The sequence below is a fragment of the Phyllostomus hastatus genome, unplaced genomic scaffold (assembly GCF_019186645.2).
Source record: "Phyllostomus hastatus isolate PE091 unplaced genomic scaffold, TTU_PhHast_1.1 phas_scaffold_129, whole genome shotgun sequence".
NCBI classification, from domain to species: domain Eukaryota; kingdom Metazoa; phylum Chordata; class Mammalia; order Chiroptera; family Phyllostomidae; genus Phyllostomus; species Phyllostomus hastatus.
Genome location: NW_025334009.1, coordinates 399,664 through 538,274, shown reverse-complemented (window position 1 = coordinate 538,274; position 138,611 = coordinate 399,664). Strand labels below are relative to the sequence as shown.

General features: G+C 61.6%; 2 protein-coding genes across 2 annotated transcripts in view; one reads left to right on the top strand and one right to left on the bottom strand.

Annotated features, from left to right (window-relative positions):
* LOC123830699 (basic proline-rich protein-like) overlaps positions 1–1,116 on the bottom strand; it is a 4,798-nt gene extending 3,682 nt beyond the window's left edge. The window contains exon 1 of the mRNA XM_045857227.1: positions 986–1,116. Coding sequence (XP_045713183.1) covers positions 986–1,116 — 131 coding nt within the window. The remainder of the gene's footprint in view (positions 1–985) is intronic.
* Positions 1,117–33,776: 32,660 nt separating this feature from the next.
* On the top strand, positions 33,777–118,403 carry LOC123830698 (contactin-3-like). The gene is made up of 22 exons (XM_045857226.1): positions 33,777–33,900; positions 40,661–40,787; positions 51,917–52,092; positions 64,141–64,236; positions 76,486–76,689; positions 78,128–78,230; positions 78,921–79,105; positions 82,858–82,994; positions 84,028–84,157; positions 86,773–86,923; positions 95,713–95,840; positions 96,413–96,588; positions 101,376–101,493; positions 102,405–102,563; positions 102,656–102,805; positions 104,360–104,430; positions 106,459–106,693; positions 108,693–108,808; positions 115,058–115,241; positions 115,531–115,643; positions 116,116–116,287; positions 118,303–118,403. Exons 1-22 carry the CDS (start codon positions 33,846–33,848, stop codon positions 118,401–118,403), a joined length of 3,087 nt encoding a protein of 1,028 aa, XP_045713182.1. The 5' UTR covers positions 33,777–33,845.
* The last annotated feature ends 20,208 nt before the right edge of the window (positions 118,404–138,611 follow it).

Here is a 138,611-nt window from a genome sequence, read left to right as displayed (position 1 = left end):
GCGGGGGCAGGGGCCGCCGGGTGTGCGCCAGAGGTCAGGGGCCCCGGCCCATCTGGTGAGTAGGTAAACCCAGAAGTCGTCCAAATGATGAAGCGAGAATAACTAAAAATACTGGGGAGACTGCTGGCCCTGGCTTCTGTCTGCCCCCACAGAGATGAATATCGCACTGGCTGCAAAGAACCCTGATCTGTAAATAGATTAAAAGCAGGAATTAATCAGAACGGTGAGTCAGAGCGCTTCAGACTGGAGGGGGGCGAATGCGGCGACAGTGCTAGGAAGTCTCGGCACCGGAGTCCGTCCGACGCGGGGCCTCTGCTCCGGGGCCGAGCCTGGTGGCAGAGGCATGACTTGGGGGTGGCCTCCAGGGGTGCCAGGCTGTGGCTTGACCCTTCCCGGGTCGTGGGGCCCGGGAGGAAGTTGCAGGTGACCAGTCCTGGCCACAGGGACACCGCTTGCAAAGCGCCCACTGCGTGCCGGCCCCTGGTCGCAGTGGGGCAGGTTCCTGGACGTGCCCCCAGAGGACGTCGGGTGGGGCTCAGCCTCGCTCGCGGAGGGGGGACGGTGTGTAACCGGTGACAGCAGAGCGTCGGGAGTCTCCGAATGGCAGCTGGGGGTCCGTTGAGAAGGGGCGTGTGGTCTGAGGACCCCTGAGTGGGTCAGCACCCACCGGGGACGGAGAGCAAGTGGCTGTGCTGCCCTTAGGCCAGTGCCCGGGTCGGGCGCGTGTGTGGGCGTGTGGGTATGTGGGGGGGCCTCCTGTCGAAAGCTGGGGTGGCTGAGACAGTGCGCGACTAAGTGACACGCAGGCTGACAGATTCGGGCAGCTGCTGCCTCGGACAATAACCTTCCTTCAGCCCCGCGGCCCCCTGGCTGTGGGTGTCGTCAGTGTTCGCCTGAGCTCACCGAGGCCTGCCCTTCCTTTCCCTGGGAGCGGTCTAACTTTCAAACACCCTCGCGGCAGTCCCACAGCCCAAGTGCTCCTTACCAGGCCCACAACGCCCGCACCAGCACCGGCGCACCGAGCCCTTCCCCGGGGGCCAAGGCCCGCGGCGGCGTGCTGGGGGTCACGGACGCGCGGCCCCTGGGCCGTGCCGGCGGCACCGGTGTCCGTCTCATCGGCGAGCGCCACACTCGGGGCGTGTGCCCCGGCTTGGCTTCTCCCGCCTCGTGTGACCGTCCGCCTGGAAGTTTTCATCAACTCCGCGTCTGTTTTGTGCTGAAACAGGATAGAAGGATCATTGCGCCTTTTCAAACTGCCAGGTGTCTGTCTCGGAGCCGCCGCGAGGCCACCCGGCACGGAAGCCAGGCTGTGTCTTCCGGTCCCCGAGGGGTGAGCTGTTAGCGGTGAGATAATGTGACTTGTGTGCATTCGGGAGGCACGCGGGTGGCAGGGGGCTTGCCGGCACCGTGCATGTGCCCGCCCGCCCACCCCGAGTCACCTGCAGCCCACCCACCTCCGAGCCTGCTGAGCGGAGGAGTTCCTCTGTCCCCTCGAGGGTGAGCGTTTCTGAGGCGACCGCTGCTTCTCGACACCACTCGAGAGTCACCTGGAGCGGGGGGACCAGCCCCTTGTGCCTGAGGACCGGGCGTTCAATAGCATCGTTTTTGCAGAGCAGTTTGGACGTGCTGGGCCACAGCTCGCTCAGGTGTGTTGAAGTGGAGGGGGGACGGATCTCAGCTCCAGAGGCGTTCACGTGTGCTGGCCGGGCTCTGGGTTTTTGTCCTGGCCCCCCCGTCCCTTCCCCACCACCCCCAGCCGCCCCCCTCCCCACAGCTGCCTCCCCACACAGTAGCTCATGCCTTCAGAAAATGTGCTGCAGGAGAAAGCTCCCCCTGGCTGAGACGCTGCATGCTGAGTTTGAACCTTGGTGCTTTCTACCCCCCCCCCCCCCACTCCCCCCACCCCCCTCCACTCCCCACCCCCCCCACTCCCCCACCCCCGCTAGCGCACAGTACACGCAGGAAGCGGGGCTTTCTCAGCGGGGTGCTAGCGGGACTCGATAGCCTCAAACGGCGCTGCTAGTTGGAATGTAAATATTTGTGGAATCGTTACTGTGCGAGAAGCTGCCTCGCCAAAAAGTGAGAAAGAGGGACTGTTTTATTAAGTAGGATAAAATAACCCCGACGGCACGCGCGCGCCTGACTGCAGCCCTGGGCGTCGCGAGAGATCTGTCCAGCGGGACCGGCGGCTCCCTGCACCCCCCGGGTGCCCCCGAGAGGCTCAGACTGTAAATTTCCTGGGTGCTGGAGCGGGGGAACACACCTGCTCTGCTTGTTTGCTTCTCTCGCGAGCTGGCTTTGGACTGCCTTCCGGGCTCCGGGATGAAATCTGTAATTCAAAACCAACTTTGATTGTATTGCTGATCGATGAGCCCGTCACCCGGCCCTTTCTGCCCAGATAAAGAATTCTCGGGCCGGTTCCAACGCGCCTGACGCTCTTATTTTGGGAACTGGCACAGCTCTGAGCTCCCGTGTCCTTTCGGTGCTCAGGCTGACAGTGTCTCCGAGCCGCCCTCTTCGCTCCGTCTGCGTCTCCGCTCGCGTCCTTCCGCGCACGGCCGCCGCCGTCTCCCCCGGGCCCCCTGCGCAGGCCCCCTGCCCCTCTCCCAGCTTCCTCCTCCCCCAGATCCTTCTCTGCACAGTGGTCACAGCAGCATTTTTAAAAAAATGTACGTTAAATTACTGTTTCTCTCTCCAAAGCTCTTCAAGGGCTTCCTGTCGCTTTCTGAGCTATTAAGCATCACCTGCAGGGCCGTGAGGGTTCCAGCCCCTGGAGCCCCCCCAGCCCCCCTCACGCCGTGCTCTGTGGAGTGGGAGCTCCGTCCGCTCTTTCCCGTCCGAGGTTCCATTGACCTTCCTCCACCACAGGGCTCAGCCTGCCCTTTGCCGGGGTGTCCCCTCCGGCCTTTAACCCCAAGCACACAGACAGGGGCAGACACACGGGGGTTTCCACAGCTGCTCCCCCCTCCGGCCACGTGTAACTTAAACACGTGACTGGGACGGCCTTCTCCACCCCTCCTCCCCCTCCTCCTCCTCCCCCTCCCCCTCCTCCCCCTCCTCCCCCTCCTCCCCTCTGAGCTCCTCTCTCGGGCTCCTCTGGTCGTCCCCAGCCAGGGCCATCACTCGCCCGGTTTCCTTCCTGGTTCCGTGTTCGCTGCCCTGTAAGCCTCTGGCGTGCATGCAGCGACCACCTCTGTGCCGCCACCCCGTCCTGCACGGCCGCGCCGGTCACAGCCCTGGCTCCCAGGGAGCTGCGGTGAGCCCCCCAGAACTGTGCTGTGGGAGGTGCTGAGTCTGCAACTCCGGACGGAGGCGCCTGTGACGGAAGACGCTGGGGAGGCCGCCCCTGCTCCTCAGGAGCCCGCAGCCCAAGTTCACGGGCATCCTTCCTGCTGCGTTGCCCACGGTCCCCTGGCGCCCCCGAGGGTGCCCGACACCGGCCCGCTGTGTGGTCACGGCCTCACGCATGCTCCCGAGCGGGCCCTCCTCTGGTGACCGTGTCTCTCTGCGCGTTCACGCGCGCTGTGGTCCTCGAGCTTGTGGCCCCGGTGGCCTGTGGCAGCATCCTCTCCCTTTGTCCCTGGAACCGGTCAACGGGGTAAAAACACAAGGACATTCGCCGGGGGTTTCCTGCGCCAGCCCCGGCCTGAGCCCGGGGCCCACACTTTTCTGACTCTGTGCGGGGGGTGAAGACTCCCCTGCCTCCTGCCCCGCCGCCCGCCGGGGCTAGCCTCCCTGAGGGGGGTCAGGGTGAGTCCGTGAGCCCCATGCCTGGTGCTGGGGGACCCCCGCTGCCTGGAGAAACAACCCCCCGTGGACCCCTGCTGGCCGCCGGGGACCCTTGCGGCTCCCCCCACGTGCCCCTCCGCTCACTCTCCCCTCTGCCAGCAGAGCTCCTCACTTCCGATCCAACCCTTGCCCGGTGACCCCGGCTCTGCTCCCTGCCGGACAAGGCGTGAGCCCCCCCCCTCCCCCCCTTCTTGCCCCCCCACCGTCTGCGCTTCCTGGGCAGAGGCCGCGTGGGTTTGCGCTCCATGAGGGTCGCCTACTCGTTCCGTCTCGGCGGTTCCTGCCAGCCCCGGGGCGGGGCGGGGGGCGGGGCAGGGTGCACACCCGTGAACGGAAGAGAGTCCGACCCCTCGTTCACAGGAAATTCCACTGCAGTTGTGTTAGGCCTTAGCACCGTTTTCTTGGGCTGGAAGTTACTTGAGTGGATAAGCTTGAAGGTTTTATTCTGCACGTTTCTGGGTGACAGACGGTAATTGCCCGCAGGTGAATGTGCCCCCACGGTGTGAATCCGGGAAACCCAGCGAGCAGCAGCGCAGACGCGCTCCGCGAAGTCCGAGCGCGGGGTTGGCGCGCGGAGGGCGGGGCCTCGGAGCAGCCGCCTCGTCGCAGCGCGAGGGGCCGTCTGCAATTCTCGAGCCCCTCCTTCCGTGGGAGCGCAGCCGCCGCGGGTGGGAGCCGTGCCTGAGTGACTGGAAAGCCAGTCGGCGCATCGCCTCAAAGGTAACCACGACGGCGTGGAAACGGGGCGGGGGGGGGGAGGCCCCGGCAGTTGCCCCTCGTCCCCAAGGGGCGGGTTCCTCCGATGTCACCGGAAAGGCCCCTCCCCCTCCGCCGCCGCCGCCCCCCACCCCCACTGGCCCGTTGAAACAGTGGGCGTTCCCCGGCCCTTGCAGGGTTTGCCGAGTTGTCGCTGGTGTCAGAGTTGGTAAACTTACATTTTTAAAGTTTTGACCAAAAAGTCTGTATGTTCTTTTTCTGTAAAAATAAAAGACACAGTTTTCATTTTTACCGATAACTTTATTGATTTGGATGTTTTGAGTACATCGGCTGTGTCCCACCTGGTAGAACATGGATTGTTCTGAGTTAGTGTCTCGATCTGGTCGGCGTCCACCTCACCTGGTCGGCCGACCCCCGGGCACCGCCCAGCGAGGAATCTCCCGCAGGAAACTGCGCAAACCACTTACTACACATTCGATCAGTCACAGCCCCTTCTCCTTACGCAGCACGAATCTTTCTTTTTTAGTTTCAGTTGTGTTTTTAGCTGTCTTGAAACAGTAAAGCATAACATGTTGAAAATGTTGTGTATTCCAACTTCAGGATAAAGTGGCTACACAAAAACTCTCCCGTTTTGATAAGTTTTTGTCAATGCACTCTGATCCGACAGCCGTCGCAGTGCAGTCTAACAAAACTGTTTCGAAGGAAGTTAAAGACCACTGTGCACTGCTAACAGCCACCTTCGGGGAAAAACTTGTGGACCCTTTGGCCAGCCTGGTAAAATGGTAACACGGGAAGTCACAGAAGTAGCACAGGGAGCCCTGTGTCCCCTTCATGCCACCCCCTGTGGCAAGTCCTCCTGCGGTCACAGGTTCACGGCAGACAGCAGACGCCATTTGTCACCTTTTTTCACCCGAGTGTGTGTGTGTGTGTGTGTGGGGGTGGGTGTGGCGTGGGTGGGTGCAGCTCCGTCCCGGGTGCAGACCCGTGCACCCAGGGTGGTACTTGCAAGAGCAGATGTCCCGGCAGCGGGCGTGCGTGTCTGCGCACACTGACGGTGTGTTTGAGTGGGCGTCTTCGAGGTTCCGAAATCCCACCTCCCTCGGCCTTTCTTCCTGCAAATATTTGTCTGGTTGTTCTTAAACAGCGTGATCGCCTCTCCTTGGAGAGGCCTGCCTGTGCATGTTGCTATGGAAATGGGAGTGTTGGCATTTTACAGACCAGGAATGTGACATCCCGAGACTCTCGGTGGCCACCGGCTTGTGCGTTTGTGCTGGCTTTCCGCACCACCTTTCAAAGCTCGGCGGGAAACACATGTTTGTCTTTGAGTCAGACCCGGACGGGGGTCCCATGCCCCTCAGGCCAAGCCTCGGCCGGTGCCTCCTTGCACTGTCTGACCCACACCGGTTTCTGTTTCTTACACAGAAACGGCCCCTCTTGTAGGTATAACTCTGCACTCGGCAGGGGATGGTGGTGACCCTTTCTGGGCGATTAGAACCGACTGGAACAGCGGCACTGCACCCGGGGCCGACGCTGAGCCTCGCTGGGCACTCGGGGCGGCCCAGTGGCTGATGGCTGGTCACTGTGAGGAGCCTATGAGCATCCGTCGGCTCGGGGACACAGAGGGGCGCGTCCGCCCCACGTTGGGTGCAAGCCACAGGGGACGGCGCCCCCTGACACGTGCCCGTCCACTTGGCCGACAGAAGCATTCGCGTCAGCACACAGTAGGCACCTTGTCGTTTTCTCGATTATTCTTAGTGAAGCTTTGCTCACGCTGTCCATTTTGCTGCGTGAGGCCGAGCAGGGCCCCATGTGCCTGGGCCGGGCAGCTCTGGAGTCTGAGCCTCGCGGGTCGAAGGTTCCCCCTCTTTCCCGCTTTCTCCGACAGCTTGGTCAAGTTGTCCCAAGTGCAGCGGAGAACACCCGTTTGTCCTCAGCAGACTGTATCAGACTCCTCCAGACCGTGAAGAAGCAGTAACCGGGCCCACGGAGCTGGTGCTCTGGAACCGGCCCGCAGCGTGCTGGTCTCTCAGAAGAAGGAAGGGTCTCCGTGGGTGTGGTTTTGTGACGTCACGACACCGACCACGTCGTCCGGTCCGGGAAGATGCGTGTGCGAGGCCTGCACACCGCCGTGCGACAGGCAACCCCGGGACACGGGCCTTATTATCTCCATCTACTAGCGCCTTCGTTGTCTGTCGCTGTAACGGTTTTCGTAGGATGACTTGTTTCAGAGTATCTTTTGCCGTTTTTCTAAAGATTGCTTCTGGATTTTTTTCTCCTGAACCTTGAATTTTCGGTTTTTCCCTGTGATTATCTGTACTCTATTTCTTTCTCATTTCCTCCCCCCCACACACACACACACGATACCCGAGCTGTAGATTAGATGAGGGAACAGGCTGAACACCAGGGCATCGCGTCTGTAAGGCAAGGAGCACAGACACTTCAGAAGCACGTGACGAGAAGGGTAGCGGCGAAGGCTGGGAGGAGTTCTGGGCTGTGCTCAGGGCCCACGGCCAAGGTGCTTGCAGCTGGCCATTTCTCCCCCTTCCTCGCGGCCACCTCCTCCTCTCCTGAGCTGTCTTTGGAGCTTCCAGCCCTGTGTCTGCAGGACCCTTCTGTACTGACCCCTAGTGGCGAGCGCGTTCCGCTGTCTCTGAGGGCCAAGAGGGCGCCCCTTTGTCTGCAGGGCAAGTGGAGGTCAGGGAAGGCCACTAGAAAACAGCTCCCGCCTGGTTCCCCAGAAGGAGAATTGTAGAAGGAGATAGAGCGCAGGCCAGCCCCCCGGGGGACAGCTTGCCAGGGAGGTGGGGCGGTCCCTGCCTCCCCTTTAAGCGATGACCCCGATCCGCCCGCCCCGCATCTGGGCCGGCCGAGGGCGTGTGTGCAGAAGCGTGGGGCCAGGTGGTGGTGGGGTGTGTGCAGGGCCTCAGGGCGCTCAGGGGGCTGCGTTCCTGCTGCTCTCCTTCCTCGAGAGCATGGTGAGGAGGCCTCTGACGGACAGGGCCGACAGCCAGTCCCGGCGAAGCCGTCGGAGCAGGGGCGGGGCATGTCGGCCTCCAAGGAACCAGCGATGACACACACAGGCACAGGTCACGTACGCGGCGTTAGGAAGTGGAGATACACACTTGCATGTTGTGAGGGCCTCTCTCCTTCTGCTGTTTGGGACCATCTCGGTCTGCCTCTGGTCACCGACAACCTGGAAATCTCGGTGGCGTCTCAGGACCCACGTGACCCACCCATGTCCCTGGGAGCGGAGGGTGGGTGGGGTCCGCAGGCGGCCGAATGCCTGGTCCTGGGGCTTTTCGTCCCGGTCCCCGGTGGCAGGTCCAGCCCTGTGGCCACCCAGCCGGGTGCAGCACGGCAGGCTGCACCCCTCCCGCCCGCTGGGAGGAGCAGCGGCTGCTGAGGGCTCGCGGGCTGCCCTCGCTGGCACCTCCATGCAGAGAAGTCTCCGCTGAGGCCGCACCTGCTCGGGGGGAGGCCCGTGCTGGGCAGGCGCCTGGTCCCCTTGGCTCCATTTAGGACAGCTCGGAAGGGCCGTCCCAGCCCAGGAAGCCCTTCAGGACCGGCCGAGCCTGTGGGGCAGCCGCTGTGTGTTGGGGCCCCTGCCTGGCTGTTCCTCCCACTGCCCGGCAGCCCTCCCTCCCAGGGGCCTCCCCCCGACACCGCCCTCGCCCTGGCCTTGGCTCCTAGGGAGCCCCTGGGAAGGCGGGCCTGGCCGGAGTGGAGTCCCAGGGCTGAGCCGCGCCCTCGGTGTCTGGCCAGACCCGTCCCCCAGTGGGCGACCTCCCGTTTCGTGGGCCAGAAGTCTCGGCAGGGCCGCGCGGAAGGAGGCCAGAGGAGAGTGGGGGTATGTGGCACAGACAGCCGCGCCCTCCTGCTGGGTCTGAGACGGACGGACAGAATGGGCGCTCAGTCACATGCAGGCGGCTCACAGCCCTGCCCCCGGAGCTCTACGCCGGGGTCCCGTCTCATCCTGTTCCGTCCCGTCCTCACCCGGGAGCCCCGGGCTCCGTCACGGTCTCCACATCTCAGGGCAGAAGTACGTGCAGACGCCCGCCCTGGCCCCTCCCAGCCCGTCTCAGCCTCTGCCCGGGCCTGGCCTGCGCCTCCTGCACCCGCCTGACCAGCGGGCTGCACCCCGAGGTGGTGGGCTCACACGTGCACGCTGCAGGAGGGTGCAGGGGTGCAAAGGGGCATGTGGGAGCAAGACTACAGCGACCGATGGGAATTTCCACGACGATTCTGCGCAGAAAGCAGCAAGAGGCCTTCCTGTGGCTCGCTCTCCTGGGGCGGCCGGAGGCTGCGCTGGCCGTGCCCACATGGTCATGGGTCAGCTGGGCTCGGGGTGGCCGGCCGCAGCTGGCTGGTCCGGTGTCTCCACAGCCTTCTCCAGCCAGGGCCAGGTGGACAGGGGAGCGCCTGCTAGGAGCTCTGTCCTCATGCACGTTCGGGGGTGCAGACCAGCAGGAAACTGCAGTGTCTCGGCTTGAAACTGGAGCATCACGACTTCCGCAGCTCCCTGTTGCTGTAACAGGACACGGTCGAACCCAAAGTGACAGGCGGGAAGCCAGCCGCGGCCCTGGTCACGGGGGGAATGTGAAGCCCCACGGCCGAGGGCGCGGAGGCGGGAGGGGTGACGCATCAGGGCCCATGGTGCCTCACGGCTGTCAGACGTCACAGGCGCCGTCTCTGCGTTAGCCGCCTTTCCGATTGGAGACGGGAGACGAGAGATGGGACTTTGCTGCCCGGGGGGCAGGGAGGGATGGGAGGTGGCCCCAGTGGCTGCCTGGGGGGTGGGGGGGGAGGTCCAGGGTCAGGCCCCGGCTCAGGGAAGGCCCCGCCAGTTGCCGGCACCAGGGCGTGTTCCGAGTTCCAGGTCCGACTCCAGAGCCGGCGCCGGGAGGCTGTGGCTGGGCGCCGTCTCGTCCAGGCGACCTCGGCGGCTCTGAAGTGGGTGGCCTCGGGCTCACGGGTGCAGCCTCCTGGGGCCCGGGTTCCTCACCCGTCCAGGGGGGCATGAGCTCCTCCCGTGGAGATCCACAGTGACGACCGCCCGCGGGAAACCCGGGGAAAAGTCAGGCGGCCGCCCCGTGGTGATGTGGGCGGCCGTAGGAGTGCGGTGTGCCTGTGGCTCACGTGTGATCTGTGTGACAGGAGTGCAACACGGCGTGATGTGCCGTGATGGGACATGACGGTTGACTGTCTCTCCGCACCTCACGAGTCCTGGGCCCCAGGGGGTGTGAGCTCGTGGGGCCCTTCAGAGAATTAACACAGTCGTTTACTGCACGGAGGACGGTGGGGCCCTGGCGCTGGCAGTGACCCTGCACTGGGCCGGCTGTGAACGCATCGGTCACTCGCTGCTGGGCGACGCGCCCGGAGGTCCGGGGTGTGAATCGCCCCCCTCGCTGCCGGCGGCTCGGTGCGTGGGCTGGGCACTGGGACGGATGCCTGCAGGGCAGCGGTCTCTGGCCTGCGGTGTTGGCCGCGGGGGCTCCGAGGTGCTTTCTCGCGGGCTCGGCGCCTCCTCGGGGCCTGAGGACGGGCCTGGAGGGGCGGCCCCCGCTCAGGGGCCACCGCTCAGCGACCCGGGCTGCTTCCCTCCCTCCTGCGGGTCACAGGGTGAACGTGGGTCACAGGGTGAACGTGACAGCTCTCGGGGGGCTGGGCCTGCCCGCCCCCTCCTCGGCCCCGCCTCTCGGGGGGCGCGGCAGCACCAGGGACAGCGGCCAGAGGACCCGGCTGCCGTGGTCACCCACCGGCCTCCACTCTAGGGAGTGAGTGACCTGTGAACCCCTAACTTCTCCTCTAGATGTTCCCAAGGCGGCCCGGGCTGGTCGGGGGCGTGGGAAGTCTCATCCGTGAAACCCGATGTCTGTGTGATTCGCTAAGGGCGCCCGTGATCGGGAAACCCCGAGGCCTTTCCGAACTCCTCCGCGGTCCCGCCTCCCGCCCCCACCAGGGCGCGCCCACTGCGGGCCTGGCCACCCGCCCGATCCCCGTGATTAACGACGATGCGCGGAAGTTACCTCGACGAGCGAACTGGGGCCAAAGGCGCCACCTGCAAAGGTGACTCTGAACACGGCGGGCTCGGTCTGAACAGGGTGCGAGGGTCCTGGGCGGCTTTCAAAGTCTCCCCCGCGCCGTGCGCGTCCCCGGCTGAGCGGGCGCCGCCCCCACAACGCCGGGCGGCGGGAGGTCCGTCTCCCGGGCGCGGCCCTCGCTGTCCGCCCGCAAACCGGAGCGCGCTGACCGGCGTCACGAATAACCGAGAGAAGGCAGTGGTGGGACGGGCCGTGCTCGGCTCGGGAGCTGCGCATTCCGTTCCATATGCCGCGGCTCCCTCCCCGGGAGGAGCGAGGTCCGGGTCACTCCGCGATCTCTGAAACGGAACCGCGAGGACACGCAGTCGCGGCAGGAATTTCCCTCCCACAGAGGCGCGTTGTCCCGTGGGGCGTTCATTCGCGGGGCAGCTCTGTCTGTCTGTCTGACCGAAGCATTATTCCGAGAGCAGTCAGGGGTGAGCCCTTCCGAAACGGGGGCGGGGTGGTTCTCCCCCCGGGCCGAACCCGGAGTCCGTGCCATTTAGGGAAACTCGTGCGCGGTCCGCCCGGAGGGACGCAACACAGAGGTCGCCTCTGACCTGAGGGGCGGTGCATGCGGCCCGCCCCCCATCCTCTGCAGCCTGAGAACCTCACGTAAACAGAGGCCGTGGGTGCATTTAAATGGCCCGTGCCCCCCGACTCCTGGGGGGTCAGGACTGTGGGAGGGACCTGAATGTCAGGGCCCAGGTCACACTGCACGGAAGGTGAGGGGCGCATCCCAGGCCCTCGTGCTGTCCTGAGGCCCGTGCATGGCCCCGGGACCTGGCCTCTGAAGGTGGGACACCCCGGATGACAAGCCACCCCGTCCAATGGGAACGGCCCCTGTGCTGAAGCCCACAGCTCCCCGCCCCTCCCCCACCCCCCAGTCCCACTCACTGATTGGCTCAGAAACCGGCACCTGGAGTCCGCGCTGGGGACACTGGGTGGGTTTGTCCTCCTTTGCATTGTTTCAGCGCTTCTGAGACAGGAGCCGCTGGGCGGACACGTCGGTGCAGGACTGGGTGTCCAGTGGGATCGTCCACAACAGGCGGCCCTGGGCCCAGCCTGCCCCGTGCGGTGTGCTGGGGGGTCCAGACATGGGCGGCCCGAGGAGCGTGGCCCCGTGTGCTTCCTGGCACACCCCGCACTGCGGGGGTCCCGGGGCCAGGAGAGGAGGGCCTGCCCCCCCCCAGCCACACCCCCGACTCTTCCCCTGCTCTGTGCCCCGTTCAGAGCGCCGTGGCTCCTCCTCCACCTCTGGAGACGGGGTGGTGCTCACTCTCCTGCAGTTGGGGAGTGGCAGGGGGGCGGCAGGGGGGCGGGGGAGGGGGAGAAGAGATCAGACACGCAGCCCGCCGGCCCCTCGCGCCCGGGTTCCCCATCTCAGACCGGACACACTGCAGGAGAACCGGCTACGGTGGTGCTGCTGCTGCGCCGTGCACTCGGAGGTGTCCCGGTTGACGGGACTTTCCTCCTGTGACTGTTCCCGAAACAGCGCGGAGTGACCACCGCTCACACGGGCCCTGCGTTCTCAGGAATGGTAGCGAATCTAGAGAGGATTGAAGGTAGATGGGGGAGGGTCGCAGGTGGTGTGCAGATACTGCACCTTTCCACACCAGGGGCCCAGCGTCCTCCGGGTCCTGGGCCGGTCCCCTCGGGCACCATGGACGACCTGCGCTTGTCATTTCTCTCCCGCGTGGACCTCCCCGTGCGTGAATAAAGTCTGTCTTCCCATCACACCTGTGACACGGCTTTCTCCCGTCAGACGGTCACCTGTCAGAGGCGGCGGCTGATGTCCATTTCTAGAGCAGCCCGGCCCACGGCGGCCTGAGGCCTGGGCGCAGCCGCCCTCCTGACCGTGCGTGAGCATGAGAACACACACACACACACACACACCCCCCCCGAGAAAGTCAGCCGGCGCTTTTCTCTCCTCACCTGGAGGCCCACGAACTTGCCGCGGGTCCTCTGAGACAGAACCGCCTGCGCTTTCGGGCAGAGACCCGGTCAGCGCCGGTCCCCGCTGCGTGCTGCTGGAACAGGACCCGGGTTTGCTGGGCCCTGGCGACAACCGTCTCCCTTCCTGGCAGCGGTTAGACTCCGCGACGCCGTCGGGGCTGCCAGAGCGGCCGCCGCGCTGTGGGAAGGTCAAGTCCCGTGTGGCGGCCCCTCGCCCCTCCGCCTCCACCCGCGTCCTGGGCGTTGCAGCCTCTCTCTCGCCTTCGCTCCGTCCGGGAGGCCTTGCCACGCGGCGGAGATGCAGCGTCTGCTCTTCCAGCCGCCCACGCGCGCTAAAGTCCTGGGGGCGTGTCAGTCGGACCCGAGGTAAAACTCGCACAGAGCCAGCCACCGCTGCCTGTGCGTCGGACCACGGAACCCGTGAGCGAGCCACACGCGTGTTAGAAACTCGCCGTACAGTGTGACCACGTGAAGACGACTGGGCCTCAGGGCTCTGAGCCTCGGGGAACGGGCGTCAGACTTGCCGGCACCTTCTCAGACGGGACAGGCGCGAAGACGCAGCCCCTGCAGCGCTGTGGGCAGGAGCGTCGGCCCAGCCTGCGCGTCCGTGCGCGGTGCAGGAGCCGAGCGCCCCTGAAAGCTGCGTTCCTGCCCCCAGCACGCCCGCCCTCGCCTGCCGCTGCTCCAAGAAGCAACTAAAGGTAACAATAGTTGACTTGGTAAATTGCACCCTTTTTTGTTCTGAAATGTTACCGACAAGGAGGTTTCCTAGAGAGCATTTCCCACGAGCAGTGGGGCGCAGACGCAGAGTTGTGCCTGAGCTCTCCAGACAGCTCGTGTGTCCAGCACAGCAGGCTGGGGGGGGGGGGGGGGGGTGGGGGGGGGGTGGACGGCGGCCAGCGGGGCCTCGTGGTCGTTGCTGCGACGGAAATGCGCGTTCAGGGTTGGTGCTCTGGTTTTCCCTCCGGAGACGTGAGCCGGAGCGTCAGCCACGCGGCCGAGCCGTGGGGGACGGCCCCCTCCTGCAGGCTGAGGACCGGCCAGGACTCGCCCCAGGCGCAGTGTATCTGGGCATTTTCTCTCTCCTTCGTTTTCAGGGGGGAATGGGTAGGGTTTACAGGAACAAATTTGGAGGACACATGGACAAAAACTAGGGGTGGGGGGGGGGTAGTGGGGGGGGGGAAGAGGGGAGGGTTGGGTGGGTGGGCTGGAATGGGAGTAAGTGGGAGAAAACTGTACTTGAACAATGATTAAAATAAAATTTAAAAAAAAATCTCCTTCGTTTTCACCGAGTGGTGTTTTGGGGGGATGCATACCTGCCGTTCCTGGCTCCTGTGTGGGCTCCATCTGTGGGAATCAGCACCCCTCCCCTGTTTGGCGTGGCGGCGGGGACCCGCGGCCTGAGCTCTCTCCACTCCCCTCCACCCACGGAGCTTCTAGAAGGGGCCGCACCAGCCCCAGTCTCCTTCCTCTCCGTGTGGGCGCTACTCCATCCACTCTCTGACCCCCACCCTGGGGTGGCCCCATCCCCGAGGCCCTGGGCGGCTGTCCCCATGTCACAGCAGGGGGCGTGTCCCGGACGGCCCTCCTTCCTGCTCCCAACGCCACCTGCCCTGCGCAGGCCTCCCGTCACTGCCCCCGTCCCCCGACCCCCACACCTCCGGGCATCATCCGCCCGTGAGACGGCCCCGTTCACGGGCAGGTGCGGTCGGCACGGAAAAGCCGTGGCGTCTGTGAAGAGACGAGCCTTGAACTCAGTCGTGTTTATGCTGTGCCATCGTCCTCTGCCTGCGCTGACCCCACCCCCGCTGACGTGACCCCCCCCCCAGGCCGCTCTGTACTGCCACCGTGACCACTGTCCAGGCCTCCAGGCCGACACTTGATTCCTCTCTGAACACACTTTGCCTCACACCGCGGCGTGGCTGCCACCGCGCACGCGGTCAGGGCACAGAGCAGTGGTCAGGCCGCGGGTCGGGGGAGGAGGTGACGGTGGGCGCGGGCTGTGGTGTTCTCCCTCAGGCCCCTGCTCTGTCAATGGCTTTCCCGCGTTTTCTCGGTGGAACTTGCATCGCACGGTTCGTGGGAAACCGGCTCCGTCCCGCGGAGGAGCTGGTGTCCGACGGACACTCCTCCGGGGTCCCGGAGTCCTGGGTCCCTCCAGGGCGGCCGCCGCACAGGGAGGCTCCGCGCCCCACCGCTGGCTGGCTGTCTGTCCCCTGCCGGCCGGGAGGGGGCTGCTGCGCTGCCCCCTGCACCGGGGACACGCCTAGCGGCTTGGCACAGCCCCGGGAGGAGACGCCGAGGAGATGAAGTCTGAACGCCAGCCGGTGATCTCACCGGAAGGGTTAGGGTTAGGGTTAGGGTTAGTCTGAAGTCTGAACGCCAGGCGGTGATCTCACCATATCCCAGTGGGCCTGTGTTCTGCTGGACACGCTGTCATTCTGACTGACAAGGCAGCAGTGAGTCCTAGCCGCACCCTCGCACCCTCGTGCAGACGCGACGTGAGGGGGGGGAGGTCCGTCCACTCTCCTGCAGCGCGTCTGACCCCTGAGCAACCCCGGGACTGGGGGACTGGCCGCGGCTGCATCCCTGTTAATCCGTATTTATCCGACATTGAAGTTACGCTCTTAGTTACATTTATTGGAAACGGTGAAGTTATTAGCTTTAATTAAGGCAGCCATTCAGCATTTCAAGATGATAGAAGGGAAGGTCTTCCGAAGTTAAGTAAGCGTTTTAATTTTGCAGTGTGCTCAGAAAATGTGCTTATTTTCCACACGATGTTTGCCGATAACGTGAGTGTGTGGTTTCTTTGGCTTGTCCCACGAAAGGCCAGGGTTGCCTCAGGAGGTTTCGGGTCACGTACAAACACGACATTCAAGTCACAGAGGTTGCGGCCGGACTAGAAGACAGAGGAGCTCGCGGTCCCGGCTGGCGCGTGGGGTGCGTTCTGACTGTCAATGGCACTGGACGGCCACAGAGGGGCCACAGGACACCTGGGTCACTGCTCCTGCCTGGACGTCCCCGAAGTACTTCCGGGCGGACCCCCCCCCCCCAGGCCCTGGGGCAGGCAGCCACCTGCTTCCTGCAGCCAGGAGCCCGGTGTCCACTGGGGTCTGGCCCTCGGCCATCACCCTTGCTGTGGCGCAGACGCACCGAGGTGGTGCCCGGTCTCTGTGTGAGCCCCCCACCCCCGAGGGGACGCAGCACCTGGCCTGTGCACCTCCCGCTGACGAACGTGGTTGCTGTCCACTCTCGGGCTCTGGCCGTCCTGTGGTCACTTAGCTTCCGTATCCGTGTGTCTGGCGTCGTTAATTACCCACAGGGCCAAGGACTCTAGCCGACATTTTCTGCATCCTTCTGGGGTCGGACCCCGTCCCGGACATCTGGGCACAGACCCCTGATCAGTCAGACCGGCCAGCTGTCCCCCCGGGGGGGCAGCGGCGCCTGACCCTCTGCTGATGGTCTCAGCGTGGCTGCCTCGGGGCCCCATGCCAGGGTGTGCTCCCTCGTGGGGGGGCCAGGTGACAGGTCTCCCAGGGGCGTCAACCCCTCCGTGCCCTCGCTCAGCCTCCGCCATCGGTTACAATCAGGGGTACCCATGAGCCAGTGGTAGATGCGGGTCACACACACACACACACACACACACACACGCATGAGCACCGCTCCTTCTGCACGTGTGTGGGCGTCCGGGGTAGAAGCTCAGCTGGTGTCTGTGTCTTGGGGTCACCGCACCTTGTCCCCACGGGCCCACCAGCCCAGCCGGGTTTCGGGCCCCCCCTCTGCCCACCCGAGTCTTCCGCGGCGGCCACCCCAGCAATGGGACCGCGTGTCCTGCCCGGGGCTTCATTTGCGTGACCAGTGCCGTCGGGCACCTTCTCGTGCGTGCGCTCATTCATCACTTTTACGTCGTCTTCCGGGAAGTGTTTGTTCACGTCTGCCACCCGTTTTTATAGGGCCTTTCATGTTTTCGTCGTTTCCTTGTGTATTCAGCCTGCAAGGGTGCTGCCGATTTCCCCCTAGACCTAATTAATTTTCTTAGTGATTAATTTTCTTAATGGTATCAATTTTCTTAATGACACCGTTTATGACAAGAGATCGTTAATTTTGAAGAACCCCAGTTTATCGTTGTCGGTAATCGCAGACACAGCCGCACAGCTTTCTTCCGGAAGCTTCCTGGTTTCCGGTCTCACGCCGGAGCCGCGATCCTGGTCGGGTGTGTGCGTGTGCGGGCGGGGCACACACAGACCGGGGGTTGCTTCCTGTGCACGCTCCCGTTTGCAGTAACACTCCTTGAACGCCCTGCCCCCCCCCACGCCCCCCACACTGCCTCAGTGCCTTGGTTCAAAAACAGAAAACCAGCTCTGGCTGGTGTGGCTCAGTGGATTGAGTGCTGGCCTGTGAACCAAAGGGTCACTGGTTCGATTCCCAGTCAGGGCACGTGCCTGGGTTGTGGGCCAGGTCCCCAGTAGGGGGCATGTGAGAGGCAACCACACACCGATGTTTCTCTCCCTCTCTTTCTCCCTCTCTCTAAAACTAAACAAAATCTGCTGAATCGTCTCGGGTGGAGCTGGGTCTGTGTTTTGCAGGTTCCGTGCAGCTCCGTGTAGATGTGGAATGGTCTCTGTTTCATCGGAAGGGCCGGCTGCAGGTGGCCTCGGGAGCGGGGGTGTCCCAGGGCTGTGTCCGCGAGTCCTGAGCCGGCCCCCCCTCCCCTCCTCCAGGTCACCTGAGTTCCTCTCGGCTGGGCTCTGGTCCTGCGCAGGGCGAGGCTCACACACAGGAGGTCTCTTCCCAGATCCTTGGTGCTTTATATGCCATTATGACGAGGACTTTCACACTTTCGTTTTGCAGTTACATTTGGAAAACCCGTCGGTTTTAGTGGTGCGCTGGCCTTGTGTTCTGCAGCTGTGCTGGTTTGCATTACAATCCAAGTGGGTTTTCTTTTACAGATTTTATGGGCTTTTCTGGCGTGCAGTCATACTGGCTGTGAATACTGAGCTTTGTGTTTTTCCCATTCGAATGCCTCTTATATTTTTTAAGAAGACGTTTTTAAAGATTTTGTTTGTTTATTTTGAGAGAGAGAGGGACGGTGGGGGGGGGGAGAGAGAGAGAAACATCAATGTGTGGTTGCCTCTCGTGCACCCCAACCAGGGAGGGACCTGGCCCACAACTCAGGCATGTGCCCCGACTGGGAACTGAACCAGCGACCCCTTGGTTCGCAGGCCCGTGCTCAGTCCACTGAGCCGCACCGGCCGGGCCTGGAAGTCAGGGGGAACAGTGGGGAGAGGACCTCCCGGCCTTTTCCCGGTGGGAGGGGCCAGTGTTCGCCTGGAGAAGCAGGTAGGTGCAGGCTTACCAGTCACACCCCTCACCGCCCGGGGCACACCCCTCACTGCTTGGCTGAGATGCCATCGTGAAGGCGGTGACTTTGTCCTGAGCCTCTTCTCCCTCCACTGAGAACAGGGTTTTTTTTTTCTGTTTTATTTTGTTAGTGTGGCATTTCCCACGACTGGTGTTTTAAACGCTAAACCAAGCGCATATGTGGGGACAAGCGAAAAATGGGACAAATCCCATTTTTCATGACATTTTACCCTTGTTTTAATATTCGTGTTTGACCTGCTGATATTTTTAGGGATTGCTGTATTTTTAGGACTTTCCAGGATTGTTTCCATGAGGAAATACTGGTCTGTGGTTTTACTGGAACGGCCACCAGATTTGGGGTGTCCCGCGTAGGCCAGCCTCACAGGATGCGTTTGAAGGGCCCCCTCCTTGTGCGTTCCCAAACACTCCGTGTGGACTGCTGCTGTCTTCCGCCGGTTGGCGCTCGCCCACCAAGCCGGCGGGCCCGAGGCCTCTGGGGTGGGAAGGGTTTTAATGGCGAGCTCAGTCTCTCTCACTCATCGATAGGTGGTTCCTCTGGTCTTCCACACCGCCTGGAGTCGTCTGTAGCTCTGTGTGTGTTTGGAGGAGTCGTCCTGTTATCAGGTGTGCTGAGTTAGTTAGCGTGACATTGTTGCAGTATCTCCCCTCCCCGCCGGCCGGTGGTAGTGCTGCTCTTCTCCTTGCAGAGGGAGTCCCTCAGCTCTGTTCTCCTTGGGCATGGCCGCTCCTGGTTTGTTGATTGCATTTCTGTTTCTAAAGAAACACTGTTTCACTGTGTTTATTTTCCTTGTTGTTTGTTTCAAAGAAACATTGTTTCATTGTGTTTATTTTCCTTGTTGTTTCTAAAGAAACATTGTTTCACTGTGTTTATTTTCCTTGTTGTTTGCCCTTTACATTTTTAGTTCACTTATGCTCTTATTTTTTAGGTTTTCTTTGGTACATTTATTTTGAGCTTCATTTGCTTCTCAAAGTGGGAATCGCAGACTTAATTTGAAACCTTTCTTCTTTGCCGTTAAGAGTTAAAACTCTAAATTTGTCAGAACTGCCTCTGCTGCAACAGAGAATGTTGAGTGGTTTTCATCGTTATTCATTTAAAAATGTTTTATCTTTCTTCTGTAGTCCATGGGTTCTTTAGAAGCATGTAATTTTTAATATTGGTGAATGTATGAATGTGTCCTGCTATTCATTTTCTCTTTACCATTTTGCCGTTGGAGAATATACCCTTTGCTTCCATTCTTGGATGATTTTAGAGCTTATTTTCATGGAGCTCCCTCAGAGGTCGCTCGGGGCTCTGGACGCGTCTCAGGGTTCAGGGTAAGGTGACGTAGACGCCGGGGAGTCCAGTGGCTGAGGCTGGTTCTCAGGTTCCCGAGTCTCCTCTGACCTGAGGTCGGGGGGGGGGCAGGGCTGCTCTGTCGTTCTGTCCGAGATGCAGAGAGCGCCCTGAAAGTCTCCCCCGCCCAGTGGGGTGTCCGTTTCTCCGGAGCTGTCCATGTGGGCTTCCTGTGCTTAAGGCTCTGACCCCGCTCGGGCGGCTGCACACTTAGGGTCGTCACTGCTTTCGGACGGCGTGACCCTGGTGTCGCCGTGGAACACCCTGTAGCTGTCTCTACGTTCTGCATTGACACTGACACGTGACACTCAGAGCCCCCACGCTTCCTCTTCACAGCTGTTTCCCTCGAACCTGCCCGCCTGAATTCACACTGTGTTTCCTGCAAACGGCACACGGTTGCTGCTTTTCGGCCCGGTCTCACGGCCGCCGCTCCTGCTGGCTGCGTGGGGTCTGCTTGCATCCCGTGTGGCCGTGGCCCCCTCTGGGCACCGGTGTGGCGGATGGGAAGCTGGAGTTCTCTCTCGACCCCTGCTGAGGAGGAGGACAAACTCTCGGGGCTTCCATTTCCATGTACCTAGTTTTTCAGCTCTTTGGCAAGGATCTAAGGTAGTGAAAGCTTTTAAGTCTTTCGCACTGAGTGACGGACGCTCTGTGGTTTGGGCCCCATCTCTCTGTCCTCTCCGGAGCCCGAGGAAAACGCCGTGGGAGCCGCCCGGGCGTCCGTGGCTTCCGGCCTCCTGATGCACTTCACCCAGCGCCCCCACGGCGCCGGCTCTGCGGCCGCTGCCTGGGCCCTAGAGTGGGGTGCGCGCCGCCGGGCTGGGGAGAGAGGCGCCCTCGGGTGAGCAGCTCCTCAGGCTGCCGGGAGTTGGCAACTTTGTGCATTAACTTCCGACCTCAGGAGCATCCGGGGCCTTCGGCCGTAAGTTTCTGGGCTTTGTTTTATTTGTGTCCTTTTTCCTGCAGTGATTGCACAGTTTGCACTTTTTCTCTCACCATTTATAACCCCGGTTTGGTCGAGGGGTTGTTTATTATTCTGTTGATAACGTGCCGAACAAAAACGTGACTTTCAAGCAGACAGTCCTGGAGGCTTCCTTTCGTAGGAAGTTGATCAGCAGCATTAACGTCACCTTGGGAGGAAGCGGATACTCTCAGCATGTCCTCTGCGGACTGGTAAGGATGCATCGCGAGTTTATTGCAGTGAAAACACGGAACGTTGAGAACAAGTGTCTTTTCTGCACATCAGGGTGAAGCTTCCATACGTCGGACACCTGTGCCAGCCGCGTGTGTGTCGGGAACACGACCGACCTGGAAGGTCTTGTCCGGGTTTGCGTCAGTGACACCCGTCCTTGGTGCAGGATGGAGCTTCCGGCGAAAGTTCCTGCCGCTGTGTGGCCGAGCCCCGGGCCTCGGCCGGCCCGCAGTGGTCATTCTGGGAGGCCGCCTGCCCGCCCGCCTCCACTCCCGGAAAGCCGGCGGGGGAGGCGGCGCCGGGGGTGCCGGGCAGTGGCTCCGGGGCCGGCGTGGGAGTGACGGTGAGGCTCGTGCTGCTCTGTGGGCCCGCGGTCCCTGCGGCGACACTCAGGGCCTGCGGTGCTTTGTCCCGCACTCCAGGAAGGGGAGGAGGTCACGCTGGGACCCTGGGGGAGGTGGGATGGGTGGACGGCACAGCTTCTGGTGGAGGAACCACTGATGCCACCTGGTTTAACGATCCCTTTTAGCGAAACCTCCTCGTTGTGACATATGCGGAAGCATTGCCCACACGTCCCTCTGGAACCGCCAGACTTCAGGTGGCCAGGCCGTGACCCTGTCCCCCAGCCGGTACCTGGGCCCTCCCCGGTGGGGACACAGCACACCTGGGAGGTGTTTGTTCAGGTGACCCTCAGGCACAGTCGGAAGCCTCTGCCTCCTGCCGCATCAAGGCCACCGCCTCTCAGAAGGTCAAGGGCGGTCGGGAGACTCCACAGGGATCAGTGGTTAATCTGAGGAAGAAAATGAGCTTAACATTGGGAGTTGGAGCCCAGAAAACAGACACGGCGTGTTTCTAGTAGGGAAGTAGGATTTAAGACTTCATGTGAGTGGTTTTATTTTTAAACCATGTACTTTTAAAAAGTGTACAGTAATACTTTTTATTTTCTAAGTAGAAAAGAAAATGAAGCATCAGGATATGTGCCCCTCTTTTTTTACTTAGTATAAAGTACAACCACACACACACACACACACACACACACACACAACGACCCAATTAAAAAGTGGGCAGAGGGCCTGAACAGACACTTCTCCCAAGAGGACATACAATGGCCAACGGACATACGACAAGATGCTCAATGTCACTGATCATCAGAGAGATGCAAATTAAAACCACCATGAGGTGTCACCTCACGCCTGTCAGAGTGGCCGTCACCAGTAAACCCGCAAACACGTGCTGGTGAGGCTGTGGAGAAAGGGGACCCCCGTGCCCTGTGGGTGGGAGTGCAGGCTGGGGCAGCCGCTGAGGGTGCGGTGTGGGGGTGCCTCACAAATTAAAAACGGACCTGCCTGTGATCCAGAGGTCACGCACCTGGGAACGTACCCAAAGAAGCCCAAACGTTAATTCGAAAGACTATAAACACCCTGTGTTCATTGCAGCGCTATTTATAACCGAGATATGGAAGCAGCCCCAGTGTCCACCTGGACGTGAGTGGACAGAGCAACTATGGGACGTTTGCATGGTGGAATACGAGTTGGCTGGAAAAAGGGGGATAATTTTACCCTTTGCAGCGGCATGGATGGGCCTGAGAGCGTGATGCGGAGCGAAATGAGCCCGTCAGAGAAAGACCGTGTGGTTTCACACACACGTGGAATCTAATGAGCAAAACAGACAACACACGAGAAGCAGACCCTCAAATGCAGAGGACAGACGGACTGCTGTCGGAGGGGAGGGTTTCGGGGGGGGGCAGGAGAAGGGCTTGAGCCAAAACGAACCAGAGACCCCGACCACAGTGTGGCGAGGACCAGAGAGCGGGGGTGGGGCGGTAGAGGAGGAGGGTGCAGGCGGCGAATCCGGTGACAAAGGAGACATGACTCGGGTGGCGAACACACGGTACGATAATATGCAGGTGATGGGCCACGGAACTGCACGCCCAAAACCTGTGTAATCCTACCAACCCGTCGCCCCAGTGAATCCAATAAAAACTATAACGTGAGAAACACTACATACTGTCTCTAAGGGCATTTTAAATAGCATAATGCATGATGACTGATTTTTTTTAAATCTCAGCCATAAAAAGAACTTCTTTTCTGGTTTGCATATAAATGATTAATGCAGTTTCAATTTTTATCGATTTCTGAAATTGCTTCCCCCTCGGTTGTGGCTCGGCCAGGAATTCTTTTTTCCGAGCTCCAGAAATGGTGTGTGGCCCGGTTTGGGCCACGAGCTTCTCTCGTTCTATTTCAGGTAGACGTGGTGTCGACTATTAACCTTTTCCCTGTTTTAAATGGAGAGGAGGAGGCCGTGCCGATCGGCGGTCCGGCTGGGTCCGGTTTGTTGACCAGAACGCGGGGGTCCACTGGAGGCGCGCAGACGGAAGACAGGGGGCGCTCTCACCCGGGTGCCGGCTGGATGACTCCCCTCCACGCCCCTCCCCGCCGTCTCCCAGGGGACACTGGACCTGGGCGACGGGGTGAGGGGTGCGAGCTGGGAGGGAGGAGGCCGCCGGGTCTGGGGTGGGGGAGCGTGCCGGGGGCCACCCTGCACAGCGGAGGGGGTCTTTCCTGGGGCTGCGGGTGGGACCGTGCTCGGGGCCCCGGGCACCACGATGCTCTGGCGGAGGGGAAGGGGCTCAGCCCGGTGGGGTCTGAGGGCCGAGGCGCCGGACGCCCAGGAATGGGAGGGACCGGGGGCCTGTGCACAGTCAATGCGGGCAGAGGACCCCCCCACAGGGTGTCGGGGCACCCACGGGGCAGGGCCTGGACGGGGAGCCGGCCGTGGACGTGCCCAAACCAGAGGCCCAGATGAAAGACCTGGCTGCAAACAATGGCCACCGGCTCTCTGGACAGTGAGTGACCGACCGACGTCTTCACGAGGGAGGGACAGAACGCGCTGCTGAGGGGAGCGTGCTCCCCCGCCCGTGGCCCGGAGCACGGTGCCCCCCCCCCGACCCCGTGTGCTGGGCAGCGGCTGGCCTTCCCACCAGCCGCGCGGGCGGGCGCTCTCGGCGGCGACACGGGGTCCGTGGGGAGAGCAGGCGCCCGCAGGGATCAGCCTGAACGGAGCTGGAGGCTGACCTGCTTCGGGACCCCGGACGCCAGCGCGGTTGGTGCCGTCAGGAAGGGTGCCGGTCCGTCCACCTGGGCCTCCGGGCGGGTCCCTGAGCGCAGCTGTGGACGCGGGACAGCTGCTCAGTGAGGGGACCACTGTCAGCGCCGCGCGGGGCTCCTTCCTCAGCACCACCCGGCGACTCGGTCGTTGTGATAACCTAAATCCTGAAATGTCCGAGTGACACTCCTGCCCAGAAGGACTCATCCGACCGTTGGAGCTGGTTGTCACCGTCCTGTGTTAGACACACGCCCGTTCGCGTGGGACCCACGTCCTGGGGACCACGGGTGACAGTTCAGTGGACCTGAACGTGGGGCGTCGTTTTCGCGGGGAAAGCACCACCCCGGGCGGTTCTGCACTGCAGAGTCACGGAGCAGCTTCTGATGCGCCAGGGGTGACCTTGCGAACGCTCTCGGGGGCGGGGGGCCTCCCGGTCCACTCCAGGACAGCACGCCCCCCACGCCCGGCCCGGGGTGGGGGTGGGGGCGGGGGCGGGGGCGACGGGGCAGCGACGGGCCCAGACGGGCTGCAGACGCAGCGGTTCCCTGGCGGGAGGTGCTCTCGAGCCAGAGTCCGCAGTCTCGTCTGCTCCTCACCTGCCCCGCTCCCGCCCCAGGGAGCAGTTCTGCAGGGAAGCGGTCCCCCACCCAGGCCGTGAGGGTCCCCACACCCTGTAAACCCGGTATCTCATCAGATGTTTAGCGTTTCAACATGCCTGAGCGATAAGGAGCATTATCTCCTCGCAGGCAGGCGCCGGCAACTCGGGGCGTCTCCTGAGCGAGCGGGAGGGTTTTATTGCCGTTCCCATTTAGACCCCATCTTCCCTTCATTGCCTGAAACGGCGCATTATTACGGCGCCGGCTTTGCAGACGAGACAGCGTCCCCCGCCCCTGGAGCGACCGGGCTCTGGAGGAGAGGGCGGGGGATGGAGCTGGGGCCCAGGCTGTCCGTTTTCTCGGGTGCGTGGACACCGCAGTCGTTCCGTTTCGAAGCTGCAACAGCGGTGATCACGCAGCCAAAGAAAGAAGCCTTTCACCCCCCAACCCACCCACCCAGGCGCTCACCATGGTGGCTAATCAATCAGCACGAAATCCTTTCAAGCAGGCGTCGCCCCGCATTCCCGTCGAACACCTCGCTGTAGACAGACGGCGTTCGGGCTGGAATCCCCACCCCCCCGGCACAGACGGCACAGGGACCCAGCCTCCCGTGTTTCTGTGACTCCATGCAGGTGGTTTTCCGGCGGCAGGCCCTCCCCACCGCCCAGCTGTCCTGCCGTGGTCCCCAGAGTGCCCCAGGGGCCCCGGCTGTGACAGGACAAGCGTGAGCCTCGTTGGGAGGACGGTGTCTGGTCCTCACGCCCCCGGGCTGTGTGTGTGGGGCCACGTGTCCTTCCAGCCGGGGCGCCCGTCCCGGCTTCCGTGTCTCCGTGCCTGGGGACCATCCTGAGGACTCTGGGTGGCCGCTGCCCTCTGTCCACCCGCGGCCTTCACGGCCGCAGGCCCCGCTGCAGGGGGGGGGGGATCCAGGGACATTCCCCTCCTCTGTTCCTGTGTTTCCAGCCGAGGGCTCGGCCGAGTCTCCCCGGTGGGTTTGGAAGCGCCGAGGGCTTGGGGAAGCAACTCCTCTGGGGACAACTTGAACTTGAACGCTGCACTTTGCCTCCGCTCCCTTGTCAGGAGGCAGCGCAGAGCCCGCGGGTAAACCCGTGCCCGGGGCACACGCAGCCCCGGAGGCGAAGCCGCCGCGTCTCCGCCATCCTGGGAGCGTGGCCAGCTCCAGTGAGTGTGGGCATCCCCGCCGGCGCAGCACCACGGCGGTGGGAGTTTAGAAAGCCAACAGCAGCGACTCTGGGCCCCGCGCCCGGGAAGGAGGAGGCAGAGGGACGAGGGAGCCGCGTCCCTGCCCGGCCCCCCCAGACGGTCGGGGACGGGGCCAGCCGTGCCGCCGGGGCCGAAACCCCATGTTCGTCGATGCAGCACAAATTGCTCCCGTGTCTGCCGGGGCCCGCGCGGGGCCGGGCCGTGGGCAGCCGGGGGGCGTGTGGGCCGGGGCCGGGCGGGAGGTGAGCGCCGCCCATTTCCTGTCCCTCCTCTCGCTGTGCGCAGAGCGGCCTCAACCCCCGCCCGCAGGCCACGGCTGGCCTCGTTCGGCAGGGCCAGCCCTTTTTTTAAAAAAAACAAAAACAAAGAATGAGTCGCCGACAGGAAAACCAGACAACGAGTGAGCACCTGTCGCCTCGAACCCCGGAGCAGCTGTCCCCGTGTCCGGGGTGGGTGGCACGGGCCGCCCCACCGGGCCCTGCTCACGGACCCGCAGCGTCTGCCGGCCCCTGACGCCCTCACGTCCTGATGCGCCCGGAAAACCCGGCGTGTTCGTGGGGACGGTCACTGGTCTCCGTTGGTCTGGAATGTGGGGGCCCCTGGAGGGGCCGTGCGTTGGTGCTGCCACTGAGAAACATGTTTGGGGGTCCATGGGGCGGGGCTGCCTCTGGAGGGTCTGCAGAGGCCGGAGGGGGCGGGGCCTGGGGCTCGGGCCCCCCCCACATCGCCAAGTCCTTCCGGAAGCACGTTCCTCGTAAAGTTACTCCCGAGGGGGAGCTGGGGGGGTGTCGCATAACAGCCCGCTGTGCAGAGCAGGGCTCCCCGCCCCCTCCCCGCCGCCCCAGGTCTGCAGGGAGCGTGAGGGAGAGTCTGGGCCAGCGGCTGAGTTGGCCAGCTGTGGGGGCATGAGGCTTCTCTGCCGCTTCGGGGTCTTCACTGGGGTCTTAGCTTCTCCTGCTGGCCCTTCTGCCCGGCATCCCGGCCCTTCCTGGGGCCGGTGCAGCAGAGGGGGCGTCTGTCCAGCGCTCGGGGTCGGTGGGTGGGGGGCTCGGAGGCCGAGGCAGCCGGTGTGCAGGGCCCAGCGAAGGCCCCATCGGGGCACCGTCTTGGGGACCCCCCCGAGCCTGGGCTGCCCATCGGGTCCTGGGACGGGAGCTCTCAGAGGGCGGAGGGGCACCGTCTCGCCGACCAGCACGCAGGCCCTCTGGGGTCCCGGGCTCCCTCCTTGGGAGGGTGGGGGGCCCCTTTCCCCACGGTCACCCCCACCCTCCCAAGGAGAAGATGGGAGAGTCTCGAAGTGCGTGGGGCCCACGGTTGAGTGTGTGTGTGTGTGTGTGTGTGTGTGTCCCGGGCACAGGGTGGCCGGGGGCCCGCGTCGGGGTCTAGAGCGGGGAAGGTGAGTTCGGCCGGACGGTTCGGGAGGGGCCGCGTCGAGGTCGCAGACACACGTGGTTCGGTCTGCACGGGTGTTTGGGCGTTGGGGTGGGAGTGGGCTGCTTGCTCAGGGGGACCACGGGGGGGCTCTCTCACGAAACTCACCACGTGGGCTCTGTGGGGAGGGGGCGCCCCAGGCCGAGTGAGCGGACACGCCCTCTGGCCCTCACGCCCCCCGGGGGTTTTGATTCTGGGCTTGTTCCAGATGGTTCCACACAGGCAGGCAGCCCGAGGCCCCTCCCCCACACCCGCGTGGTTGAAGGGGTTCACCTGAACCACTGCTCGCTCGCCTGCGTGGAAACGGGGCGGTGGGGGGGACCCCCACTTCTCCTCTCGGTCTCCTCAGCTGAAATCCGTCCTGTGGGTATAAATTCACAGTTTGCCTCCATTTAGAGTCTCGCTTCTGAGCGAGTGGGTGTCTCACACACCTAGGTGTGGCTCCTAGTAGGTGTGAATTCCAGGCAGGTTACTATTCACAGCCTCGATTAGCATTTCCAAAGGTGTCAGAATCACTCCATTCATTGTGATGAAAAGCAACTTTTAAGCACACAGTTAAGCAGAATAATAAGTGTTATGAGCAGCTGATGTCTCATTGACGCCTGTGATTTACCACCAGCCAGGGTGCCAATCAGACTTAATTTCCGGAAGCAGCCGTGGGGGCCGCCGGGTCCTGAACCCCAGGGCGCCGGCTCAGCCGTGGGTTGCAGCCCTCCCGCTGCCAGCCAGACAGGTGCCTCCGCCCGCCCCACCTCCCAGGGGCCAAGGTCAGGGCAAACGGGGCGTAAGCAACGAGTCACCTGCCCGATGTGATGCAACTGCATGTGCACACACGTGTATTTACCCTGCATGTACATGTACACACACACACACACACACACACACACACACCCCGTTTAGCCACAACTTATTCCGCCTCTCATGGTGTTCACACTGTATTTGACCACCATTCGTGGGAAGAAATTCCGGTTATCTCAGCTCAGTACTGAACCCACTGCGATGTCACAGATTTCATGTGCACCAGCAGAGTCTCCTGCTTGCCTCGGGGCCGTGGCCCTGGACCTCGCCCGGGCGGCCGCCCCAGACACAGCCCAGGACCCGTCCCCACCCCGGGTGGCAGTCGCCGGAATTCTCTCCCGCCCTGGGCCGCCGGGCTGTGAGCTGGCCCAGAGCCAGGTCTCCCGGGCTCTGTCCTGGCGCCTGCCCTGCCTTTGGGGGTGACCTCACTGTGACCCCTCCCCTCCACTCCAGAATCCCGGGTGGGAACGCCTCTCAGAGTGGAAGGGCTGTGAGGGCCAAGGGGACAATTTGTGACGCATTTTAGAATAAATGTCCTCTCTGCACCCGGTGCCCGGGTGCGCTCGCCAGGGACCCCCCCTTCACCCAGAATCGCGGGTGGGGACGCCGGCCTTGCCTCCCTGCAGCGCCGCTGTCCCTGCCCCCGCATGTCCGGTCTCCGCCCTGCCAGCCCCTCTCGCCGCGACGTCCTGTGCCACGTCGGAGTGCAGCGAGGTCTCCTCCTTTGTAAACACGTGTGTGTCCGTTTCTCCCTCCGTCGGCGTGCACGCTGCAGAGACACGTATGCCCAGCACAGAGGGGAAGTGTCTTCTCTCTGTTCCCCGGCCCTGAGCGCCCCCCTCCCCGCAGACACACACCCCCCTCCTGCCCACACTTCCTTCCACACTCCCGGGCTCACACGCGTGTGTGCACGGGTGTGTTTCCGGTCCCCGAGAGAAGGGTGTCTCGCCTTTCACACGCTGTGTCGCGCCTTGTCTCTGTAGCCCAGGCTGTCTCTGCGGTGTCGTGACTCAGGCCCCAGGAGGGGCCGCGCCCTCCGACCCCAGGCCGGTGGCCGGCAGGTGCGCTCGGAGGGGCCCGCTGAAGCCCTTGCCCTTCGCAGAGCCCGCTCCTTTCTCACACGGCGGTGAGACCTGTGCACTGTCCCCCCCTCCCCCCGTGCCTGCTGCCAGTCGGTGCCCGAGACACAGGGAGGGCACCGGGTCCCGCTTCCTGGTCCCCCGCGGGTCGGGCCTGGGGACGCCTGCGGCGTGCCGGACCCATCGGGAGGTTGGGGTTCTGCCTCCGTGCCCGCCCTCCGGGAGGGGGTTCCTCACCTCATCTGAGTCTCAGCCTCTTTATCCACAACCGGGGGCCGGAGCAGAACAGGGGGCTGGAGCAGAAGCCCCTCGTGGGCGGACATGGGGACGGAGGGGCTCAGGACCGATGGGCGTGACCGGCACGCAGCCCGAGCCGGCCGTCGGGAGGCCCCTGGGACCTCGTCTCCCTCTGTGGAAAACGCTCAGACCCAGCGATGCGGCGCGGCTGTGCTGGAACCCCAGCGGGGTCTGCGGCGGCGGGGACGTGGTTGGTGAGCTGGCCGTGAGTCCCTTTCGCGGAGCCTGGGGCTCCGGGGCCCTCCCGTGGGAGACGCAGCGGAGGAAGCCCCTCGGCCTCTGCGGTTACAGGAGTCTGTTTGCTCGGTTCCCCGTTTATTTTGGGAAGTGCCGGGGGTGAGAATGCATCACAGAGCGTGTCAGCCCATGTCGGCCTGGGTGTGTTTGGAGATCGGGCGGGCTCTCCAAAGGGACTGAACTCGCAAGGGCCCGGGTGCCTGTGTCCCACAAGATGTCATTCGGAGGAGCAAGCGCGGAGGAGCGAGCGCGGTCTCCCTCCGGTGGAAGGCGGGGGAGCGTGGCGGGTCACAGGGAGGGAGGGGGGGGCTGGCAGCACGGACCTTCCGTGTCTTGTGGACCCAGAGCCGCTGGGGGGGGGGAGGGTGACCTCGCAGGGGCTCCCTGCAGGGCCCCCTCCTTCCCCACCGCACACCTGTCACCTGTGGGGGTCGTGCGTGGCGTCGTCCGGACTCTGGGAGCCCAGCGTTCGGTCTGGTTCCGTCCCAGCAGGAGACCCAGGGTTCGAGGACACGGGCAGGGTGGACAGGCGGCGTCCGCGGGAGAGGGGCGGATCCTGAGTGAGGGGGTTGAGGATGGAGACGGTGGGTGGGTCGTGCCGAGTTCTGCTCAGTGGGGGCGCACGGCTCACCGCCGTATGAGTGCCACGGCGCCCTGGTGGCGTCCGCGCCGGGGGCTGGAGTTGTCCTGGGAGACCCCGAGTGCAGACAGCGTGGGGCGTGGAGCGGTTCCCCATCCCCGCCTGTTTCCCTGCACTCGCAGTCTCGAATGTGCTCAAGGGCGTGGGGTTTGGGGGGAGGGGCTGGAGGGCAGGGGCCGGTTGCGGGTGCCGGCTACAGTGCCTGTCTGAGAGTGGGGTTTGTTTCTCGGCGTCGCCGTTGGAGGTGAGCGATGCGTCGCATGCGTCGCCCTCCCGAGTGGAGGTGCCGGGGGGCGCGTCCCTGAAAGGAGGGCGCTGGGCAGGTCCCCGCCGCTCGGGTCCGGCGGGAGCGGGGCCAAGGGGGGAGGCACTTCCGGGCCGCACTTCCCGCGCACACAGAGCAGCCTCGGCCCCGCCCCGAGCGCTTGCCCCGGCCGCAGTCGGAGGGGCCCGCACGCCTGCCCCGTCCGTGCGCATCCGCGGGTCGCCATCTAGGACCTCCGCGGCAGTTTGGGGTCGCGGGTGGCACAAGCCACAGGCGGTCTCAGGGCAGAAACCAGGAGCCACCGAGAGCCTCCAAGGCCTCGGGCCAGAGTCCGGCGTGTCTGGGGGCTCGGCGGATGTCCAGAGCAGCTGGCCCAGTGTCCAGTCTGCCCCGGGTCCGGGGGGCCGTGTGGAGGAGCCGGCAGGATCATGCTCTGGCTCCACAGAGCTCCAGCCACTCGATGCAGGTGTCCCCGAGCCGAGAACACCCCAAGGGCACCCGCGTGTTCTTGGACCGAAAACATTCCCGTGAGCAGCGAACACTCCTTTTGGGCCGACGACGTTTTGATCTGTGTGTATGTCTGGCTTTGGCGGCTCCGTCTGCAGTTCTTTTTTTTTTTAAGATTTATTTATTTATTTTTAGAGAGGGAAGGGAGGGAGAAAGAGAGAGAGAAACATCAATGTGTGGTTGCTGGGGGCCGTGGCCTGCAACCCAGGCATGTGCCCTGACTGGGAATCGAACCTGCGACGCTTTGGTTCGCAGCCCGCGCTCAATCCACTGAGCTACGGCAGCCAGGTCCAGCTGCAGTTCTTTAGCTCAGCGATTCCGGGAGCGGGACCGGCTCTCGCACGGCCCTTCCCTCTGCGAGGGCTCTCGGCAGCCCTGCCAAGTTGTAACTGTTCAGGGAGCCAGCGCCCTCCTTAGCGCCGACGAGAAACGAGCAACACGCTTTTTAGCCATAATGTTCCTGGACGAGACGTTTCTCCATCCTCACACTTTACAGAGTGCGCATGCGTGTGTGCCTCTCTGAGAACGTTAGAGCACACGCGTGTGTGCGTTTTCCTCTCCCACCGGGCCAGCCGCCTAAGGTTCTCCCGCCTGTGATTCGGCGAATTCGGGGGCAGGGTGAAGCAGGCGTGTTGGAAAGCGTGCTTCCTTTTTGCTCCTTTAAGCCCGGCACAGGTGATGACACGTGTGAAGGGGGTGGGCACAGGTGATAGATAACACGTGTGAAGGGGATGGACACAGGCGATGACACGTGTGAAGGGGGTGGGCACAGGCGATGACACGTGTGAAGGGGGTGGGCACAGGCGATGACACGTGTGAAGGGGATGGGCACAGGCGATGACACGTGTGAAGGGGGTGGGCACAGGCGATGACACGTGTGAAGGGGGTAGGCACAGGCGATGACACGTGTGAAGGGGATGGGCACAGGCGATGACACGTGTGAAGGGGATGGGCACAGGCGATGACACGTGTGAAGGGGGTGGGCACAGGCGATGACACGTGTGAAGGGGGTGGGCACAGGCGATGACACGTGTGAAGGGGGTGGGCACAGGCGATGGCACGTGTGAAGGGGATGCCCGCTGTGAATCGGGTCGCGTGACGCCTGGTCAGAACCGCGGGGGCTCCTCACAGGGCTTCACCCCGAGGCCGGGGCCGCAGCCGGGCACCTGTGAGTGAGGCCCAGCTCCTCACGGGTCGGCAGCCTCCTTTCCCCCGCGTCTCTCCCGTGCGTCTGCTCTCTGCTCTTGCCCCGAACCCCGAACCCTGAACCCGAGTCCCAAGGCCTTTGCCAGACGTTGACCTCGCAGTAGGGGTCCGCACCCCCCTGAGTCCAACGCTAGCCCTTAGTTGGGGGTCCGGGGGTGGGGGTGGGGTCTGGGCGGCCCGGAGGTGGGAGGGGAGCAGCCGTGAACAGGACAGGCGGGGGGGGGGACTCGCCAGCCTGGGTACTGCTGAGCGCCGCCCCCTCCCCACCACACACACACACACACGCACACACACACACACGAGGTTAGAAGGAGGGGCGGGGGTTACGCGGCGCCGGTTGTGCGTCGAGTCGGGGGTGGTCCGGTTCTCACTCGTGACCAGGAGCGTGTCGCCGATGGAGCCGGAGTGAAGGGAGGCAGCTGCGTCTGCACGCCCCGTCCGCCGTGCAGGGACTGGGTGGGCAGTGCGGCCCCCCACGGACCGACGGAAGGAAGCACCCGGCCGTCGGCCCTCCGAGCCTGGCACCCGACGCCGTCGAGAACAGCTTCCCAGCCCGAGTCACCGGCCTGGTGTGCCGGACGCCGCCGGCGTTGCCCGGGGGGAGTGCGCGTCCCCACGGTTGGTGGCTGCGTGTCCAACCTTCGCGGCCGCCTGCCTTTCCCGCCCACCTCCCGCGGCCCCGACCGTGCTTTCCCTCGCCTGCTGGGCAGCCTGCCTGCGTGGGAGGCCACGTCTCGGCCCGTGCACCGATGGGAACCTGGACTGAGACGCGTGCAGCGTGTCACCGGGGACGGGGCGGAGGACGCGCTGACCCAGCTGCAGGCCCCTGGGCCCAGGTCCTGTGGGCGGGGCCAGAGCTGCCAACCCTGCATCTGGCCCCCCCATCCCCATGCGCTCAATGGCAGGTGGACACCCAGGGTCACTCCAGGAGCCGCTGGGTCAGTTTGTCATTTTAACAACGTACCCGGGGCCGTTGCTCTGTTTCCACTTTGACGGGTTACTGGGACACAGTGCTCACTGGACACATGACGTCCCAGGTCAGACCCCATTTCTGAGAGCCTCGGTCTCGGGAAAGCTGAGGTTCCTCTCCCTGGTGCTGCAGCAGCTTGCCTGGCCCCGCCCCCACTGCCGCTGCGGAGTCCGGGCAGGGCGCCTTCCCGCCGGGGCGAGGATCCCCCCCTCCTCTGGTGTCCCCATCGGAGCGGGTCCCTGGGGCCAGGGTGCCGCTGGCCTGCTGACCTCGGAGCAGGCAGGACGACCGGGGTCCACTGGCCGCAGAAAACGACCCAGGCCGTCCCCTCCGGCAGCACGCTTGCGTCGGTCGGGGGGACGAAGGGGAAGAAGAGGAGGAACACGGCCTCCTCTGCAGGGTGGCCGTGTTCACCCCGAGTCTCCACCCCGAGCGTGTTGGGCCAGTTTCAGGCCGTGGTGGCCGGGAGCTGCCTGACTGTGCGCTGGCCCCGAGCGTCGGAAGTGGCGACGTTTCCAACCCGCCAGCCTGGCCGGGGCCCTCGGTCGGTTGGTCGGTCGGGGCCACGGCAGGCCGTGCTCCCGGACCCTGCTCGCGGGGGGGCCCTCTGAGTTCTGCCACCGTGTCGTCTTTAGCGAGAAGGAGAAAAGTTGGCGTTTCAGGTTATAGTTTATTTGCTGCATTTATTATCTGGCCAGAGTGTTAATATTTAATGCCTTGGTGTTTACTGTTTTAGCATCGTTGCGCATTTTCGGTCTGGCGAAGCCACTCCCATTTGCCTCCCACTGACATACGGTGTTTTTTTGAGTGTTTATGTTTCATATACCTTCTCTCGTGCGTCAAAAAATACTCCTTTCACTTAGGGTTTTGAGTGACTTACAGTTTTATGAAAAGAAGAAAATCTATTATTTAAGGCAACCCATTTTTCAAGTCTTAACTTCCTTGTACGTATCTTTGACAGATTAAGGGATTTTCCCGAAGACAAAGCATCCTGCTCATCAGAGACTGGACGAGAGTGGTCCTTGCTCCGGGCAGTTAAAGATGGTGTTGTCATGGAAACAGTTGGTCCTGCTGTCCCTCATTGGCTGCCTAGGAGGTAAGAAGGAGCTGTGTTCGGAGTCGAGGTTAGCACTGTACTCAAGTCATATAGTCGATAATTTGAAATGTTGAAGTAATACTCTGCCAGCAGCAAAGAAAAACAATTTTTTTTTCAGGAAAAAAAATTCAAATTCTCTCTTCTGCCTATCAGCTTCTCATTGCAGCTTCTAATTTTGGCACACCGTCTTACTTCCGTAGCAAATACAGTGGCTTCTCACATCACCGATGTCCTGCAGCGTATGACTACAGCCATTTGCCAGAGTTTGAGGATATTAATTTATGACTTTTTTCTAGGAGGAGCTCAAACTTATCTCTAGAGTAAAGGGAGCATAGAAATGTTCAAGGAGGCCGATATTTCCCTATCTAACCTTGAAGACAACACAGCTTCCCTTGAAGCAAATAACTTATTTAAGGGAACAAAGATAAGCACAGGCTTTTTACTTGTTAATTTGGAAATTTTGACGTTTAGAACGAAACAGAAAGAAAAAGGGATCATTTTCTACACACCCACCATACGAAAAGCAGCTTTTATAAATAAATCATTTGAGGCGTTTCCGTTTTGTTCATTTTGTTTTGTTTTCTGGAGGCGTGTATAAGAGAAGAATTTTTTAAGTAGTTTTGAGTTTACTTTATTGTTTTTCTTTTTTTATTGGAAAAATTCTCCAGCATCTAAAACATTTAAAGAACAGTATAATGAACACCTACATAGGCACCATTTAGATTGAACCGTTGTGTCATTTTACTGTATTTGTTCTATTTGTGTACATATGTGGATGTATTTTTTTCCATTAATTAACTGATTGATGTGTGAAACTGTTTGAAAGAAAGATACGGAAGTCATGGCCTCTCACCCTTAAAAAATTCAGCATCTGCCCTGGCTGGTGAGGCTCAGTGGAATGAGTGCTGGCCTGTGAACGAAAGGGTCGCCGGTTCGATTCCCAGCCAGGGCACATGCCTGGGTTGTGGGCTAGGTCCCCAGTAGGGGGCGTGCAAGAGGCAACCACACAGTGATGTTTCTCTCACACTCTTCCTCCCTCCCTTCCCCTCTCTCTAACAATAAATAAAATATTTTTTAAAATTTCAGCGCCTATTTCCTGAGAAGAACAACTTCTTACATAAGCACAGTTTCCTCATAAAAAGGGAACTGACCAAACACTGCCGGGTGTGTAAGGAGGCCACACGCGTCGTCAGGTGAAGCACATTGTCAGAAACGTGCGTGTGTGGGGGGGGGGTAGACTTCCGAGCCCTTATCTCAAACTGTAAACATCCCTCAAATATTTAAATGAAATGAAAACCTCCAACCTTTAAATGAAAGTTTTTTAGCAGGTTTTTCCCTGTGGCACCTCAGTTCCTTTCCTAAAATGTTTTCTTTGATGGCTAGGCATCTGGCACTGAGAAGAGAAGGAGTGATTACCTAGAAATCCGTGCCTGTCTATGCGGGCTTTGGGGGAAGACCGGTGCAGCTCTCCCTCCAAAATGTGTTCTCCTAGGGCTCTTTTCTCCATTTACAAAGTCTCAACCTTGAATTCTGTAGTAGAAGGAGGAAAATGATATTATTCATGACTCAGGTTTTATGGGCGCAACCTTCAAACGCCCCCGTTAATTGGAAGTAGGAAGAAGTGGAGTGTGGCTAAAGGGAAAGATCCGTTTTTGAAAGGTTTAAAATTTTGAGTTGTGATTTTACACGGTGTACAAACTAAGTGAACCGTTGTCAGCATTTTTTGGGAAATCTTTTACATATGTATGAATGAATTTATGGAAAAGGCAGTGTCTGTTTTACTAAAATATTGATAGTTTATTAAAACATTGAAAGGCCAGCCCTGACTGCTCTGGCTCAGTTGGTTGGGTGTCATCCTGCAAACCAAAGGGTCGCCGGTTTGATTCCCGGTCAGGGCACAGGCCTGGGTTGTGGGCCAGGTCCCCTGTTGGGGTGCATACGAGAGGCAACCACATGTTGATTGATGTTTCTCTCACAGGGATGTTTCTCTGCCTCTTTTTCTTCCTCCCCTCCCCTCCCCTCTCTCTAAAAATAAATCAGTATAATCTCTAAAGCATTGGAAGGGCCAGCTTGAGTCTCTGGATATGTTGGTAGAGACGTGCTCTGAGGGCTGATAAGGGAGAATGGAATTAGTTGACGTGTGCTGAGCTCTATGCAGGGGTGACTGGGTGAACTGGGCGTCTCCGTAGTTACAGCCTGGAGCAGCGTGTGGCTCTTAGTGGGGCTCAGGAGAGTTGGCTGCCTCCAGCCCTCCCCACCCTGTCCCAGACCTGCAGAAATGTCTGATTAGAAGGCTGGCTTGTCCATGTGGTATTCTGAGAACCAACGCTGGGTCATTTTTTATGCATTAAAGCTAAAAAATCTGTTCCTGATTTAGGGGTGATCTCATAACAAAGGGCAAGTGAAAGAAAATACAGGGTCCAGCGCAAACAACACTCCTTTTTATTGTGAAGTCATGAGCACGTGATTCTGTGGCGTCACGACATCACACTCGAGCACAACCTACGGCCTTGCAGGCGAAAGGTGCACATTACGACGTGAATTATTCCACCCCCCCGGCGGGGCTGGGACCCTTACTTCTGTGTGCGGGGCCAGTTCACGTACTTGTAGGGCGGTGAGCAGCCGGGACACGGGCCCAGTAAACGAAGCCAACGCTCGCTAATTGTGGTGTTCCCTGCCTTCCCTGGGGGCGAAAGTGCTGGCAACGGCCGTGACCTTGGTGACGGTGACCAGGTGATGAACGGACAGGGGAGCTCCGCGTGGCCCCTCCGGTTCCCACACGTTCAGGGAGGGGGCTGCGTCCGTCTCGGAGACGAGGAGACAGTCTGAGCGCTTTGGGACTTTCTCGGTCTGCCGCCCTCGCAGGGTCTCTCTCTGTCTGCGGTGCCCACGCCCAGCGCCCTAGTCACCGGTGCTCACCGCCGCTCCGGCAGCTTCTTCCCTGGCGTGAGGTCGTGAGGTCGTGAGGTCATGAGGTCGTGAGGTCGGGCGGGTGGGCCTGGGCTGAGCACCCCCGAGGCCCCAGGGAGGCGGCTGGATTCCCCACTTAACTACCCGCTCACCGCCCAGCCGTGTTGCACGCAGCCTTGGTGCCCTCGGCCCTACGGGGGCGGCGGGGCGGGGGGCCCTGGTCACGTGTGGACACACGCCTGTCGGTCCTCAGCTCAGAGGTGGCGTCCGTGTACAGTGGCTGCAGAGCCTCAGGCTTCTCTCCAGGAAGATGAAGGATAATAAATAAATAACTAAAATATCTCGACAGCCTTCTAATGACTAAAGGTTGAACTGACACTGTTTTAGATGCGTTTGGTCGAGTAAACATAGTCTCAGAAGGAACGTCGCTGTTCCTTGCAGCCGTGTGTAATGTGGCTCCCGGCGCGTCCAAGGGCACATGGGTGTGGCGCGTGCTGCACTTCCGTGGGCGGCTGGGACGTCGGTGGAGCAGACATTGTTCTGTAAGGTTCCGTGGCGTCTGCTGTCGGAAGGAGCCCAGGCCCAGCGAGATCTCGGCGGCTTCAGGTTCCGTGTGAGAAGCAGCCACCGCTCCCCGAGGCCGTGTGGCCGCAGGGCCGTGACCTCTGACCGGGGAGCACGGTTTTCGGGTGAACGTGGGCGAGTCCTCGATCGACGCCCGTGGAGATCCCAAACTCGTCAGAGTCTCACTGCCTTCAGTGTTAATCTCCTGGTGGGGCCGGCTGGGTACATGAAACTCTTTTCTGAAAACATACATCTTATTGATTATGCTACTACAGTTGTCCCAATTTTCCCCCTTTGCCCCCCTTTACCTGGTACCCCCTCCCGCCAGCAACCCCCCTTAGTGCACATCCATGGGTCGTGCATAAAGGTTGTCTGGCTTCCCCATCTCCCACACTATTCTTACCCTGCCTCTGTCTCCTTTGTACCCACCATTGATGCTTCTTCTTCCCTGTGCCTTTCCCCCATCCTCCCCCCATCCCTCCCCCCTCTCCCCTCCCTGCTGCTAACCCTCCATGTGATCTCCATTTCTGTGGTTCTGTTCCTGTTCCAGTTGTTTGCTTAGTGTTTGCTTTTTAGGTTCAGTCGTTGATGGTTGTGAGTTTGTTGTCATTTTGCTGTTCATAGTTTTGATCTTCTTCTTTTTCTTAGGCAAGTCCCTCTAACATTTCATATAATAAGGGCTTGGTGAGGATGAACTCCTTTAACTTGGCCTTATCTGGGAAGCACTTTATCTGCCCTTCCATTCTAAATGGTAGCTTTGCTGGATAGAGTCATCTTGGATGTAGGTCCTTGCCTTTCATGACTCGGAATACTTCTTTCCAGCCCCTTCTTGCCTGCAAGGTTTCTTTGGAGAAATCATCTGACAGTCTGATGGGAACTCCTTTGTAGGTAACTGTCTTCTGTTTTCTTTTGGCTCTGAAGATGCCCTCTTTATCTTTAACCTCTGGCATTTTAATTATGATGTGTCTTGGAGCTGGCCTCTTTGCATTCACCTTGTTTGGGACTCTCTGTGCTTCCTGGTTTGCATGTCTATTTCCTTCACCAAATTCAGAAAGTTTTCTTCCATTATTTTTTCAAGTAAGTTTTCCACTTCTTGCTCTTCCTCTTCTCCTTCTGGCAGCCCTATGATCCGGATGTTTGGAGGTGCCCCAGAGGCTCCTTAGCCTATCCTCAGTTTTTTAAATTTTCTTTCTCCTGTTCTGATTGGATGCTTATTTCTTCCTCGTGTCCCACACCATTGATTTGACTCTCGGTGTCACCCACACACAGCAATGTGCGCCTGGCCGGTGTGGCTGGGGTGATGGGAGCGTCATCCCAGGGACGGAAGGTCACAGGCAGGGCAGTGGTCTGGGTGCAGGCCTGGGCTGCGGGTTTGCCCCTGATTGGGGCGCATGTGGGAGGCCACTGGTCGATGATTCTCTCACATTGATGCTTCTTTCTCTCTCCCTCCCTTCCTTCCTTCCTTCCTTTCTTTCTGGAATCGATAAACGCACATTAAAAAAAAAAACGTTCTGAGAGAGAAACATCAATCGGTTGCAACCCAGGCACCTGCCCTGACCGAGAATCGAACCAGCGGCCTTTGGCTCTGCGGGACGATGCCCATCCCCCCTGAGCCACACCTGCCCGGGCTGACGGTGGGACGCTGTGAGGGACGAAAGACTTCCCCGGTTCTCCCTGAAGTAGCTGCGGAGCCGATTTCCGCTGGTTCCCACACTCACTGGCGTCTCCCTTGGCGCCCCTGAGGACGTGTTGGTGGCCGTGGCCGTGGCCGTGGCCGTGGCTGTGGCTGTGGCCGAGAGCTGCTGACGGGAGCTCCCGAGGCTGCCGTCTCTTCCCTGCGTCTCTGTGCCGTGCGGCCCCTGTGACGGCCCGGACGCCGGTGACGTGGACACGGCGCCGGCGTCTGATCGAGAACCCGGCACCTTTGGGTCCACGCGACGCACGCCTCCCTGGCAGCACCCGCAACCGTGAGGGCGTTGCGCTTCCCCCGGGGGCCTCGGCGGTCGCTCGGAGCGTGCGTGCGGAGCCAGAGGAGGAGGGCGGACGCGTGGTGCGTTGTGTCCCCGTGACGTGGGTCGGTGACAGCTCCACCTGCCGGGTCCTCAGGCGCTGCGTGGCGGCCAAAAAGGCATCTGGGGAACGAGAGAACCACGGGTCTTGGAGATGCTGTTGGAGCTCAGCGAAGAGAAGGTTAAGTAAAACCCACAACTTTATTTAGCTTTTACACTACTCGCTGTCTCCAAAGTGCCTCTTGATTGCCTCCCCGGCGCCTGCAAAGGAAGTGCTTATTCAAACCGATTTATTTGGTGGCCGCCTGAGTATCGAGCGCCCTTGAAGACGCGTCGCGCAGAAGTGGTTTAAGCGCCCGTGTGTGTGTGTGTGTGTGTGTGTGTGTGTGTGTGTCTGGGAACTGTGTCAGCTGAGAGGAACGGAACGCCCCCCCCCCCACTCTGGTCCGGGGCAGGTGTCAGGTGCCGAAACATGAAGGATGGCAGATGGGGAGCACAGGACACTCACACGTGTGTGCATACACACGCATGTGCACACACGTGCATGCGAGCCACAGCAAGGGACTCCCCACTGGTCAGTACCGCAGGTCTCACCGACATGCCGGTGATAGGAAGCACCCCTGAATTTCAGCTCCCCGCCGTTCTTCCCTGTCCCCCAGCACGGCCACCTCTGCACGGCGGCTGGTGTCTCGGCGCCTCTCACCGGCCGCCTGCCCCGGGCTCACGCCCCGTCTGCCCTCCCTTCCCCTGACACATCCCGCACGGGCAGCCGGGCAGGTTGGAGGGGCCGCTCCCGGGCCTGCTCTGTGTAGCAGCGCATCGGGGCGAGAGGCAGCAGTGGGGGGGGGGGGGCAGGGAGAACTGGGGTGCTGTCGTCCAGGGAGGAAAGAAGGCACGTGTGACGGTGAGGGGAACCTGAGAGCAGACACGAGTCCCTCCTTTCCTCTGAAGCTCTGGAATGCAGCTTTTTAAAAAACTATTTTAATTTATTTTTTAGATTTTATTTATTTTTAGAGCGGGGGAAGGGAGGGAGGGAGAGGGGAAGGGAAGGAGAAAGAGAGGGAAAGAAGCATCAATGTGTGGTTGCTTCTCGTGCTCCCCCTAGTGGAGATCTTAACCGCAACCCAGGCATGTGCCCTGACTGGGAATCGAACTGGTGACCCTTTGGTTTTGCAGGCTGGTGCTCAATCCGCTGAGCCACACCAGCCGGGGCTGGAACTCAGCTTTTTGCCACCTTCCACTGACCGGGATCACTTCTGGCTGTTTTCCCCCCACAGGCGAGGGGCCCTTCCACGGCCCCGTGTTCGTCCGAGAGCCCAGCAGCAGCACGGTGCCCGTGGGGTCCGAGGACAAGGGGGTCACTCTGAGCTGCGAAGCAAGGGGCAGCCCCGCCCCTCGCTACAGGTACAGTGAGCCTCGGGTTCCGAACGCGGCGGTGTGGAGACTGGGGTGCTTTCGAGTCCGTACGCCGATGCCTTCGGGGAGAAGCAGCGCACAGCTCTGGTTGCGCCTGGTGTTCACCGGACCTGACGCATGCACGCCAGGCCCCGGGCACAGAGACTCCTCCACGTCCCAGGAAGGGCTCGGGGTCGAAGGGATTCTGGGCAGAGTCTCTTCCGCGCACAGTGGTTCTCACTGACTGACGTTGCCACTGACGGGTGAACATGGACTTCCGTGCGGGGGTGGGGAAGAAAGTGAACGTGTCTGCAGGGGCGTGGGGATCGCAGTTCAGAAAAACCGCCTGCAGTGTAACCTGCTTCCTTACCGTTTTCCTGGGGTGTGTGCAGGAAGGTTCGTTAAGTACAGAACAAACTGCACTCTTCGTTATACCATTTATTATTCATTATTCTTGAGCAGGCAGATGTCTATTCGAGTTTTTTCGTGCGGAAGTCTGTGTGTTGCAGATTACGGGAGGAACACCCGTTCACTGATGAACTTCCCTCGTCACAGGGAGACGTGAGGAAGGAAGGAATAAAACCCTGGTCTCCGGACGCCTTGAGATGCAAACACGAGTGGACATGCTGGGGGGGGCGGGGCTGGGGGCGAGGACGGGGGGTGGGGGTTGCTCTTCACCGACAGAACATCCACGGAGTGCTCCCCGGGGCCCAGGGCCGGCGCTGGTGCGGAAGGGCTCACTAGTAAGCCGCACGCGCCGCCGCCTTCTGGCAGGGCCTCGGAGGACGTGCCGGGGGCCCTGGAAACGTGTCCTCTGAGCCCTGAGAGCGGGCGTCTCCAGGACGCTGTCGCCAGAAGTGGTCCGCTGGGCCGCCCCGGCCGGAAACCCGCAGAGCATGCAGACTTCAGCCACATCCGCGGCCTGCCGCCGTGCCGGGCAGCCGTGCCGTCACGGGCCGCGGGCGCCCAGCTACACCTCGCAGGCCATCGGGGCCCACTGCTGCCGGCAGCCGGCGCGGCGCGGGGTCAGAAGGTCGGCCTCTGCGTGCCGGCACCCGGGTGGGTGACGTTCCCCAGCCTGCACCTGTGCTGTGTGTCCCCAACACGGTCCCAGGTGAGGGGCCGGCGGGAAGTGGCAGAGCTGAGAAAGGTACCTGCCCCTCCGTGTCTTCCTCCCCCCCCACCCCGGCCACAGGAGACGGTTCACAGATGGTTATTTACTCTGCGAGGAGCTGCGTCACACGAGCCACATTAATCATCAGACGCCTGGACACAGTTCCTGCTTTGGGGGGAAGGTGAACGCATCAACTTAACAGGACGGTTCCCTGGAATAACGTTCCCAGCATTTTCCGACGAAGTCCTCACCCGTTTAACAGAGCCTCCATGGGTTCCTCCCTGGGATGGCCGGCTCTCCTCCGAGACTTGACCGTGAACCTGACTCGGAGGCCAGCTCGCGGGGCTGGCACTGCCTTCCTGCCGCCAGTCAGGAGGCCGTGTTTCCGGCTTCGTCCTGTGAACGGTGGGCGATGAATCCGTGCAACTGAGGGACGGTCCAGGCACCGGAGTCTGTCGTCCAGGGGGGTCTCTGCATGAATAGTCAGTGTTGGAGAGGGACCACCCAGTAAGGAGTGTGGAGCTCAAAGGGGCAGACACGGCCTCTTGTCGTTAGTCTCTGCATGCCAGGCACGTGTTGGAAAACCAGGCAGGGGGTTCTTAACTGTGTTGGCAGCGTGCACACGTGTTTATGAAGTGTCCCGCCCTTTGCCGAGTCCCTCGTATGGTTAACGTACAGCCTGGGGCGTTATGCTGGAACTTAAACTCAACCTGTAACTGGGACGGGAAGATGGGTGACTTAAATCAGTCCACCGGTTTTACATCTTACACGGGAGGCATTTAACACGCGGGGTCGCCGAACACGCGGGCGTGGTGTAAACCCTTGCTCAGTAGCCAGAGCCAGCACTTTCATTAAAGCCGTAAAGGTTTTCTGAAGTTCAGACTTGTAGCCAATACAAAATTTCACTTTAACTGAAGGTTTACAGCCCCTCAGACCTTACAGAAAGCACAGGGAACCTCTGTGTTTCAGAAATATTCGCCTCTGTTGTAACGAGCGACGGCAGCCGCCACCGTGTGTTGCCCGCACAGGTTCAGCGGACAGAGCCGGTGGGCGTGTAAGGTCACGTGGGTGGGAGTCACAACACCGCTCACACACGCCGTGGTCGATGGCTGATGTCTCCCCAAGGGTTTGACTGGAACAAGCAACAGGGTTGTATTTGACATTATTCTCAATGTTCCCAAAGAAAATATGCTTGCTTGTTCTTACGTTTTTCCTGCCCTTCAGAAACTGCAGAAAAATACCATAAACATGTGGTAATGTGGGGCCGTCAGAAAGGATGTGGGGAACTTTCTCCAGGAAGCCAGAGGGAGAGCGTGTTTGTGTGAGTATTTGTACATCGGAGCAGACGGGTGGGGAGGTAGTGGGTGGAGGACAGGTAGGTGCACACACACACACACACACACACACACACAAATGCACAGGCGGGGAGGTAGAGAGTAGGCAGGTGCACAGGTAGCCACGAGGGGGAGTGTTGGGGGCCGCGGGAAACTACCGGAAGATGGAATACGAACACCTTCCCCAGGATGCAGAGAGCACTTCCCCCGTCTTACAGAAGACAATCCGCTGGGCACCCGAGCCTGCCCCCCCGGTCCAGTCCCCCTGGACCGGAGCCACCTTGTCCAGGAGAGACGTCTTCGTCGTTATCCCCCCCCCCCCCCCGGTAAGAGGAGCTCTTCAGTGGCCGTGCTCGAAACCCAAACGTTCAGACGCCCTCAAGAGACTCGTTTGTCTTGGGGCATGACTGGCAGTTTTATCCTTCCCGTGGCCCGTCCCCGCCGGGTGCCTCACCCCCCATTCAAAGGTTAAGGAGAGTTTGGTCTCCCTGTACCTGCTGGTGACGCCGGAGGAGGTGGCCCTGGGCGGCCCCAGTGGGTTGGTCAAGCACCAAGCGCTTTCCCCGACGTTCCATTGGGTGACAGATGGTCACTGAAAGGCCCCGAGGAGCAGGGCCTCCGGCCACTCAGGTGCCTTCAGCCCCGAAGGAAGGCACCACCCATTGGGGCTGGGTTGGGTGAAACCTGCCGGCGTCCAAAGGGACCTGGCGAGTAACAGAACTGAAGGGGTGGCCTGCCGGAGCACCCTCGAAACCGGGGCCGGGGACCGGGACTGTCCTACGGCAGCCCCAGCCCCTCAGGTCCCAGTGGCTGCCCCACGCAGCTGTGGGCACCCTGGGGTCTCAGCCCAGCGTCCCACGGCTTTTCCAGAGGTGCCCCAAGACGTTCTCTGCTGGGGGCCTCTCCTCGTCTGGCGTCGACCCTGCGCTTCTTCCCCACGTGACTTAGGCCGGAAACACCGGACCTGGAGGCGGGGCACAGCCCCCGTGGGCGTCTTCAACGCACACTTTCCCTGGACTCGGAGGCTGCCTGCCCGACACGCAGATGCCAGAACAAGGGACGGGGGGTGAGCGGGGCTCTGGGGTCGGACCAGGAGTCGGGGCTCAGGTCGGAGGCAGGGATGACCTTGCATCTGAGTTGCTGCCTCTGCCTGGCTCCGCTTCCAGACCTGTTCCAGCGAGGGGACAAGGGCGGGCGGGCGAGCGGCCGCCCAGAGCTCCACCCTGACCTCGGCCGGGGAAGGGGACGTCGTCCCTGTTAGCGTCAGGAAGGGTCTGCCCCCCGGCCCCAGGAAAACGGGAACCGCAAACAGAGCCGTGTGGTCAGCGGGAAAAAGCCGGGAGAAAGGGGCAGGTCGGGTCCCAGCTGTGACGGACAGCAGAGAAGACATGACCCCCTGCGGTGGCCCCTCCGATGTTCCCGAGGGGGGGAGAGGGCTGACAGGCGCGTCCCCGGTGTCCTCGGGCCAGAGGGCGTGTTCCGAGTCCCGGCCTGGGTCTCGGGGGCTGTGGCCTCGTGGAAGGGGGGCTGCTACCGAGAACCCTAACCCCGGCTGCAGGGAACGCGGGAACAGCAGACCCCCAACTTCTCCCTGTCTCCCCGGAACCACCGAGACTGTCGCCGACCAGTTGGCATGGGGCTGTAACTATGGAAACGGGGCTGTAACTATGGAAACTGAACTCTTGTTTTTAATCCCAGCGAGGGCTCTGGTCTCTGTTTTTTTTTTCTTATTAATATTTATGTTTAAATTGGCCAGTGAATGACAAAAGGGAATCTATATCATAAAACACACTCTAAAAACTCGATTTTAAAGAACACAGCATCCCCATTTACCTCATTTATATCTTCAGCAATTATTGCCGGAGCCTCACTGGTTATTTCTGGATAAAGTACTGAATATGCAAATCCAGAGATGTGCGCTTTCAAGGGCCGCAATTATTCTCATCACTTCAGTAAACATATTAGCAAGCGCCGCGTTGGAGCACAAATGCATTTGCTTATTAACTCGAAGCCGCATCTGGAACCAAAAATTGCTTCTGTGATTAAATTCCTAATTTTCTTGTCAAGACCCGAGTCGAGCACTGCCTGTCGGCGGAACAAGGGATCGGTGTCGGCCGACGTCCGAGGCCCAGCGCAGCCCCTGGGGGAGTTCAGTGCAGCGCGGCGTTCTTCTGCTTTGTTCGATGCTGGGGTCCAAGGCGACGTGCCTTTTCCTCCAGAAGGTCGTTCTTGTCCCCACGCTCCTCAGACCCGGTGTGGCAGTGCGGGCACTCTGCAGGACAGTGGCCCCGCGCCGTCTGCCGCCGGTGCACCGTATCCTGGGATTACGGTCAAACGGCCGGAGTCCCTCGCTCTGTCTGTGGTGTTTCAATGTCCACGGGCGACTTTCTCCAACCTCGCTCTCCAGGCCTGGTGGGAGGCCGGATCGAGGACTCGGTGCCGTCAGTCCCACGGGCGACGGGACGTGATGCTGGCTACTCCCACTGCGTCCCCTCCCGGGGGGGGCTCTGTGTGAGAGGCTGCCCCTGCAGTGACACCTCAGGTGGCAAACGGACCAGGACTAGTGCAGGGAGTGGGAACAGCGGTGCCTTCACCTTCCCCGTCTTGGAGGTGTTTGCTGGCCGAGGGGGTGGCCACGGCCTGTGAGGGGTTGGTGCCGGCCAGGTGGGAGGCCGGGGTCGGGCCGCTTTGTCAGGACGCACCTGTGAGCGGCTCCCCTCACCCTCTCCCCGGCTTCGGGCGGAGTCCGCGGGGGGCCAAAGGGGTCGTTCAGGGGAGCCGACGCTCCGGCCTTCGCGTTGTTGAACTCATTGTGATGCACACCTGAGCTCTCGCACACCTGAGCTCACGCACACCTGAGCTCTCGCACACCTGAGCTCACGCACACCTGAGCTCTCGCACACCTGAGCTCTCGCACACCTGAGCTCACGCACACCTGAGCTCTCGCACACCTGAGCTCTCGCACACCTGAGCTCTCGCACACACTCTCACACGGTGTGTTCTCTGCATGGGAAGGCGGGCAGCGACTCACCCCCTGCACCATCCGTGCTCTGTGGGTCGGCCAAGAAGTTCGCTGGGTTTCGTCCGTACGATGGCTCTGGGAGCACTTAGTTGTCTTTAACCTCATCCTCAACTGCTGTGTTAGATCGTATTGTGACAGCTGTCGTATCAGTGTGCATTCGAAAGGACGAATCAGAATCGGGGAAGTTTTGTGTGGCCATTCTAATATTGAAGGTGGAAGAAGATAGGCAACATTTATGGCATGTCATGCTTCATCATTTCAGTAGAGGTGAGCATGCAGCTGAAATGCAGAGAAAAGGTTTGGGCCGTGTGTGGGGAAGGTGCTGTGACTGATGGAGCATGTCACACTGGCCCGTGAAGGTCCGTGCAGGAGGTTTCTCCCCGGATGGTGCTCCGGGGTCGGGCCGGCCAGGTGAGGTTGTCGGCGATGAAGTGGAGACATTAACTGAGAACAATCCGTGTTCTACCACACGGGAGCGGGCCGACATGCTCAAAATATCCAAACAATAAAGTTATTGGGGAAACTAAACAGTGTGTCTGTTGTTTTATGGAAAAAAACCACACGGACTTTTGGGCCAACCCGGTACTTTCTCTGCTGGACACAGGGAGCGTGGTTTTCATGGAGGTGTTCGACAGGACCCGTCAAAACACCTCCTGTGTCAGGCACCTCAGCTCTGCACTCGAGACGCAAGCCTGCTGGATCGCGGGCGTGCATGAGGTGTTACGTCAGCTGCTCTCGAACGGCTTGGGGGGACCCCCCACGACTGCACCCCTCTGTGGTTGGGCCCCTGTTCCCTCGCTCACTCCGCCTGCCCAGCGCCCGGCCAGTGAGCTGGGCATCTGGTTGGGTGGATGAATAACTGGTCTCTAGAAAAGGATCCATGGAATCTCTGCTGCCTGGCTTGGTGAGCAGATGTCTCACCCTGCACCCCTACACCCCGACCTCCCCCTCGGGCTGCCGGCTCAGGAACAAGTCCACGCATCTCCTCGCTCAGCAGCGCCCAGGCCTGGAACACGCTGACCGAGACGCAGTGGGTTCGAGAAGTGGGAGTCACAGGCCGGTTCTCCCCTGAGGGCCCTACAAGCAGATCCCGGTGCGTGCAGAGCGGGCGTCTGGCCCCGGGGGCTGCCTGCGAGCGTCCGGGCTTGCTCCCGCGGTCACCGAGTGATGCCTGCGTGGAGGGGCGACCCCTTGGCTGCAGGTCGCTGTGTAAAGCCTTTGGAATGCAGTGCTACTTCCGTGAAGGTTTAAACAATTCCCGTATTTCAAAAAGATTTCATCATAAGGTTGTCAAGTTCCTTACGAACTGCAAAACCCCCTTACAAAAGAGAGCTGCTGCAACTTTTGCAAAGGACAGTGAAGGTGCAAAACTAAAAGAACACCTTCCCTGAAAAGGTCCCCCAGTTTATGCCCCGAATGTGCCCCTTTGGTCACAGGTTACAGGTCCCTGCTGAGGGCCCATGGGCCCCGAGCGGCTGGCGGACACCCCACTGCAGAGCCCCAGGCTGCCGTGGGCACTGCTTGGACGCAGACTCAGGAAAGAAGGAGGGAGTGTGTGCGTCCAGTCTTCCTGCACGTGTCCTGGGCAGACGAAAATGTCAGGAGCATTTACAAATCAGGCTGACTCGGGCATATTTTTGCATTAGCGTTTTCTCAGGATAAAACCCAGGCCCAGAGATTTCATACATACTTCAGAGTTTAAACAAATACGACTCCTTTGAATCCACACACTTTCAGCAGGAGGAAAAGAATCAATATTTAATAAGATATTGAAAAATTCTGTAGCACCTGAGGATGAGTTCCATTAATGAGGAACTGTGCTGGGGAGGCGAGAAATCGTTGTGAGGCTTTGCTGCCAGAGAAGGACTGTTCTTGCAGGAACCTCAAGTGTGCGCAGGCTCTGAGGGTCTGCGGGAAGAAACGCCACCCGCTCCGGTGCGGCGGGGCCGGGTTGGAGGGCGAGTCATTGCTGCCTTTTCGGTGGTGAGATAACGTGGGGACAGCGACCGCACGAAGACGACCGAGCTGAAGGAAGGGAGGACGTGCATGAGGCCGGAACACACCTTCTCCGTTTTTCTCCTAGTCAGGACAAGTCAGTACTTGGGGGCGACAGCGCTTAGGTCGGAGACGATGGCTGAGAGGAGGCATTCACCCCCCTGCATCCTGGCCCCCCGCTCTTCCCAGCTGCGGACGAGGAGGGAAGAGGTGCTTCTCCGAGTTGCGTGTGTCTCTACGACTCCCCACGCAGCCGCTGCGCCTTTGGTGCCCGCCGGCTAAACACCAAAGCACAGTTTTCGAGGGACGCCGCCCGGCGTGCTGAGCTGGGCCACACATGTGCTGACTCCGGAGCCAGCATCTCTTCCCCTCCCCATGCGAGCTGACCTTCGCAGGTGACGGAGACACAGGTGCCCTCTGTCATGAGACGGGCCCATCTGAGCTGACAGTAGCTCCGTCATTCCTGACTGGAGAGCGTGTGTCCTGCTGCGGGCACAGAACCCCTCACTGACCGACGACTGTCCACAGGTTAAGTGTCAGCCCGTGTCCTTGTGACACCCTGTGGGGTTGACTCCCTGAAGGTCAAGGCCAGCACGAGTCTCATCCCGTGTTCACTGGCTTCTCCAGCAGGCGCACATGCACACACACTGTCTGCTGAGACACAGTCTGCTCCGTGGGAGAGGAGGGTCCGGGGTGGGGGGCACCGAGGGAGGGAGCTGACGGAGAACCAGCAGGCACTTGGAGGAAAGAGAAGCAGAGAGAAAGACGGCTGGTGGCCAGGAGGCCGTCTCCTCCACATTAGCAGTGGCGCCTCCTGTTGGCTGAATGGCCCCCTGAGCTAAGAGCGTGGCATAAATTGTCTGCATAAATTTACAGAGAAGCCTTATGGCAAAGATGGCATTTTTTTCCAATCTGCATGTTAAAAACTTAGGTCTGTGAGAGGTAAGTGGTGGGCAATGGTCACCGAGCTGGTGGAGGGTCGGCTCAGCCCGCAGAGTGGGGTGCATTTGGTTCGAGTCCCTTCGGGGTTCACTAGGCTGTTACCTGGCGGGAGTGGCTAGGGCCTGGGACCCAGGTGGAGGGCAGGGCAGGGACCAGGAAATTGTTAAAAAATCCACAAACGTGAAGCTTCCTGAAGGCAGGGACCCATGTCACCGTGTGCTCAGAAACCAAAGGTGGCCTGGCGTCCGGGTGCTCCGTGTTTTCCTCAAGACAGGGAGGAAGGGCTTTCCAAGTGCAGTTGTTGAACACAAAACAGGTCACGTGTGGGCGCTCTCACCTGCTCGTGTCCCCAGAGGTTGCCCATGGTGGCTCCTTGGGTAGAACGTAGACCAGATTGTCTCCAACTTAGAGAGCTGACTATCAAACACTTGGGGTTCTTGTCAGGGTGCCAGCTCTGCCTCAGCAGGTCTGGGGTGGGGCCCGAGGTTCTGTGTGTCCAGCAGACTCCCAGGTGGGGGCGGTGGTGGTGATGCTGCTGATGGTGATGATGTTGATGCTGCTGATGGTGATGCTGATGGTGGTGATGGTGATGGTGATGCTGATGGTGATGGTGATGGTGATGCTGATGGTGATGGTGATGATGGTGATGGTGATGCCCCTCAGAGCACACCGTGTATCAAGCAAACAGAATTTACACAGAATGTGGATGGACAGTTCTCCTGTGTTTTCATCTCCTTTTCAGAGTTTCTGTAGTTATCAGATTTGGGGAAGAATCAGATGAGAGGGGTTTAATACATGCTTATCATGGTGTGACATCAAAACTCTAAGGGCAGAATTAAAGTTAAAATCGAGGACAATGGCCCAAAACACCCACGTGGACATGGGCTTGCCTGGGGAAGGACCCTGAGAGAGTCGCTCCACACGCAGAGCAGAACCGAAGACCCACCGCAGACTCCGCCGCGAGGAGGAGGTTACGGCTCCTTCTATTCTTTTTTGTCATTTTCTTTTTAAATTCAGAAGAAAAAGAGTTGGGGCCTCCAGCTTTTTCTCTTCATTGTAACTTGGTCTCTTAGGAGAAATGCTGGTTTGGTAGACCTGGGAGACTTACATCAACCAAGAAGACAAAGCAAGAAATTCTTGACTTAGAAAAGGAGCAGATGATCAAACACTCGCTGAGCACCCGAGACTGAACTAACGCGTTTGCGCATGTCCTCTAGCCCCCGGCATTGACACCCCACTGCGCGCTGTTTCCGACGTGGAACGTGGTGCATGCCTCCAGCCAAGGGTGACGATGAACCTTCTCGCGGCCACGAAAGCCGAGTTTCCCACATTTGCCCCAACACCTCCCCCTTTCTCTCCACGAGAGCGACTAAGATACCTTAAATCGAGGTGTATCATTTCCATCCACTAAGATGCATGTTTAGAATAGTCCTAATAGGAGTATATGTGTTTTTAAAACTTGATGTAAATGGTTTCAAACTGCATGTTTTATTTTGCAGTTTTGTTAAGCATAGCTATTGAGACTTTTTCATGCTAATACAGTTCATGCATTTTCACAGCTGTTTAATATTTCATCCAACTTCTGCGCGTTCACTCGGGGTGATGTTCACGTTTCACCTCTTCCTGTGCCTTCGCGATGCGCAGTGTGTCCAGGTTCAGTGCTCCCTGTGTTAACGAGACACCTTGCGAGGCCCCACGACGTGACTGGGGCTCGAACCGAAGTGGGCGCCGCTTCGGTTCCGGCCGGTTAACCCTCGTGGGACCGTCGCCAACTCACCCAGCTGCTGGGCTGAGCGCCTCCTCTAGGAAACGGGCCTCATGCCTCCTCCCGTTTTCTCAAAATCGTCATAAAGGGCAAGGAGGACGGCTGTCGTAATGTGCTAAAATTTGCGGAACAGGCAGCAGCGTGATTTTATTATCAGGACGAGGCCTTCCTAATGAGAATAATGGAGTTATTGGAACAGGAGGCGGGAGGCCGGGCGTGGAGAGTGGGCGTGTCCGGGGGCTGTGGCACTCGGTGGGTTTTCATGGAGACGTGTACCTCGGCGTGTCCCGCAGACCCGGCGGCTGAGGCTTCCGGGGCTGCTGTCAGAAAGCCCCTGCTGGACGCCAGCCGCCCCCGCTTCCCTTTTCTCCTCCTGCCTTCCCGTTGATGACTAACTATGCCGCCAGGGCTCCTGCCGTGTCCCTTGCCGCCCCCCGGGGGTAACTGGGGCCCTCGACTCAGCGTCCTGTTGGCAGAGAGCACGGTGGCGGCTCAGGGGCGCCTCGGGCGGGCGCCCACCCAGACAAATGGACACGGATGCTGAGGGCGTTCCCGATGAGTTTATTCACCGCGCCCCGTCCGTCCAGATCAATCACAGGAGCGGGCTCTTCCCCGTTCCAGGCCAGCAAGCGGCCCCCCTGCGGGGAAGGAGGCAATTACCTCAACGTTCTGCCCCCCGGCTGCCCGGGCCCAGCCTGATGGTCCCCGGCGTGCGACCAAATCACTCCCACCTCCGCGGGCGATCTGAGTCGTCTGCAACTCCCTGCCGCCACGCCGCCGCGGTCCCCACTCCGAGCCGCCTCTGGCTGCTGACAAATAACTGGGCGTAGCTGATCTTTAGTTGTGAAACACTGCAGTGATGTACGCGCCGCCTGTGGCGTCGAGGGGAGGGGCGTGCGCAGTGGGCTCTATGTGCCGACTTAAGGAAACGCATCCTGAGAGGGACGGTCCTTGACCTCTCCCCAGGTGGCAGCTGAACGGGAGCGACATCGACCCGCGAGAGCACTCTCGGTACCGACTGCGCGGAGGGAGCCTCGTGCTGGTCAGCCCCCGCCGGGGCCGGGACGCCGGCAGCTACCAGTGCTTCGCGACGAACTCGCTGGGCACCGTGGTCAGCAGAGAAGCCAGACTCCAGTTCGCCTGTAAGTGCCGGTTCCCCCTGTGCGCGAGCCCCGGGTGGGGGTGGGGGCGGGGGGAGGGGGACGGCGTGACCGCTCGGGGAAGGTGGAGCTTGCCGTGCAGCGTGCTGCCCAGACGCCATCTCCTGCCGTCCACCTGAAAGGGCCTTCCCCTCCTGGCTGGGCAGCGGGGGGTGACCTGAGAGCCCGCCCTGCCCTGCGTGTCTGCACGGGCCACGCCCTGCCCGGGGCCTCGTGTGCGGGTGGCGGCCGCCCAGCCCTGGCTGGGGGGGCATCGGGAGTGGGGTCACTCCACGTCTTGCACAGGGAAGACAGTTCTGTGTAGCTCCTCCAAGGGCCTCGGGTGCTGGCGGGTCCTGCCGACAGCAGGGGCGTGGCACAGCCAGACCGAGGGCGGGTCATGGGGCATCTGTTACAACAGCTGGGTTGGGGTACACCCACACGGCAGCTAACTCCCCCAAAACGGTGTCAGTGCGTGGTTTGTGGTGTGGCCACAGACGTGGGAACGTACAGGAACATACAAGTTCGTCTGTGAGCTTTGCTCAGTAGAGAAGTTCACTATCACCAATCACCCCCCCAAAAAATTGGCCCTCGAGACCCACCACTCCCATCCCCCCGGTCTCCCCCGTCCGCTCCAGGAAGCCATGGGTCTGCTGTCCGTGCGTGGACTTGCCGAGACTGGCCACGTGTCCGTGGGACGAGCCGTGGGAGGGTCTCCGGGCTGACCAGTCAGGAGCTCCACTGCAGGTTTCTGAGAGTCGCTCGGCGTGACGCCTTGCACACTCGCGTGTTTGGTGACACACGTCAGCGCTTTGCTCACTTTCACTGCTGAGCCACACTGCAATCTGCGACACACTCCGTGCTGTCCGAGCGTTTGCTGACGGCCACCGGGCCACGTTCGCTGTGGGGCTGGCAGGGGCTCTGCTGCTGCTGGAAACGAGTGTGTGAGTGTGTGTGCGGGTGTGGCTGCTCACCCTCCTGCGTCCACGCCTGAGGCCAGGCTGGCGGGACTGCGTGACCCACAGGTGGCCCTCGGAGGGCGTGCCGCACGCTTGCACGATGCCCCTCCCTGCACACTCGCGTCGTCTCCTCCGGCGGGGTCCGAGGGCCCCGCCTCCTCCGTCTCAGGGAACCTGCGTTATTTCTCTGTTTGACCGTGACCGTCAGCCAGGGTGCTCCGGGAGATTCCAGGGGTCACGTGAACTTGGGGGAATGACTTGTGAGTTCACAGGTGACACGGGCGTCCCCCCCACTACGCACATGCTGACTTAGAAGGAGGCATCATCGTTGAGGGGCAGGCACAGGGCGTTTGAGGCACGTCTGAGTTTTCTAGTTGTGAAGCAGAATTGAGTCCCAGACGTGATTTTAACAAGAAAACACTTACAAATGAGTCGGCCACTCACAACGTCACTCTGCGGGGAAGTTCCCCTCCCCCTGGGACACCAACGAGTGCCTGCTGTGCCGTTCCTCAGGCTCCTCCCTCCCGTCAGGCTGCCGCGGTGATGAGCTCACGCGAGTCTCCGAAACTGTGCTGCAGACCGGAGGCAAAGACGCCAAAAAGTGAAAGTTTGGTTTCGCCGGAGATTCCAGATCGATGGCGATGCACGCATCCAGGTTGGGAGCAGAGGAACCCGCTGGTCTGCGTGAACCTCACCACCCAGGGACCCGCAGAACCGGGGGCCTCCGGATTGGATGCCACGGGAAGTGTACGGTGCCACCTGTGAATCACAGTTAATGAAAACACGTGAGTCAGTGGTGCCGGTCGTGATCAAGCCGCTGGGTCAGACCACCGGGTTAGGGGATAGGAGCTCGAGTTAACAGAAACCACAGAGATGCAATTAGCCCAAACCACACTGTAATCAGTTCAACAGCATGAACGGCCGATTTTCTTCCCCTGATGGATGGCGTGACAAAGAAGGAACAGGAGGGAGGGGGGATCCGTGACACAAAAAGCCCGCTGGACCAGGAGTTCCTCGGGCGGCTAATGGAAACGGGAGTGTCCTCCCTGCGGCTGCCAGTCTGCGTTGCCGGGAAGACCGGAGCCAGGAGCTGCTTCCCAGGCACCAGCCGCCTCCCCGCCCTCGGGCGCTCTCCAGTTCCATGCATGGCGGGCTCAGCGAGGGAGACCACTGGCCCCCTTGTGTCTGGGACACGTGTACGCACGCCTGTCGTTGTGTTCAGAATGGCCTTGATGCGGCGCTGAACGGTGGGTGTGGAGAAAGCTCAGCACCTCGCCCAGAAGGGGCCGCCGGCGGGAGCGGCCTGCAGCGCTCCCCAGCCTGTGCCCAGCGTGGCGGGGGTGGGGGGCTGCCCGTCACCCCACGGAGTCCTCGGCGTGGGGACCTGTAGGCGTCGGTTGGGATCTTGGTATCGGGTGTGGCTGTGTTTCACCTGCAGGATTTTAAAAATAAAAAACCAATTTCTGGACACGGAGAGTTATTTCTCCGACCAAATGACCTTGAAAGTTGTTAGGAAAGTCGGAATGGAACTTGTGACCCGAAGATAAGTAATTAGGACTTCCTCACAGTCCCTGGCTCTGTTGCATGGTTTTTCCTCCTTTAAAGTTGTTAACTGGTTGGATTCCTCTCATTTGCATGTTGTCATATATTATGTACCTTCTGAGCCGTGCAAAATAGTTCCTTAAACAAGCCATGGCATTAAAAATTTAATGAAGTTTGTGTATCATCAGACTTTATAAATGCTAAATGCCAAAGACTTCTTACTCTTGACAGCGAGTGTGCGTGCAGCACCCGTGGAAGGAGCCAAAGGACACGTTTTTCTTTGGCTTCATTATTTTATTTGGAAAAGGGCGGGGGGAATGGTCCATAACACCCCCCCCAGCCCAGTCCTGCAGATGATGTGGAAATGCCAGTGCTGGGCTGTTTGGTGGGGGGCTTCTGGGAGGGGCGCCCCGTCCCCCTGGGAGAGGTGAGGGCAGAGACCGGGTCTCGGGGAGGGCAGGCGACAGGCCGCCGGCACCACGCTGCCGGTGCACGGTGAGCGCCGGCCGGGGTGGGGACCGTGACCTGTGACCCCAGGCTGTGACTCCTGGGCACAGCCGACTTCGAAAACTGCGTCGTGCGGGAAGTTACTTTCTGAAAATCGTCGCCGATTTGGAGCGCACTCAGGTTTCCCGAGTCGTCAGCACACTCTGGTCTTCTCCCTCACACCGCTGGTGGCGGCTTTGTCTCTCCCCACCAGGGTCGGTGATGGGAGCCGGGTTACCGTCGGCGTCTACAGAACGCCGGGTTTTAACAATAAAGTGAAATAAACCGTTGGCTACCGCAGTATTGACTTTGTCTGAGAACGTTATCGAATATGCTGTTTTAACACGAAAACAAATCCCACCATTAACAGAGTGTAGCGTGTCTGAGGGAGAAGTTTTATAAGATTTGCGTCTGTTCATCTTCCGAGTTATTTTGTTTGCTCTCCGTGTCCAGTCTGTGGAAGGGGAGTTCGTTTTCCTCGGTGGGTCCTCCCGGAACGGTGCCGTTTCACCGGGAAAGGAGCGTTTTAAGGCTGGGTGAGACGAACACCACGCGTCCCTCGGCCGGGACAGTTGCAGCCTCGGTGACAACAAGGAAAACGGAGGAAGCTTGTGGGTTTTTTTTTAATGGGAAATGCCAGTTTGCTGCGATGCAGCCTCCGGCCAGTCAGGGGCTCGCTCGTGGGGAAACGCTGGACCGCCAGCTGTTCCCGTTTACCTCCCACCCGGCACTGGGTGACGATGGTCCGCTGCCGTCCCCGCAGGCAGGGCCCCCGCGGACGAGCGGGCTGCCCCGCTCTGCTGCCCTCTGAGCTCGCGCCGGCGCGAAGACGCGGCATCAGCCCAGCGCCCTCGCTCGGAAAGGCACGCGCCACCTTCACGTCTGCCCCTCCTCCTCCCGAGCGGCCCGGACCCCGGGCTCTGCCACCGCGGAGCCTCTGGAGTGGGTGCTCCCGGCGGGGCAGACAGTGTGGGCTCGGAAGCCAGGCGGTTCCAGCTCAGCGGCCTTTACCGGCTTCTCTGCGGCAGCCGAGCCCCACATGGCGTGCGCTCCAGGCACCGCGGAGAGTGGCCCCCTCCGCAGCCCGGGCCCGGCGTGCTGGCGGCCAGCCCTCTGCACCCACGAGGTGTGGCCGGGCGTGGTCCTGCCCAGCACCTGACGGCTCCTGCTCAGCACCTGCTGCAGAGCGTGTCGCGCCGGGACACGGGTCTCTGGTTCTCCCACGTGTGTGCAACAGTGCAGAGCACGGACCGGAGCATTCGGAGTCTGTTCCTCAGACCAGAGCATCAGGTCCACCCGGGAACTTACTGCGGATGCTCGTTCCCGGGCCCTGCGTCCAGCCTAGGGCCTCAGACCCGGGGGGCGGGGGCCTGGGCGCCCGCGTTTCAGGGAGACCGCAGGGGTTCCGATGCCCAGGGCCTCAGGGGGCCGTGCTCCCCCGCGGGTTCCCCCCAGGACCGTCCAGACTCCCTTCCGCCTTCGCTTGCGGATGGTGGTTCGGGGAGGGGGCGGCGTGCGCGGGTCTTCTGGGGACACGGGCGGAGCCCCGCCACGGCGCTTTCCGAGCCGACGGACCCCCCTTCCCCCAGGGACGCGCGGGGTCTGTCTCAGCGTCTCTGAGCAGGCTCGCTTCGGCCTCTCCCGCGGCCCGGTCACTGGGGCTTTCACAGACTCTCAAACTGAGTTTCGAAAACGGCGCGTGTTTAGAATGTCTGCGCAGGAGCACCAAGCAGCCACGAGGGACGAGGGCCGGGCGGGAGCCACCAGTGCCTGAAGACACACTGTGTGCGGACGCCCCACCAGTGCCCGAAGGCCCACTGAGTGCAGACGCCGGGGCCACGTCACTTTCAGAGGGTGAGGGGGCGGACGCCGCAGGGTGGGCTCCCTGGCCGCTAGATCCATGCATGACGACACGTGATGATAGCGGTGCACGGGTGACAGCCGTGACGGTGACACGCTGCGAGGAAGTAAGGGGTGGGCTGGACCAGGCTCTTCAGAGACTCCCGTGACTCACTCCCCTCCGGAGGCCGGCGATTCCAGCGCGTCTCCTGCCGACGGCCACGCTCCCAGGCTGACCGGAGGGTCGGGGTCAGCGTCTGGGTCAGGGTTGGGGTCGGGGTCCGGGGTCGGGCCGTGGCCGGCTGTGCTCCTGAACGCCGGGAGGAGGACAGTCGATGCCTCGGAGCTTTCACTGAATGTCAGAACGGAAACGGCCCCGGTCGCCCTGGACTTGGTTTTGGCGAAGGACACAGGGCGTCTGTCGGAGAGTTTCCGTGCGTCGGGGGGACCGCCTGCGTGCAGGACGCACCCTGTGGGGTCCTGGGGTCACCGCCCCTCCCCATCCCCCCGCACCTCAGGCTCCTTGGGGTGGGGGCTGGGGGCTGGGGGGGTCTTCGCTGATTCCCGCTCCCTGCTAATCATCGACCCCAAGTGGTTTTTATTCTTTTATTAAAAATGACAGCTGGTTTTCTCCTTAATTGAGCAAAGATGATTAAAGAGATGAGTGCTCTCCAGAAGTACATAAATAATTCAGGTGCGAAGTCTTCGCGGCGGTGCTGTGATTTACTTGAGACTCAGAACCTCGTCTGAGCGTAATGAATGCGGTTTTCAGCCGTCCTCCCGCTCTGCGGCCGTGGGCCCCGCCCCGAGCCGGCCCGGCCAGAGACCGCGGAGCCCTATCAATTTCACCGAGCGGCGCGCGGATATTTACGAGCCTCGCCCGGTGGCCGCTCGGGGGGCTGGGGCTGGCTGACAGAGGGAGCCGGTGCGAGAGTGGACGGGCACAGACAACGACAAGAGGAGCCCGTTCACGGGGGGTCAGAGACGGGGGCGGGGGGCTGCCCGAGAGGACGCCCGTCCAGCTGTCAGGCGGGCTGGCCCTTCCTGGGCCCCGGCAGTGGGGACGCGGGCTGGACAGTGACGGGCGTCGTTTGCCCAGCCTTTGGGCGTCTCTGGGCCACGGCGGACGAGGAAGAGCTGTCTTGGGCCAACCGTTAAATACACACAAACAGTCACAAAAACTGAAGAGCCGAAGGAAGGTTTAAGTACATTTATGGTTTTGCGTTGGGCCGAAGTCACAGCCGTCCTGGGCCGGACTCGGGCCTCGGGCTGGACACCCCAGGCTGGACACCCCGGGCTGGACACCCGGGTTTGACAGAAACCAAGGGGCGTTTTGCAGGAGACGCAGGGAGCCGGTGTGAAGGGCTTCCTGACCTGGGTGCACTCGGGCGCCTTGGAACCCAAACCCGGGAACCGTGTGGAGGCCCCGGAGGCGCCGGAGGCGGGGAGCGTGTGCCCGGGGGCTTCCCGACGGGGGTGTTTCCATGGCAACCAGCAGGCCACCGTAATATTTATATCCACCTATTCCTGCGTTCGAGTTCATTGTAGGATGCGGTGCTAAGACGACACAGTAATGCACGCCACCTTTCTCCTTTGATCACTGTATATGGGGCTGATTTCCCCTCAGTTAAACGTTTCTGAAGACGCCGTAAAAACTTACAAGCTGTTGTTACTGCGAGTGCAGCTTCTCGTTGCCCCCCGTTCGCTGGGAGTCGCGCACTTCCGTCTGTTTGTTTAACTTGGAGAGTGAGCGGATGGGACACAGTAGGTCTGCCCCCGCGTCGGATGGAGGACGGATGCAGATGCCGCTTTAAATGCCGCATCTACGTGTTGTGGGGGCTCCTCGTTCGCCGCCTGCTGGGTGAGCCTCCAGTCAGTGACCGAAGGAGGGCTCTCCGGCAGAACCGCGAAACCGGCCGTGCGAGGCCGTGGCCTCAGCTGCCGTCCACCTCCCACCCGCAGACGGGACTTTGTCATCATGTGTGGGCACGTGTGGGGCGTGGGCGTGACATCCGCTTACACAGCTGACTCGCCACCTGTGTGCCCAGGACACGGGAGGGAGCGGACGCTGGACTCTCTGTCCCGAAGCGCCGTGTCTGGCCCGGGGCGGGGGGGGGGCGGGCACCGGTAGATCAATATGGCCGGTGACACTGGGCGATGACCGGGAAGGAACCGAGCGCTGCCTTAGATTGCGGGGGCGGGGACTGAGCAGAGCACCCGCACCCGCACACAGTGAGGGGCGGGCGGAGGCGACCCCCAGAGGCTGGGACCCCCTGCTCCCGGCCCAGCCTGGCGTGACGGGCAGAACAAACGCAAATACCTGGAGCCTGAGCTGCAGACTGAGCGAACGCCTTCCGTTCCAGTCTGTGAAAGGCAGAGCTCTGGATGGAGGAAAAGCAGCGAGAAGCTTCGACTTCCGTCTGGATGCGGCGCCCCCCCTTTTTCTCTTAGTCAGAGACTGGGGTGCGGGGGCACCACTCGGCTCTGATGGTCAGAGTTGGCGGCAAGACTTCGGGCAAAGCCTCCACGCCCTGCTTGCCCGCGCAGACCCTGGGGATGGCAAGAGTGCGTGTCGCCTGCCTCTCGGATTTGTTTGAAGACCGGTTAAAAGTCGTGTGTCATTAGAGGCTTGTGCCTGTGAACATGGACTCACGGACTCGCAGAGCAGACTGACCGCCGTCGGGGGGAGGGGCTGGGGCCGGGGCCGGAGCAAAGGGATGGAACGGAGACAGAAGGAGACTCGGGGCCTCAGAGAGCAGACCCCAGTGCGGTGTTTCCTGGAAGGACGGGGGCGGGGTGCAGACCCGGGGCGGGGGGGCAGACGAGGTGGGGGGGTGAGCAGTGACAGAAGGAGACCCCCCTGGGGCGGCGGGCTGAGAACGCAGTTCACGGATGACCTGTCACAGAGCTGCACCCCGAAACCCGTGTGATCTCATTAGCCATGGTCACCCCAATACAGTCAACAAAAATAAAATAATGCACATGTCTTCGTCTGCCTCGAAATCAGGTATTTTTTCAGCTAGTTCGTAAGTAATCATGAAGTCTCTTGGATAAAAACTTCCAGCATGAAGTGATCACATAATTGATGAAAATTAAACTAATTAGTGTCATCCCGGGAAACAAGGGCGCCCTTTGCCTGCCGGACCCCGTGGGCCGAGCTGCCCGTCGGCTAACGGCCGGGGGGGGAGGCAGGTGGGCACCGAAAAATAAACAGCGTCTCCGTACTAAGGCCGGGGTGGGCGGGGGGGCTCGCTGTCCGGCACTCTCCCGTAGTGCCCGGAGAGCTGGTGCTTCGCTGACGCGTTCCCACTCCTCACGCCCCCGGGAGGGTGGACGCCAGCAGACGGTGTCCCAGCGCCCACCCGCAGCTGGACTGGCCTGCCTGGAGGACGGCCATCCCTGAGACGTGCAGACGTTCCCGGGGGGAAGAGACCTGCCTGTCGGGGGCACGAGGCTAAATGTGGACGAACAGGGGCCCCCAGAGGACCAGGGGTGGGGGGTGGCGTCACCGCAGCCAGTGGCCCGGGTCTGGTGGCTGAGAACAGAGGTGGGGCCGCCCCCCAGTTCTCCCTGCGCCCCCCCACTCCCGGGTCCCCACACCTTTGCATCTATCACCTCCTGTGACCCTCCCTCCCGTGGGCCACGGGATCTGCGTTTTCTGAGACGCGTCCAAACCCGTGCAGCCCGTGTGAGCAGCAGCCGCCCAGGCCAGTGTCTGTGCTGAGGGCACATGTGACATTCCCACTGAGGCTGCTGGAAGCTCTTCCGAAGACGTCTGAGAACGTGACTAAGGTAACCGCGCTGACGGGCTGGGTCTGCCGCCACCCGCAGGGCACTGTCCTTTCCGGAGGTCGCGTCATTTCCGAGCTGGCCCGCAGACGGTCTGGGTGTCGGCTCCAGTGGGCGTGTGGGTTGGTCCCTCAGACCCTACAGTGTGCCCACAGGACGGGCAGGTCTGGAAAACACAGCTCTCTGTTTGGCGCTGTTTCTGCAGGAACCCTGGCGTCTCCTGTGGCCTTGTTAAAATCAAATCGACTTTCGAGATGCGGCTTTCAGGCAGGTGTGCTGGATTATCCCAGACCTCTGGGGTACCTGGGGGTCTCTGTTCCAAAGGAAAGGGAAGGGATTTGTGGGACGGCCACAGAGATTTTTAAAAATGTGGTTTTGATGACCCAGCGAGGCTTCATGTATGAAATATAAGAAGAAAAATGTGTGGAGTTTAGAGATTTATTTTACTCCTCAGGGATATTAACTGTCCATCTTTTAAACGTTAGTGTTACAGGTGAAAACAACATCCACAATCCGATGAAAAGAGGTTTTTGTCTTTTTTCTGGATTTAACAGATTCTAAAAGAGCAAAATTGTCAATAACCGACACAGTAAAGTATCCTTGATTTTTGTTGCTGGATTTAAAAAACCCAACATTTGCTTTTTTTCTGAAGACCTAAGGGGCATTCTTGTTTGATGTGGTCAGAGCCAGGAGCTGGACTGTTCATTGAAGAACTCTTTGAACAATAGGCATTTGTTTTTAAAACAGAAAACGTGTGTGGTGAAATTTTAGTTCGGCCTCAGCACGGAACCGTGTGTGTGCTGTGCTCTTGCTCTCTCCCGTCGCTTCTCCGCGCAGTGCCACTGCCGCTGTCCCTGCCGCACCAGCTCGGCTCCCGGTCCTGCCACGCACCGTGCTGCGTTCTCTCTCCCGTGCCTTTTCCAGGGGCTGTGTTCCCTTGGGTGCGTGTGGTGGTTCATCCCTGGTGCAGCCTGGGTGCCCAGGCAGTCTGCGATTTTTATTCTGTATATTCAGGCTTTTACACTTTTCCCACCCAGTTTGGGCACCAACTTTGGGGACCCCGAGGGAGGGTGAATTTCCTTCACTGGGTTTTTCCAGACCCTCTCATTTTATTTTTACAAAAGTAGCAGCTCCCTTTCCTTGCATGGTTGTATCTCATGAACTCTTTTGTTAAATTTCTCTATTCATTTAAACCAAAATCGAACCTGTGTGATCCCTTGTGCCGACAGACACAGCCGCCAGCCGGTGGCAGAGGAGGCTCCGAGGGGGATGGGTGCTGGCCGGGTGGGGCGGCTGAGGCCGCTGGGTGGCGAGAAGGGTGCTGTCCTCAGAACGCCTCCCGCGAGGAGTGTAATCTTTAACGTGGCCCTTGGAGGTGCAGAGTCTGCATAAATGAAAAGAAAAATAAAGACGGGACTTGAGTCAAGTGTCAGAGCAGGAGAGCACAGCTGTGTCTGGTTCAGACTGGACCTGCCCATACCGAAGGTGATTAAGGGTTGACCGACTGTGTCTCGTGTCCAGAAGCAGCAGACCTTCCAGAAGCTTCTGCAGGTGTCGGGGAACACAAGAAGAGCCACGGTCACCCCCCCCCCCAGCAGCATTTTCTCTTTGTTGTGGGCACGGCTCAGCGAGATGTCCGCTGAGTGAGGCCGTCGGGGTTGAGTGAGGAGGCCGGACCTCTGCCTGCGCTTCTTCGCCCGGTGGTCCCATCGGTGCGGCAGGAAGACCCTTCCTTATTCAGGGAGAGGGGACAGGAGTGTGTTTTAGAGCTCTTCCCCCTTTGCCGTTTCCCGCCCACCCCCATGCGGACTCCCTGCCAGGGTGGGAAGTGATGGGACAGAGGGAGCAGGAGGGGCGGGGGCAGCCGCAGGGGCCGCACACGCGAGCCCGGTGGTCAGGGAGTGCCCCCCGATGGTGTTCCAGGGGGCTCACGGGATGCGCTGTCCTCCCCGGCGGCCCCCGCGCACGCTGAGGGGTGCGGGTTGGCGGTTCTGACTTCCAGAGCCTTGGTGTTGCGGTAATGCTGCGTTGTAGGTGCACATGCCGGGTGACACAGTGCTACGTTACGTTGTCTTTGTGGGGTTCCCTCTGGTTAAAGTAAGCCCATAGCACCGTTTTTCTTCTTTTACTTCTCCTGCCGTCTCGTGTGTGAGGGTTTCACGGAATTGCTTCACTCACCTGGTGACCAGCAAGGTGACGCTCTCGGCAACAACGAGATGAGGCAAACACGCTCGTCTCCCTCTGAGGTGCCGGTTCAAGGTGCTCCGAATGCCCACGTGTCGACCGTTCGCAGTCTCATCGATCTGAAGATGTTATTTTGCCTCTAATGTTTTCCACGGCGGGGTCAAAACTTTCTAAGTTACGTTCTAAGATGGGCACACCATCTCCTCTGCGTGGTGCCCCCACCGGTGGTTTGGGTCCGCCCTCCAGAGCCACGAAACCGGTGTGTTTTCTCTCGAATCCACAGCGCGGTTGCCCGTTGCCCTGAGCTTCTTACAAACATAGATCTGTTTTGTTTTGTTTTTTAAATCAGACTTCGGAGAAGCAGTACATTAGATTAGTTTCTTCCTTCCCCCCATCGGCTCAACCTTTGTTCGAGATGAGGCCAGCAGGCTTTTCTCTGTGCCTTCCTTTCGGCTGGAGAGCGTGGGGCGGATTGGCTGCCCGGGGTTGCTGCTGGAGGCGATGCAGTGTTTTAAAAATACCCTCTGGCGATCCAAGCCGCGTGAGCCTTGACGGAGTCGTGAGCCACGGGCAGACGTCCTCTGGACAGAGACAGAAGCAGCGGCGCTTGTCAGAGCTGCGTGCTGAGAGGGGTCCGTGGACGTGGGTGGGCTGCGCCGTCCCGTGAACTCCCCCTGCCCCCGCGTGGCTGCTGCTCGTGGCCCACGGCGTCCTCCAGACGTGGGGCCCACGGGACCGGTGACCGGGAGTGGAGTGTTTGCAGCCCTTTTTGTTACGGGTGGCAGGAAGGCGTCTCAGGCCGCTGATGGTGAAAGATCGCAGCAGAAAATTTTGTCAGTGGGGGGCTTCTGTTACAGGAAGATGAAGTCTCGGTGATTCGGTGAAGTGCTGGACAGATGTGGGACCAGGGTGTGTGTGTGCGTCTGGTCGAAGACGGGCCATTTCCTCCTTCGGCTGGTCCTCCCACCTGGGTAGCCCCCCCAGGCTGCGCCCTGCGGCGTGGCCCGGCCGTCTCCGACGCCGAGACACAAATGCAGGCTTAGGGACACGGGTCTCTGCCGTGCCGCTGAATTTCCAGGAGCCCTAACAGAGAAATTGAAATCTTACCTTCCCCTCTCAAAACAAACGTTCTCCTGAGACTCCTAAGAAGGGGTTTTAAATACTGTCCTGCCAGAGGAAGGTGTGTGTCTGTGTGGACATTTTCATGTTATGGTTCTTTCTGAAATTCTGTTTCGTTGTGTTTCCCGGTCAGATCTGGAAAATTTTAAGACCCAGATGAGAAGCACTGTGTCCGTGCGTGAAGGTCAGGGCGTCGTCCTGCTCTGCGGCCCTCCGCCACACTCCGGAGGTAAGACGGGCCCGTATTTGCTTTGCTTCTTTACTGGCGACGTTTCTGGGCTGTGCCCGCATCCGTCAGTGGCCCCGGGCCTCGGGGTGCTGCTGCCAGGGAGGTAGCAGGTGAGAAACTCCGCAAAAGGTGGTCCGGGACCCGTCTCTCCCATGTTTCTCGAGCACATCCGATCGGCCTCCTTCCTGCCGGCTCACCTGGACACAGGCCCAGGACACGCTGCCCCGGGCCCTGCCGCCGCGCTCCCAGCACAGCCTCCGGTGTGAGCAAGCAGGGGACTGGGGGGCACCCGAGAGCGGGAGCCGGTGCCCGAGGGGAGGCCATCAGCCCCGGGAGCAGGAGGCGTGGGGTGCACACCCTCCGTGTCAGCGTCTCCCTCCCTTCCCTCCCAGGACCAACAACTGAGGAGTCACTCCCGGGAGCTTGGCCAGGCGGGGGGACCGAAGCGAAGGTGCCCTGGGGGGTGCTCTGGGAAGACAGCTCCAGGCTCCTCGGGCCCTTGTAGGGCCCAGACGACAAGATGGCTACATGGCGTCTCTGGTTGTGACTAGGGCGCAGGGCAGGAATTTCCCCAAATACCCAGTCTGCCACCTGGCTTCCTCTGGAGCGCTCGAGTGTGGGGACTTCGGGCTGTCAGTGTTGGCTGAGCACCCCCCACCCCCCACCGTCTTTCTTCCCTCCCTCCCTGACACTCCTCCCCCTTTCCTCCCATCCGTCCGTCCATCTGTCTGTCCACTTCAGTTACTCACTGGTGCATTCGTCCGGTACCCACTGACGTGTGGGAGATGCCGCATGTCCATCTCACCGCAGCGAACACAGCCCGTCATGCAGGTGACCTCGGCGTGGAGCAGAGCAGACGTGCAGAGCGCTGCTGGTGCACGTGAAGGGAACGTGTTTTTTTGTTGTTTTTTTTGTGCGTTTTTTTTAGATTTTATTTATTTATTTTTAGAGAGGGAAGGGAGGAAGAAAGAGAGAGAGAGAGAGAAACATCAATGTGTGGTTGCTGGGGGCCGTGGCCTGCAACCCAAGCATGTGCCCTGACTGGGAATCGAACCTGCGATGCTTTGGTTTGCAGCCCGTGCTCCATCCACTGAGCTACGCCAGCCAGGGCTAGAAATATGTTTGAAGGGTTATTTGCTGACCCCCCGCCAGGCCTCCGCTCTGGGGCGGCACCACCGAGCTGACCTGCGGGAAACAGCAGCAGGAGGGGGGGTTCTGGTTGGTGGGGGCGTGGAGCCCCCTGGACTCAGACGGGCTGGTTCGAGGTGGTGGCAGCTCACCCTGAGGCAGCACAACGGGGCTGTTTGCGGCCAGACCCCGGGCCGGGGGGGTCTGCAGCCCACCACACTGGGACAGGTGCCGCTCCCGCTCCGCATCCACCAGCTGAGACCCCAGCAGCCAGGCCGCTTGTCTGGAGCCGCCGGTCAGACGTGAGTGTCACCCGGAGGGGCCCCGGCCGCCCAGGCCCCGCGGGCTACAGCCACGGAGGAAGCAGCCCTGGGGGTCTGCGAGGAAGCCGGAGACCGGCCGCGTGTTGGCGGAATTTCCCGAGGTGGTTTGATGGCCTGTGTCAGTCAGCCCACGGCCTGGCCCCCGGGCCTGTGGCCCGCAACAGGGGTCCTGCCTCAAGGTGGTTCAGGGCGAACCGTCTGCAGCCTCCTTTATGCAACAGAATGAGGGGGTGGGCAGGGCTGAGAGACGCCTAGAGCCGGGCACGGCCTTTAAAACTCACTTTCATTCGGTTCACAAGTGCGTGCATTACTTCCGAACGAGACTAATTAAGCCGCTAATGAAGGGCTCGGGAGGCTGCCGTACCGGGGGCAGCGCGGTCCCTCCAGACACGGCTCTGCAGACCCGGTTTCCGTTCTCGGGCCGAAGCCGGGACGGACGTGCGCCCGGCCCCCGGTCCCATCCAGGTCTCTGTGTTGTTGAACAAGGCGTCCGTGACCCCGAAGTCCGGACCGATCTGCCTGCTGAACAGAACAAAGCCTCGGAGGCTCACGTTTGTGATTTCACTCTAGGTGAGTGCAAACTCAGTGTTTTTTTTTTAAAAGGCTGAATGTGATTTTCACTGGAAAGAGGTCGGTTTGGACCGTCGGCCGTGCTCGCCGTGACCCCGTTCCGGGAAGGAGCGCCGCGGCTCAAGGGGAAACGCAGACACTCTGCAGAAATGTGCACCACCTCCCCGTGTCCAACCGGAGTCCTTGCTCTTCACGCAGATGTTTCTGTGGGTCTAGACATTCAAGGACTTTCTTCTCGTCTTCTCACGGAATCTTAATGCTTGTCATGGCATTCTTGATGTGGGGGTGCTGTGCATTTTGCAACCCACTCTCGTTACTTAATTTTTTTAACCCTCACCTGAGAATTTCTTTATTGAATTTTGGGGGGTTGAGGGGGGAGAGAGAGAGAGAGAAACATCGATTGGCTGCCTCCCCTATGTGCCCTGCTGGGATGGAACCCGCAGCCTTACAGAGTGTAGGATGACGCTCCGACCACCTGAGCCACCCGGCCAGGGCAGCCTTGTTACTTGCTTGCCTCCCACTTGACCTTACAGAACGTGCCGGAACTCTGTCTGCCCGTGAGCCTCTCCCCAGAACAGGGCCTTCCTGCGACCGCCTCCCCCGGGGGCCCTGCTGCGGTGCAAGCAGGAAGGAGAATGCTGGGTGCCCGAGTGGGCTTCCGCTCCCGTCAGCGTGTGTCGGACTCAGAGACGCCTGTGTGACGCCGGGTGGCGTTTGTCGCAGTGTGTTCTCGTGCCGTCACACAGGCGCCGTGCGCAGTGCAAGCACTCGCAGGGAAACGCGTGGTCAACCTGCCGGGGAAGCAGAGGAGCGTCATCCGGTCACTTCCTGGGGCTTCGACCGGGACCACGCTAGTGTCACATTCCCCCCCCCCCTCGAGAGGACAGTTCCCTGTGGCATCCCCCACACTCACTCCCCACCCAGCAGCCCCGAGGGAGGGGCACGCCTCTGGGAACGCCCCCGGTCCCAGCCCCCCAGACGTTCTCCATGTCCTCTGCCCCGTAATCGGGGGGGCAGGGGGACTGTGAAAGCTCTCAGGGGCACAGCCGAGCGCACCGACCTTTCCCATCCCCACCGCTCTGCGGGGAGTGCGGTTTCGCTCTCACCCACGTGAGGTGGAAAGTCCCACAGGAAGTCCCATGGGAAGTCCCACAGGAAGGCCCTCTAAAAAGTGGGGCACCGTGCTGACTAAGGAGGGTACAGGAGGGGGCAGTGGGGGGGGCAGGAGGAGCAATATGCCTTACTCTACCGGGGAGCAGGGGAGTCGTCTCCTGAAGGAGTTCAGATTCATCTCGGCTGTGGAAGCCTCGGTCTGTGGGGTGGGGGGGTTCTTCATCACGTCACCCTGAAATGGGGGGGGTGGGAAGCAGAAGGGCACGTTGAGTGGCCATTCCAAGTGTTTTGTGAATTCCGTGGACCAGGTGTGGGTCCCGTCACGCCCATTATGGTGGCAGCCGCCGGCTGGAGCGTTCCGGTGGGGGCACCGGCCCACGCGTCCCCCATCCTTGTCCACCATCGGACGAGGGGCCCCATCCGCTGGCCCTCGGCGCCCACCGGGCCGTTTCAGCCCAAACGCGTGCTGCCCAGCAGTCGGGTCGGGAGGCCAGTTCCGGGCCCTGGAGCGTGGAAACGGCGCCGGGCGTGGGGCGTGCGTGGGCCCCACGTGAACTCGTGCAGCACCGCCACGTCTCTGAGTGCCGCCCGCGCCCCCCCACCCGCCCCGTGGCCTGTCCTCCGTGTTGTGCGCTCCGACAGCTCAGAGCGAGACGCTGCAAACCTGACATCCGCTGTCAACACGAGACGCTGATTCTTGGCACCAAACTGTTACGCTGCCAACCACTTGGAGACGCGTGTGTGATGTGCTGTGTTTTCCCGTGGCTGCGACACCGAGGCTGAGCGTCTCCTCAGCCCGGGGCCGGTCCACGTGACGGGTGTCCCTCGGTTTTCCACCGCTGACTGGGGCCCTGAGTCTCGGTTCTGTCGCCGCTGCTGAGGTGGAGGCGGGGGTCAGCGGCCTGGGACGCACGGAGAGAGGTGTGTTCCCTGCAGCAGCGGGTGGGGCGCGGGGGAGGCACGGAGCCATCAGAACCTGTCACACTGTCCCACCCAGAGGGTGGCCGCAAGGCGCCGTCACTCTTTCCGTCCGTGAGCCAGAGCAGAAGCTGCGTGCGAGGCCCCCGGGCGAGGGGGCGCCCTGAGCAGCCGTGGCTTCGGGGTCTCGGGGAAGCGTGTCGTTGCCGGGCCCTGGTCCCCGCCGCGGCACCGTGAGCCTCCGCAGCTCAGAGGGAGGAAACGCCGCTCGGCCAGAACCGAGCCGCGGTGACCGGGGCACGGGAATGCCGTGTGGACGTGTTGCCCGGGGTGGTGGTGGGGGGCGGCTGCCAAAGGTGTGCAGGGGCCGTGGACCTGAACGCAGCGGCTGTGCCGACTGTCACCTCGGAGACCGGCCTGCACAGGCTGAGGGGACGTCCTGGTCGGAGGAAGCAGGCAGCAGCCAGGCCCGGGAGCGGCAACTGGGGGGGCTCTGTACAGAGCGTTTAGAATCCACACGTGAGGTTCTGCCCCAGGACACGATCGTCCTTCCTCGGCACGTGTGGGGTGGTTCCAGAACCCACTCCCTGCCCCCCTAGACGCCCAATCCACAGATGCTCAAGGTCCTCACAGAAGCCGGCGTAACACCTGCGTGTGAGCTGCGCACGCCCTCCCGTCGGCTGGGCTTTCCCGGGCGTTCGCTGCGGCTGGCGTGTCACTCTGGGCGCTGCAAACACTCGGCAGCTCTCCCCGCGGCGGGCGAGTGGCTCTCATGCTCCAGGCCCCTTCAGCTCACGGGAGGCTTTGCAGGAGCAGGTTTCTGGGGAGCAGGGGAAGCCTGCGTGTTTTTGTTAAGTTGGTCCCTTCGCAGGTCTTTTTAAAAAAGATTTTGTTTAATTATTTTTAGAGAGAGGAGAAGGGAGGGAGAAAGAGGGAGAGAAACATCAGTGTGTGGTTGCCTCTCACGCGCCCCCTACTGGGGACCTGCCTGCAACCCAGGCACGTGCCCTGCCTGGGAATCGAACCGGCGATGCTTTGGTTCGCAGGTCGGTGCTCAACCCACTGAGCCACGCCAGCCAGGGCCACCTCCAGGTCTCCTGCACGTGATCAGGGACAGCTTCCTTGAGTCCGTGTGCAGGAACCAGGACCGCAAGCAGTGGCGCTGTCGGGACCATGCCAAGACATCCTGGCAGGACACACACGTGGCCTTCCCGTGTGCGCAGAGTTCTCACACCGTTTGTGTCACGGAAGGCCCGTCTTCTAAGCCACACGTAGCCTGCCGGCAGGAGGACTCGAGAGCCTCTGCACACGGGAATGGGAAAACCATAGAGCGGATTGTTGTGTAGAGAGTCACACCCCGTCTTCGCCCGGTGGGATCCCGGGCACCCCCGGGAGACTCCCTGCCAGTGGCCTCCTGGACCCCTGGGGAGGGTCACAGGGGGGCGGGGGGGAGGCGTCCCGTGGAGAGTCTTCTGGAACCGTGGAAGCAGGAGCCTCCGGCACCGGGGAGCCGACCCGACGACACAGAGGAGCCTGTGACGGAGCCGCACGCAGGAGGCCCCCGTGGGCCCGCGGGGCGCCCCGAGAGCCCGAGTCACTCGCAGAGGCTGCCCCTGGTCTGTGCCCCGGGCTGGGTGTGGGCTGGGTGTGCAAGGCCCCGTCCGGCATCTGCTCCGTGGGCAGAGGCGTCCGTCCACAGAGGTTCAGACTGCACACAGTTTTGGCCGCAGCCACGTCCACTCCAAGGACTGGGCCCGCGTCCCGGCGAGGGCAGTCGCCAGAGTCCACAACACACTCCCCCTTGGGCCGGCCCTGTGCTTGCCCTTCTGGTCCAGCACGGCCCTCAAACACGGCGCTGCCGCCGTGCGAGGGAGATCATCCGGGTGCGGTTTTCGCGGTGGGGGCCTCTCGCTGGGGGCCAGCGGTGCGTACGTTCCGGAGAGTTTGTCTTCCTTTCCTCAGACGCCACTGAGATCAGACTTCCGAAGGCCCATCAGAAACGCGCCTCCTCGTAAATTAGGGGATTTATGTTGCACGGCTGCGAGACCAGTGGGAAATTAATTTCCTTCAAAGCGCATTTGCTTGTGGTCTGCCGCCTCCCACAGCGCAGCCGAATCTGTCCGGCTCTGCCAGTGACCTTGGGGCTTCCTCCCCGTGGGAAGCTGGCTGCAGGAAGCCGGCAGCTTTCTGGGCCGTTCTGGCTCCGCTGGAAATACCGGGTCGCAGGAAGGTCAGCTGGAGACGCACGTGGCTCCCGGCCACCAGCCGCCTGGGGGAACCTACTGTGCGCATCTAGGATCTCGGGCGTGCGGCCCTGTGCTAGCCAGAGGGGCACCTGGCTCCTTTCAATGCCAACAAGGGGTCACGTCCGACCCACCTGAGGTCCCTGGGAGTGGAAGCAGTTTCGTGTTATGTTCCACCGTTCACGTTGATTTCCCAGGACATCCCGAACTCGCCATTTAAAGAGGTTTGGGGGGACGGGGCACAGAGAATTCTGGGTCTTCAGCAATGAGGCTGTTTCGCTTCCTTATCCCCTGTGTGTTGACCTCGGCCGCACTTCCAGCGTCCGTGGGGACCTCTTTTCCGTGCGCCATGCACCCGACTATCGGCAGAGGCCCGGGGCTCCGCCTGCCTCGGCCCTCGCTGGCGCCCCCTCCTGGCGGTGCACCGTCAGTTCTAGCTCCCGACTCACAGTGAGGGACACGCGAGGCTCCTCCCTCTGACTGCGCGGTCAGAGCCCGTGTCCGTCCCTCACTGGCCCCGTTCCACTGCCGTCCTGTCCGGGGGACCTGGGAGGCCTGGGGTGACGTGGAGGGACTGGAGCGGCGGGTGGTGGGACTGCGGCTGCTGAGCCACTGTCGGCGAGGTCCATCGTCCTCCATGGGCCCGTGTGGCCGTGCAGGCCACGAGCCACGCCACCGATCCCTGGTTGCGGAGCGCCCCGGCCGGGGCGGCCGTCCTGACGGTGGAACATCGAGGGAAGGTGACGCAGACAGGAAGCGAGCACGTGCTGGTGGAAACACGGTGCCGGCGGACAGCGAGCTGGACGCAGGGCCGCCACCGGCCTTCCGTGCGTGAGATAATGATGCTCAGTGTCTGTGAAGCGCCGTGACCCGGGCTGTGCCCGGGAGCTGTCCCTCCACCTGCCGTCTCCCCGAAGCCCCATCTCGCCGCATGCTGCAGGCCACGGGGGGAAATGCCACAGACTCCAGGTTAACCCTACAACGCAGTCTCCGCCTGGCTCGACCTCCAGGTGCATCCCCGGCCCCGGGGACCGCGGCGTCGAACGGAACTGCTGCTTCTCTTCTGTTTCCTCCTGCACGGGATCTGGCGTAACACACAAGTGGAGTTGTCATTTCAGGCCTGGGGAGAATGAATACGTACACGCTCGGTGCGGAAACTCTCCCATACGTCTCTCCTTTATTGCTTTCCTCCTCTGGCAGAAGCAAAATAATCACCGGCCACGCGGAGTGCCGGAACTGCTCCGTGCCAGCGATTTATTTTCCCTGGGCTCGAGCCTGACGGTGCACGGCGCTGCTGCTGCTCCTCGGGCGAGGTTATGGATTTGCGGCGGGAGGGGGCTGTCTGGGCGGAGAAGGGGGCCCATGGAGGAGGGAGGCATTTGTTCCTGCAGCTCATTATATTTTAAATGCTAAACCCATTTTCATTCCATAATGTCTGAGCAGCCCCTATGTCAAGTTCCCAGTTCACGCCACTTGTTTTGACAAAAAAAGGAGAAAAGGATCATCTTTCAAATGAATGTATTTCTCCAAAAGCGCATCAGAGTCGTCACATTAAAAGAGGGTAAGATCCGGACCGGAGTGATGTGAGATTCGTGCATTATTTTGGGGAATCGATAACTACGGCATTAAGATGTCACACTCACAAACACGGCATGCTCTTCAGCGTTGAGATCGCAACGTCCTTCTGTAAATTGCACGTCGTTTTCTGCATAAATGGCCACACTCATCTTGCCAGTGATTACCTCTGTTTTTCTGAAGAGTGGGGTGGGTGTACAGGAAGACCGCCAGCGTCCGTGCGATGTGCTGACTTTCTGGACACTCTCCTGGGACCGGTGCATTAATTCTTGGGGGATGCTCAGTGTCCCCAGAGGATGCAGTAAGCGTTGTCTCGAAGTCTCCCGGGGTCAGTAAGGCCGCCGCTTTCTGCTGTTCGGTAGAAAATTCATCATGTGGAAGGAGGGCCCTCACTCCCCACCCCCACCGATGTCGTGAGGACCGGCTGCATGCTGGCCAAGATCACGCTGTGATGCACGGCACCCCCACTGCGGTTTCGATGTAGCCGCAGGTGCCGGCTGGGTTGCTCAGTGGTTAAGAGTGCTGCCCTGATGCACCAGGGGGGTAGGTTCGATTCCCAATCAGGGTGCCTACAGGAATCAACCAGTGAATGCATCGATCAGTGGAACAGCAGACAGACGTTTCTCTCTCTCCCCCAACTTTCTCCCTTTCTGTGTTCCTTCCTAATCAACAAGTAAAAACGTTTTTCAAAGCCCAGCCGTAAAGCCTTGCGGACGAACAAGCCTGGTGTTTGGAGGACGACCGTCCTGGGCCGAGGACTCGCCGAGCAGCAGACCGTGGGCGGTCTCCGCCCCTCAGCCCCTCTCGGCCTCCGTGAGGGGCTCCTCCGAGTCACGTGCCCCAGGCTCTGCTCGGCTGTGAAGCCCCACCCCTCAGACTCAGCCACCAGGACGGGGACGCTCGCACGGGTCCCGACACTCGGACAAAGACGGCCCAATGCGGAGTGAGGCCCTGCATCCGTGTGAGGGGACAGCGATGACAACGCGCTCAGGGTTCTGGCCCAGCCAGGGGATGACGGCCCCCTGGGAGGCGGAGCCAGCCGGTGACAACCGGCAGCTTCCGTGAGCACCGGCTCTCTCTGCAACCGTGAGCACTCGTCCAGGGCCCCGACTCGGCGGCAGCGAGGGCCGGCCGGGTCTTTGCTGTGCTGTGCGCCGTCAGAGGACGGGCTGAAGCAACACCGTCACCCGGGGGCCGGGGCTGAGCGTGGAGAGCGCACGGAATGCCGCCTCCTGCAGCAGGTGGACCGCCGGGGAGGGGCCGTCGTCGTCGGATGGACGCCTCCGGGAGAACGGAGCTGGCCTCACAGAAACCAGGCCCACGCCTGTCACCCAGGAAGAGTGCAAGGTCGCACGCGTGTCCCTGCTGAGGTTTTCCTCGCTCCCCTCCTTGTACACACGCACTCCTGGGCCTGTGGTAGGACTGGGGCGCGGCGTGTGTGTTCTCACTTGGGAATCCCAGGCACCAGGGAGCCCTTCTTGGCCCGGAGCTCAGAGCTGGCGTTAACCATGGTCCACAGACTGTGCAGAAAACACAGACACCGCACTGCAGCGTCGCCGGGTGTGCAGATCCGCCCTCCAAGTGCCACAGCTGTTGCCGGGCTCTCAGGGGGCGGGCACGGCGGGCGGTCCTGCCGCTGGGGAGGCCCGGGGCTGACGGTCTGTGACTGTGACAGTGGCAGTGGCAGTGGCAGGGTGGCAGCAGGGCTCCCGACGGGCCCCTTTCCTCCGTGGCTTCCGCGTGGCTCACTGCTGACACCTCCAGATGGGTGTCTGCTTCTCGAGTTTTTTTTTTTCCAAACGCATCTCCAAGCGTTCTGGACCTCACAGAAGAGAGGGCACAGACTCAGGTGGAGAACCAAAAATTCCTATTGGATCAGTAGGTTTTTGTAAAATTCAGAGACTCTCACAGGATGTGACCAGCGCGATCCGAAGGGATCTTCAGACGGGGGTGGGTGAGACCAGGGGGTGCGGTCCGGCCGACTTCACCTTCTGTGGCCGGCTCGTCCCCGGGCCATGTGTGTCCTGGGAGTCGCTGACCCCCGGTGGGTTCACACAGTTCCCCTGACAAGGCTGGAGACACTGGTCTTGGGGGCCTCGGGGCCCCGTGGTCTGTGTCGCATCTGCTCGGGGCACACAGCAGCAGGCGTGTTCGCACGGTCAGTTCGCCACCCGAGCAGCCCAGGACCCAGAACTGGCTCGAGTGTGGACAGAGGGAGGACGTGTCCCTTCCCCATTCCGACCTCAGGACCCTCCATGCTGGCCTCACGGTGGACGAGGCGCAGGCGTCGAGGCTGCGCCAGGAAACCCGCTGTGTGTGCAGACCTCGCCCCCACACCCACCTGGAGAGCAGCTTCCGACACACGACACGCGGGCGGGTGTGTGGGGCGGGTGTGTCGGGCGTGTGCACAGGTGCCGACCTCAAAGCCCTCGCCGCTGGTCCTCGGCTGTTCACAACGTAAAGCAGCTTCAGTTTGCTCCGTGGGTTCAGGTCCTCCCACGCGCCCTGCCTCCCCACGCGCGCCGCCCCCCGGCCCCCGAGCGCGGTGCCCTCTCCGCGCTTCGCAGCAACGCCGCTGCCCGCAGGCCCCCGAGGGGGCGTCAGACCCTTTCAAATCCGTCCTCGTCCTCCTCTGAACTGGGTCGCTCTTCCCGGGGGGCGGGGGGGGGCAGCAAATGGCCAAATTGTCCCGCACGATGGTGTCCAGCAGCAGTCCCTTCCTCTAGAAATTCTTCTAGGAAATGCGGATGCAGAGACTGAACCTCCCTCGTGATGGGGTTCCCGACGGCCGCCGTCCCCGCCGCAGTGTGCGCGTCCGCGCGTCTCCAGGGCAACAGCGGTGACGTGTATCCCTGCGCGCGGGCCGGCCCGCTGCTGCGTGTGCCCGGGAAGGAGGGGCTGCCTGGAGGAGGGTGTTCCGAGCGCTCCGCCTTCCAGACGCAGGGCTTCGGGAATCCATGGTGCGGACTTACGGCTTTGCTTGCTAACCCTCTTTGTCCTCTTGCAAAACACGCTCCCCGACCCTAACGTCCGAGCCGCGTCGTTCAAGGAAAGCCCGGTGGCCAGGCGGCTGTGCGGGCACCACGTGGTTACGATCGATGCGGGCAGTGGCGAGGGTTCTGTAAAGCCTAGTTTGAGTGAGCACATAAAATCGTCATTGTTATGGACGTGACATTATCATCCTACGTACAATCATGCTGAAAAACCTCCAAAGGACGCTGACGTGATGCATGTCGTGTTCTGCGGTGCGCAGTTAACGCGTGCTGAACGCGTGCTGCACGCGTGCAGGTTGGCGCCAGTCTGGTGGGACCGCAGGGGGCGCGTCTTCCTCTGCCCAGAGCGCAGTGACTTGCGCAGTTTTCTAGCCCTTCCCACGGGGCGGTGCCCCGTGCCAGTGCGCACCGTCCCTGCGCTGAGTGAATCCCCGACGTGGTTCTGGGCGGGAGGGGTGCGGGCAGCCCTCACCCTCGCGGGAGAGAGCTGGTCCCTCGGACCCGAAAGTGAAGAAAACGCTCAGACCTCCTTTAGGAGGTAGGCAGTTGGCATCAACTCACTTTTGATGAGCTCCCTGCATATCGACTGAGGGCAGCTCAGTGGTCCGGGACTCCTGCTGCTCACTGGCCTGGAGTGGGGTGGGCGGGAGAAGAAAGGCGTTGGGGGGGGGGGGAGTTGCTGGGTGGGGCGGGGCGGGCCAGCCAGGAGGTGATGATGGTCGCAGGGCAGTGGAGGAAGACGCTGTGTTGCCCGGTGGCCGAGGGAAGGCAGACGTCCCTCAGCAGGCGGCTCCTCGGGTCGGCACTGAGCTTTGCACACCCCCTGGGTGTTTCTGCAGCAAAACAGGGGTGTGTGGGGGGGCAGAAGGGTAGATGGAGGAAGTGAGCACCACCCCACATGACCCCTTTGGTGTGGGGGCTCCTCCCCGGGGGGGGGGGGGGTGGCTGTGAGCTGGGCTGCGTCACGCCCGAGACCCGAGACCCCCGTCCACCTGGGAGGTTCCTGGGACCCACGCGGTTGCCGCGTTCCCAAGGCCACAGCAGAATGTGGGGCGCTCCGGGTCAGGAACCGGGCGGGGAAGGAGGTCACGGGCGTGCAGCCCAGTGGGAGATGAGGTCAGGGCGTGAGCCGGAGACACTGTGATCTGGGGGCGCAGGTGCGATTAGGACAACGGCGACAGGCCCCTCCCACGGGGGAGCTGTCCACAGGGTGGCCACGCGGAAGGGACACAGGCCGTCCCCGTCTCGGGCCCTCTCTGCGACCCGCCGCGGAGACAGACGCTCAGCCTCGCCCCTCAGTGCGGTGGGGACGTCAGGTTCTCACCTTCCGCGGGCAGCTGTCCTCACTAACGGAGCCGGTTCCCTTCTCTCCTCACACTTCCTCAGAGCTCTCCTACGCCTGGGTCTTCAACGCCTACCCGGCCTTCGTGCAGGAGGACGGCCGCAGGTTCGTCTCCCAGGAGACGGGCCACCTGTACATCGCCAAGGTGGAGCCGTCCGACGTGGGCAACTACACCTGCGTGGCGACCAGCACGGTGGCCGCCGGCCGGGTGCTGGGCGCCCCCACGCCGCTGACGCTGCGCGCAGACGGTAGGGCAGCCCCACGGGGTGGGGGGGGCATCGTGGGGGCGGGCACAGGCCTTGGGCGGGGGAGAGGGGAGGCCGGTCTTGGAGCGGGATCCTTCCGTTTGTCTCAGAGCAGAATGTCATGGTCCCCACGTGGGCACAGCCTGGTCACTCGCAGGGGCCAGTGCAGAGCGCACAGTGGGGCGCGTCGCCCCGACGTCACTGAGCGTCCCAGACCCTGACCCCCCAGCCCACGCCCAGGGCCCGGTGAGCAGGCCCGGCCCACTGGTCGCCCGAGAAGTCAGCTGTCCTGACCTTCGCCACGGGCTGCGGGTCATCTCCATAAGAAGATAAAGGGGAGATGGGAACGTTAGGTCCCCAGAACTCACGCGTCTGGTGACTGAGAGTCCGCGCCCTGTGAGGAGTGCATCTGCATTTTCTCCGCCGCCAGCCGCGGGGCGGTGGAGGTTCACTAACCACACCGCATGGTGCCCTGGGAACCGGCTCCGGGCGCAGATCTGAAGGGCTCTCTTCACAAAAACATTTAGAAGTTAATTAAAAGTGGCCCAGCCGGTGTGGCTGCACGGGTGGGGTGTCGTCCACGAACCGAGAGGTGGCCGGTTCGACCCCCAGTTGGGGGGCGCCTGCAGGAAGCAGCCCATCGGTGCGTCTCTCTCTCTCACACCGATGTTTCACTCCCTCTCTTTCTCCCCGCTTCCCCGCTCTCTAAAATAAAGTTTAAAAAATTTAGGAAATGAACTAATGTCTCTGTGGGGGGCTCCGTGCGCCCACCTGCCTGAGGGAGTCATTTCCCAGCATGCACGGGTACGGGATGGCTGCATGGGGTGACCTGAACGCAGGCGGCGTTTGCCCATCACCCCTCAGTGCAGCCGGGAAAGGGTGCCCCCACCCCCAGCCGCTACTGTCTCGGGGACCCCGTGAGCCTCCCCGCGCCCTGAGCACGCCTCCCGGTCGGCGACAGTCGCACCGGACCTTCCCCGGGTTCCGCGAGGCCGCAGGGAGCCGGCCTCTGAGTCTGACCCCGTGCCCGCGCCCCCAGGGTGCTGTTCGGGAAACGCCCACCGCCACGCTGGCTGCCCAGGGCGTTACGGGGAGTCCCAACCCCCGCCGTGCCCCAGTGGGGCTGCAGACGGCCCCGTGGTGCGCAGAACGCCAGAGCCCCCCCCCCCGCCCCCCGTCTTCTGAGACGTGAGAGGCTGGCCGATTTTCTCGGGCTGCACTGTACGTGGTGACTTACGAGTCTCAGGATTCGAGGGCGGGTATTAAGGTCGCACTTTGGCTGGAGCCAGCGCGGCCTCTCCACGTGCCCAGCAGGCGGGAAGAGAGGGATTTAAATCACCAGGAGAGGCTAGCTCAGATGGCAGCGAGAGGAAGGCACAGGTAAGGGAAAGGGGGAAACTCCTGGGGACACGGTGGAACTGTCTGCTTTGTGGGTTTACAGGCGTGATGGGTGAGTACGAACCGAAAATCGAAGTGCAGTTTCCGGAAACCCTCCCGTCCGCCAAGGGCTCGACCGTGAGGCTGGAGTGCTTCGCCCTGGGCAAGTGAGTTTCCGCGCCCGCCCCCCCGCCCCGCCCCCCCAGGCCCGGGGCGGGGGGGGCGCGCGGGCTGCCCGGGAGACGGAGGCTGCTTCTGACGCACGCTGCTGCTTCTTTCTGCGTTTGCTACTTTTTTTCCACTTAGAAGCAAAGGAAAACTAAAATGCACAGGCGAAATGCACATACATAATTTAATTTAAAACTTTCGATGGCTCTGCCTGCCTAGTTTTGTACACTGAATTGGTGTTGTCTTTCTTCTTCTTGTTCACGGGACAGAACAGTGGGTACGTTAGACCTTTTACACTAGATCAGAAATAAGAAAACACAGCATTTATGTTACTAAACTGTCAACACAACCAGGTCCACCCTGGCGCCAGGTTTGTGTGATGCAGGATTGACAAAAACCGGGACTTTATTTTAAGAGGGAAGGGGAGGGAAAAAGTGGAGAGACACATCCATGTGTGGTTGCCCCTCATGCACGCCCCCTACTGGGGACCTGGTCCGCAACCCAGGCGTGTGGCCTGACTGGGAATCGAACCCACGAGCCTTTGGTTTGCAGGCCGGTGCTCAATCCACTGAGCCACGCCAGCCGGGGTTGGGCCTTTTTTTCAGCCCAAACCCGGGCTTTACTTCGCCGAGCCAAAAACGCGGCTAGGCTCTTTACAACGGCGAACAACGTGGCGCCTCTCCCCGCAGCCCCGTGCCCCAGATCACGTGGAGAAGAAGCGACGGGCAGCCTCTCCCCGGCAAAGTGAAGCCCCAGAAGTTCAACGGCGTGCTGGAGATCCCCAGCTTCCAGCAGGAGGACGCGGGCTCCTACGAGTGCGTCGCCGAGAACGCCCGGGGGCGGAACGTGGCCAGAGGGCGCCTCACGTACTACGGTGGGTGTCCCCGTGGGCCCGAGGGGTGGCCCTTCGCCAAGCCCAGCGGGACCTGGTGTCCACCTCGGTCTGTGCATCATTGGGGTGCAAACCCTCCGTGGGGCGGGCAAGCAGTGGAATTCTGCATCTGCAGGCACCCTTGGTTTTGCATTTTGAAATGATTCGCGGGGTCACGAAGTGTTTCACTTTTTCTTCCGAGAACAACCTTTCAGGCCTTTAACCACATCAAGGCAGACGCCTTTTGTGGAAAGCGTGGGTTTATCCGTGTGTTATCTGTGCTCAGCAGGAGGGAGCTGGCGCGGGCAGGAGCCCGGCTGGCCCGGGTCCCTGCTGCTCGGTGGCCCCTGCCCGTCCCCCAGCGCGCCCGCGCCCGCTGCCGCCCACGATTCGTGATCACATTTATTGGATGTGCTGCTCCGTTTGGGAAAGGATAATAATGTTACCTCCGTTTCGAGTTCATTTGCAGGAAAATTACATTGCATTTTTATTCAAAATGTGTTTGCTAATACCTTTTATTAAAATACCCCCCGGTTTTTGATGAAAGTGCATCTTAGAAAGTGTGAGTGGGCGATTTTATGAAGCGTGCCGTGCAAACGCGGGCGCAGGAGCTGGAGAATCCATGTTGGTGGCACAACCGTCGGGAACACGGTGAACCTCTCGGGACTGGCCGCTTGATGGGGGAACACCGCACCGCGCTCTGTGCGTCTCAGAGGCTGGAACGGGCTGGCGGGGGGGGGGGGGACGGGCAGCCTGAGCGTGTCGCTCACGGCCCTGCAGGGAGAGGACGTTCACGGACACGGTGGCAGCGATGCGGTCTGTGGTGGCCCCTGGGGGGAACGGGCCGTGTGCGCTGCCTCGGCTCCATGACGGACACTGTTGTGTCCCGGACGACGTCCGGACCACCGTCGGGAACAACACGGAGGCTGCGTGTGACCCCCGCCGCCCTGCGTGCTAGTGGGTGATACGGACACGGGCCGGGGGCACCTCCCCGTGTGGCTCCTCCTCCCCAGCCCCCCCAGCACCCCCCCCCCAAAGCAGTGAGTCCTCCTTCTACTTCAGGTTAGCTCTTCCTTCCGAGCTGCCGCAGCCGGCCCGGTGCAGAGGGCTGACCCTGGGGGCCCGCAGGGCAGCCCCCGCCCCCCCCGCCCGTCTCCCTGTTTGACAGGGAGGGTGTCTTCAGCTGCGCGGCCCAGCCGCCCCGAGTCAGTGGCGCACCCGGCAGGACCAGGAACCCAGGCTGAGCGGGCGTTCGCCTCCCTCAGACTCGGCGCCGGCTCGGCTTCTCTGCCACTTTCGCTTCGGTTTTTGTCTGTCTTTTCCCTTTCCCTGCGAATGTGGGTTTCACGACGGGCACAACGGGGCTGCCTGCGGCGGTGGCCAGCACACCCGTCCCTGTCCTCCCCTCCCTCCTCCGAGACGCCTCACATTCCCTCTCCCCCGTCCTGATGGCCCCGTGCCGACCGCTGCACCCGTCACCGCCACGGGGACAGGCCCGAGGCAGCGTGAGATACCCTGTCCGGGACAGGGAGTGCGGTCGGGACTCCCGGGCGGGAGGGGCCCTGGGAGCAGGTGGAGGAGGGGACGGCCTCACGCGGGAGGAGCCGGGGCTGTTGCAGGAGTGAAGGGGGGGAGGTGCGGCAGGCAGCCCCGAGGTCGGCACGCCCGGCGTCTGTGGTGTGAGGCCGGTGCCTCGGAAATCAGCGAGACGCAGCTTCGTGAAAGCGGCCGCAGTGACCTGCGTCTCTGCGTCATATTTCACGTACAAAGTGGTCCGAGAGGACATGTGGGTCTCATCTGGAATGAGGGGGCATCGCAGTGAGTGGGGCAGCCGCCACTCTGGGCCGGCTCGTCGGGCAAATGCCCCCGTCCCTCTGGGGAGGAGGACAGCGGGGCCGCCAGCAGGAGCCCTCCTACAGACACAGGGTCCTACAGACACGGGGTCCTACAGACACGGGGTCCTACAGACACGGGGTCCTACAGACAGAGGGTCCTACAGACACAGGGCCCTACAGACACAGGGCCCTACAGACACGGGGTCCTACAGACACGGGGTCCTACAGACAGAGGGTCCTACAGACACAGGGGGTCCTACAGACACGGGGTCCTACAGACAGAGGGTCCCAGCAGGGTCCTACAGACACGGGGTCCTACAGACACGAGGGTCCCTACAGACAGAGGGTCCTACAGACACGGGGTCCTACAGACGGAGGGTCCCAGACACGGGGTCCCTACGGACACGAGGGTCCTACAGACACGGGGTCCTACGGACGGAGGGTCCTACAGACACGGGGTCCTACGGACAGAGGGTCCTACAGACACAGGGTCCTACAGACACGGGGTTCTACAGACACGGGGCCCTACAGACGGAGGGTCCTACAGACACAGGGTCCTACAGACAGAGGGTCCTACAGGCAGAGGGTCCTACAGACACGGGGTCCTACAGACAGAGGGTCCTACAGGCAGAGGGTCCTACAGACGGAGGGTCCTACAGGCAGAGGGTCCTACAGACACAGGGTCCTACAGACACAGGGCCCTACAGACACGGGGTCCTACAGACACAGGGTCCTACAGACAGAGGCTCCTACAGACAGAGGGTCCGTTGGGGGCTCCGTCCACTGGGGCCGGGGATCTCTGGGAGAAGAAAATGTGCTTTAACAGCCAGAAGTGATTTGGGACCCCACCGTCCTTCAGAGTGGGCAAGCGGTTTATATATGAAAAGAAGAAAAATGAAATAAGGCAGAACTTGGGTCCAATTTCTCTGAAAGCTGAATAGCCATGTTTTCATTTCGATCTCATCTCTCAAGAAAGCAATTTTGGGAGATAGAAATGGAAAGGCGGGTTTTCCCATGGATGCAATTAAGGAGAACTGGATAAACCGCTGCTGCACTCGAGGGGGGGGGGTGCAGACAGGACCCCCCCACCCCACTCTGCCCACGTCCCTCGCGTGACCAGTGCGACGCCTGCCTCCCGGTGCGGGCGACGCCGAGCCAGCCTGCGCTGAGCACACTGTGCGCGGAGTGCCTTTCCCCGGAGGCGGAGCAAGCTTTCCTCGGTGGAGAGGATTTTCCAAACAGTGTCTTCTGAGTGAAAGCGATGAGCCCACTCGCCGCGGCTGATTTGCATACATAATTGAAGGTGTGTGGGCGGCTCCTTTTTCACCAAACCTCCTGTGACCGGGAGCCAGCCGACGCGTCCGTCTCCCCTGCGCTCATTTTAATTAGTGCAGAGGCTCACTGGTCTGCGCTTGATGAAGAGTTATTTCTACCCAGAAGGAAACACTGTTTCCTGGGCTGTGGCAGCCCCCCCTCCATGGACGTGCGGTTCTTTCTGGTCCATAGTTCGGACCAGCGCCTGCTGTCCTTCGAGGAGGGGGTTGCCGTCCGTCGAGATCTCGTGGTTTAGACGACGCTTGGAAACGGAATTCTGTTCTGCGTGCCCGAGTCGGACACCTGCGACCCGGCACCGCAGGCTGCCTGCCGCGGGGGCAGCAGAGTGACCGCAGACAAAGCAGGGGGAGTTCGGCCGGCCGAGGAGGGGACAGTGGCCGCCTCCGTCCTCACATCTGGAAACACCTGAGAACCCACTCGGGGAGGCGTGGGGAGGAGGCATCAGCCCGGGCCCCAGGCCCGAGTCGGCCCTGTGCCCGCCGGCCTGTGTCCATCCCGGTGTCCGTCCCAGTGTCCATCCCAGTGCCCGTGGGGGGAGCGTCTGCTGCTCCTCGGCCGAGGGTCTGAAGCACCTTCTCGTTGCAGCGAAGCCCCACTGGGTGCAGCTCATCCAGGATGCGGAGGCTGCCGTGCAGGATGCCCTGCGCTGGGAGTGCCGGGCCAGCGGGAAGCCCAGGCCCTCCTACCGCTGGCTCAAGAACGGGGAGGCCCTGGTGCTGGAGGTGAGGCCCGGCCCGGGGAGCCCACCCTCCGCCCCGTGTTGGGGGGGACGCGCCCAGAGCCTTGTGTGGGGATGAACCCGGTCCCTGGGGCGGGGGGTCCCGACCTTGCGTTCCCCTGGGAAAGGGTGGTCTTTGTGCACTCGGCCTGTGGAAGGGCAGGCCCCTGTTTGGGTTTGAAACTAGAGATGGGATCCCAGCCCTGGCTGGTGTAGCTCCGTGGATTGAGCGCGGGCTGCGAACCAAAATGTCGCAGGTTCAATTCCCAGTCAGGACACATGCCTGGGTTGCAGGCCACGGCCCCCAGCAACCACACATGGATGTTTCTCTCTCTCTCTCTTTCTCCCTCCCTTCCCTCTCTAAAAATAAATGAATAAAATCTTAAAAAAAAGAAAAGAAAAGAAAAGGGATCCCTTAGTCGAGTATAGAACATAGCACCCTTTCTCCCGTGTGGCCCGGCGCCCGGAGGGAATCGCGAGTCCCGCCCCCACGCCTGGTCCCCCGAGGGTGTGTTTTCCCGTCTCTTCCTTCTCATGGGCCCGTGGTCTCTGCTCGCTCTCACCCGTGTGCAGAGCGGCCAGTCTCCCTCCACGTTTCCACACGTGATGCTCCACACCGCCCCAGGCCCCTCACGCGCGGGGGCTTCCCAGCACCGTTCCCAACGCTCAGGGTTCCTGACGTCTTCGGTCGATGTTAAAAACGGTGAAAACCGTTCTGGTTGCCGAGACGCCGAGACGGAAGCCGTGGCTCCCTGCGTCCCCGGGGTCAGCCTCGGGGGAGCGTGAACCACGGCCACGTTTTGCCCCTGCCCCGGTGACGTGTCTCAGTGACACACTGTTGGCCCAAAGGGTGTTGGTTAGTGCTTCCGGAGTGCGGCTGTCGTGTGAAAACCACTCCCCCTCCCATTGCCACGTGCGGGAAAGCTCAAGTCCCGGGCCCCGTGCGACCCCACGCTAGTCGGTGGCGGCGGCTCTCCTGCGGAGATGGCGTCGGCGTCCGTGGGTTCCGCGTGCGAGACCCTCTCGTTCCCATCTAGGAGAGGATTCAGATAGAAAACGGCGCCCTCACCATAGCGAACCTCACCGTGGCGGATTCTGGAATGTTCCAGTGCATAGCGGAGAACAAGCACGGGCTCATCTACTCCAGCGCCGAGCTCAAGGTCGTGGGTAAGACGCGGCTCCTCTGGTCCTCCTGTTTTTCCTTAGATCCCCTGTTTTGCTGGCAGCAGAAATGTCTACTTCCGCGTCCCTGCACCTAACGAGGTTCCTGCAGAGTTTGTCGGGGCTCCCGACCAAGCGTGCACCCCAGTGACTCCTAAGGAGGGCAGGGTCACGGCCGCAGGAGGCCGCGGCTGGGGAGCCCAGCTCGGACGGCAGCCCCTCCTGTCCCCACGCCCCTGTCACTCGAAGTGTCCCCTTCCAGGGAGCGTGTGACCTTGGCGTTCTCTGCGGCTGGGCTGCCGGGGGACGCCCCTGGTTCCAGCGAGTCTCTCACTGGTCTGACCGCAGCTGCCTTTTCTCCCGTGAGGCTGCTGGCAGCGGCCAGCCGGGTGCGACGCAGCGTTTCGTAGCGACGGCTCAGCAGCGGGAAGTCGGCGCTGCCCTTCTTCCTGCACTTCGGGCCCCGGGGGGGATTGGCCAGAAAAACGCTTTGCGCTGGGAAGGACTGAAAACCTGGCTGCAACTGAGAGTGAAGTGCAGCGTGACACAAGTGGGAGTCGGGGGAGGGAGGGAGGAAGGAAGGAAGGAAGGAAGGAAGGAAGGAAGGAAGGGAGGGAGGGAGGAGGGCAGGGAGGAAAGAAGGAGGGAAGGAAGGAGGAAGGAAGGAGGAAGGAAGGAGGAAGGGAGGGAGGAAGGGAGGGAGGGAGGAAGGAGGGAAAGAAGGAAGGAGGGAGGAGGGAAGGGACGGAGGGAAGAGGAAGGGAGGAAGGAAGGAGGGAAGGAAGGAAGGAGGAAGGAAGGAGGGAAGGAGGAAGGAAGGAGGAAGGAAGGGAGGGAAGGAGGGAAGGGAGGAAGGGAAGGAGGAAGGAAGGAGGAAGGAAGGGAGGGAAGGAGGGAGGAGGGAAGGAAGGGAAGGAGGGAGGAAGGGAGAGTGGCTGGAGTGCGGGCCCACGTGTTGAAAACAAGTGTCTGGACCTGAGCGCACCCGATCCCAGACCCACACGTCGCTGCGTGCCCCGGTGCTGAATGCTGCTCCCCACGCACGGGCATCACCGCGGTCGGTCCAGGGGACAGAGGTGGCTTCCTAATGGCTCCGATGGAAGCCTCAGGCCTGCCTGTCGCTGGCCCACGGAGCATGAGTGGGCCACGCCCCCCTGCCCGCCCCAGCCTGCACGTCCTGGAGCCGGAAGGAAGGAGGGTCATGATGCGTCTGAATGGCCTTCCTCAGCTGGGGGCGATGCTGCCCCCGGGGGCAGTGACTGGACACGTGTTTGGTTGCCGTAGTGGGCAGAGGAGAGGGCCGCTGGCCGGTGTCCTGGCTGAGGCCGGAGAGGCTGCCGAGTGTCCTACAGAAACACCTGCAGGACAGCTGTCCTGGCAAACGACCCAGCCCCAAAGGTCAAGTTCACCTTGAAAAATCCTGACTTAACAAAAGCGGGTCTCTCAGCCCCAGTGTCTGGAGGACAGACGTATGTCCCCGGCACCTGGAGGGTGACCCTCTGCTGAGAAGCTGGCCTGTGCCCCCCAGCTGGCAGGGGTGCAGCCCGGGGACAGGAGTTCACGTGGGAGTCTCAGGTCCAGGTGTGGCCGCTCTCTCGTGTTAACCTAACCTTACAGGCACAGTGCGTCCCTACCCTACACACCGCGTGGCCTTTTATTGGGGAAAAATGCCAGATATGTTTATTATTTAATTGAAACATAAAGGTCCTTTTGGCTTGTTTAACTAAAACTGATTCTCTCAGAATCGTCATTTTTAAGGCAGACAACCTCTGGAGGTGCCTTCTCTGTGGACCGTCCTGTCGACGGTGTAAATCGTGGTGCAGTCTCCACTTACCAAAAATAAGTCGCGTTCCCTGTGATTGGCCGTGAGACAGAGCTTTGGGTGGCCTGGGAAACGCACTAGGCCCCTAACTGTCCCCCACACTTGCAGCACGAGGAGGACCAGTTACTGGGTAAAGTGTGATGTCCTTCCAGCGCGGCCCCCTCCCTACGTATGACGAATGTGCAGATGCTCCCAGATCAGTGTCCCTCACACGTCCCTACAAACTTAGTGTCTGTGCCAGGTGATCCAGGTGACGGTGTCCGGGTGACGCTGTGACTGCCTGTGAGGACGCACGTTGTGATGCGCTCCCCAGACCCGGGGGCTCACGGGGCCGCTCTGTGGCGGATCTCGGTGACATTCATGTGAGAGAAGAAGGCGGCACCCGGCCTCCGTGCGCGACGCGGGGCCGAGGGGCCAGCCTGGAGCCGCGGCAGCCGCCTCGGTGACACGGGGGAGACACCTCTGGTCCTCTGACGAATGTGTTCAACTCTTGTAGACTCAGGGTAGAGCCACTTCAAGCTCCCAGTAAACGGTTGCGGTTTCCACGTGACCTGATTGTCCCCCCAGGGTTAGGAGTGGGCGGAGAACCCCGCACCGGGGACCGGTGGGCTGCGGAAACGCAGTGTGTGGCGCCCGGGTCAGGCAGACCCGCCCTGGGGGGCGTCTGTCCGTCCGTCACCCAGAAGCTTCACGGGTGGCCGCCCAGAGCCCCCTGCGAGGTGTGCGGGACGCAGACCCTTGGGGCCAGACCTCCAGCCTCCTCCTCTCTCCTCCTCTCCCTCCTCTTCCTCCCCCACAGCCGCCGCCCCCGACTTCTCCAGCGCACCCATGCGGAAGCTGGCCCAGGCGCAGGTGGGCAGCGAGGTGGCCCTGGACTGCCGGCCCCGCGCCTCGCCCCGGGCCCGGTCCTCCTGGAAGAGAGGCGAGGTGGCCCTGCGGGACAATGGAAGGTACTTGCCCCAGCCCCCTCACCCCCCCAGAGAGACCTGTCACCCGAGAACAGCCCAAGGCCGGTCGTTCCGGTTTTTCGGCCAGCAGCCCGGGTTTGCTGGGGAGCAGCACCGGGATGTCCTGGGAGGCAGGGATGAGCGGGGTGCACTGTCCAGGAGTCCAGGTGTGGGGGGTACCGGCGGCTCGGCCCCCCGAGAGCAGGAGCTGGGGAGGGCTCAGGTGGAGGCAGCCCCTGGGAGGCTGGGGGCGGCCTGCCGCCCCCCCGCTGGCGAGGGTCCTGCTGGGAGGACAAGTGTGTCCTCCCTCCGGCCGTGGGCCCGGCCCTCCCGGCTGGGGCCCAGTGGCCGGGCCCCACAGAGTCCCCCCAGGGCTCCCGGCTCCATTTCCAGCCAGGTCTCCCTGATTCGTCCTGAACCCGCCGCAGTGCGTGGTGCTCAGGAGGGAAGGGCGTCTCGGTGAGACGTGAGGCCTCTCGGCACCTCCACGGCAGGGGCTGCGTTGTTCTGCGATCCCCTCCGGACGAGAGTCGTCCGTCTTCCAAACCCGGGACTGCGGCTCCCTTGCACCCGTCCCCACGCAGAGCCCCTGGGCGCAGACAGGTCCCCCGCCCGGCCGCGGGCGAGACGCCGCTGGGGCGATGGAGGGGCCTGTTCCGAAGAAGCTCGTTTGGGGGACATGAACTCAGGGACACCCTGGAAAACAGGAGAGAAGGCACAGGTGGCCGGCAGGGTGCCGATGGCCAGACTGGGGACGCACGGGTGCTGTGGGGTGTCTTCGTCGGCGGTGGTGGCGGTTTTGGGGATGAAGTTGGGTTTTCAGTGAGTGAGAGACTCGTGATGAGTGTGAGAGCCTTCTCCAGCCTCCCCCCGGTGAGGGTTGCTGGCAGCCAATGCACTGCGATTAGGCCAATGTGTGAATGGGTCATGTGGGTGTGTCCGGATACACACACACATGTGTCCGCGCCTCTCCATCTGTCCGTCCACCTGTCCCCACATCTGTCTGTCTGTCTGATTTTCCTGTCTATAGCGTCCTTCAGAGCTCAAGCCAGAAGAGAATACCCAAGAGCTCAGTGTTTTTGTGGGGTCACGGGGGCCGCTACCCCGCGCCCCGTGTCAGTCACACGGTGCGTTCGGGTAATTACTGCCTTCCCGGGCCGCGAGCATCTATTGCAGTGTGGTGCCAGCTTTGTCACGGGGACCTCAGGCGCCGAGACCCCTAAACTGCAGAGCCGAGTGGAAGACACCGGAGTGGCTGCTTTCAGGCGGAGAGCGCCTCTGGAGCGAGCCGGTGATGCAGGGGTTAGCTCCAGGCCCGTCTCCCGAAGGCTGCCCCGGGGACAGATGAAGCACTCGGCTGCAAGTGGCGCCCCCGGCCCCTCCGCACGAGTGTCGTCACGCCTTTGAAGGCACTCCGGCTGTGCCCGAGGTGGGCCCGGCACCGTCGGAGAGGTCCATGCTGCTGTGCCCAGCTTCCCAGGGTCTGAGGAGGCGACACAGGGCTGCCCCGGGGTGCTCAGTGGTTCCCCGAGAGGGCCGGCGGTCCAGGGAAGGTGGCGTCCCAGGGAGGCTCCGGAGAAGCGGCCGGGCAGGGCAGCCTGGGCATCCGAGTGACAGAGGCTTCCTGCCCCCACGGGGACGCGCCGTGGGAGGGGCCGTGGGAGGGGCCGAGGGCGGAGAGGGGTCTCGCTGAGAGGCCTGGCTGCCGAACTGCCGGGTCTGGACCTAGTTCCGCAGCCACCGGCAGCGACAGCGGAAGTCCACGTGGCCAAGCCAGAGGATCCAACTTCTGTTCAAAAGCACCACAGAGGTGGCGGCGGTGGGGGGCCTGGGAGGGGTGGGGGCCCAGTTAGGGGCAAACTGCAGCCTGAAGTAAACAGAAGGCGGTGGGAACGGGGGGGGGGGGGGGGGGACTTGAACTGGCAGCACATCCATGCAGGTCTGGTTGAGGGTTTGAAGCAGGAAGGCGGGGTGAGTCCTCAGTGTCCGGCTGGGGCCCCGGTGGGGGGGGTGCGCGGGGGGGCCCACCTGTTCAGGCAGACGGGGCCGGGCGGGGCGGAGGGAGCAGGACGAGGCACCCAGGCCCCGGACAGGCTGCGGCTGGCTGAGTCAGAGACGCCCCTCGGAGACCCAGCCGGACGTCTCTGTGCCGCTAGAGGCTGACGGAGTCGGGGACTCCGGGGCGAGGCCGGAGCCGCAGGTGGGGTGCAGGTGCGGCGAGCAGGTGGGCGGCGGCGGCGGGAGGCACCAGGCCGTGGATGACGGAGCCGTCTTGGCAGCTGCCTGTCAGTCCGCACCCGGGGCCCCGGGGAGGGTCCACCTCTCCCCCCGGAGCGGACGGGAACGAAACACAGACCAGGGGAGGTCCCGTCCCAGTGTCTGGCGGCCCCAGCTCACAAGCGACGGATTCGTTGTCCTCTCAGGTCACAGGTCCGCGTGACGCCCCCGGGGGACGGGCAGCCTGAGCTGGGACATGGCGCTCACCAGCAGGGAGCAAGCTGGTTTTGCCGTGTCGGGGTTCATCGTCGTCGTCATCTTTGCTCTGTGTTTTCTCTGTTACTGGGAGGAAGAGGGGCGCCCCCCCCCAGCGGGGAGCAGGCTCTCTGAGCCACGCAGGGCCCTGCGCGTCTGCGCGTGGCCCCGAACCCCCGTCCTCAAGGCTGGAACGAACTCGGGGGTGCTTTCCCTGCGCCCAGCGGAGCGACTCGGAAAAGGCCCCAGAGAATGCAAACGGGCCCCGTGCGCAGGGAGAGCGCGCCGCCCATCGGCACGTCGGACAGAACGTTTAGCTTTTCTGCGCCACCCCTGCTATCTGAAACGCACCAGCCGGTTATTTCCGGAGAGGGCGCTGTCCCTCGCGTGCTGTCGCCTGTCCCGGGGAGTGTTTCCTCGCGGGGGCCTCGGCTTGTTTTGCGTTCTGGGCGGCATTTAACACGGCGGACGTCTGAATGCGTTTAAAAGGGGGAGATAAATGGCCCGCATTTCCTCCAACTGCTAGTAACCACGATGCGGACCAGGTTTGAAAAATGCGACCAGTTCTCCGTGTATCGTTTTGCATATCGTTAGAAGTCGGCTTCCACAAGGCAGCGAGCATCACAGGCCGTGGGACCCTGCTTCTGCGACACGCCTGGGCCAGGCGCAGCTTGGGGGACAGGGAAGAGCCACCGCCGCTGGGCGGGGCGGGCGGGAGGCCCGTGGGGGGCGGGGCGTGAGGTTTGGGACGAGGGGACGGTTCCGCCCTCGGCCACCGCGGGGTGGGCGCGGCCCCGCTGACGTGGGAAGAAGACGCTCAGAGCCGCAGCCGCAAGCAGGGAAGGTGACTGAGACTCAGCGCAGACACCTGGGCCTCCCCGCACAGCCGCGTGCGCGCAGTTCCGCCGCCACCCCCTTCCGATTCCCCGCGCGGCTTCACCGCCTTGAAGGGCTCCCCGCGGGGCCCTTGGACGTTGGGGAGGTGTGGGGCCATCTGCTCGGCCAGATTCGCTCGGGGCAGAGTCTGAACTTGCACCTGTCGGCGGAGACCGGGCGGAGAGAGGGCAGCTGGCGCTGGGACGGCCCGGCACCCCCCGCCCCGCTCCCCAGAGCTCTGCGCCGGAGAGGGGGGATCCGTCGTCTTCGGAGCCGTGTCCCTCTGTGCCCCCCCCGCTGCCACTGCCGCCGCCTCACGGTTCCTGGCCCCTCCCTCTCTGTCTCCCTCCTCTCAGAGGAACCCGCTGTCCCTCACACATCCTGGTCACCGCTCCCTGTCTGCCCGCCCCTGCGCGTCCCCTCCCCCTCCCTCCTGTGCCCGGCTGCCCCTCCCGGTGACCGGTGTGCGTCGGGCCAGCCTCAGGCCCCCGGCGCGTGGCTCAGCGAGCCCTCCACGCCTCCCGCCCCCTTCCCTCCCGGTTTACCGCCAACCGCCGGCCTTTCCAGAAGGAGCGCGGGTTGTGCGTCGTGCATGTGAGGCCCTGGGTCAGGACCCAGGTCTGGCTGGGTAGCGATCCGAGTCCTGCGTCCTGTCTGCAGGGAGGTGCCCACGCTGTCCACTCACTCGTCCCGTCCTCCTGCAGTGTGGGGGCCACCCCCAGCACCGGCAGCGCGCACGTGAGCGGGATCCAGCACCGCCCTCCCGGGGCCCCACAGCCTGCGTGGGATGCGGGCCACCCGGCTGCCAGCTGCACCCAGGTCACCGCGGAGTTCTGTGCACCGGGTCACCTGGGGAGAGAACGGGGATGCTGTTAGCGATGGCCTCCAGGAGTCCGGACATTGCCAGCTGTCCGCAGTCGGGGTGTCCACACGGGGCCCGTGGGGAGAGCAAGGAGAAGCTGCGTCCCGGCCCTGGTGGGGGGCGGAGGGAGGGGCAGCGACCTCAGGAGGCAGTGACCTCGGGGCTGCATCTCGAAGGGTCTGTCGGTGCAGGCGAACAAACAGGTGAGAGGGGAGGGACAAGGGGCTGCATAGCCCCGAGGGGAAAGGGCGCGTCTCTCCCAGGTGCGGCCAGGTCAGGGTCCCACACGGTGAGGAAGGTGAGGAAGCTCGGCTGAGGTCTCCCCCGGATGGAGACGACTCCAGCCAGTGAGCTGGGAGCTGAGCCCCGGGCCGGGCAGGTGCAGACCCCCCTTCCTGTGGGTCCCTCGGCTCCCGGAGAATCCCCGTGGCAGCCAGACTCCCCGGGTCCCAGGACAGCGAACACTCGACGGGGGATGGGCCGAGGCCACCGTGGGGAGCGCAGCCCCGCACTCGGTGGGGGCAGGCACCCAGGGGCACAGAGGGGCCCGGAGGACACTCACGTCGGGCGTCTGGAGGACGGCTTCCTGCAGGACGTGACTTCGGGCAGCGAGAGGGAAGGTCGGCAGCCACAGGCCAGGCCGAGGGCTGGAAGAACCACTTCCAGGAGGAGCTGCGGCCGGAGCCCAGGCCTGGGCGGGGAGAGGACGGACTTCCGGAGCCAGGGGGGACCCCAAGTGCCTGAGGACCGCAGTGTCCCCGACGCCGTGTGCAGAAGGGCCGTGACAGGAATTGAGGATGAGACGGGCCAGGTCCAGGCACGGGGCCCTCGGGGACCAGGACAAAATCATGGCTGCACCGGGAAGGGAACCGGCGTCGGTGGAGGGGCGACCGCCGGCTGCGTCAGGGTCTGGCCAGGCGGGCACAGGCTGCGGCGTAGACGGAGGGCTGAAGAGACAGGAGGGCGCCCTGAGGCCGGCGAGGGGCGGCTGGGGGTCGGCGGCTTCTCGGAGGCGGGACCGAGGGCGCCGTGGAGGGAAGGAGGGGGCAGCTCAGGTGCACAGCCCCCCGCCGGCGGTCACAGCGGGCGGTCGGATGCGCCTGCGCGACTCGGGTCCCCGTGGGTTTCGGTCTCCCCGGGTCGGGCGCCTCCTCACCCCTCTGGTTTCCCAGAACGCGCAGGGCACGGTAAGAACCCCGCAGGCATTTGTGGAGGAGTCTTTCCTGCACCTCTCCCCACGCACCTATCATTTTCTTATTTAATTCACTGCTGCTGCTCCTCAGAAACGTATGAGATTGATTTTTCTATAGATTTCTACTTGAGGCTTCCTATCAGCAGCAGAGAAGTGCTGTTCTGGTGTGCGCGCCCCCTCCTGCAGCCCTCGGCTGCACTCGGGGCGGATGGAGGGATGGGGGGACTGACAGAGGGCAGATGGAGGGACAGACTTAGGGACGGACTCGGGGCCCGGCCGCGGCACGTCCGACGCCGGAGCCGTCCGGGGCTCACGGCCTGTTGTGCACGCTCCCAGGCTCCGTCACCGAGTGGGGGTTCTCGCTGCCTGACACCCTCAGAAACTCTGTTGTGTGGCTGGACTTTCCCCCTGCCCGGTCTTCTCTGTCGTATTCTGCAGTTCTGTCTTCACGCAGCCGTCGTGGGTGAGTGGTTTCCGTGGGAAGACCAGAGCCTTCGGCCCTTCGTGGGCCTGTGATCCCGAAAACCCCTGTAACTGAGTTCGAATGTATGAGAATCGATTTTGTTTCTGAAAAAAGTGTTTACCCAGCCTTCGACACTCAAATGCTAAGGAAAGAGACATCTTAAACTCTGACTTAAGATTTTGTTAGGCACCTAAGTTTTCATATTATGTGTTAATTTACTTAACTGGGAAGTTCACAGTATTTTAAAAACACCCGACAATTGATGCCTGCAGCTGCTCCAGGGGAAAAAATGCACCCACGGTCCGCACCCTCAGTGCAGACCCAGAGCCTTCCGCTCACAGAGGAGCTGGTTCCACAACCCACGGCGCCGGGGGACACAGCGGTCAGGGGCGCACGAGTCCTCCTGGCCACAGGCGGGGGGGCCAGCACGCCTGCCTGCTGGGGGGTGCACCTCGCAAGGCAGTGGCCCCTGAAAGGTAGTGCGTGGCCCGAGACCCACGGGCGTCTTTGAGCACGCGGGGACCCGGAACCCTTGAACCACAGACAGACCGCCCTTCTCTTAGCTGATGTTCCATGAACGTGTTTTTAATGACCTCGCAGTGGAACTGACTCCCAGGTCATGTCCCGTGTCAGCAGCCCAAACCCGCTCCTTCCGGGTCCCTGAGCTGGTGAGGTTCCCCGTTTGGGCGTGGTGCCGGCTGGCACAGTGCACCTGGCCGTGCTGTCGCAGGTGAGCTGCACCCCGGGGCGGTGGGCCCAGGAAGGGGGCAGCCCTGCAGTGACGGGGCTCTGACCCCCCCCACCCCCCCAGAGGCAGGGTCTGGCTCCCGCCTGGAGGGAAGTGGCCCCAGGCGTCCATGCAGCCGGGGGGGCTGGCCCCACGCGCCCCACATGCCCGGCTCTGGGGCGGCAGGTCTGCGCCGGCTCCCGATGTAGGGCAGGTAACGAAGCTGGCGCTGCCACCCTCGAGGGTCTGACTTGTGAGCCCATCACAGGGCAGAGAACATCAGTGTCTAGTTTGGGGCCCCTTTGGACCTAAACCAGCGTTCCCTCTGAGGTTCGCTGTGCGTGAGCCGTCCAGACGGGTTTCCCAGTAACGTTTGTTTTCACCACCTCGCGAGCCCGGGCACTCACAGTCTCGGCAGGTTGTCTGTTGCACGAGGGTTTGACTGTGTTCCCAACGGGCTGCTGCCTGGGTCTCGCGCACTGCTCAGGAGCATAGTTTTGTAAAACCATTAAAACAAGAAATGTCCTTTAAGGGGCCTTTCGGATCTCGGTTCATTTCAGAAAGGAAACCACCGCGTCTCTGTCGCCATAAATCTGGCTCCCGGCGCGTTTGTCCCGATGGGCGAGCCCCGGAAAGGTGTCCCGGAAGTCGTGACAATGCCCCTTGGTTGCTGATGGTCACGGACGTGCAGGACTGTCCGTGGGCTGCGAGACGCGCCACACCGCGGCTCGGACCCCGGTGCCTGTCCCGTGGGGTGTGTCGGTGGCCTGGCGCTCACCCACGCAGGGTCCCCGACTGCCGGGCCTTCTCTGCTGCCCTTGTCCTTGAAATCTTCCAGCCCGTAAATCACGCGGCTGACGTAGCCGAGTTTTGGGGAGGAAAGCCCAGAGGGGGCGGCTGAGAGATGAGGGTTCCCACACCCTTCTCCTCGGAGCCGGCGGCCTCTGACCTCAGGGCTGTTACCGCCCAGTGTCCACGGTTCTGGTGCCTTCCACCGACTTCCCTTTGCCCTGCACACCTGCCATGATCGCCCCGGTTACCCCTGCACTGTGGGTGCTTCTCCCACCGCCGATCGTAGCGTCCGTCTCTTAGGAGACATACTCAGAGAGCAGAGCCCAAAGTGGCCGTGTTGGTTCCCACCCGGCCGTCCCGTCAGGGTGAGCCCGCCCCCACTGGGCTCCCGAGGCGCAGAGCCGTGACCTGGCGGCTCAGTTCACGCCGGACAGTCGCCGTGAAGCCGGCACGCAGGCTGGGGGACAGCGGCCTCCGGGATTCCCCCTCTCATGCTCAGCACTCCACACGGTCGGCCCCCTTGACAAGCAGGAGTGCTGAGCCCCAGGCGCTGCTGCGGGTCCTGCCGATGCCGGAGTCAGAGGAGAGGGGAAGCAGTGAAGGGGGCGGCGAGGGGCGACAGGGATTCTCGGGTGGGGCTGCGGGCGGGCGGGCGGGCGCCCTTCCTCGTTCTTGCTTCTCAGCCTGAGTGACGCCTATCCTGAGAGGCTCTCCTGCGGCCACCACCCCCGGTGTGCCCCCCCCACCGTGTCCCCAGAGCAGGCCTCAGGGGCGGGAGCCCCCCTGGGCACCTGCAGGGGGAGGGTCCCCCTGCGCTGCCCGGGGCCTGTCCCCCGGCAGGGGGCTCGCAGCGCCCGGCGCCCGCGGGTTCCTGGCCGATGACTCGGATGCCAGGGCCGCAGGAGCCCGACCGGGAGCCTGGCTCCTGCGCAGAAGCCCCCGGCGACCACGCCAGCGCTCTCCCGTGAAAGTGGGTTTTCTCGGGCCGCGCACGCCTCTCCCAGGCTCCTAAGGAAAGGCCAGCAGGTTTCTTATTTCTCGTACGCGGTTTCCAGCTGAAGATAAATCGTCTCATATCTGCGTTCTGCGTTCTCCCAACCGCCACAGCGTGTGTTTCGGAGAGTGTTTCACACTTACTTGACGGGAGACTCCGCCGGGTCAGGCCCACCGTCCAGTGGCGCTGGGGCAGGTGCTGGCGGGGCGTGGGGGCGGGGCGGTGGGAATCGGAGCCCTGGCAGGTGCGCGGGGGGGAATCGTGGTTTCCTTGTCTCCATTTCCTGAAGGCGACAGCTGGCCTCCGGCCTTGAAAGGGCCAGCCTGAGGCAACGCTTGTGCTTACAACCTTGCTGCGTGTTCGGGGGAAATGTGGCTGCCGTGCCTTCACCGGTCCAATCTGCGTTTCCTCTAGAATTTCTCTTTTGAAAGACGGAGGCCTCAGGATAGCCAACGTGACCAAGGCAGACGCGGGGACCTACACCTGCTTCGCGGAAAACCGGTTCGGGAGAGCCAACGACTCCACGCGGCTGGTGGTCACAGGTGGGCGTGCGTGTGGGGCGCTGCGGGGCGCCCCCCGGGGGGGAGGGGCTCTCAGCGGGCCGGCCCCCGTGGAGAAGGGGGCTGGCGAGTCGCGGAGAGAAGGAGCGGAGACCGAGTGAGGGACACCGCCGAGCTGCAGGCACGCGCGAGGGCAGGTGTAGGAAAGAAGGGGCAGGAGAGGGCGCAGCCAGCAGGTGGGAGGGAACTGGGAGGGTTTGGGGAGGTGGTGGAGAGAGTGCGCGGAGGAGGAGGGGAGGGCATGGAGGCAGACGCCGCTGCTGCTGCTGCTGAGCGGAGGGAGCGGGGAGAGGGGCCGTGGGGAGGGGAGACCGTGGGAGCCTTCACGGGGCAGATGGGCCCCGACTTAGACCAGCACACGTGTGTGTCCACACACACAGGTTCCTACTTAGAACAGCACATACGTGTGTGTCCACACACGCTCTGACCTAGACCAGCCCATACGTGTGCATGTCCAAACACACACGCTCCGACTTAGACCAGCGGTCTGCCTGTGGAAGCCGTGTCCACCATAGCGCAGTGGTGACGCTCCGCCCCGAACCCTGTCGCCCCAGAGCCCACGCGGATCACGGTGGCGCCGCCCGACATGGACGTGGCCGTGGGCGAGAGCGTGCTCCTGCCCTGCCAGGCGCGGCACGACCCGCTGCTGCGTGCCGCCTTCACCTGGTACTTCAACGGGGCCCTGGCGGACGTCGGCGGGGCCGGGTCCCACCTGGAGAAGGTCGGCGGGGTGAGTCGTGGGCCCCCCTCCCGCTCCCCAGGGACGCGCGGCTCGGGCCCGGTGGGTGCAGAGGCCGCTGACCGCACGCCTGGGCGGCTCCAGAAACGCCCGTCGCCCGCGTGACCCGGGGCTCCAGGTCTGTCGGGACCCAACGGCGTCCTCGGAACCGCCTGGACGTGAGCTCGCCTGCCGCCACCTGGAGCGTGTGGTCCCAGTGCAACGTGGCGACCGAGACCACGCCGTCCCGGGCGGCTCTGTCGGGGGCCGCCCACGCCCACGGGAGGAACGGCGTCCGTGCACACGGTGTTCGCCGCCCGAGGACAGGCTGGCGAGGCAGCGCCTCGGTCTCAGCGAGTCCCGGCCCCTTCGCAGGGCCCCGCGGCGGCACCCACGTGAGCGGCGGCACTGCCGTGTCCCGGGCACACGGGCCGAGGGTCTGAAACGTGTCTTCACCCGCCCGGCACCACTGGGCTGCGGAGAGCCGTCATCGAGACCCCAGCAGAACACAGATGCTGTCCGGTGCTCCGTCGTCTCCTCCTCCGTGATGGTCCCGCCTGACCAGGAATCGGTCGGGAAGGCCAGTTGGTTAGACCACCATCCGGATACGCTAAGGTTGCAGGTTCGATTCCCGGTCAGGACACAGGCAAGAGCCAACCAACAAATGTGTCAATGAGTGGAGCAGCAAATTGATGTTTCTCTCCATCTGTCTCTCTCTCCAATCAGTCAGTAAACAAATTCAAATCAAAAGTGCAGTTTCGAGGAGGGGTTGAGACTTTGCGGAGAACCGCGAAGCAGTGCCTGGTGCTGGTGACGCGCCGTCTCCTGGGGGCTGCAGCCCGACCAGCACGTTGCAGAGGTCGGGGGTCAACGCCGGTCGGGGGTCAATGCCGGTCGGGGGTCACCGCCGGCCGCGACCTGATCGGAGCAGCCGGGACCCGTGTTCGGACTCACCCAGGAGCCCGGGTTCCCACTGCCTGCGACACTGGCCTGTCTGTTCCCCCTTTCCTTGCGTCTTTCGCACGGTTTCTAGAATTTTCTGTACTCCTCCCGCCATGCAGTGCTACAGACTTTCGGGGAGCTCCCTGCTCTGCAGAGACCACTTGTCGGAAATGGGGGCGAGTCTGACAAGGGCAGTGACCGGGGGACCACACAGCCCCAGACAGGGAGGAGGCCGGTCCCCGCCTGTCCCGGCCGGTCCTGCGGTGTGGGCGCCGGTGTCCCTAGCAGCGTCCCTGAGACGTCACTCACGTGCCACCCGGAGCAGCCACTCCACGTGAGCAGCCGAGTGTTGGGGGCACAGTCACCGAATTCTGCATCTGTCACCCACGTTGACTGCAGGGTGTTTTAATTCCTTCAAAAAGAGGCCTCACGCCCGTTGCCCAGCACCACCCACTGCCAGCTGCAGACGACCTCCGCCCTGCTTGTGTCTGCGTGTGTCTGCGTGTGTCTGCGTGTCCGCCCGCTGGGTGTTTCCTGCCACACGGCCCGGAGTGCCGGCAGTGGCCTGGCCTTGGGGTTGAAGGCAGACGGGGGTGCACGGGGCGGGGGGCCACCACCAGGATCCTGCCTTTGCTCGCGGAGCTCAGTGCTGTCCCGAGACGGAAGGGCCCCCCAGCCTGCGTCTCCCCCGTGTCAGAGGCTGTGGGTGTGTCTGTGACATCTCCACGTTTAAGGAGAGTGGTTGGTTTTCTCCTTGGCTCAGCTCTCTCCCTCCCGTTGGGGTGGAGCCGTGAGGCTCAGCTGCTTCGGAGCTGACCAGCAGTGAGCCGGGGGGCGGGACGTGCCCGGGGTGCAGTGGGGGGGGGCACTCACTGGCCTTTCCGTCATTGCGCTGAAGTTGTCACGCTGGCTGAGGGTTCATGCTCCAGTTTCAGAAAGGAACCCATTCACTTTCCCAGACACGGCGTTTCATGGCACCCTCTAACTGGTGCGACCATGAACGCGGAAGGGAAGGATGAACGGTTCATTGGGGGCGATTTAAAACGTGGCCGTCAAAATCAGGAACTTTTTTATTAACAGTAAAAAGTGATTGTTAAACTGTGTTTCTTACACGGACTTTGAAATTTCAGATCAATCTTTTCACCAGAAAATAGTCTAATGATCACCCTCCTTCACACCACACCTGGTTTCTGTTCCCTTCGGCGAACTCGGGGGACAGGGAGGGGGCCCCCGAGACCGGTCTGCGGTCGTGGCCGATCAGCCTGCGCCCTCCTGGGCTCACACTCGGCTGCTGAGGGGAAGGGGGGTGTCCGGGCCAGACCTGGGGGTTTTTGGTTCTTGTTACAATCACTCGGAACAGCTCTGCAGGGAGGAGTGTTGGTGGGCAAACCCCCTCCCTCACTGCTGGCCCTCCGTCAGACTCGTGGGGGGAGCCGGGGGCGGGGTGAAGCCGGGGGGAGGGACCGCCTCACGCACAGCCTGACCCCCGATGCGGCAGAAGGGCGGGGAGGGGGGCCCGGAGGGGGTGCACACCCAAGTTTTACAACAGGGGCGGCAGTGACGGCCCCGCCCACACCTGCTTCCCAACCACAGGTGCACACACCCCTGCAGGGGACACTCTCAGGGAGGGAGCGGCGGGGCTGGACTCCCCAGAACGTCCCGTCATCTTGGGCAACGAAACAGCTTCCGGAGCGGCTGCCCGTCCACGCGCCCACCCACCCCGGCCCCCAGTGGCCCCACGTCGGGAACAAGACCCCCACGGCCCCCTTCACTCTGGGCTCCTGCACGGGGTTGGTGCCGGGGGAGGTCGCTTCATGTCTGCTCAGTGAGCCTCCCGGGTCCGAGAAAACAACTCACTCACTCGCACGCACGCGGACACCGGTGCCCTGCCTGGGCTCCCGCCCTGAAGCCGCACCGAGAGAGAGACGACAGCGTGAGGGAGGGAGCCACTGGGAGAGGAACAGAGCCGATGGGTTTTCCTGGGAGAGGGGACACGGAGGCCGGCGTCCCTCCTGGTTTTGGCTGCGTTTTCTCGCATGGGCTCCCCCGCCCAACGCCATGCCGGTGCTGGGGGAGTGATCAGTGGCCCCTACCGTCGCCACTGCGCGGTGTGAAAGGTCACGACATCCCGTCTCCCCGGGGTCGACCCTGCCGCATTTCCGCAGGACGCTGGTCTGCTGTGTTTGCCAGCTGGCGACGTCGTCCCTCCGGCCTCCGGCCAGACCGGAGTGAAGAAGCGGAGCCATGTGCCGGGAAGGGGCCGCTCCGCTCCCAGGACAGGACGTGCAGGAAGCCGTGTCCCGGTCCCCTGGGCCCAGCGCCCCCCAAACTGCTGAACGACCCCTTCAGGGAAGAGGGGGGACTGTTGGCGGCGGCGGTGCCTCAGTCGCGTTTAGCAGCAACATTCCCGCTTCTCCGGCCACAGGGATTTCTCCAGAAGTCGGAATCCAGCTGCCGTGAGCCCCTGGAACCTGCAGACCCCCTGAAGGGGCAGCAAGCAGAGAAGGTTCTGTTTGGGGTTACATTCCTAAACCCCGCTGAGGGGGAGACAGAGGCGGAGAGGGAGAAACCAGGTTCAGCGTGGCAGCGATGACATTGCTAAGTTAAGAGTTCCTGGATTATCAGCCCCGGCTGGCGTGGCTCAGTGGATGGAGCGCGGGCTGTGAACCAAAGCGTCGCAGGTTCGATTCCCAGCCAGTGCACATGCCTGGGTTGCAGGCCACGACCCCCAGCAACAGCACATTGATGTTTCTCTCTCTCTCTCTCTCTCCCTCCCTTCCCTCTCTAAAAATAAATAAAATCTTTTTTAAAAAAGAGTTTCTGGATTATCATCGAATGACGGCCACCAATCACCTCATGTCCGCCTCCTCCCGGGACTCGGGGGGCCGACAGGCCAGCCTGCAGGGAGGGCACGGCCCGTGGGGCGGCCTGAGGGTGGGGGCAGCCGTCACAGAGCTGCCCCACGGGAGACTGTACAGACTGCCTCGGAGCCGGGCGGCAGCACCCATCTGTCCCCGGGCCCTAGGGAAACTGAGTCACACTCTCTTTTCTGTAAATAAGACACACACAGTTGCTTCCTCGTCTGCACCGGCTTAGAGATGTTCCCGTGAGTGGTCACCTGCAAACGCCTTTGCTTTCCGAATCGTTTTATTCCAACCCCTGTTGAGACTGATGCGTGGTGCCGGCCTGCGGTCGGCCATGCTGTGAACATGGTTTCACATCCTTCTAAGACAAGGGCCCTTTGAGCTGAGCTCCGAGAGCCGAGCACGTGGGCCTCGATGACCAGCACTGAGGCACCGGGAGCCTCTCGGTGGACGGCCGGTCCCTGCAGGGCCGGAAACGTTTCGATCCCCCCGTGTGAGGGGTTCGCGTGGACGGTGCCTGTGTTCTGTGGTGAAGCCCAATCCAGCGCCACCAGGCGTGCGAGCGCCGGTGTGGCAGCCCCTGCCCTGCAGCCGCCTCTCCCCCGAGACCGGCAGGCTCCCCCCCCCGTCCTCGGGAGGTCTGCGCAGAGACGGGGCGAGGAGCAGAGAGGGAGCGGGTGCTGAGCCTGGGTCTGCAGACAAGGGTCGCCCGGGGGAAGGGAACCACTCTGGGACTGTGACCCCTGCCTGCGTTTGTCCTTGGAACCAGCAATGCCCAGAGGCCGCCCGGCCGCCCGGCCCCTCTGCAGCCGGCTGGGGTTTCACCGGCTCCCATGTCCCCACGTTCTGTCGGGCCCGGCTTCCTCCGTCTCCCCCACGCAGTCTCCTCATGGGGTGCGGGCTCCGCCCCCCGGGTGGGGGGCACCGCCCACAGCCCTCAGGGTGCTCCACGCCTGCAAAGCCGAGGGTGCTCAGTGCGTGTCTGCCCCACAGAGCTCGTCGGGCGACGTGTTGATCAGGAACGTGCAGCTGCAGCACGGCGGGCAGTACGTCTGCGTGGTGCAGAGCGGCGTGGACAGCGTGTCATCGGCCGCCGACCTCGTGGTCAGAGGTAGCCCTCCACGCGCTCCGTGTCCAGTTTCCCGTCTTACCTGAGCCTCCCCCCACCCCCGGTGCAGGAATCTCCGGGGTGGGGAGGTGTGGGAGCCTGTGGGTTCTGATATCGATTCGACCCCCTCCCCCGCTGAGGACGTGGCGGCACCGTCGGGGAGGGTGCGGGTCCACGGGAATGGCACTGTCGGCGCTGCCCTCACAGTCTCCAGTGACAAGCGATCACAGCCGCTGCCTGGCCGGTGTGAGCTGTCAGTCACGCAGCGGTTGTGCGTGCTGTGCAAGGGAACGGTGATGGTGCATGTGAGCGTCCACACACGTGTGTGCACATGCACACCTGTGTGCATGTCTCTGTGCATGCATCTGAGCGGGTGCGTGTGCACACATGTACGTGTGCACACATATGTGTGTGTGTGTGCGAGTGTGTCTGCATGTGTGCGAGTAAGCCAGGATCTGGCCCCCCAGGATGCCCGAGGCTATGGAGCTGAGCTGCTGTCCGAGGTGCTGATTTGCTCCTGGGCTGGACTGGGTGGGATGCCGGCCCCAGACAGCAAAGCAGCCCCGGCAGCCCGGCCGCCCGAGCCCTCCCCGTGAGCGGGCGGGGGGCCGGCTGCACAGCCAAAGGAGAGGACGCTGCATGTGGGAAGGAGTGGGAGTCCCGAGGGGGGGCCTCAGAGCTGGCACCCTGTGCCGTTGTGGGGTGCTCTGACCTCAGAGCTACTGCCTCACCTTCTGATTGAAGCTCTAACCACAGACGTGTGGGGGGGGGGAGGGGGGAGGGGGTGGCTTTATCACAGGTGAGTGGGCCTGTCCGGGTGGTTTGAGATTGCGGACCCCCAGCATGCTCTTCCTTTGGTGGAGGAGGACGGCATGGAGGGACGGCCCCCCACCGACGGGCCCCGCCTCCCACAGGTCCCCCCGGGCCCCCCAAGAGCGTGAAGGTGGAGGAAATCACGGACACCACCGCCCAGCTGTCCTGGAGAGAAGCCGCCGACAACCACAGCCCCGTCACGTCCTACTCCGTCCAGGCCAGGACGCCGTTCTCCGTGGGCTGGCAAGCCGCCACAACAGGTACAGGGGCAGGCGGACCGCGGTGGGTCGGCGCCGAGAGCTGCGGGCGGACCCTCACTCTCTGACACCCCCCCACCCCCCGCCCCGCGCAGTGCCCGGGCTCCTCGACGGGAACACACGCTCGGCCACCGCGGTCGAGCTGAGCCCCTGGGTGGAGTACGAGTTCCGGGTCGTGGCCAGCAACAGGCTCGGAGGCGGAGAGCCCAGTTTACCCTCAGAAAAAGTAAGAACCGAAGAGGCAGGTTAGTGTTCCGTTTCCTGAGTAACGGGGTGGCAGGTCTCCCGGGCGCGGGTCCCCTGTCCCTTGGTGCCCAGGCCTGCGGGGTCCCGCCACAGCGGTGCACCACGGCGATGACCCGAACCCCCGTGGCAGGACTGGGGTCGGCCGGGCGGCGTGTGTCAGAGGCCTGGTGCCACGTGGCGTGTCCGGGAGTCCCGTGCGCCGTGGTGTTTGTCGGTGCCTGCTGAGCGAGCACGGTGTCGTCCCTGGCAGTGACGGGCACCCCTGCCCAGTCACCCTGCGGGCGGGGGAGGTGCCGTTTGCACAGACGGGGGCGCTGGCAGGGGGGAGGGCAGTGACGCCGAGGAGCCAGCAGCTCGGGGACGCGAGGAGGCTGTCGCTGAGGGGGCCCGTTGTGGCCCCGTGAGTGTTCCGTTAGGAGGGAATCGTCGTCCACGTTCTCCACGTGGGGAGGCTGCTCGTGGCAGCCGCAGGGCCAGCTCACGATTGTAGAAGCGTCTGAGCGCCTCAGCTGTGCCCGGGGTCACGTCACGGAGGCGTCGGGGCGGACCGGGGGGCTTTCCCTGCGGAGTCTGTGATGTTGAGGGGCATCAAGTGAAATGGTGTTTCAAACACAGTTCTCCTGCCAGTGAGAGCTGTGGATGCAGCCACGTAGGAGTCATGGCATAGGTCTCAGCAATTTGAATGATGCCATTTTCCTGGGAATGACACGGATCAATTGGCGCCAGGTGTCGGGGGCGTAGGGGACCTTGTCTGAGCGGTGCCGCGCTCACTCACGTGACCCGTGGAGGGCGTGTCTGCTGTGGGCTCTGCACTTTCTCGACACCGTGGGCACAGCGGGGCCCGACCAGACGGCGGGGACCCAGCGTTCTCGCAGTGCCCGGGGCTCCCCAGCCCAAAGCCTCCCGGCCCGTGAGAGCGCGGCATCTGGCTGAGGGTCGGGAAGGGCAGCGGGTCGCAGGACGGGAGGGTGTGGGTCTGGGCACCTGTGTGTATAGCCGCCGTTGGGCTGAGGGTGGCATCGTCCTCGGATCGTCCCCAGGGAGTCACGTTCCTCGTGTTATGGCTCTTCAGCCACTCACTCGCTGTTTGAACCTTCGATGATGTCATGCAAACACAAATGATGCGACGGTGCCCCAGAGACAGACACAGCTGACCCTTGAACAGGGCGGGCACGGACCCCGCCCAGTCCACAGCCCGGGTGGGACTCCCCAACGACTGCAGCTGCATCGCAGCTCCCGCTGGGGATTGTGGGCGGCGACAGCACAAGGGAGCTCCCCGTGGCTGAGGGAGGCGGTAGATCACTGCGCACAGCCAGCCCCCTGCACCCGGGGACACCCCGACCTCAGTCAGAAACAGCCCAGGGCTCAGGGAGGACAACTGTGTCCGAGCCCACATTGTTCCCAGGTCGGCTGTGCACACACATAAGTGCATGCATCGCCGATAGACTCACACACATGTGTAAAATGTGCCAGCGATGAAACTGCCTCAAACACCAGACACGAGCCAGAGGGCGTCATCTCGCAGGGCCTCACCCCGTCTCTCTCGCCCTCAGCTCCAGAGGTGCCCCCTTCCGAGGTCAGCGGTGGAGGCGGGAGCCGGTCCGAGCTGGTGATAACCTGGGACGTAAGTGTCGGCCGCCCCACCCGCTCCCTGCTCCCCGGGCCGGCGGCCCCCACCGCTGCCGGGCCTCCCGGGGGCCGGGGCTGCGGTCCCGCCAGCAGCTCACGCTCTCAAAGCCCGCCCTGTGCTAAGCAGGATTCCGACCCTTTTGCATATTTTTAAGTTGCATCCTTGCAACAATTTGCAGACGAGACACTGAGGCACAGAGTCGGTAAATAATTTGCCCACGGCCACTGGGCTGGCAGACCAAAGGGAGAGCCGGGGCCTGGCTGTGGACGGTCCAGCTGGCCCTGCGGGTCTCCACACAGCTGCCGCGCCACCGCCGGGGACGGCCCCCCACAGGGGACACAGCCCCCACGGATGCCGGCAGGGGCCAGCCTCCTGGCGTCCTCGCAGCGGCTGCTTCATGTCACAACCAGGGGCCGTTTCAACGAGCACGTTAAAGCCAGGAGGCACTGACTACACTCCTCTGTGTTGTCTGAAGACGTTGTTGAAAAAGTGAGAGTGCGGAGACCGTGCTGGAGGGGTTTGTGACGCGATGCAGGCACAGCTTGGAGTTTGACACCTTGTTTTTACTTCCGGGTTTCCTAGTTTTACTTTGGGGATTAATTATCCTACCAGTGTGGGGACTAGATGGTTCCTAGTTGGCATGAGAGAGGAGTTATCCAATGATCATCACCATCATCATCATCATCATCGCCACCATCACCACCATCACCATCATCATCACTACCATCACCACCATCACCACCATCACCATCACCATCACCATCACCATCACCACCATCACCACCATCATCACCATCATCACCATCACCACCATCATCATCACCATCATCACCATCACCATCATCATCACCACCATCATCATGACCATCATCACCACCATCACCACCATCATCATCATCACCATCATCACCATCACCATCACCACCATCATCATCACCATCATCACCATCACCACCATCATCACCACCATCATCACCACCACCATCATCATCACCACCATCATCACCACCATCATCATCACCACCACCATCATCACCATCACCACCATCATCACTACCATCATCATCATCACCACCATCATCACCACCATCATCATCACCATCATCACCACCACCATCATCATCACCATCATCACCACCATCATCACCATCACCATCACCATCACCATCACCACCATCACCACCATCATCACCACCATCATCACCACCACCATCACCACCACCATCATCACCACCACCATCATCACCACCACCATCATCACCATCACCACCATCATCACCACCATCATCATCACCATCACCATCATCATCACCATCACCATCGTCATCACCATCACCATCGTCATCACCATCACCATCACCATCATCATCACCACCATCACCATCACCATCGTCATCACCATCACCATCACCATCATCATCATCACCATCATCACCATCACCATCACCACCATCATCACCACCATCATCATCACCACCACCATCATCACCACCATCACCACCATCATCACCACCATCATCATCACCACCACCATCATCACCATCATCATCATCACCATCACCATCATCATCACCATCATCACCACCATCATCATCATCATCATCACCACCATCATCACCACCATCATCATCACCACCACCACCATCATCATCACCATCATCACCACCACCACCATCATCACCATCACCACCATCACCACCATCATCACCATCATCACCACCATCACCACCATCATCATCACCACCATCATCACCATCACCACCATCACCATCATCACCGTCCAGAGCTCAGACTGGGGCTTGGGGAGGCTCCCAAGTCCCCGAGCCCTGAGAAGGGCTCCGTGGGCCTGGCTGTGAGGGAGCGCCCCACGTCTGCCCGGGACTGTCCTCTGTCGTTCACGTACCCGCGTCCCCCGATGCGGCTTCCTCTCTGGGGCAGCCCCGCCCTCTGAGGATCACGGCTGCCGGGGCTGGGCCCCGTGGGGCAGCCGGCCCCGCCGACGGGCTGCGTCTCTCCCTCCAGCCGGTGCCGGAAGAGCTGCAGAACGGGGAAGGCTTCGGGTACGTCGTCGCCTTCCGCCCGCTGGGAGCCTCCAGCTGGATCCAGACGGTGGTCCCGTCCGCGGACACGCCCAGATACGTCTTCCGGAACGAGAGCATCGTGCCCTTCTCCCTGTACGAGGTCCGCGTGGGCGTGTTCAACGACAAGGGGGAGGGGCCCTTCAGCCCCGTGACGACCGTGTTCTCCGCGGAGGAAGGTACGGGGCCGCAGCTTGTCCGTCGGCTCTGCCCACAGGCCCACCGGCCTGTCCCTGAGCCGACCTCTGGGGGGCAGGGGGGGTTCCCTGTGACTTCAGGTGTGTCCCTCCAGGTGCACGATGGTGGGAGCCACAGTTAGGTTCCCAGGGCCGCTTGCCAACAGGAGACTCTGGGCAGGTAGAGGGGTCACCCTTGGTGACGGTCCGTGTAGGGAGCGTGCTGAGTCCTGGCTGTGAGGGGGAGGGCCCGCCCTGCCGAGCGTCCTCTCCCGGGGTTGGAGGACGAGGTTCCCCGGGAGGCGCCCTGGTCTCTAGTGTTACGGTGGCTCCAGTGCCCGTGACCACGACCGTGACCAAGCGAGGGGCTCAGCAGGAGGGTGAGGCCAGGGCAGCCCAGGCACAGCTTGGATCTGTGGCCCAGGGGGCACCCTTCTCCTGGACCCACCCCGTCCACCCTCACGTACCTCCAACCCCAATATTGCTTCTCGTCACGAAGCACCCTGATGTCAGGCCCCGCTGGGAGCCGCAGCCGTCAGCAGGTGTGGTGGCCGAGGCAACCTCCTCCGGCCTCTCCCGGCCGGGCAACCTGCAGGGGCAGAGGGGGTCTCATGGTGCACTCATGGGGCCGTGGAAGCTTGCAAACCACACGGATAAACACGCCCCCATGGAGCCGACCCACCAAGCTGGCACTTTGACCACGCCGAGCTGTGAAACACGCTGTCAGCTGTGTCCTCTGCGGCCCGCGGCCGCAGCTCCTAAGGACAAGGAGACACTCCGTTCTCCTCCGTCCCCTCCCCCAGGCCCCCCATTTTTCTGGGCAGACACACAAACGCGTCACAAGCAGCTTCGCAGAGGAGAGCTTTCCCACTCCCGCCCACACCCCGTTTCCGAGCATTGCTGGGCTTTCGGGACTCGGGCAGGTCGGGGTCCGGGTCGGGTCCCAGTGAATCGGGGGGTTCGCAGCACCCCGGCCCGGAGGGCGCCGTGGGGAGGGACAGACACAGCCTCCAACCTTCCTGCGCCCGCACCTCCCTTCTCCTGTGACCCCCCTGCCGCCCCTGAGGACACGGTGACGGGTCCTTCGGTTCCAAGCATCAGAAACAGAGGGTGCTGGTCTATGAAAGCCTGAGGCGTCTTTCGGGAATTTCTGGGGCCTCTCCTGGAAGCGGAGGAAGAGTTGAACAGAGAGCCTCATCAAGAGCCTTCATCAGCGAAGGCCTGGGCCCCGAAAGGGCTGTCTCCCCAGCACGCCAGGAGTGGGTCCATGGGCCCCAGGAACCCCTCGCCCTCCCAGACCAAGTCTGGAATTCCCAGGAGGAACACCCAGGGGCCCAGCTTGGGCCCGGGCGCAGTCCTGGGACCCATCTACCGTGGCAGCGAGCAGAGTCGGTTACCGACAGGGTGGGTTCGCGGGGGGGAGGGTCTCGGCTCAGGGCTGCGCTGAGTGGGGAGGGTCGCCGGGCCGGAGCCCGCCGAGGGGCCCCTGACCGTGTGCGTCCTGTGTATGCCCACCCCTTTGGAGGGTGCCCCGCCCAGATGCGGGTGCAAGCGGCCTGGACCCCCGCAGCCACTCACCAGTGCAGAGGTGACACCTGTAGCCCTTGACCGTCGTTGGGGAGTTGAAAAGCGATAACCAGTAGCTTTCGTGGGTGTGGTGGTGCCCAGGCAGGAGCCAGGATAAGAGCGGCGGTGGTGATTGGGGAGCATGAAGGGAAGAGGAGGAAAAGTGGGGGTCCAGGACCAGGTGGAGGGGGCGCCCAGGCCACCGCGGCCCCAGAGCAGGGCCGTGCGTGGGTCCAATGCTGCTAGGTCCTCAGAAATGGACATCAGCTGGTGCCTCTGTTTGCATGTGACGGTCGTGTTTTCAAACACTCTCGCCGCCCACTGTGGAAACTTTCCCACTCCCTACCATGCTGGCCGACACCCGGAACCGCGGTGGGTGTTTCAGACGTGCTGCCAGCACTGAGACCGCCCTTCCCCTTGTGTCCCCCACCGGCAGAGCCCGCAGCTGCGCCGCCGCGGGTCTCGGCGGAGAGTCTGTCCGCCTCGGAGATCGAGGTGTCCTGGGGCGCCGTGCCGTGGAGGCTGAGCAGCGGCCACCTGCTGGGCTACGAGGTGAGTCCCGGGAACGCCTGGCAGCCGCTGCCTGGAGGTCGCCATGTTCACCTGCGGGTATTCGACAGCGACCTCTCGGCCACAGTCCAGCCTTTGTTGAAACTCCCCCAGCCCCTTGACCCGTGTGAACACCCGTGGGCGGTATTTGAGCCTGAGGGACCTTCTGTCCCTTGGGCCAAACGGGCACTGACCTGAGCGAACGTGACAGAGAAAGGATCGCTCAGCAGCGTGACACTCACTGGTGTCCCGTGGACCTCGGCCGTCAGATTTACCTGAGTTTTCCACTAAAGATGAGCTCCCAGAACCGTCCTGGACCCGCTGACCCCAGACACCCGGGGATGGGTCTCGTCCACGGACACTTTGGGACGCACTTTGGGCGTGGGGACGTCCTCCTGTGGGTTAGTGACAGGACGCTGGCTGAGGTCCCCGGAGTGGGGAGCACAGAGCCGAGGGAGGAAGGAAGGACCAGCGACTGCACAGCAGGCCCCCGAGCCCGGGCGGGGAACCCCTCCAGCCCCGGGGCTGTGCACCCGAGTGCCACAGATGGTGGCAGCCAGGGCGGCGCCCCACGGGTGGGGAAACGGCTTTGCGGGGACAGGTGGGGGCGGGGGACGCAGGGAGCACACCTGCAGCAGAGTGTGGCCCTGAGATCGCACCTGAGCCACACCCGATTCCGCCGCGCCGGGCTCTGCTTTCACACAGCCTGGGCGAGACGCTGGGGCGCTCTGTCCGAAGTCGCTCCGATGAGGGCGATAGCAGTAGACCACCTACCTCACGGCCATCGTCCGGCAGCCCCAAGACTTGGGGCCCCCCCTGTTTTGAGTGTGGGTCCTCCGGTGGATGTCCCTGGCAGGGAGTCTGACGCCCCATGAAGTCACGCGGAGACAGCAGGACCGGAGCGTGGGACTGGGGCCGTGTTTCCCCTGCGCTGCCCTCGGTGGGAGGCGGGTGGGGAGGGGCCGGGGTGCGTCTTCTGGGGGGCGAGTCCCGGGCGCAGTCTCGCAGCCCGCGCCGGCCACTGGGCAGCCCGCCGGCCGTCCACGGGGCCTGACCCCGGTCCCGAAGGAGCAGCCGGTGTGTCCCTCCCCCGGGGCCCCCGGAAGTGGGACGAGAACGAGACCGGCGCAGACGAAGACGCCCTAACAGAGGACGCCTTCAGACCTGGTTTCTGTACTCACACAGAGAAGAACATCGGAGTTTTCAGCGTCGGTCAGGATGTGAACACCAACCTGGAAAACCGAGGGTTTCGCAGGGCACGGAGCTCCCAGTGGGGGCCGGCTGCCTGGGCACCGTTCCCCCCACGTGGCCTTGACCCCGCCGGGCTCCCCCATGAGGGCTGCGCCCCCGACCAGCTCCCCCGACGGGACGGAGTCCTCACTGAAGGGCTGGCTTCCCAGGGCCATGGCGGCGTCCCACCAAGCTGACGCGCTCCCGTGCCTGCGGACAGAGCTCACGGAGGGGGAAGGGGGGGGGACACCGGGATCCGGTGGCGCGCTGTCCACAGGCCGCGTCCTGAGACTCCTCTGGGCCTGGACCCTGGTGAGCGACGGAGACCCGGGTGTGGACCTGGCCCACAGCACAGACGAGCCTGTGTCCCAGCACCTCGTCGGTCTTTAGAAGTGCTCAGCAGGGACTGTCCCCAGACAGGCGTGCGGGTTACCGGACGGAGACGCCGCAGCCGCCCTCACCGCCTCCTGCCGTCTGCGGCCGGGTGGGTGTGCGGCTCCCCAGGGCTTTCACCGGGACGGGAGAGAGACGGCAGGTGCTGGAGGAGGTTTCTGAGGATGAAAGTTCTGCTGGGAAGGAAAGACGTGCGTGTTGAGTCTGATTCCCTGCTGTCAGGCGAAGGGGCAACTTCACTCTGGACCCAGCGGAAGAACAGAGGAGAGTGGGGTGGCCCCCCCAACCCCACCGACCCTGAAGACACACTTGCAGAAACTGGGAGCCGGCAGATGCCCTTGAGAGCCAGGCAGCCCCAGCAGAGCCGAGTCCCTGTCGGGCAGAGAGGCTCCTGCCAGACCCCAGCTCAGCCTGGAGGGACTGAACCTGGGACCCACCCCGCCCCCGCCTCCTGTGTCCATGCCCAAACCCACAGGAGAGGTCAGGGGGCGAGGGGCCTGCCTGCCCCTCAGGCCCGGGCCCTCCCAGGCCTGAGACCCCAGTGAGGGGCAAAAAGAGACTGCAGATCTGGCTGTCTCCTCCGAAGCACCGCCGGAGACACTTTCGCCTGCCTGATATCTGTTTAAATGTGTTCGGTCCGGCAGCTCAATTGAAATACTCCTCTCTGAAAATCTGTAAGTATAAACAGAATTATTTTAGCCCATTAAAAGAGCAGTTTAGACTTCATACCTGTGCTTTAATGGCTAAAAAAAGGTGCCGTTTTTCAGCGCATTATTTTCATAAACTGCATTTCATTTCAAGTTTAAATTAAGTGCCGTCTCAGCCGCAGCGGCACGAGGACTCTTCCTCAGGGCCATTCGTTCTCGGAACGACCGAACCCCTCGCAGAAACGGCGACCGCACTCAGAACCCCGACGTCCCCGAGCTCGTTTCTGCGCTCGTAAAGATGCTCCGGCCCGCGGAGTGGTTTTACGGTCCCGGAGGAAAAAGTCTCTCACCCAGAAACGGGAGTTTCGGCGTGCCGCACACCCAGAGTGTCGGTCTGAGTGTGTCAGCCCCCGACCCTGCGTCTGAGGTCCCCAACCCCGGGTGTCGAGCCCTGTGGCCCCCCGGGCCCCGGAAATGTAACGGAAATTCCACAAATCAACCCCTCGGAGGTTTTAGTTCGTGAACCATCCGGTGGTTCATCTGGTCTGTGCATCGGCCTGGTCCCAGGTGTGTGTCACGGGAAGAGGCAGAGTGCGATTTAGGGGCCGGGTCCCCCCGGTGGCTGCAGGCGTCCACCTGGCGTCCGGGCACGCACCCCCCACGGGGAAGGGGGTCTGCGGCACCAGCACGAGGAACAGCAGGATGCCGTGCCCTGCACCCAGCATGTGGGTTTTCCCCGCGTCGCCCAACTTCCCGGCACCCCCGGGCGACCCGCGTAATTCAGTGCGGTTCTGACGCTGCGTCTGTGGACAGAATGCACAGCGTGGAAACCCCCGGGTTTCTTCGGTTCTGGAAAACTCTCGGGTGTTTCCTCTCCATTGCCCAGCTCTCTCCCTCTGGAACTCGGGTTAGAACGCTCACGGCGTCCTCCGTGCCTCTGACCTGTGCTTGCACGGTGCTCACACCCTCCTCCATCCATGTTCTGGGTTCCTCAATCACCTCCTCGCCCTCCGCTGAGCTCCATCACGGGTCTGAGTCTTTAACATCGGGCCTCTGCTCGATGGTTTCTAGATCCGCCCCCTTTCTTCTCTGTCCCTCCCTCCCTCCTGCGTCACCAGTCGGGTCTCCCCTTCGTGGACTTGCCCGCGGGGCAGAGAGTCAAGTGAGGGTCCGAGGCTGACGGGTGCCCCAGCTGGCTCCCCCCCCACCCCGCCCCACCGTCTTCCTGGCCCTCGGGCGCCTGTGCGCTGCGATCTGCCTCCACTGCCTTCCGTGGACGGTGCCCTGGTGTCCGGCAGCACCAACGCTCTCGCCCCACTCCTCCCTCGGCCGAGGGCTCGGCAGCTCCGGGTGGGTGCCGCCCCACGCCGTGGCCGCACCTGTAAAGCCCCGGGGAGTGGGGGCAGAGCGGGGGTGCTCGGGGGCGCGAGGGGGCACCTCCACGGAGCACAGCCAGGAGGACAGACGGCCCTTTGTCTCCGGTCACTCCTGACTTCTCCCTCTTTGTGTGGAGAACAGAGCCTAGGCTCATATAAACATTTTTGGGAAAATTTTCACAGAAATCGGGAATATTAATGTCACTGCTTAGCCTTTCTTTTAGTGTAATGCATATTCACACCGTTTTAAAGGAGAGCCAAGTAAGAGTCCATAATCAGTTTTAACCAACACCATGTTCGTTCGGTGTGGCGGCATCTTCTCCGTTGAAGCAATTCCTCCTTGAACGTGAGGATGGACACCTGCGGTCACGTCTGGTTCTGCGCAGCGATCGGCCGCCGGGACCTCCGGCCCCTCCTGGGGACGGACGCGTGGAAGGGCTTCCGCAGGCCCGGGGCCGCGTGCGTCTATCTCCTCTCTAATCCTGTCCCCGGAGGAACAGCGTTTGGGGGCTTCTGACGAGGCAACTTCACGCGGAAAAGGGGGGACCACGGGTCGGAGCCCAGGTGGCGACCAGAGTGAGTGGGAGGACGACCCTGGCGGGTCGCATTGCCCCCCTCCGTTGTCCTGGCCGCCCCCGCGGGTCCTCGGAGCCCACCCCGTCAGACTGGCTCCGCCCCAGCCCTGCCCCCATCTGGGCTGCGTCTCAGGCCACGCCCCCCAGGCCTCCCCCACGCCGGACTGGGATCCGCGATCACACGCTGTTCTTCCTTGACAACCGGGCGGCACCTCCGGGGAGGGGGCCGCTGTCTCGTCATCCCGGCCCCTGCCAACCCTCCTCGCTGGCCTCGCTCACCGTCGGCACAGCCAGGACCGGCCGGGCCCCGGCCCCGCCCGCCGCGAGCTCGGCCGCGGCTCCGGAGCAGACGCCCTGGCGTGTCGCTCTGGCCCTACCCATGTGGTTTTCTCCCGCAGTGGCACACGGCGCCTGCCATTTATGTGCTTTTTTATGCGGCTAAAACGCCATCGAGTTGCACTGCTAACTCGGTGCTTCAAAGCTGTGGGGACGACACGTTCGACTTCTCCCCAGTCGTTTGGCTCACGTCCTTCTTAGAAGAGCTAATCGCTCCTTTCCAGGGGGACGCAGACACGCAGTGCGCACAAGTGCACACGCACACACACGTACAAACACATGCACAAACACATGTGCACATATCAACACACGCACGCAGAGGGGAAATGCTGGGCTGGTGTAACATGAGTGTGCTAATCTGGGATCACTACGGAAAGCCCCGAATTTGTGCTTTGCTACGATTTTTTCACAGAACGAACTGATAGTTGTTCACTCAAACAGCAAAAAGCGGTAACGTCCAGCGTCTCTCCCCAGCGGACTGAAACCGGTCACCCTGTGCAGCCCATAACCACACTGTGTCCTACCTGTACTGTCTGCAAGAAATGGGGCCAACTCTGAGCTCGGGGCATTTCACCTTAAAATCAGGGTTTCTTTAAAAAAAAAAACAAAAAACAAAGAGAACCGCCCTCCCCCACGCCCACCACCCCGGTCAACCAGAGCCGTGCGGCGACTCCGCCCCCAGGCGCAGTGTGACCGGGCCCCGCCCTCCGCCCCAGTCCAGGCCCGCGGCCTCTCAACCCCCCCCCCCGGCGGGGCCACTGCCCCCACGTGGGCCAGCAGCCTCACGTGCACAAATTGTCCAACGGTTCCCTGTCTCTGCACTTCGCTCCGAAGAGTGGGAAAAGGAGAGAAAGAAAGGGCATCTTCCAAGGACAGCAGGCGAGTGAGGAGTCTTCATGAAAGTAACACACGTGCGCACAGCCTGCCCCTGCGTCTGCGTCCCGTGTCCCGGCGGTCGGGCGGCCACGCACGCGCTCCGCGTGAGCCTCCTGCTGGCCGCCGCGCAGCCCTGGCCGCGCTCGCCGCCTCGCTCTGGCTGCTCCAACAGTCGGACTTCCAGCAAAGCCCCGCGGGACCCGCGCCCATCGCTGCGCTCTGTGAGCGTCTGCTTCTAGGCGAAGCCCCAGGTCGTTTCCCACAGCGCGGAAGAACGAAACCCTCGCAGGCGTTTCCCCATCGGCTCCCACCGCGCCCCGCCCCGCCCCGCCCCTTCCTCCGCAGCAGCTCCGCGGCCTGGTGCTCACGTGGCCGTCACCGCAGGGCAGCCGCTGGGAGCTGGCTCCGTGGTGGTGCTCTGTCCCCGGGGTCACTGCCCTCCCAGAGGGGCAGTCCCCGGTCAGGGAGCTGCAGCCTGGCGTCCGGCCTTCTGCAGTCGGGCTTGGCCCGGGTGGGCGGGGCAGGGGCCCCTCAACGTTGGCTAGGCCCTTTCTCCTTCCTGTCCCCTCGCTAGCACTCGCCTCTCCTGGGGTTTAGCGCGCCTTCTCTGCAGCTTCCCGGTTTATCTGTGCACTTGTTTGTTGTCCGTCTCTTGGACACCCTTCCGTTGACCCCACGGCCCAGAGCCCGGGGCGGCACGGCACACAGTAGGCGCCTTGCGAACACTTGTTCAGTCAATGAGGAAGACGCAGCGCCCGCAGCGCCCCCCGCAGCGGGACCCCCGGGCCTGAAGGTGGCTCTGCCCCGCTCTGCCCGCAGGTGCGCTACTGGAGCAGCGGAGAGGAGGGCCTGCCGCGCAGGGTGACGGTGGCGGCCGGCAAGACTTCGGCCCGGCTCCGCGGCCTGCGGAGCCACCGCGCCTACCACGCCGCCGTCCGGGCCTACAACAGCGCGGGTGCCGGGCCCTTCAGCGCCACGGTCAACGCCACCACCAAGAAGATGCGTACGTACCTTCCGCGTGGGTCGGTCGCGGGGGCAGGAGTGTGTGTGTCTGGGGTGGACGGGCCACAGCAGCCAGATCCGCGCCGGCCCCTGCAGCTCCGAGCCACGCGCGTCCTCCTGACGTCCCCAGGCCCTCGGGCGACCTCGTGAAAGCTCAGTGCAAGGGGTGCGCGCAGGTCCGCCCCCTGAGCCGCTGAGCCGCTTTATTTTCTTGCGTATCCGCTCCGGGGGGGGGGGGGTGCCCCGCGCCTGCCCCCGCCCCCGCCCCGACCTCTCACTTCCTCCCCCAGCCCCCAGCCAGCCGCCCGGCAACGTGGTCTGGAACGCCACCGACACGAAGGTGCTGCTGCGCTGGGAGCGGGTGCGCGCGGCCGAGAACGAGTCGGAGGTGACCGGGTACAAGGTGAGCGCGCATGCGCCGGGACTCCTTTCCCGGCCGCCGGGCCGGCTCTCTCCGCGTGCGCGACCCGGCCTCCTCCCGTAACGCAGTTTTGTCGTGCCCGGGCCAACCCGCTTAGTAAAAGGGCCCTTTTCCGAAACGTCTGACTCCTTAAGTGCGGTTTAGGTGAAATAAGTCTGCCGTGTGCAGATTTTGGATAAAATGTGGATTTTTTTATGTTAGTTTGCTGCGTCTGCTCCTCCCCACGTGCCACGCTAAGAGCAATGTCGGCTCTCTGGTGTCCCCCATCCAGCCCCCCAACACCCCGCCCACGGTGACCTTCCCCCTGCCCATCCCCCGGGCCTGAGGACTTGATGGTCCCGCCACGAGCCAGCCTCTCCGGACAGAGCTGTGACGGGCTGAATACGGCCACAGCCGCAGGTTCCGTGAGCGCCCGCGAGCCGGCCCGTGGCGAGCACACGTGTCCCCGTCCCAGGTTTTCTACAGGACGAGCGGCCAGGACGGCGTGCGGGTGCTGAGCACCACGGGGACCTCGGCCGAGCTGCGGCTGCCCGTGGAGGAGGGGGGCTACATCATCCACGTCCGCGCGACCACGGCCGGAGGGGATGGCGCCAGCAGCGAGCCCGTCAGGGTCCCGCGGATAACCAGTAAGGCTCGGGGGGGGGCACCTCCGCGTCTGCGGGGCCCCTGCCCTGGCCCCGCGGAGGCGTCGGGCGCCTGCGCACGCTCCTCCCACCACGCGTCGGTGGGGGCGGGGCGCCGAGGAGGTTTGGGGGGCGGGGGAGGGGGTGAGGCCCGCGTTGTGCGAAATGAGGAGAAACGTAAAAGCCAGAAGACAGAAAATTTAGCAAGTATTTAGCAAAACTGTGAATTTGCATTTTTTCCCACATTCTGAGCCTAAATTTGCCTTTGGATTGCATGTAGAAACAGAATTCCTTAAGGGCAGCATTGAACCCAGAAATTTTTTAAAGATTTTTAATATTCAAGTTATTTGTTTTCTAGAAATGATAGTTACGTCTTACCAATTCTTTAAAAAGTAGAAAAAATAACCTTATTAAGGTCATAAACCACTTGGCCAGACCAAAAACACCTAAAACAAATTCTTTGTTTCTGTTTCAAACGAGGTTCACACTAAGTTTCCCTTTAAAAATCCAAATGCAGCCTGTTTCACGATGGAATCCGCTGTCGGGGGACGGGTGGGGAAGCAGGCTTGGGTTTGTACTTTATCAGTGACAGTGGTGGGAAAATTCTATCTTCTAAATCTCAAATCTGGAGTTTTCAGACCTCAGGCTGCGTACAGCTGACCCTTGACCTGCACAGGGTTGACCCTTGACCCGGGAGGGTTCACTCCTGCGCAGGCTTTTTCGTCCCGGGCACAGCCGGCCCTCCGCAGCCCTGGGTCAGCGTCTGTGGGCCCACCCGCCCGCCCGCGGGTGAAGACGGTCACCCCGTGCGTTTGGGGACCCGCGGGCGGGAGGCCGGCTTGCCGTCCTCTGGGGCTCCGGCTGCGGGGGAGGGGCGGCCGGCCCCACAGCCTGCTCTGCCGTCTCAGGGGCGTGAATACCTGTGCTCCCTGCCTTTCTCGGAGCTCGGCCTTGGCCGCGGTGTCCGGTGTCCAGCACTCAAGGCTGAAGCCTCCCACCCCCCACCCCCGCCCTGGAGAGCTCGGCGGGGCCTCGTTGGCTGACAGAGAGAGAGGGGGGTGGGGAGACGGGCAGGAGACCGTCTCCCTGTGAGAGCACGGAGAGGCCGCGGCACTCGGGTTAGACAGACAGACAGCCAGGCCGCACGCAGACGCGAGAACCGGTCATCTCAGAACCGGCGGGACTCTGCACACGCCCCGATGGGCGGCAGGCAGAGCGTCCCGGCGGGGCGCCTCGGTGGGAGCCGGAGCAGGAATAATCAGCCAATGACGAGGAGGGTGGTTTTAAAGTGACGCAGACGTGCTGTCCAGTCCCGAGGACACCGAGAGGGACAGAGTGGGCGTTTCCGGGCGGCCCAGTGACTGTTGGCGGGACGGGCTCTAGGCCATGGGAGGGCTCGGCCACGCAGATGGTGCGGACGAGGCCTCCTTCGAGGAGACGGGCTGCCGTTGCTGGCCTTGTTTGAAAGATGATGTTTCGTTAATCATGCCCTATCACCTATCTGAAAGTGTATACGATAGAAACAAGCCCTGGCTGGCGTAGCTCAGTGGATTGAGTGAGGACTGCGAACCAAAGTGTCGCAGGTTCGATTCCCAGTCAGGGCACATGCCTGGGTTGCAGGCCACGGCCCCCCAGCAACCGCACATGGATGTTTCTCTCTCTCTTTCTTTCTCCCTCCCTTCCCTCTCTAAAAATAAATAAATAAAATCTTAAAAAAAAAACAATAGAAACAAACACAGATCATTCCCATCCTTATCCAGTGAAGCTTTCTTTAATTAAACCCTTGATTCAAGATCCTTAAGTTGTTTTTTTCAGCTTAACGTTAAGTAACCCAGATGAACAAAGCCTAGAACTGTCTAAGAAAACCACATCGGTGTTTTCCTAGGTACACATGGCCGCCGGCGCAGGCCGAGGGGGGCCTCTGGCCGGGGCCCGGGTGTGGGAGGGAAACCTTGTTTCTGCCAGGTCACGGGTGCCGGCGGGACCCGCGCTAACGAGCCGTTTCTTGTCCTCGACAGACTCGGATGCGAGGGGGTCCTCGCCAGCCCCGCCGAAGGCCCGCCCCGCGGCCAGCTGCCTGCCGCTGGCCCTGTGCTTCGCCGTTGGCGCCCTGTGGTGACGGCAGGTCCTTCCGACTGCTCACCGGGAAGTGAATCGGCCGAGAAAAAAGTGCTTTCATGAAATGCAGTGATTGTGCATGTTTTTTTCCAACTCTGTATTTTCAACTTTCTGCGTAGGAATGATACGAACATGACTTACAATGCAGTGCACCCTTTCAGGAGACTCTGAAATGCCTTAATACTCGACATAAACCAAAGGACTCCCCACGTTTCGGACTTCAGACTTCCGACACGGACGACCTTAAGCCGTCGTCCCCGACACTGCCCGTGGGCAAAGGCTCCCGCGCTCCCGCCGGACACGCACGTGCGCCGTGTTTATCGACGCAGAAACGCTCATGTGGCCCCCACGCCGTTGTCCCGCCGCAGCGGCGTCACTGGGAAGGCCGACTCAGGACTCAGGGTCGAGTTGGGAGGGTCACAGATGCGTTTGAACCCCCCCCCCCCCGCCGTTGGGAAGAGTGCGCACGTGACTCATGGAAGGGCTGGAGCCGCCGGCCCTCGAGGTCGGGGGTGCTGTGGGTGCCGGTGTCCTCTAGCCCGGCTGGGGTTCCGCCCAGATCTCTCCCTGCCCCTCTGTCCACTGGAGAGGGCCACGTGGCCCGCTCACCGGCGTCTGCCCGGGAGCGCCCCGTAACCGTGACGAAGGAAACGGGCGTGGGCCTGGCTGACCCTCACACCGGGCCTGCCTGCCCGGACGTCCGTGTGAAGGGACCCACCTCAGGCCGGGGCAGCGGGCGCCTTTGGGAAGCTCGCATTCCATTCCGGGCAGAGCTTTTTTTATTCCATTCGATGATGAGATACCGAAACGATCCCACTTCCTCCTTTCTCAGAAATAAGGAAAAATGATAAAAAACACATTGTTTCCTTCACACCTATGAACAAGCTTTCGGGTTTGGGGAACAGCGCACTGTGGAGAAAATAAGGGAGGGCCCGAATCTCAACCCAAACATTGGGCGAAATTCACACGATTTTTCATTTCCCATTTCCGATTCCATTAAGGGACCCTCTCTTTTTTGGGTGACAGGGGTGGTTTTCTAATGAAATCTGGCCGGCCGCCCGCGCGAGTCTGGCCAGCTTTTCGTGTCCGGTTTAATCTGTAACAGAACCGGGCGGCGCAGCCGGCTGCCGCGCACGTGGCTCCGCCCTGCTGTGCACAGTGTTCGAAGGGTCCCCACGACCTGACCCCACAGCAATACGTAGGGAATCCATGGACGGGGCAGGTCGTGCTAGACATGGCAAAATCAATTTTTTTTACCTCTTTTTTTTTTTTTTTTTGGCAACATCACATTTTGCAGAAACCTCTGGTTCTCTGCAGAGTCATCAGCACCTGAGGCCAGCAGTGTGTGCATCAGGAAGAAGAGAGCATCGCTTTCCATGTAGAGATCCCATTGGAGACAAAGTCGTTATATGCAAAGGAGAAAAACTTAGCTTTCTCTGCGAGGTCTGTATATACTGTACATAGCTGGGGGGATCGGACCACCGCTGCTTCCAGTCGCACGAGAGGAGACGCTTCCCGCGGCACCCGCATTTCACGCCGCGTGTGGTGACGAGAGCGCACCTCCCCGTCACGCGCCTGTGCTTGTCACCGTTGGCTCGGCCGCTCTGTGTCACGCGCTTCCAGCAATTTATCTCTGTGAGATTCGTACTCTGTTTCATATTGAAAAGTATAAAAAGTATCTTTAAATTCCTGTGCGTGTATCCTATGGTTATCTGTATGTATTATTTTCTATGATTCTAATAAAATTTATAACAATCAGCCGCCTGTGCCTGGTGAGCTGTGGTACAGGGAAAAAGGAGGTTGACAGGGGAACTGGGAGGAATAACTGTAGTTTCCAGCCAACTGTTGGTCTGTCCGTCTTTCACAGGATATTTCTATAGTTACTTGGGGCCCTGGCCGGGTGGACCTCTGGGTTAGAGCATCGTGCCCATACGCCAAGGTTGGGAGTTTGGTCCCCGGTCAGGGCACATACGAGAAGCAACTGGTGCAGACATACATATGTGGAACAGTGAATCGATGTTTCTCTCTCTCTCTCTAAAAAGCAATGAATAGAGTTTTTTAGAAAAGTACTTGTGCACCCTGCTGACCGAGTGAAATCAGCATTTGAGGCAGGGCCCTCCGTCCCAGCTGGGGGGGGGGGGGGGAAAGGAGCAAGAGCAGGAGGGTCGCCTCACAGGGTCCTGGTACCTGGTCTGCTCTGACCTGGTCTGCTTGGCGGCAGCTACGCCCACGTCTCTGACGAGTGTGTTCTTAGGACGAACATCCGTGTGCTGAGTCCTCCGTAGACTTTCTCACGGGTATCAGAGTTGGAGCCTTGTTTTTAAACAATCCTCACGGTATAAGAGATTCTAAATATTTGAGAAATGCTCTGGAGGAAGATTAGTGTCTCATTAGTCAAGAGTTTTAAATATTACTGCTGAGGTCAGGGAAGAGCTAAAATAATTTCCTTACATGAAAATTCAAAGATGTATTTCGAGGCAGGAGAACCCAGTGGGAAAAGCATGTGTAGCACTGTGCACGAGGCACACAGCTGTGCACATGTGTGCACACACATGCCTGTGAACACGTGTGTGGGTGTGGTTTGAACTTAAGCGCAGCTGCACGGGGGGCACCAGTTGCCTGACGAGGGGCGAGGACCTGGGGACGCAGACGCCGGCTTGTCCGAGGGACGGGTCCCAGCGCCCCCTCGGCTGAAGCCACTGCCGTTCACGCCGAGGGTGAAGCCGGCGCTGGCCCTGCGGCCGAGGCTCAGGCACCGCCTTCACCGTCGTGCACAGGGTCCTGCTGGAGCTCTGCCACCTGTCGGGGCCTCGGTGCCACCTGCAGGAGAGACCTCGGGAGGGGCGTCCTCTCCATGGCCGGGACCCTCAGTGAGCGCCCGGCTCTCTGTGCAGGAGCGCCGCCGGCACACCGAGGTTGTTGGTGACGCCCACGGGAGAGGCTGGAGGTGTGTGGGTGCCCAGGGCCGTCACCCTGCTCTTCAACGTGTTTTCCATCACAGTTGCGTTTCAGGATCGTCCTGTGTCAGTTTCAGGTGGGCAGGGCAGCGGGAGGAAGGGCAGCCACACACTTCACACAGCGTCCCCTGGTGCGTCTGGCACCCGCCTGGCACCACACACGGTCATCACGACATCGCCGACTGTGCCGGGCATCACACCCCCGTGCCCGTTCTGCAGCTGCCACTCTGTCCTCCTCGGCCCCTTCGCCCGTCCCGCCTGGTGTCCCTCCCTGGGCGGCAAACGCACGGCAGTGGGGGACAAGACAGCGTTGAAGGCGGCTTCGGTTCGTCGTGTCTGGGGCCCTCCCGGCACCCACGCTGGTTTCGGGTTGCTGTCTTTCTCCGACGGATTCCCTGTCGGTGAGGCTGAGCAACGTGGGTGCCGGGGCCAGGCTCTGGGGTCAGCCCCTCGTCTCTGCTGCACCCGCCGTCACGAGCCCATTCCACAGGGGAGCAGGCCGCGGCTCAGGAGGGGTGAGCGCGTTGCACACGCCCTCAGGACGCGGGGCCTGGAGCCCGGCCCCGGGGCTGCAGCTGCGGCGGGACCGGTCCGTCCGTCCGTCTGTCTGGCAGTCAGATCCTCGGGCGGAGAGACTCTGCCGTCCCCAGTGCCGGGGGTGGGGCACCCCGTCTCTGGTGTCCACCGTCATTCCCACGGGGACCGACCCTGAACCTGGGGGCCTCCCTCGGGCTCTCGGAAACTTGACCTTGACATCCTGCGTCTCTCCCGCGGAACGCTGCCCCGGCTTACACGGGCTCGGCTTCTACATTCTCTGAGTGAAGACTAGAAAAAAAACATTGGTTGTGAGAATGCTTTCTAGGTTTTATGTTTAACTTTCACCGTTCACTCTCTTTCCAGTTTCTGAGGATGATTTGGGTTGATTTCTATCACTTTATCATTTTCAATAGAAACACAACAGCATAATTCAATAAAACAAACCGCCAAGTGAGTAGGATGTTACACGGTGTTTTTTCCCCCAATTAAAACCCGTCTGCCATTGTACATTCTGGTAACTCCACGATTTTTACATTTAAAACTAATCTTAATTGGGACCATGTCATTCTGCCTGTGTTACCCTTTTCAAAAACGAACACTGAACGGATGCGTGTCATGCTGTGGGTCCACCCCGGTAACGCCCCCACCGAGGCCATGACGAAATCGCCAACCAGGGAGTTGCAGCGTCCCTCTGAAAGGGACGTGCCCAGAGGGTGGGATGCGGTTCGCTGGCATCATTAGCTGTGCCTGCTTGAACCCCGTGCCCTAATTTGGCTCGTCTGGCCCTGCACAGAGGGGATAACGAGCTCTTGACCTTGCACTCGGATGGACGCACCGATGCGGATGGCGAAAGGGGGTCCTTGCCGGTCCTTCTCAGCCGCGGGCTTGCTCTGCCCTCTGACGCCACCTGGGAGCCTGATGACCCTGTCGGTGGGCCAAAGGTCCCTTTAGTTTTCCCTAAAATAGAAGACCCATTTCTCATCTTCACCAGTGACTTTGTCGGTTTGGACACTTGGGGTCTGTCGGCCCCCCCTGCACGGTGGAGCGTGCATTGTTCTCAGTTAATGTCTCCGTTGGGCCACTGTCGTCCAGCGAGGAACCTCCAGCACGAAACCTCACAAACCACTTCGGACACATTCGATCCGTCGCAGCACCCTCTCCACACACGGCAAAAATATACTTTTTTGCACTGAAGCTGCGTTTTTACCTTTCTAGGAAAAATAAAACATAATTTTCCAAACACGTTGCTTATTTTCTTCCATCTTCAATGTTAAAATGGCCCCACAAAAATTCTCAAAGATATGAAAGCCTTTCTTTCCAGAACATGTGCACTCGGCTCCCAGAGCCCATCCCGTCCCCACGGCAGAAACACCAGGACCCGGGCTGTCCTCGGGCCCACGTCCGGGGTCTGGGGCTGCCGTCCAGGGCCTGAGTGAGGCCGACCTGGGGACAGCCAGCTTGGGCTTTGAGGCCGTGGTCGTAAGAAGGGGAGGTTTCCTCGTGAGACGTGCCGTTCTGGATTTGGTTCAGGACTTGGTTCAGATCACTGTCTCTTCCTGACAGACAGTCGCTTTCCCGCAAGCAGACACGCCCAGGTGGCTGTTCAGCCACCAACCGGGGGCCAGCATGTCCCCGGGGCGTCCCAGCAGCCCCTCCCACCGGCCCTTCTCGTGGCTGTTTCCTGGGCCCCGAGGACGCTGGGCTCGGTGGACGATGGTGTACGGACCGTCCGCCGTCACAGAAAAGTGGGGGCTGTTCGCGGGCGTCCCCTGCCACGCCATGTGCGGCATCAGGCTGCAGCCCGGAGCACGGGGAAAAGCTGTCCGGACCCTCACCTTGAGGCTCGTCACCAGGACGAGGAGGGCTTGCTTTGGGGACCGTTTCCCTGCGGGAGTTTCCACGCCTCCCAGCCGTCGGAATCGGCCTCCCGGGCCGAAGCGTCTGCACCTTTGTCTCGTGACATGGCAGCCGGCGTTCTGGAACAAGGGGTGAGTGAAAGCGGGTGAGACAGGAGGGAGCGTGTCTTTTTTTTTAAAGATTTTATTTTATTTATTTTTAGAGAGGGAAGAGAGAAGGGGAGAGAGAGAAAGAGAGAGAGAGCGAAACATCAATGTAGGGTTGCTGGGGGTCATGGCCTGCAACCCAGGCATGTACCCTGACTGGGAATCGAACCTGCGACACTGGAAGCATGTCTTAAGACAGGGAATGCGTGAAGTAAAAGGAGACACCGTGATTAGGGCCATGGAAGCACAGGTCTCCCTAACACACGGCCTTTCAGACCTCAGCATTTCGAGACCACGACAAGTCCACAGAATGCACTCGGGGTCACAGAGAGGGGTGCTCGCCGTGCTGTGGTGGAGGGACGAGAAGAACATGGAGGACAAAGAAACTGTGGATCAAAACCCACATCGACGCAGAGCGGCCACCTCGCTGAGTCACACCTGACTCCCCGGGGTGGGGGGGGCTGCTGGGCGGCGAGTCCTGCCCGTGGGCAACCCCAGCGTGTCCTCAGAGGACGGCGCAAGCGGACACCGGTCTCCTCTCCCTCCACGCGCAGGAGAGAAGCAGCCGCCTTCTTCCCAGTTCCAGATGTCGTGTGGCCTGAGGGAAAGACCCAGATTCTCTCTGTTTCTCACCCCTAAACTGAGGTGCGTGGGCCGGGGGAGGGGTTTGAGTCGTAGAGCAGCAGGCTCCGCCCACTGGGTTTCGAAGTCTCCACGGTGTGCGGCTCCGCCCGCTGAGATGTGGAGTCCGGTCCTCAGGCCCCGTGTCCGACTGTGGTCTGGGCTCCGTGACCACACAGCGTCCTCCCAGCCAGCCGGCCCCTGTCCCGGCTCCAGGGCCAGGCACGGCCGTGGGCAGGCGTCTCCCAGCCAGAGCCCATGCCCCCAACCCCAGTGGTCCGAGGAGCCGATGAGGGGGACCAGGCCGGCTTCCCTCTTCGATTCCCAGAGACAGAGGCTCCAAGTGTAAGGTCCCTGCCCTAACCTTAAATGGTTCTTGGGTCCACGTAAAGCAGGACGCGGACGGGCCTGGAAAAATGCAGTGACAGCGAAGTCAGATCCCCTCTGCAGGCGGAGGGCACCCTGAGGGAGCGCGGGGACCCATCAGGAGTGGCGGGAGGGGCTCCCGAGGTGCCAGGGAGGGGCCCGAGCGCACCCCCCCACACTCGGAGATGGAGCCGGAGGGCGGGGTGTGCGCGGTCCCAGCACGGGTGACTGTTTGTGCTTCATTCGCCTCCCTCTCTGCAGGGGCTTGTGTACGGGCGTTCTTTAGGCAGCCCCTGAGCGTCGGGGGCACGGTGCCACAGGCGCGCCGGGAAACGGAGCGTGGCGATTACGCGGGGGCAGGCCTGTGCCGTGGTCAGCACTGTCAGGGTGCCGGCAGAGGGAAGGAGGGAGGGAAGTCCTCCGGATGAAGGGTGATAATGGGAATACGGCCGCCTGTAAAAGCGTGAAGGAGAAGCATATTTCAGGGATGGAAATGCTTTGCTAAGCACTTGGGTTTGTGGCTGTGACATTATGTTTGCGGCAACGTCAGGCCGCAAATGTGCCCTCCCCGAGAGTTGTCAGCATAAAAATGTCACTCGGTCTGCGAGGTAATTGACTGTCCACTGTGTTGCAGAGCTCGGCCGGACAGGCCACGGCTCTCTCATCTGGACCCTAATTTCACCCTTAAGGATGGTCGGAAATCAAATCTAGATCGTTTGCCTGGAAAGGGGACGCCGTCTCTGACATAAGCGTCTGCGAGGTGGCGGCTCTCGGTGGGGGGTGCGGGGTCCGACACCGTCGGGGACCAGGCTCCGCCGGCCGACGCACCGTGAGCTGACAGCTTCGTGTCCGCAGTAAATAACAGTGCGATTCGGGGAGCGGAATGGGCTTGTAAACAGCCAGGCTCTGAGACACACATTTTCTTGTTTCACGGTAATATGGATTTTTCTATTTTCCTCTGAAAAGTTTTTCCTGTTATCTCCATGCTAAGATGATTTATAGAATTGTGCTTTTAACATTCCCACCATCTCGTAACAGCACTGGCGGCGGTTTATTTCGCACTCTGCGCAGCCCCATCCGCTCAGAAGCGAGACGCACGTCGACTCCGGGGAAGGGTCCCAGCGACGCCGCGTGGGGTCGGGGTCGTCCGAGCTTCTGCTGTTGGTTTATCCTCTCGTCCTCTCGGAGGTCGGGGGCTGTGTCCAGGCCCAGGGAGATTCCCCGGGGCTCCGTGTCTCTGACATACAGCGTTCCGCCGGCGGGGGGGGTGGCAATCAATACATGAATGAATGAATGAATGAATGAATGAGTGGGAGTTCCGGATCATTCCATGCCAACGCCTTGTCTTCCCCTTCCTGTTGCTTCCTGCGCCGGCTCCCAGGGACTGACACTCCTGCGTGACAGGAGACACTGTGAAGTCTTGTCTCGTAAACAAGGTGCACAGCCCCGCCGCTCCCTTCCGAAACGAGAGGCGGAGTCCCGCGGAGGCTCCTGGGTGAGCCCGCAAGCAGGGGCACCGGCAGTCCCCGGCTCCCCGAAGCCGAGCAGACGACCCACCGAAAGATCCTCATTCCGCGCTGCTGGCACCCAGGGCTCCAGATTCCCTGGCCCGCATACTGGGGCGGCGACGCTCCCGGCCACTCAGGGAGGGGGCGGAGGGGGCGGGCAGGCACAGGACCCCCCCCCCCGGGGAGCACAGGGGTGCCAAGGGCTGTGCCGTCGGTACTGGTCTCGAACTTGGCCCCTTGGTCAAGGACCGTGTCCGACAGGGCGCCGTCGACCGTGGGGACAGGAAATCAGCCCCACAGACAAATCGTCCTGTCCCTGAACGTCCTTGTGCTTTGTCGGTGTAAACGAGAGTTTTACTGACTTTCGAGCCTTCCTGGTTTTACGGCTTTCCCTACCGTCTCCCTGTTTAACCTCCTGGTGGAATTGTGCCGTTTTCAGGGAACGCCTCGCAAGGACACGGCTGTTCCACGTCCTGTGGGCTGTGACCTGAGACCCCCCTGCCACTCGGGTCCAGGGGGCGGTGGCTGACGCCTCGTTACTCACTCAGGGCTGAAGGGGCGGTCTGTCTGCCCGCCCACCCATGGGGGCTGCACCGGGCTGAGGGGCTCTGCGAGGGGAGATGGGGACCGAGAGGAAAGATGGGTCGCACTTTGTCTCGTGTTCTCGTGGTCGCCCGAAGTGAACTCACAGGCCCAGGCCTTTCGGGTCATTTACGAAGCTGCCGGTGACCCAGGAAGGTTTTCATTTCATCGCACACTCAGTGTTTCTGTTTATACCACACGTTACCAACGCCGTCTCCTCTCAGACCTCACAGCATTCTCAACCAAACCCAAGGAAACCCTCCTACCCTTGGGTCAAGTTGCTGTTTTTGGTCTAAAGTTCATTTTTATCTTATCAAAATAACACTTGCAAGGCTTAGTTTTGCAAATTGAGTTTATTTTAAAGAGTCGTGTTGAATTATTTTCCAAATACAGCAGCTTCAGAAATTCAGAGGAGGCCCTAAATGTTTGACACTTTACCTGTGGCGGGTTTTTTTGGGTTTTTTTGGCATAACAATGTTTATTTGGTGATTGAAAGGGTGTGTACTTCTACAGGCTGCTGTGTTTGCAAGGCTTTTCACGTCCCTTGCAAATTTATCGGTGGGCCTTTTGTTCTGCAGGGAGAAGGTCAGTGCGCCCCGATACTGCTAGTCACTGGAGGAAGACACCCCTCTGGGACTGCGGTTTGCGACCACAGGTCGGGGAAGGAAGAGGGGAAAGCTTTTCAGATCCGAGATTGTCTCTCCTGTCAGGGGGTGGGGCCTCCAGGTGCTGGCAGCCTGCATTGGCGGATTGTCGGGCCGCCATTAACAGAACTGCTGCGGTCGATCCCTGGCCTTTTTTTTTTTTTTTAAGATTTTATTTAGAGGGAAGGGAGGAAGAAAGAGAGAAACATCAATGTGCGGTTGCTGGGGGCCGTGGCCTGCAACCCAGGCATGTGTCCCGACTGGGGATCGAACCTGCGACACTTTGGTTCACAGCCCGCGCTCAATCCACGGAGCTACGCCAGCCGGGGCTCGATCCCTGGCCTTCTCACACACAGCCTGGGTGGGAAATGCGTTCGGGGCGCTGCTGCTTCCTCAGGCGGTCTCATCTGGCGGCGGTGGCAAAGGAGAGGCCGCCATCGCTGAACCGCACTGCCCGTTGTGTCCACGCCGAATGCCACGTGCTCCCGAGCCCACAGCACAGACGGCGCTCGGGGTCCTTCCGCTGCCCCGTGGCGGCACCTGCCGGCGCGAGGCTCCGGGTGACCTGTGACGCTGCTGAGCCTGCGCTCTCAGAGTGGCCCGAGGTGCTGTGCCAGCCAACGGCACGCGTCCCTGCTGTTTCAGACGCCCCCTGAGGCGAGAGGTCAAGGATCAGCAAAGGGCACCGAAGTGGCTCTTTCTGCTGCCGGAGCTCCTCCACGCCCCCCGTTTTCACTCCATCCCCCCCCCCCGTGCTGCTGATGTGCCCCGAGTGTCTCCTGTGTCTCACTTAACGCAGAGTGGCCAGCGTGCTGTGTGCGCCCCCTCTCTCCCAGGGGGTTCTGCCCCCGGGGCCCGCGTGCTCAGGATGCATTTCACTCGCCCCAGGATGGGGGGTAACTCGGCATCTGACAGCTGCATGCCCTCGAAAACCGCTGCTTCCTGGTCGAAAGGAAGCCCAGCCGTCTGTGTCTGAAACTGGGCCGCCCGGGGCACACGCGGGTGGCACTGCACAGACAGTCAACTCTGAGGTGTGTGCCGTGGAATTTGGGGAGTGGAGGCGGCACAGAGCAAACCGGAACATGAACTCCCTGTCCCATTTTAAAGGACACGGGGTCGGCCGAAAAGCCCCTGACGTTCTTCCCCTACAGCGGCTCCCGTAGAGCTCAGCCGTCTCTGGCTTCATTCCCCAACCGATGTCGTTAGATCGTGTGCTGACAGCTGTCCTGTCTGTGTGCCTTTTAAAAACCTATCAGAGTTGGTGAATTCTTGTGTAGCCTCTTTAATATGGAAGATGGAAGGCAGCACATTTTTGGCGCATTATGCTTTATTATTTCAAGAAAGGTCAGAATGGCCCTGGTTGGCGTAGCTCAGTGGATTGAGCACAGGCTGCGAACCAAAGTGTCGCAGGTTCGATTCCCAGTCAGGGCACATGCCTGGGTTGCAGGCCATGACCCCCAGCAACCGCACATTGATGTTTCTCTCTCCCTCTCTCTCTCTCCCTCCCTTCCCTCTCTAAAAATAAATAAATAAATAAATAAATAAATAAATAAATAAATAAAATCTTAAAAAAAAGGTCAGAATGCAGCCGAAACACAAAGATTTGTGCAGCATGTGGAGGAGATGTTGTGACTGATCAGACGTGTCAGAAGTGGTTCGAGGATTTTCTGGGTGCTGTGGACGTTTGGGCCACGTGATTCTTGGCTGTGGGCTGTCCGATGCACCCGAAGGGGTTCAGCAGCACCCCTGGCCTCCACCCACTGGGAGCCAATAGCAGGAGACGGCCGGCACCCTCAAAATATCCAGATCCATCAAGGTACTGGTGAAAATGAAAAATGTGTCTTTTACAGGAAAAAATGTAACCGACTTTGGCCGATCTGATACGAGCCCCGTGTCAGTCCATGGTTGTGCGTGCCTCAGAAATAGCGGTTGTCGCCAAACATAGTGGTTCCGCGTGGGGAAGGCAAGAAGGAGCTTCGACTTGTCACTCTGCACACTGTTACAACTTGAGCACGTCTCTGCAGCAGTTAGAGGCTCATTTTCTTTTGACGTGACTTGCTGTTGTGGACACTGTGCTAACGATTCACTGTGACTGGCCCTGTTAGACGTGTGCTTCAAGGAGGGGTTTTGGGGGGTCCCAAGAGCCCCAGTGACCAAGTCCTGTCGTGTCGCCTCAGTGTGACAGACACAGGACCTCTGTGCCGTGTGTCCCTGCAGCCCCAGCACAGCCAGTGCCATGGGCCAGGGTGTGACCAGCGCCTGGGCTGTGGGTGTGTGACCCCGTGTGTGCAGATGTGACGGTGGGGAGGCCACCACACACCCCACGTCAGGGTGACCGCTGCCTGCTCTCTGGGGGCGGGTGCTACTGTCCCTGCTCTGCGGAAAGACGCCCAAGGAACACAGGGTCTGAGTGGTTGAGGGTTGGAGCCCCAGTTAGGGGCCAGGCACTGGACGCCCACCGCCAAGGCCCCTCACCCGTGACGGCGCGGGGCCTCCCAGGGGCAGCGTGGATGCGCTCAGGGTGGAAACTATCGGTCGAGAACCTTCCAGGTGCTGCGTCCAGGTCTGCGCTTTGAGGGATCCATTACCCCACATGGTATCACTCTCCTACCTTCCCCCAGACTCGTGCCAGAGGCTGGAACGAACACTTTCACAGAAACGTCTCCACAGAATCCTAAAAACGGAGGGAAGCGAGCCACGGGTCTCTTCTCCTCCCTAGGACCAGTGTGTCTTTTCTGAGCACCCCGGCCAAGCTGTGGGCCTGTCTGTGGGCTCGGGCTCTGGCCATGAGATCGCAGGGTCCAGGGACTGGCACACCCAGCGCTGATGGACATCCCAGGCCACCAAGCAAAATGCACGTCAGACCAAAACAGCAGCTTCGCTCACGGAGCCCCCAAAGGCAAGTCTCCACGCCGCCTGAGGGCCTGTCTAGTGCCTGTGACCCTTTGCAGGGCCACGTAAATGCCGCTGGTGTTAATGAGCTGACAAGGTTTAATTTTTCCAAGTGGCCTCGGTACATGTTAATGTGATCAGCAGCACCGACTTCCGAGCAGGCCTTTGGAGACAGAACGGCACCAGCATTACAAGCAGCGTCTGCGGTGGAATTCTGTGCCGATTTAAAGTCAGCATGCTCAGAGATCTTGTGTTTACAGATGAGGTTTTCGTCCCAGAACAGCGTGTGTGTGGCTCTGTCCTGAGTGCACCCACATGTGTTCTGGTCCGTGATGACGTGCTTGATAGAAACACAGAGCTTTCCTTCTGACACTACTACCTGCTTGCAACTGTGGTCCAGGGCAATTATAGGGGTTCAGGCTGTTTGAGTCTCAAAACTAGTACAGAAGGCCAGTCTCCTTGTGGGCCTGTCCAGGAATCGTTACCCCTCCAAGTGTTGAAAGGAAGTTACAGATCTTCACTAAAGAGAAAAATACATGAACCGGAGTGGGGGGGGAGGATGAAAATATGTTAAATTTCTGACTTAAAGGTAAAGTTATAACATAATCCAGGTCATCTGTAACAACTGCTCTCCCAAATGAATTTCAGCAGGTGCATGTCGGCCGTGGCCCGCTCCTGCTACACGATCAAGAAGAGGGTCCCAGCAGCATCCCAGGGTCATCCTGCTGTGCTTGTGCGTTAAGGGGTTCGTTTCACCCTCCCCCCTGACTTTGACATCCTCCCCGCAAAGCGCATGGCCTGGATGCAGCTGCAGGAAGCCCGGCCTGCAGGAGGCTGGCTGGCCTTTCTGCTCGGGCGCGGAGCTAAACTCGCCTCCCAGCCTTCTCTCGGCTGTTTGCTTTGGGGATAAAACAAGTGGCACTCCCAGGAAGACGCACACAATACAAGTGCGTGCCCAGATTAATGGTCCCGTGACCAGCACGGACAGCCCCCTCCCCCCGCCCCCATCTGAGCACAGGGACCTGGCCCTGCCCTGCCCGAGAAGCCCGGCCCTGACTCACAGGAAACACGTGTCCTCGGACACCCCAGCCTCGCCCCTCTGCTCACGCTGACGGCCTCTTCAGTTCCCCTCGATCTGCAGGCTGTCCCTCCCCCATTAGGTTCCAACTCTCAGTTTCTCGGCGCCGGGTTCCCCGCCATTTTCAGTGCCACCGGACTCAGCCTGGGACGAACTTCAGCTGCTGACATGGGCAGCCACTCTCTGGCCAGAAGTCTTGAATCACCCTCAAACCACAACAAGTAACTCTTAAACTCAGGCCCCCCAAGGCGGCCATTCCTCAATCTTGACGTATCTCGATGTGACACGGGGGACAGAAAGTGCACGGAGGCAACACTTAGGGTTTATTGAAGGAAGGAAGTGGATTGAACGGCACTCTGGGGTCACAGGGCACCCCCGCCCCCAGCCCCCGGGAGCAGGCGGCAGGAGACTGCGGTGAGCGAAGGATAAAGGGCCATCGGTTACTGTGACCCAGGAGTGTGTCCAGGAATTCGCAGCTCCAGCTGAGTGGGCCACCCGTCCATCTGTCCAACCCTCTGTCTGTCCGTGGTGGAGTGCTCTGGGGCGACGCATCCCCAAATGATGCGCACTTCCGGAGAATCTAGGCTCCGATGCAGGGGGTCTTGGCCAGGGCCAGGGACGGGCGCCCCGAGTGATGTGTGGGCAGAGCCCACACCCCGGCCCTGGGGCACCTCTGAGAAACGACAGGCCCTCCAGCAGAGGTGGCCAGCCAGGCGGGGTCAGGGACCTGGCCATGGTGCTTCCACTGTGTTCATGGTCAGATTTCGGGAACAGAGTGTGCCCCCAAGACAGCGGAGCCCCTGCAGGACGCCACGGCGTGAACCTTGGAGACACCGTTTGTGTGGAGAGCAGAGAAACGGGCACCGGCCTTGGAGAAGTCCCCCCGGGCGGTATCAGCAGTGCCCTGCCGCCCCCCACCAAACAGCTTCCCACTGCCTGTCGCCATCCTCTGAAGTGAAGTCAAGGCCACGGTCAGCCGCGGCCTGGAGGGGGCCCACATGGCCACTCCACGGGTCTCCTTAGAAAGGGCATTGCCAGCCCTGAAATGTGCGCGGGAGGTACAAAGTGGAAAACATAAAGCAGGCCGGCGTCCGGGGTTTATTACCGAGGCGCACGCGGTCTCCTAATGAAGCGTGGGTTGGTAAATGGGGCAACGCCGGGCCTGGAGCCACGGAGCAGGTGTCGGAGAGGCACCAGCAGGCATTTCTGCGCGCGTCCAATTAGTGTTCCGACGCGCTCCGTGGCTCGCTCCTCGTGACTCCTTCTCCATTAGCTGCTGATAATGCCTCTTGTTAAAATGTTCCCACCGACTTTCAGAGGATGGGAGTACTCCCAGGGCAGACAGGCTGCACATGGGCCTTCTTTCTCTAATCCTCACCCGAGGATATGACTCGGCTGTTGACTTCAGAGAGAGGCAGGGAGAGGGGAAACGTGGAGGTGAGAGAGAAGCATCCATCGGTTGCCTCCTGTACGCGCCCTGACTGGGGATCGAACCTGCAACCCCGGGGACCGGGGATGCAACCAACTGAACCCCCTGGCCAGGGCCAAATGTGTGTTCTTTTATACACACACATGAAATATTTTTTTTAAAAGACCGCTTGTAATCCAGGCTTAATATTTATTTGCATGTGATAAAGGAAACGTGTAAATATTTGTGCACATTCTCTGCCTGGTGCTGTGGAGCCGGACGGTGCGCCATGGAAGGGTGAGTCCCAGCACCGCCATTTCTGTGTCAGGAAGCCGCTCACCAATTAGAACGAGGTGTCCCCTCCCCCCACCAGCGCCACCCCCCATCCACTGCTGCGGGGTCGTAAGTCCCTACCGAGCACATGGGTCCCTTTTCATTGATTTTCTCCAGCTGAATTGAGAGAGTTGGCGTGCACCACAGTGCACGTCTAAGGCACGCCACGCCGCGGTGTGACCGTCGGACACGCGGCAGAGCGACTCCTGCGTGAACCTCCCCACCAAGTCACGTGACGACATTGTCCCTAACCGTGCCCCCCCCTTTTCCTCGCCCCCGGCCCCTGCAAGCCTCCGTTTCCCATTTCTGTGGGCTTTGTGCGTCTGGGTCCCCGCCGTGGGACCGCACAGGGCTGGCCTTGCCCCGTCTGACGCACCTCCCGGAGCTCGGGGCCCCGTGGGCCGTCTGTGCCGCGGCAGGTGGCAGGTGGGGCTTCCTTCCTCTGTGGGGGAAGGACGTTCAATTGCGTATTATTTTTTTCCTTATCTGCTCCTCCGTCATCGGTCACAGACACTGAGCTGCCTGCGAGTCTTGGCCACTGGGACGACGAGCATGGGGTCCGGGACCCCCATACTCACTGCGCAGGGGGGTGCGTCTTCACCCGATACGCCAAAACACAACCTTTCCTTAGGGAGTAATTAAACGTAAGTTTGCATAGATTAAGTCCATCAATCAATCACTTTTAAAAACATTTAAACGTAAGTGCTCTTTCCCTGAGGTTGATGGGGGCGGGGTGATGGTGAAAAATGATTAGGAAACGCGGCTCTCACGTGAACAGGTGTTCACGTGAACAGGCTGAAGCCCCACCGGCAGGTCCAGCAAACCCGCGGCCAGGTCTGGGGCGGCCGGCGAGCTCCCGGGGAGGGCGAGAGAGAAGCGACCGTGTCCCAAAACACGGGAGATGTTTCCGTTTCTGCCCACGTAACTCCAGCGACAACCTGGTGAAGACGAGCACAGGTGTTGTCGCACCTGCGTGGAAGCCCAGCTTCGGGGGGGGGGGAGGCCACCTCGACAGCTCGGTGACGCCCCCCCACCCTCCGGGCCTTCCACGGGGCCCGCTGCGCTAAGTCTGCGAGTTCTGTGCTGGGGCGCTGGGGTCCATTTGCCCCAAACGCGGGTGTCGCTCGTGAGTCTGGGTTCCGGTTGATGGAGCTTTGCTTCCCCGCTGCCCCACGGGGGGGGGGGGGCGGGCGTCGCAGACGGAGACCCTCGCCTCTGCCAGCGCGCCGGTTCCTCCGCGGAAAACACCTTCCCCAGGGGCAGCACAGGCCCCTCCCTCCCGCACACCCGCCCCCACGCCAGTCATTGGTGGAGAACGGCGCCTCCGAGGTAGCATCCACCAATCACCTCACCGTGGAGCCCTTTCAAACAGCTTTTCATTGGCCGGCTGCAGACCCAGGGAGCTGAGTCAGCACCCCCGAGTCGCAGGAGGAGAGTGTTTGAGAGCCTGCCAAGCGCATCCCCCAACTCACCGCGTAAGTTTATCGTCCAGAGAAGTTTCAGAAGCAGCAAACGTTTTCGATGACTCACAGAGAACGTGTGTGAAAAGCGACAGATGATGTAAGTAACGAAAACAAAAAGTCCTTGTATTATTTATATTTTTTAGATTTTTTGTATGTTTTTCTTCCCAACCCATGAAATAAAGTGCTTTAATAAAAGCATAATAACTTCATAAATGGGCCAGCAAGCTGGAAATAGTGGAAATTCTAAAATTGGTGGGATTTTAAGGACAGCCGAGAATTTTAGTTTTTTTAAAAAATTTACTTTTATACAAAGTAAACTTTGTATTCGCTCTGACGTGCGCATGGCAAAGTATACAGTTTATCTGGCGCAGCTCCATTCCCTGTCCCACAAAACAAGCCCAACAGTGGGACAAGCCCCTGGGACGGCGTCAGCTCCCAGCGACCTTGACCCCTGCCCCAGTTACAGCCTCCCAGGGGGAAGAACACCCTAACCTCTAACACCACAGATTGGCTCAGTTTGCGCTTTGAACTTTGCCTGAACAAAACTTTGTATCGTGTATTCCTTTGATTCTGGCTTCTGGGGTTCAGTGTTACGTCTGTTTCCCCCACGCTGCCTGGAGCCGGGTCCGCGTGCGCCCCTGACTGCGGAGTCTTAGGCTGATGTGACGCATCGTAACAGCGCACAGATGTTACCCGCCCCCTCGGGGTCAGGGCGTGGGACGTGTTTCTGCTTTCTGGCCGGAGTGGGTCGTGCTGCTGTGAGCGTTCTGGTACGCCTCTGTCGAAGGTCAGACGCATTTGCTTCGGTGCAGCCCCAGGCAGGGGTGCTGGGTGGCGGGGGCCCACGTACGCAGCTCTCGAGGAAGCTCTCAGACTGTTCCCCGAGTGGCTGAGCCGATTCACAGTCTAAGCAATCTGCAGCCGCCCGTCCACTCGCTCTGCACCCTCATCGACTCGTGGTGTCACCGAGTGTCATTTCGGCCGTCCCCTCTCACTGTGGTTTTTCATCTGCACCGCCTGCCCGGTGACACTGGAGGTCGAGCCCCGTTGCTGAGGTTTGCAGGCCGTTTTCTTGCCCTCCTTTGCGAAGCACCTGCTCAAGGCTTGGGGGGCAAGGAGTTTTCACCCCGTAAACTCGAAACGAGCTAGGGGGCGCTGCTGTCTTGCTCCCTGTTCCTGGGCATGACTGGAGGTTGCACCGGGGTTTGTCTGGGACGAGGCCTGGGACGGACCGGTGACTTTGCCCGGGGCTGCCCCTCCAGTCTCTGTCCCCACCTGCCCGTCATCGACGGTCCCTGCGATCCCGGGGCTCCAGCTGCACTGGGTCCTCGCCAGGCTTTCCCGACCAAGGACGCTTCTGCCACTGCCCCTCAGCGTCCTGCCGGGACTACCTCGGGTCCCTCCTCCTTCATCTCCTGGCCCCTTCTGACATGGCCCCTCGTCCAAGCGCCTCATGTGGTCCTGACGCACTGTCCCGCTTCGCTCAGGCCCTCGTTTTCACTCGCTGGGCACTCTTAGGCGTCGTCAGCGCCTGGCGTGTCGCCGTTCCTCCTCCTCCTCCCGTCAGGGGACGTGCAGTGAGCGCCGGGCCTGGGCTGTGTCCCTGGCCCATGAGAGAGGCCTGGTCACAGCAGGTGCTGGATACCCGCGCCTCGGGCGGATGAGTCGATGGCTGTTGGCGCTGACTACTGTCAGAGGTGCGCTCAGAGAGCCGTCCCAGTGCGGGCTGCGTGTGGGCGACGAGGTGAGAGGCAGAGCCGCTGCTCCCCTGGGCGCCACCTGGGACGGAGACCTAGCGCCTGAAGGGTCAAGGTGGTGGGTTCCGTGTGGCCGGGAGGGGAGGGATCGCGGGGCAGCTGGACACGACGGCTTCATTTTTGTACCTCGATGCCTTCCCAGTGTGAGTTGTTTTGATGTCATGTTTTAGTTTAAGAGTGTCCTCTAGGATTCAAAGGTGTACCTTTTCTCTTCTGACACCATTGCCCACTTGCAAAAATAATGCATATGAAAAACGCACGGGGGTCAGTTCTGAGCGGGCGCATTGGTGGTCCCGTGGGTGATGGGGGGTGCGAGTCTCCTCTGACTCGCCTGCGATGCTGCGGGCTCCGGGGGTGAGCTGCCGGCCGCCCACCAGCTGAGCGCAGGGAAGAGGCTGTGTTCTGTGGGCCCTGGAGTCACGTGCGTCCCCGTTAGTGGCCCACGGAGGAGGCCTGAAAGCCACCAGCACAGCAGCGCGTCACGTGCGGGATTACCCCCCCACGGCAAGACCTGCCCGCTGACGGCTGCCCCAGACCCTCCTCACCGAAGACCCCTCTCCAGGCGGAGAGGCCTGGGGTGCACGACACCTTACCCGTGACCACCCACCAAGTTCACGGACGGCTTTCCCTCCGCCGATCCCTCATCCTTGCTCTTCCTTTGCGACCAGCGGCTCCTGTTCCACTCTCCTCCCAGACTGGGGCCAAGGCCCCAAAGCCACAGAGGGGTCTCAGGACGCGCACGGCGCTCTCTGGGTCCCTCTCGCGGACGCCTGCCTCCCACGGGAGACTCGGGGCTTTGACTGGCGAGTGTCCGACGCTTCCCTTGCAGGCCCGCCCCTCCCCATTCAGACTTTGAAAACCGCCTGCGACATAGCTGAACCCTGACGTGACGTTCTGGGTTTAAACCCCATCCCCAAAACGATGATTCGGAGGGCACAACCCAAAAGTCTCCCCTACAAACAGAAAGGTTCTCTCGTTCAACTCCTGAAACGTTTTCCAGCGCTCACTTAAAAACGCATTTGTGGGCCCTGGCTAGCGTAGCTCAGTGGATTGAGCACGGGCTATGAACCAAAGTGTCACGGGTTCGATTCCCAGTCAGGGCATATGCCTGGGTTGCGGGCCACGGCCCCCAGCAACCGCACATTGATGTTTCTCTCTCTCTCTCTCTCTCTCTCTCTCTCTCTCTCCCCGCTTCCCTCTCTAAAAATAAATAAATAAATATTATTTTTGTAAAAAAAATGCATTCATGGGTCCTGGCTGGCATAGCTCAGTGGCTGTGAACCAAAGTGTCGCAGGTTCGATTCCCAGTCAGGGCACATGCCTGGGTTGCAGGTCATGACCCCCAGCAACTGTACATTGATGCTTCTCTCTCTCATTCTCCCTCCCTTCCCTCTCTAAAAATAAATAAATCTTTTTTTAAAAAATCAACTACCAGAGACTTAGGCTTAAAAAAATAATGCATTTGCTAGAAAGTCAGCAAGACCCCGCCCCGTGGGGAACATGCCAGCCGGTCGGGGCCAGTCTGGCCGTGGGACACTGTCAGCTCCACGGCCTGCACTGGGTGCGGCCATTTCTCCCGGGAGTCAGTGGTCAGATGACCGTGCAGCTTACTCTGTGATAATAATGCAATGAGCACTTTCTCCCTAAAAGACAAGTTTGACTTTTTTTTTTTTTTTTTTGCCTATGATTTCACTGAAACACTCCTTCCCCAGGTGGAGTCGGCCAACTTGAACAAGCGGCACCAACTGCCTAGTCCTGGGAATCTAATGAAGATTCCATCAGGGTGAGACTTTATCCAAAGGCAGAGATCACCAATTCAATTACGAGGCCGGCTGGAAAATGGAATGGCTTTTTAACTTGCGGGTGGAGAAGTTGTAGTACATATTAAAGTGGTTAGTGCCGAATCGTGCATCTGGGCTGACAAATGCTAATGCGTGCCTTTGTTACCCTCTAATTTATGTGATTCATGGAAGCCACCAGCCAGAGAAACTTGTACTGAATTTCGCGTGCATTAAAAATAGCAGAGCAATGAATTGTGAAGTTATTAACACCCGTGTCTG

Bases quoted from the DNA above. Each gene is read 5' to 3' on its own strand.
- LOC123830698 (XM_045857226.1), top strand. From the start codon at position 33,846: ATGGTGTTGTCATGGAAACAGTTGGTCCTGCTGTCCCTCATTGGCTGC. The intron at 86,924-95,712 runs GTACTTGCCCCA...CGTTTCCTCTAG, and splicing joins GCCCTGCGGGACAATGGAAG to AATTTCTCTTTTGAAAGACG. The intron at 104,431-106,458 runs GTAAGTGTCGGC...CTCTCCCTCCAG, and splicing joins AGCTGGTGATAACCTGGGAC to CCGGTGCCGGAAGAGCTGCA.